Source organism: Mesocricetus auratus, unplaced genomic scaffold, assembly GCF_017639785.1.
Source record: "Mesocricetus auratus isolate SY011 unplaced genomic scaffold, BCM_Maur_2.0 Super-Scaffold_100006, whole genome shotgun sequence".
Lineage (NCBI taxonomy): Eukaryota > Metazoa > Chordata > Mammalia > Rodentia > Cricetidae > Mesocricetus > Mesocricetus auratus.
The window spans coordinates 65662292-65771005 of record NW_024429190.1 but is presented as its reverse complement, the minus strand read 5'-3'; the positions used below and the strand labels follow the sequence as shown (position 1 = coordinate 65771005).

Here is a 108714-nt window from a genome sequence, read left to right as displayed (position 1 = left end):
AAAAAAAAAAAAAAAAAAAAAAAAAAAAAAGAAAGAAAAATAGAGTTAGTCCATATGGCAGGTAACTGGTCTGCTTTGGCCTAACAAAGGTGACATGCCACGACCCTGCTTATTGGTTGGCATAACATTCCCCTTAGCATCCTGTGTTCTCAGCAGGTTTCACCTGGAGATTCTTCTTCTACTAGGTATTATATACTATTCACCATATAATTTAAAACACTACATTTTGGACATTCTGAGAATGGGGAAGGGTTCACATTCAATTGGTGACAGGACTGTGACGTATAGGCAAGTTCCAGTTCAGAGGCTTTGACAAATAGAACTTCTCTAATGAGTAAATACTTCTGCCCCTATTTACTAGATGAGGAAGTATTTTCATAAGCTTCTAGGTGGGGAATAAAGTGGCTGTAAACTCTAAAATGCAGGTTTGTGTGGACATGTTTTCAGTTTGGGGTGAGTATTGATGGGGGTGCTAGCTGGGTTGTATGCTGGAAGGTTCTTAAACCTGGCTTCACTGTTGTAGTCCCACCCAGGTGAATGGGGAGCCTTGTGGCTCTGTGTCTGCGGTGTTCGGCAGCATTATTTTGGGTTTTAAGTTTTCTAATAGGGAGTATTGTTTTTGTTTGAATTCCAGTTCAATAATGATATCATGTATTTTTTTTATATATGTACAGCCATCTGAAGATCTTATGTGGGAGTCTCTGTTCAGGACTTTGTACATACTTAGTACCATCTGTAGACTGTCTCTGTGGAAGTTTGTCTAGGCCCAATTTTAAAATTCTTACTGGGTATTAGGAAACATGAAGATTTCAGTCTAAAGTCTTTATGAAAAGAATAGTGGTTGTTTGTTTTAAGAAAATAGCAGTGAAGGGTATACTCTGGGCAGCCCACTTCCCTTCATATACTATACATGAAGATTTCAGTCTAAAGTCTTTATGAAAAGAATAGTGGTTGTTTGTTTGTTTGTTTTAATAGCAGTGAAGGGTATACTCTGGGCAGCCCACTTCCCTTCATATACTATACATGAAGATTTCAGTCTAAAGTCTTTATGAAAAGAATAGTGGTTGTTTGTTTGTTTGTTTTAATAGCAGTGAAGGGTATACTCTGGGCAGCCCACTTCCCTTCATATACTATACATTTAGTTCTCAGGCTAATCCATTACCAGCTTCTTAGTGAAGCACACTGATTTTTCCATCTATAAGCAAATACTAGACACATGATTTCTTTTAATTATAAATTTAAAAGGGGTAGTATACATAGTACTTTGACCCCTCCCCCCACTTAACCAACCTAAAGATGTGTGTGAGAGAGAGAGGAGAGAGAGAAATCCATGCGCTATGGTGTGTGTATAGGTCAGAAGACAACTTTCAGGAGTTGGTTCCTCCTATGGTGGGACCAGGTTATCAGGTTTGTGCAGCACCAGCTTTAACAGCTGAGCTACCTCACTAGCCTGATTATATCTGTGTTAAAAAAAGAAACACAACACTTGCTTTCTCTGGGTGGTATAATGAGGATGTATGTAATTAACACATCTTGTACTGATGGCCATGTTTAATTGCTTCTGGTGTTTGGCTGTGAAAATGCTGAAATGAATTATCTGCATGAATGTGTGCCCTGGGTAGACCTAAGTTTCTCTGTGGGGTAAGTGGTGAAGTGTATGTGCAGTGTACGTCTTCAACTACAGTCTGAAGTTCCAGTGGACCATAGCAGACCTGCAAGAACCTTTTGCCCACAGGCTTTTACCACTGCAAGTCTACGGTTCAGGAACAGGCTCTGTTACTTGACAGTGTTCCTCCACAGTTCAATGTCTTAGGAGCCTCTTTCCACTTTCCTTTCTCTTAAATAAGCCTTCACTACAGACGGTTGCTCTCCATATAGCTGCAAGTTGCCAGTTTATAGGCAACATTGTTTCATATACAGTCCCTGTCCATTAATTTTTGTCATTTAAGAGATAGGGCTCTCTGTCAGGATTGGTGGCACATGCCTCTAATCATAGCAGTCAGGAGGCTGAGGCAGGATCATGAGTTTGTGGCCAGCCGAAGCTACACAGTGAGACCCTGTCTTGGTACAATCTCTTGTCCAGGCTCCTTCCAAATCCCTGAACAATTCTCGAGTGTGAGGCTCCTAAGGAGCTGGGACTGTAGGTCCATTCCACTTTGTGAGATCTTTTTTTCTCCCCAATTTAAAACCCTAAATAACAATCGATTTACTTAGATCAGTAAGCATTTCATTTAAAGAAAACTTAAAAGTTAATTCCTAAAAAATTTCTATTTTCTGGAATGTCAAAGGACGCTTTGAGTCAAGACCAGTCTTTACTGTGCCTGTTTTGCTCTACAACTTTCTTTTTCCAAATGAAAGTTTAAAGCATACTTAGTATTTGTATTTCCAGTGTGCTTTGTACTCATTGCTCAAATGCTACAAGTAACGCCATGCTACACTGTCGTGCCTGTCCATCCATCAATCCTTTGTTGTGTTTTAGAGAAGGGGTTTCTCTGTGTAATAGCCCTAGCTGTCCTGGAGCTTGCTCTGAAGACCTGTCTGGCCTTAAACTCACAGAGATCCACCTGTCTCCCCACCCCCAGTGCTGGGATTAAAGACATGCGCCACCACCGCCCGGCCATGCATCAGTCTTTTCCATGTGTAGATGATTGACTCCTGAGCTCAGCACTTGTATTTTAAGTGAGAATCACAGGCAGGTGGAACATGTTAGTGCCACCAGCTGGGGTACATTCACTGTAACAGTTTATCTTCTCCACCCCTGCCACAGTCAAGACAGGACATTATAGGACACTCATCCGCTGACTTTTCTTTGTTGAAGACAAATTAATCATCTGTATACTATTTGAATTTTTTTTTCTTTTTTTTGGTTTTTCGAGACAGGGTTTCTCTGTGGCTTTGGAGGCTGTCCTGGAACTCACTCTGTAGACCAGGCTGGCCTCGAACTCACAGAGATCCACCTGCCTCTGCCTCCCGAGTGCTGGGATTAAAGGCGTGGGCTACCAACGCCCGGCCTCTATTTGAATTTTCTGATTACTGGATTATTTTTGATGTTTACTGTTAAGTTTCCTCAAATCTGGTCATTACTAATGCTTTTTTTTTTTCTGAGAGAGGGTTTCTCTGTATTGTTTTGGAGATGTCCTGGAAACTAGCTCTGTAGACCAGGCTGGCCTTGAACTCACAGAGATCCGCCTCTGCCTCCTGAGTGCTGGGATTAAAGATGTGTGCCACCAACGCCTGGCTAGTCTTACTGTCATTTCGTTGATGCTGTTGTTAATGTCAGCGAGAAATTTTAAAGGAAGAGTCCCTAGGGATGATTACATTTGAGTATCCATGACTTGGTCCCTTGCTTTTGGAATCGTGATACAAAATAACGGCCACAGAGTTTGGGGCTGTTTAAAAAGGCAGAACGACTGAGGTCCCTATTGTCAACTTTCTTACACTCCATGCTATGCTGCTGCCTCCTAACTCAAAACTCATTTGAACTTTTCCCCTCACTTATAGTTCCTCAGACTGCTGGCTTCTGTAGGTGACCAAAAACAGTATGAACAAATGACCACCAAAAATTTTTTCGCATGCCAGGTAGTGGTGGCACATGCCTTTAATCCCAGCACTCCGGAGGCAGAGGCAGGCAGATCTCTGAGTTTGGGGTCAACTTGGTCTACAAAGGAAGTTCCAGGACAGCCAGAACTACAGTGAAACCCTGCCTCAAAACCCCCACCACCCCAAAATTTTTTTTTGCAGTTGTTAAGAGCACTGGCTGCTCTTTCAGGTCTGGGGTTCAGTTCTCGGCAGCCACAGGGCAGCTCCCAGCTGTCTCTAATTCTGGTTCCAGGGGAACTGATCCCTGCTTGGACAAACATACCCACAGGACAAACATATGCAGGGGCAGAATACTCATTCACATAAAAACATTAAAATTTTCTTTTAAAGAGAAAAGGCAACAAACACAATAGGTTAGAATTACTAATTTTATTTTCCCCCTAATAATACTCTCAAATTTCAGCTTCACCAGCAGGTCAAACTTCTGAAGTAACGACTCTCCCAGGCTTTAACCCTTTTCAGGAGACAGAATCTGTCACCGTTCATCATTTACCAGAATTCCAAGCGTGTTTTCCTGAGTCTTATTGGAATCAAATAATCCAGACATGCAACATAATCATGGTAATTAAACCATCTCTTTCCATCCATTGCTTGTTCAGTGTGCGCCCCCTCTTTTCTACAGAGGGTTTATTGTGAAGAGATGTTTGAATATTGTCCTTTCCAAGAACCCCGCCTACAGGTTCTGGTCTATAGTTCAGAATAAGAACTTTTTTCGAGACAAGGTTTCTCTGTAGCTTTGGAGCCTGTCCTGGAACTCACTCTGTAGATCAGGCTGGCTTCTAACTTACACAGATCCCTCTGCCTTTGCCTCCCAAGTGTTGGGACTAAAGGTGTGCACCAACACCCACCCAGAGCAGAATAAGGCCTTGTTATCAAATAAATAGTTTAGTACATATTGAGCTGCGGTCCTCAGCCATTAACAAACTGAGCGTTGATGGTATGTGTACCTGACTAAGCTTTATTTTATAATCGTCTACTTGCAAGGGGGAGGGACAGGGCAAGAGGCTTGCTGTGGTTGGGACTCTGAAAAGAGCAGACTTCTGGAGATATTAGGTGGAAAAGTGGCAAAGACAGATGTCCTTGTCATACAAAGAAAACCCTTGTAGGTAAGACCAAAAAAAAAAATTCTGGTCCTGAAATAATGCATTACAATATTGTTACCAATACATTCAGGATTTATATTACTCTTAATTTCTTTCCCTGAGGTTGGATTCACAGTTCAGTAGATTGAAGAGGTAGGTAGTAGGAGGGAAGAGTCTACCACTGTGTGTCCAGCAGCACCTGGGCAACCTTGTTACTTTTATCTCTGTTAACACCTATGTTACCCCTCAATGGAAATGTAATGCTTCTTTCCATCCTCTCTGGCAGTGATGCTGAGGTCGGGGCCTCACACTTGCTAGGCAGTGCTTTCCCACTCAGCTGCAGCCCGGCTTTATCCTTCGTGAAAATACCAAAGCCCAGAGACGTGCCTCAAAACCCCCCAGAGTGGGCTTGTCTAGGTGTGGAAGAGAAAGGCTCAGCAGCTTTTATTTATACACTCATCAGAGATGAGCAAAGGTCCGAGCACCTACAATCACTGCCTCCCCCACGGACCTGGCTTACTTCTATCTGCTCTACTGGCTACGGTTGCTTTTGCGGAGGGCTTCGAGGGGATGGTGCATCTAACGTCGTGGAGGGAGAGGCCCATCCAGCATTAACATTCTGGCTTTGGTCTTGGCCTTCAGTCTTAGGATGGGCTGGTGGAATACTGCTTCATCAGCTGCTTGTGACAAGAGTTACACACTCGCTCAGGCTTGATGCTTGAAGGAAGAGGCAGTTCATTTGTCATGCAGGCATCACAGAAGCTTCCTCTGCAGTTTGTACATTGGCTCTGCAAGATGGAGGGGGGGCACAAGAACAAGCTAAGGACAGAAAGGGTCAAACACAGAATTACCTAATGCACAATCAAGTACAGCAGGCTGCTGTGTGCCAAATGGTCCTACCAGAAGGGGCATGAGGTCAGCTATTACATCTAAATGCTATCACAATCCCAAGAGCAAGGATAACAGTATTCAGTCTCTGGAGTACACTTTGTGCTTTCGATCCCTACAGTCACTTTTGGGCAGACTAATTCTAAATGCTAGCAAATATCTAAGCACACTGAAACTCTAAATAAGGTAGTGAACTAGCAATGGTTTGGAGAAGCTGAGGTTTACAGTGTGATGCATATCAACTCAAAAGTCCCCAGAAGCCCAATGCTTCTCGGATGCCCCACAAGCACAACTCCTATCCTGCTACCTGCATCTTGCTTCTAGAGAAGCTAGTCTGTATAAACATTCTGAACCTTTGGCAGCCAGGCAATGTGTTGCCACAGAGTGCCACCAGGGAAACACAACAGGGTCACACAAGCAGCTCTTCATAAAAGGCTTCAAAGTAATTTCTCCTGCCAACACTTTCACCATCTCAAGCGTGCATGGGATGGGGACGGCATTCTGTTGAGACGGGGTCTCACTATGAAGCCTTTGTTGGCCTTGAACTAATGGAGACCCACCTGCCTCTGCCTCCAGGAATGCTGGGATGAAAGGTGTATACCATCATACCTGGCTGTGTTTTTTTAAGACAAGGCTTTACTGTGGAGTATGGAAGGCTTGAACTTAATTTTGTTAAGATTCAGCATGATGTAATCCAGAGTTTGGGTACATTTCTTAAAATTCTTCAAGCATTCATCATTTGTAATACTCCTTTGAACATAACAGCTCTTGAGATTCTCCAGGCACCATACTGATGCTCAGGGATCCTATAGTTAAGCTAGTTCCATAGATTTTGATGTCACCTACTGTATGACGGTAAACTAGCAAAAACCCATGGGAAGGGCCCAGTGGGGAGAGCTCCTCTGCCCTTTTGAGCACACAGGAATCTGGAAGGGACAAGAGCCAAGACTAGGACTCGAGTGCAGAACCTCCCGTGTTAGCACTCATAGCAGGGGCTGGATTCCGTCAACAGAAAACAAAACACAGACTTAGGGCAGGCATGTGGTGTACACTGCAACTTCAGCGCTAGGGAGGCTGCACAGGTAGAAGGCATACAAGTTTGGTGATGGTTCACACTACACAGCCAGCGCCAGGGCGTTTGGACCACACGGAAGACCCTGGCTCAAAACCCAAACAAGGGCTCAGTGAGATGGCTCTGCAGCTAAAAGGGCTTAGTAGGAAAGACGGAGGACCTATGGTTGGTTGCATACAGTCACATCCCTCCCATCACCCTTTCCCTCTCTCACCCAGTTATAATAACTAAAAAGTAACAACAAAACTGCATGCTTAACAAAGAGTGTACTTTGTAAATCAGCACTTCCTTATTTGTTTCAAATTATGTATGTACTTACTTGTATTTCTTTTAAAGAGTAAGTTCTTTGCCCTGTGGCTTTCTAGCCACTGCTGGGTCCATGACAGGCATGCCCTGTTCTACACAGCAAAGTCCTGCTTACTCTTGGCAAGGAGCAGGAGCTGCACGCCATCTCCGTGAGGGCTCACTCACCTCTGTCAGGCTGTCATCTTTCCGGCACAGCTGACACACCTGTGGCTTTTCAGAGAGCTCAGGCTGGCCCTAAGATACACAGAAAGCTAGTTAACCCCCTGAGCACAAGGAACATGAACACATTTGTAACGTTTTTAGCTACTAAAACCAGACTGCACACCAACGGTGAATAAGTTACATATTCTATCACCGTAACTCTGGCCTCATCCTTGTTCCATAACTCCACTGAACATGACAATACTGGCTTCATTTGAAATCCTGTAAGGTGGTAAGGTGAGCCAGACAGAGCAGTACAGTCTTTCAAATGTTGCCATACTGTACTTTTAAGGTATTTTATAATTGCTTAAACTGTCATCACCTGTAACCAGGCAAGACTTCCAGTGGAGGGATTGGGACTCCAACCCAGCCACAAAACCTTCCACCTACAATTTGTCCTGCCTGCAAGATGTGCTGGGGTAAAAGTGGCAGAGAAACTGTGGGAGTCCAGTCTGAGATCCATGCCATGAGAGGTAGGCCGCCCCTGACACTGTCTGGAACGCCTGGACCCAGAGGATGAACAGCCCCGAGACCCAAAGTCAAAGGAATGGTCCCTAATGATACTCTGCTACACTTGTAGATAGGAGCCTAGCATTATAGTCATCAGAGAGGCTTCATCCAGCAATTAATGGGGGCAGATGCAGAGACACACGGCCAACCATTAGGCAGAGCTCAGAGAATCCTGCTGAAGAGGAAAAAGGATTGTAGGAGCCAGAGGGGTCAAAGACACTACAAGACACCCCACAAAAATCAATTAACCAGGGCTCATAGGGGCTCACAGAACCACCAGCCAGGGAGCCTGCATAGGACTGACCTAGGCCCTCTGCATGTATGTTACAGTTGTGTTGCTTGGTCTTCTTGTGGGATTCCATAACAGTGGAAACAAGGGCTATCTCTGACTCTTTTTGCTGGCTTTTGGGACCCTTCTACTGGGTTGCCTTGTCCAGCCTTAATGCGAGGGGGGCGGTGCCTAGTCTCATTGCAAATTGATATTCCAAGTTTGGTTGATATATTCCTGGGAGGCCTGCTTTTTTCTGAAGAGGGATCGATGGGGTAGGGGTGGGGACTGGGAGAAAGGGAGGGAGGGGAAAGTGTGATTGGGATGTATCATGAGAGAATCAATAAAAACTTTTAAAAATGTTCAAAAGTGATTAAAAAAAGGCATTGGAGAGATCGCTGAGCTGCCTGCTCCTCCAGAGGACCTAGGTTCGATTCCCAGCACCCATATGGCAGCTCACAGTTCTAGGGGATCTGACACCCTCTTCTGGCCTCCATGGGCACCAGGCATGCATGGGGCACACATACATGCCTACAGCAGAATATCAATACATGTAAAAATAACACAGACATGCATACAGCAGAATATCAATACATGTAATAACAATAAAGACTTTTTTGTAAAGTGACCAAAACATCTTCTTCCTCTCCATTTTACATAAGGGAAACATGAGAGGTGCAGGGAGAGTGCTTAGGAGTCAGCTCATCAGGGGTGACATCAAGGCGGAAATGAGAATTGCTGCTGGTTTAGCCAATGTACTGAGCCAGTGCTCTGAGCTATGCCACGAACCCCCAGTCACATGATGACTCCCACTTACAAACTGGCTACAGTTTGCGCTTCTGTTTTCCAACACATCAAGCACATCTGTTTTCCAACATGTGAGGGTGCATATTAGGTAGATAGCCAAGCAATGGTGGCACACGCCTTAAATCCCAGCACTCAGAAGGCAGAGGCAGATGGATCTCTGAGTTCAAGACCAGCCTGGTATCTACAGAGCGATTTCTAATAGCCAGGACTATTACACAGAGAAACCCTGTCTCAAAAAACCAATCATAAAAAATAAATAAAAATTTGGCTGGGCATCGGTGGCGCACGCCTTTAGTCCCAGCACTCGGGAGGCAGAGGCAGGCGGATCTCTGTGAGTTCGAGGCCAGCCTGGTCTACCAATCGAGTTCCAGGACAGCCTCCAAAACAATGCAGAGAAACCCTGTCTTGGAAAAACCAAAAAATAAAAATAAAAAATATAAATAAATAAATAAAAATTAAAAAAGATTATTAAGATGCTACACTGAGGACTGTGTCCATTTGTCTTCCTCCCATGTTGGGTAGCCATGGCACTTTACGACTGTGTAAGACATTGAAAGCAGGAGTCTTACCGGTTCATCTGCAGAGTGAGTCAGCAGCCTATAGGAGAAGTAAAAAGGGTAACAAACTTTTATCAACTTACTATATTTCCATTATAGCATCTCAAGAAATGCTCAGGATAATACCTCTTAGACAAGTAATGCTGCCCTCCCTTTACACTTCGGGAAAAACAATTATTAATCTTGACCTCCAAGATTCTGGACAATTTGGTTAAATCTTTTACTAGGCTCTATATGATTCCTGATATACATCACAGTTTTTTTTTTCCCCGAGACAGGGTTTCTCTGTATTGTTTTGGAGGCTGTCCTGGAACTCGCTTGGTAGACCAGGCTGGCCTGGAACTCACAGAGATCCACCTTCCTCTGCCTCCTGAGTGCTGGGATTAAAGGCATGCGCTACCACCGCCCGGCTACACCACAGTTTTGATTTATAAATTATATATGGAGTCACACATTATCTTTCCTTTTTACTACCTAGAAAACAGCATTTGTTTTATGGCTCATTAACCATTTTTTGAAGTTCTATTATATCTGACATTATGGGATGCTAGCATGTATTTGTCTACCTTCCTCAAAAACTCTTAAGTTGGAAGCTTTAGGAAACTAAGGAAATAAATGAATCAGACTGTCATGAGACCACATATAAAAGCCCAAATCACACAGGTTGATCTCTTCCTTCAGAAGCCTAGCAAAGAGCCCACTCATTATCCAGTAAAATGCAACACAGCCACATGGTTCCTGTGACCTTTAGTTGAGAGGCAGAGGATAGACAACAAACACCTATGGTGACCAAGTCTCTACATGTCCCCTGTTAAATTTCTTGTGTTCAGGGGTTACAGTTCTGGCTGTCATAGGTACTAGAAGTGGCAATGTCACAGAGATAAAGGATTAAAAAAAAAACAGACAGGAGCTGCGAGTGGTGGTGCACACCTTTAGTCCTAGCACGCAGGAAGCAGAGGCAGGTGGATCTCTGTGAGTTGAGGCCTGCTTGTTCTAAGAGTGAGTTCCAGATCAGGGCTACAGAGAAACCTTGTCTCAAACAAACAAACAATCAGAAAACAAACAAAACACTGACATAATGGAATGAGAAGGGAATGAGGGTGTTTATGTCAAACTTGGCAGTTGAGTGGAAACAAGTCATACTAATGTTTATTTACAAAGCTAAGAATACTAGTGCTTCATTTTCTTGAGGTCCTGATTCAATTAAGGCTATTTTTTTCTTTTTGGACGATATCAGTGTAACCCATGCTGGCACTGAATTTACTTGTCCAATGCTGGGACTACAGGTGTGAGGAATTACACTTGGTTGAGAAATAATCTTTTTAAATGGTAATTTAAGTGGAGGAAGAGTCAGAGACAGGTAGGGTAATCCTCTTGTCATTTGGCTAATGTGTTATCTGCTTTATTATGTACTAGCTTTCCCCTTAACTGTCTTTCTACTTCACAAGTTCATGTCTGGCCTGTGTTGATGTCAGTTTCCTTCTATTGGGAGCCCCCCTCTCACCACCCCAAAATGACTTTATGGCACTAGTGTGCATTACAAACACCTGTGGCTTTCTTCCAGCGGCTTCTGTAGTTTAATGTTTTCCTCTTTGATTCTGTGCTTCCCATCCTGCCAAAAGAAAACAGCATTATTCAGGACACTAAATACGATATAAAAGAAATGGCCTCTTTAATGGGCTCAAGGTTATTTGCTTTTTGTGAAAAGTATCTATCCTGACTTTTCTCTGAAAAGTTGGCCAAACCCAGCACAGCCTATCCAACTGGATGTGTGACTCTCTGGACACTCATGCAGCTGCCCTATTGCCAATGACTCCAACCTGTATGCAGGTGAGTGTTTTGCTCTGAAGGGCAATGGACCCAGGCTGGGCTGGTAAGGCAGCCTCGGTGGTTTCTAGATCAACTTCGGTGATATATATACCACCATTTGCTCCAAACCGCAGTTCACCTGCTTCCAATAACAGACTACTCTAGTATCTGGCAAGAGAAGCCAGTGCAGCATTTATCCTGTGAGAAGCCCTCCTCCCAGCAATTCAAGACAGAAAGTTACAGCCTTCTTGGGAAAGGACAGCAAGATTGAGAGACATCCTCCATCCTACACATTTACAAGCACTCAAAGCAGTAAAGGGCATGGAGCACAGTGGTTCGCTGCGCATTTCAAACAGCACTGTGCACTATACAACGGATTTTCACTCACCATTGGACTCTACAGCACATTAGTAGTCAGTTCTCTAGAAGTTATGAAGCATGACCTATGTTGTATGTGTTAATACACACAAAGGCGCTTGGTCCTCTGAATGCAACAAACATATCTCATGCTTTTTAAGCTGCATCATTTCCAGAGGCTGGCCCTGTCCCTGGTCCCAGAGATGATCTTGTACAATTGTGGCTCCTCACCCTGCAGGTGCTAGTGACTTTCAAGACTCTGTACACAAAGTTCTACTTTGTTCTTTGACCATTCTACACGCTGTTCCCTTCTGTAATTCTAGTTTCTTCTCCTAAAAGAAGCTCCTTGCATATATTCACACTGCAATCCACATGATGTAGAAAGTCCCAAGAAGCAACCCCACAGCTGAGAAAATTCTGCTGAGGGGGAACTTGGGGCTATGAGGGGCTGTTACATCATATTATATGGTATTAGTTAGGACTCTGAGAAACATGTATTTATTACGATAAACAATTCAAAGGAAAAGAGTTATTTTCTTTTCCAGTGGAGCAAGTCCATGATCATCTTAGAGGTCAGCTCAGAATCGCATTTTCCTCCATTCTGAGAAGCGTGCTTTTCTGTCTGCATACTGTAGACCACAGGAACTAAGCATGTGGGCTGTGAAAACCCTCTGGACCCATGGAGCTCAGCCATAAAGTGCAGGTGGGATAAGCAAGCAGATAAGAACGCATGTTACCGTGCGGGGCTCCAGTTTCTGGGCCCCCTTTCCTGGGGTGTCCCTGTTTTGTGACCTCCTCTCCTTTTCTTGCTTCAGTTCTAACTCAAGCTGAGTCCTGGTTAGGTGAGAGAAGAAAAGGATGATACTTCTGAAATATATATATATATATATATATATATATATATATATATATATATGTATACACACACACACACTCTAAAGAATGCCAGACCTCCCCGTAGAGTTCAGCAATTACATTTTTTTTGTTTTGTTTTTTCAAGACAGGGTTTCTCTGTGGCTTTGGAGGCTGTCCTGGAACTCACTTTGTAGACCAGGCTGGCCTCGAACTCACAGAGATCCACCTGCCTCTGCCTCCCGAGTGCTGGGATTAAAGGCATGCGCCACCAACGCCCGGCCAGCAATTACATTTTTAAAATGCCTTTATTGGCTCTTGTTTTAAAAAAAACTTTATTTTATGTGCTTTGGTGTGAAGGTGTCAGATCCCCTGGAACTGAAGTTATTGACAATTTGTGTGAACTGCCATGTGGATTCTGGGAATTGAACCCATGTTCTCTGGAAGAGCAGTCAGTGGCTTAACCACTGAGCCATCTCTCCAGCCCCAGCAATTAAGTTTTAATGCCTGATAAAGTTACCAGAAATTATGGACAACCACGCTCTAAAATACTAGGATATGGTAAAACTAGTAATGCTATGACATGTTACTTTCTCTGGCAATTCAGAATGCAAGTTAGGAGTGCCCAGTTCCAGCAGGTCAGTTACTGTACATTAATTCTCAATGAAGAATTGCAGTTATCTGGATGAACGAGAAGCATGTTTAAGTTTTTAGTAAGATACACCGTGAAAGGATAGGCACTATATTTCTATTTCATATTATTTGGCTGGTCTCTATATAATTATGTACTTAGTTCACATATATCCCATCCCCAAGTCATTCAGTGTCCTTGATAGCTTCGTGTTTTACAGAGGCCTCACTTCTTTATGTGTAGTCAGTGGCTTTAGCACCAAAGTGTGTCCAACTTGAGAGGTGGCATGAAGGAGTACTTAGGGTTTAGTCAGAAACAGGTTTTGAAAGGGATAGTGTATCTTAATAGTGTTAACTAGGACACACTGAACCCCTCTCTAAGCTATCACTCTATCTAAAAGTAGGGGCAATAATATCACCTATTAAAAGGATTGATATTTAGACAGTAGGAACACCAGTGTGTGAGTGTTTTAAAACATATAGAACACACTGTAGGAATTCAGGAGACGTTAACCCTTATCGCTGAAGTTGGATTAGATACCAGTTACTATATATTTGGGAACTTGGTCTCTAATTCTTTTTTTGATTTTAGCTTTTGAAGACAAGAGTGTCACTGTGCACAGCCCAAGCTGGCTCTGGGCTCTTGTCTCGGCTGAGACCTCAAGCCTGCACCACCATGGCCAGGAGCCAGTTCCACACTATTTGACTACAAGGATGCTGAGTGGATTTTGAAACTGTTTATCCATGTGAACCTTTCTGAGTTCCAACTGTACTCTTTGTAAAGGACTCTGGAAAGCTCAAGCCGGGGTGGCTTGAGACCCGACCCCCTCCTTGCTGCTTAGCCTCTGCAGTACCCACCACCACCCTGCTGGCCAAGCTGCCCCTGTTCACCGCTGCCTGGTGAGGGCCTCCACTTCCAGCTGCAGACTGTTGATCTTGTCTCCAAAGTCCTGTTTGAAGAGCCGGTTGTCCAACTCGGCAGACTGGCGGCCTCGCTCAGCCTGGCGCAATCTGGATGTGAGCCACATGAACTTGTGATAAAAACAAAAGCCATGGTGGGGAGGAAGACCAAGTTCACAAACACAAAATAAAGCAGCCCAAGGAAGAAGGGATGGGGAGGCAGAGGGAGAAAAAAATGCAGGACACAGGAAGAAATTATGATGGGGAAAAAGATGGCAAAGAAACAAATTCTAAAGAAAAGCAAGATGAAGGTGAACCAGGCAGAGGGAAAGCTGATTTTCTATTTTTTTATTCTAGTACTACAGTTTACAGCCATTAGATGATCAACAACAAGACATCACTTTTGAAAATCCATATCCAGAACCACCCTCCAGTACACATCTATGTTGAAGCCATTTCTTTCTTTCCTGATAGGCGGATACTTCATCCTTCTGCCTTCCTCATACAGCTGAAGATGTAGGCAGAGCTGCCCTGTCATGTGGGGTCATCATGATTTCCTGATCCTTTCCTGGACCACAGGAAGCTGAAGGCAACCTCTAGCAACCCTCACATGAGTTCACAAGGACACGCCTCTCTGAAAGTCTGGCTGAGTCTATCCTTTCCATTGCTACCAGGCGGTACGTGACCCAGCACACAAAGAACTCAGCACTGGGGTTCGGAGACTCCTGACCACATTCCCTGGAAGATTCTTACGGATGCTTTCTTCTAAATGTCTTATAACTTTGCACCTATAAGGAATCATGTTTTACAAGGTGAGATCTTTGGGGCTTTCTATAGGAGAATTTAGAGGCATGCTGCGTGTAGTCTTTTACTGGTGTGACTATTCTTTTCAATGCTCATGTAAAAGGTGCCTTGTCACCACGAAAGGTGGATGGCCAGCAGAGCACAGTAGGAGCTTTATTTATACAGGTGCAAGATTATAAGAATTACATGAGTTCAAGGATCCTCTTTTAAGTTGGCTCTAACACAGGCCCTTGAGGACCTATAAAAGCACATCAACTTTGTTGTACTCTTAATTCTGGTTTGCCAAGAAGGTAAAAAATTTGAAGCAAAGGAATTATCTTTGCCTCTCTTTAGCAGGGGCAATGCTATATAGCACGCCAGAAGGAGGGACAGAAAACATGGAACAAAACCCCAGGCATTGTGCCTAACCCACTGGATGGAGTAAAGGCTCATGTATAGAAAAGCCTGCCTCCCCACATCAAAAATAGTTTGTTTTTAAATCAAAGTATTTATAGGATTATTTACAATGTAGAGCCAAGAAAGGGTTAGAGGTGTAGTCACGTAGAAAAAGAAGCCCTGCTAGTATTGCTTGTGACTATCTATTGAGGATCTTTATTTTGATACTAAGCAATAATGCCAGCACATTATTTATTTCTCATTTGATTTTTTTTAGTAACTAGATTATTTTTCCAGAACCTTTAGCAAATTCCCATCACAGAAAAGGTGATAGAAGCTCTTGGGCAAGTGTTCCAGGTGAGGACGGCAGGCCGGAAGTGGTGACTATGATGAGGCCTCTATCCCCGTAGGAAAAGCCGGGTAGATTTGAAAACCGTATTTGTATTCAAAGTGTTTTCTCTGAGCTACCTAAGCAGTAAGTAGAATGACAGAGTAGGGCAGAGGTAGAAGGTGACACATGTTGAGAGGGGTTTCTCAGCTTCCACACTGTGATGTTAAGAGCTACCTAGTTACTACTTTGTTTCTAAGTACTTTAAAGAAATGCAAGGGTGCTGTTTTTCTTTTTTGTCCAAAATCACTAAGGGAAAAATAAATTGCAAGCAGTCTTGGTTAGTGAGAATGGAACTGTAATGAAATACTAAGTACTTTCCTTGGGCTGGGGATTAAACCTACACAGACAAGAGAAGAGGGGTCATGGTCTACGAGACAGAGCTACTTTAGGTCCAAGGTCACCAGGTGACACCTGTACGAATTAATTACACTGTAGAGAACAGGCCATCGGCCACCTACAGAGTCTGACCACTATCAAGGACACATGGACAATGCTTTCGTTCCCCAGGCTTCCTGAAAATGGTCTTTTGATTTATTGTTCAACTCAGAAATATTTCTCAAAGTTTATTTGGTGTTTAATGAGGAACCCATACCAAAATTTCTAACTCTGGGGGAGAAAATAACAGCAGCAGCAACAACAAAACCCAACCTATATATCCAACTATTTTTTTTCAAGTCCAGCAAATTCAAGGTCAACTTTTGGTGACATTTTATATAGAATCAGAGCTTAAATGTAGGAATTTCCGACTTCTTCCTTTTTTAGCTATTTTGTAACACTGGACTTGTGAGCTGACCAACTGTAAAATGTCTAATGATGTTTTGGGATCAGTTTATTTGCTGCACTATTTAAGGTCTTTGCCTGTTTCACCAAATCTTTTTCACTTAATAAAATAAAAATAAAAAATGAGTTGGAAGGGTAATGAGAAAATGGATAAATAGGAAACAAAGATAGTAGGAAAATAAGTCAGATGAGTCATTATTTTAGTTCTGTTGGCCTTAAATGCCAAGTCAAAAATCACTGAGGAATAGTTTCAAACATTACAAAAGTACAACCTAGGAACATCAGTTAAGTAAATCATACACATATCCTTGTTTCTGAACAAGCGCTTGAAGAATATGCTATAGAAATGGATTCATGTTTTACTGTCAGTCACAGCAATATCAATCATGGCAAAGGTTTCAGCATCGTCCATGAAGTTTGCAACTAGCTTTAGTATTAGCAATAAATATGCTCTGCTGTTCAGGATATTCCCTCCCTGGTGAAGAATCATCTGACAGATGATTCATTCATTCATTCATTCATTCATTCATCAACTTATGCCACGTATATTCAAGAACTGTGACAGATTCTGTGACAGAACTCAAACGCTTGGTTAACTACCTGTTAGGAATTCACACTCAGAAGACAAGACACTGACACAGACCACAAGATGAGGTGCACAGTGAGACACGCCAGGCAGAACGGGCAGCAGTGGATATAAGGTACCATTTCTGGCTGGAGAGAGGTATCAGAGGAAACCAATGTCAGGCGGCATTTGAGCCTTCATGTAAAAAATGGATCTGAAGAAGGGAGTGGGAGGGGCATTCATAATTGGTGGAACTACCAGGACAACGAGGGATGGAAAACGTGGAAAGCATGGCCGACATGGTTTAGTGAGTGTAAGAAGTGAGGAGCAGGGTTGGAGGTAGAAACGCAGGTGGTCTTGGGTGCTACAATGCATTGAGCTGTGAGGTCTCAAACATTTATTGCTACAGAGTTATGGGGGGAGGGGTGATTTCCCACGAAAGGAGAGAGGGTGACACAGGAAGAAACATGCTCTGGGGAGAATCACAAATACTGGTGGGAGGGTTGAGTGGAAGATGAGAGCTCCCGACTTGAGACAGGAGGAGGGACACACTGCAGATGTTAGTGAATGCCACACAACTATCAGGGGAAAGACAGATGGGTGACAGAGACTAGAGTTCAAGGTGAGAGAGAAAGCTATGACCAATACTTGGAGGACATTTGCCTCACCTAGTATGAAAATGAAAATGAAGACTTTAGTGATAAAACTATACAACTACAAACACTATTTATTTAGATAGGGTCTCATGCGCCTGTCTAGCCTGGAACTCACTATATATAGATCTTTAAAAAAAACCCTTAAAACATTTAATTAAAATATATTTACATAATTTGTTGCCTTCCTCTCTCAGCTTCTCCTGTGTCCTCCTCACTCCCTCTCAAGCTCATGGTCGCTTCTTATTCACATGCGCTCGCGCGCACACACACACACACACACACACAGAGCCTGCTGAATCCATTTTGCGCTGCTTGTATGAGCATGATTTCAGAACTGACCACTTGGGGTGATGCCCAGTTAGTTAGAAGGCTCATCCCTGGGGATGACTGTCTCTCCCTTTCTCAGCTCTTGCTAGGCACCTGTAGCAGTGTGGGAATGTGAGATTCATTCCATGTTGGCCTGTTTATTATATACACCACTGCTAACAGTGTTTCAGGAACATCGTGGAACACACAGATAAACTTTTACAACAGATCTGATTTAGGTTGCATACATTTCCTGTGTTTTCCATTGGCAACATTTCTATTCCAACAGTGAAGAGTCGTTACAGAAACAGCACTTTTACCTTTGCTCCAATTGTTTAATGGTGGCAGCCATCTGATTAGTCTTCTCTTCTAGGCGACTGTTCAGTTCACTTTTCTGTTTTACTCCTAGGTCTGAGCTCTGGTAGAAAGAATTATAAAAATATACATTACATGTCTATTTTAATCATAATGGCAAACAGGAACTAAATGGAACGGCTTCACATTTGCATATCAGTTAATTAATTTCTAAGTAGAAGAAGAAAGTAAAGAAGCAGTTTCGCTAAAATAGGTACTATTCTAACAAGCTTATCACTGTATCAGGAGGCTCACTGATTTATCTGCCCATTAAAAATCCAATGCAATTTACAGTTCAGCTGACATGCTAAACTGCAGAATTATAGGACACAAATATTTATATTATTATTATTATCTTTGCAACTTTTTTCCAACATAATATTTTTATTGATTATTTGGGAATTTCACACAATGCCTCTGGATCACACTCACTTCCCATTCTTCCTAGGTCCCACACTTTCACCCTACTGCCTCCCCCCAAAACAAACAAACAAACAAAAAAACACACCAAGTTCAATTTGTGTTGCCCATACACTCATGAATATTTATATTAATAACTTAAAAATACAATGAAATACTATATGAAGGAAAATACAATATAAAGATAGAAAGAGAACCAGGTGGAGAGAGGAAGATATGGGGGTGGTGGGAACAAGAGGAAAGAGGATAACGGGAAGGATGAAAAAGACCCTCACGTGGAACCTAGATTTAAACACACATTACTTGTGAGACAAGCAAGGGACATGAGGATGAATATGAACGAAGTTCAATGACAAATATGTGCACAAAAATATTAAGAAACTCCTGTTTTTAAGAGTACGTGCTGCTCATATAGAGGACCTGGGTTCAGTTCCCAGCACCCACATGGTGGCTCACAACCATCTGTAACTCTGGTTCCAGTGGGATCTGACACCTTCTCCTGGCCTCTGTTGGCACCAGGCAGGCACCCACGTGGTGCGGGCACAGACATACATGCAGGCAGAACACCCATGTATAGAAAATAAAATGAATTGAGTATTTTGAAAAAAAGAAACCCTTATTTTGAGCTGGTGATATGGCTCAGTGAAGAAGAGCACATACTCTTCTTGCAGAGAACCTGAATCCCAGCCCACAGGTTAGCAGCTCATAAACCCCTGTAGTTCCAGTTCTAGGGGATCTGCAGCCTCTGTGGACATCTGAACTCATGTACACAGATCCACACACAGACATAAAAGTAAAGTAAATCTTCAAAAGAAGAATTTTTTTTTGGTTTTTCCAGACAGGGTTTCTCTGTGTAGCCCCTGGCTTCCTGGCACTCACTCTGTAGACCAGGTTGGCCTCGAACTCACAGAGATCCTCCTGCCTCTGCTTCCCGAGTGCTGGGATTAAAGGCATGTGCCACCGACACCCGGCCTTGATGCTTAGTTAGGGTTTCTATTACTGTGAACACCATGGCCAAAAGCAAGCTGGGGAAGAAAGGGTTTATTTCACCTTGCAGATCTCAGCTCATCATCAAGAGAAGTCAGCGCAGGAACTGGAGGCAGGAAATGAAGCACAGTTCCTCCTGGCTTCCTCAGCCTGCTTTATTATAGCCCAGGGTGGCATCACCCACAGTGATCTGGGCCCTCCCACATCAACCATCAGTCAAGAAAATGGACCACAGTTTTGCCCATGGGTCAGTATGGTGTGGGCATTTTCTCACTTGCGGTTCCCTCCTCTGGAATGACACTAGCTGTGTCAAGTTGACATAAAGCTCACCAGCACAGGAGGAAGCGAGGGAGGCAGGGAGAGAGCAAGAGAGAGGGAGATGGAGATGGAAAGGGAAAGAGAGAGGGAGAGAGGAAGAAGGAAAGAAAGAGAAAGAATCTCCCTTCACTACGTGAAAAGTGACACTGGTTTTCAAGAACTGCAGCAGAGAATCTCATGACAGTCTGAGTATTCTATTAGTTCACAAGGAGATGTGACTCTTTCCCCTACAATAGGGCTGCAGGGCAGCACCAGGACTTCTGAGAGTCTACCACCGTCTTTCCCCTACCTGCAGCTTAAAGGCAAGCTCATGCTTGAGAGCCCTGAGGTCATCCAGTTGCTGCCGCAGAGACACCAGGGCATCCTGCTTCTCACAGACATCCTTCTCCAGCATCTTCATAGCCAGCTCCATCTCCTGTCTCATGCTGATCTGGAGTTCCAGCTCCTTCTCAACGTCCTGCCGCAAAGCAAATAACTGCTCATACTCTTTCCTCAATGAAGGAAATGCCGTAACGTTTGACAAGAAAAGGTAGACGAGCCCTTAGTGCTCTGTATTTTGGCAGAAGGTATTTACTTTAAGAGACATTAGTAACTACTAATAATAAGAGAGCAGAGATACCAACTGGAGTTCCTCCGCATTCGGGCTGTGCCCAGGGCACACCTTGGACTCTTAGTTTCATGACTCTTAATATGATACAAGCATATGACAACTTTCAGTTTTTGTATGTGTTCCCTCTTTAAATAGTTATGATAAAAATGAACCATGCTAGCACATGCTGACATTATTTCTAGAATATTTCTTATGGAAAAATATTTTAATACCTAATTTACAAACATGCATAGTTATTTAAAGCACATTAAGAAGGTTGTATTTTCAGAAAATCTGAATTTCTGCCATGTACTCTTTTTTTTAAAGATCTATTTACTTTATGTGTATGAGTACTCTGTCTGCATGTACAACTTTTTGTCAGAAGAGGGCGTTAGATCCCACTAGAGATGGCTGTGAGCCACCATGTGGTTGCTGGGAATTGAACTGAGGACCTCTGGCAGAGCAGACAGTGCCCTTAACTGTGGAGTCATCTCTCCAGTCCCCTCTGTCACATGGTCTTAACTCGAAGTAACTTATTAGTACAAATGAAACCATCCCTCATTTGCAACTTCCACATTCTTAGAGATACGGCAGAGTGGGCAGGGGTGAGAAAGAGTTTTATAGGGTTTGTGAAGACGGGCGCATTACTGATAGTTGGGACCTTGCTGGGTCACCTGAAGCTTCTCCAGAACCCAGCCTTCTCATGTGTCCTAGCTACTAGAACTTAAGGAAGTTTACCAAGCGTAACTGTGTCTCCTCCTTTAGATGCTTTCTGGCTTCACTCAGCGCTTGCCCCTCTGCAGTCCTGTCTTGCTTAGGACCCTTGAGAAGGTAAATAAGAGCATATATATAAGGACTTGATTAAAGACTCTACACCGAATTAGCAGTTACAATAAAGAATTTCAAGGTGAGTGTTTTTAAAAGGTTATGTTGAAGTGAGTTACCAAAACTGGTGATAGAGACTCCCCACATTAGTCTTGAAAAATAGTATCATAGCTGTGTGGAGTTGCCAATTCTTGTAGTCTGAGCACTTGGAGGTCTGGCCAGAAGACTGCTAAGAGTCTGAGGCCAGCCTGGAATACAGACTAAAACACAAAAACAAAATAAAATACAACCCCCCCCCCCACGAGAAAACAAAACAAAAACAAAAAACCCCAACCACCTACCTACCAAAACAAACAAAATAAGTGGCTGGGATATAGTACAAGCGATAGAACGATTGCTTGGCCTGCATGAAGCCTTTCATCCAATCTCTAGCACCTCATAAAACGGGAACCATGACCCCCAGATCTTTAAACCTGGCACTTGGGAGGTGGAAACAGGAGGATTAGGAGTTCAAAGCCATCCTTGGCTATTTATATACCAAGTTCTAGGCCAGCTTGTGTGGGGAGCCGCCCCCACATTCTCCGTTACAAGATGGCGCCGACATTCGTTGTCAGTTGGAGTAAACAACCTTGGTGCGCATGTGCCTGCTACTTTTCCATCCCTTACTCTCTGCCTCTCCCGTGGCGTCATATGGGCTGACGAGCAGGAGCCAGTCAGGAGATGACACGTCTGAGGCGGGGACTGCTGAGCTATATAAGGGTTGGGCTTTTCGCTCCCCCGGGTCTCCACTTTGTAAGCTTATGCTCTCCCTCTCAAGACGCATTAAAGCTGTTCTGCAGAAGGATCCTAAGTGTGCCGCGTCGTTCTTGCTGGCGAGACGGTAGCGCGGGACAAGCTTGGGTTACATGGGACAATGAATCAAAAACAGAAACAAGTAAAACACAAAACCCCAATATTGCCTTTAATCCCAGCACTCGGGAGACAGAGGCAGACTGAGCTCTGTGAGTTCGAGGCCAACCTGGGCTACAGAGTGAGTGCTAGGATAGGCTCCAAAGCTATACAGAGAAACCCTGTCTCGAAAAACAAAACAAAACAACCCAATACCCCAATTCACTGGAAAATATGAGTTGGTTCAGAGGTTTGGATGGTACTACATTCTTTTCCCAGGGATTTCACAAATAGCTGTCCAAAGATGGTGGCTAAAAGGAAGTAGGTAGGCCATTAGAGAGACTCTGCTGAGCATTTGTAGTTGTATGATGCCCATGCATAAAAGCAAATACTGATTACACAGGAAGCAGCTTTTATCCCTTTGCACCTCTAGAAACACTAGCAGTAGCAAGGAAAGATGCCAGTGAAGTCACAGAACAAACAAACAAACAAGCCTACCCTCACGGTTGATAGATCTATCAATTAGAATACCCCCTAAAGCAATACTATCATAATTTACAACAATTACTGTACCATGCCACCATCAGGGCATAAAGCATCACATCATGCTCCCTAAGGAGGTTGAACACTGTGCGCTCATTTGCAAGCTCAGCAATCGGGAGGCAGAGGCAGGAGAATCTCTGAGTTTGAGGTCAGCCTGATCTACAGAGTGAGTTCCAGGGCAGCCAGGGCTACAAAGAGAAACCCTGTCTCAAACAAATAATTCCCCACCCCAACAAACAAAATCTTGGTCCATGAAAGTATTGTTATGTAGAAAACTCTTTCCCAGTGGCAACAGATGACTACTCACTTTAAAGAGTAGCACTGTGTAAAAATAATGGTATACTTATTATCACATGAAACAAATTATTTCATGATATGAATGTTTTGCCTACATTTATGCCTGTGAACAGTTGTGTGCCTGGCGAAACCAGAGAGCAGAGGAAGGAATTGGATCATCTAGAACTGTAGTTACAGACAGCTATGAGCTGCCAAGTGGGAGCTGAGAATTGAACCCAGGCCCTTTGGAACAGCAATAACTTTCTTAACCACTGAGCCATCTCTCCAGCTCCATTATCAAAATTGTAGCCACTAAACACAGTACAAATTAGTAAATACAAGTCTCTAAACAAACGGAAGCAATGATGAGCTGTGGCAGAGCAGAGGGTTCGAGCCTCTGAGAGCTGTACCCTGGGAAAGAAGATGCTTGATATGAGACAGTGTCCAGGACCGGCTGCCGCCCTGTGGCTTGCACAGTACACAGTGTCCTCTCCATGAAGGTCTTAAAACCCACTCAGGACTTACCTTCCGACTGGATTCCAGTAGATAGGAGCTTTCTTCTTTAACTCTTTCCATTTCTTCTTGTAAGGTAATGATTCTGTTATTGGCGACAGCAAGCTGTTGACCAAAATTAAAAGCAAAAACCTTTTACTCTTTTATTAGAGAGAATAATGTATTATCTGCTCAGGCATGATTTTTCAGACTTAAATATTCTTAGGAATCCATAGCTAAGGGAAACTATTTATATCACCCACTAAAATTATTCTCAAGAGTCAGATATGGGGTACACACTATAATCCCAGAGTTTTGTAGCTGGGGCTAGTAAATTCAACTACAAAGGGAGATCCAGAAAAATAAAGTTCTAATGAGGAACACAGGGGAAGTATCTTTCGATGTGTAATACAAAAATAAAAATCACCTGATAATGCTTTTTTATTTTGGATGTGTGTGCATGGGTGCACATGTCTGAGTGTGTGTGTATGTGTGGGTCGGAAGTTCCTGCTGGGAGTCCCCTCTAGTGTTCTCTTCCTTACTGTTTGAGACCAGGTCTCTCACTGAGCTTGATGCTCAGGCTTTGCCTTACAATGGCTGACCAATGAGACCCAGGATTTGCCTGGGTCCATCTCCCAGGGCTAGGGCTACAAACATGTGCTGCCCTGCCCAATTTTTATACAGGTACTAAGCATCCAAACTCAGGTCCTCAGGCTTTCACAACAGCCATTTTCCTCTTCTTACTATATGCCCCAATGCTAAGACTGTTTAATTCAAGAGCACCTCCATGGCTACATTCTAAACACATTCAGTAAGAATGCTTCTCACATATTCACAGAGCAGGTCCTGCCTCAACAACAAATGAAGAGAAGATGGTGAAAGGCATCTAAACCACAGTTGAATAAAGTATCTCCTATCATGAGAGTCACACTGTGAACTCTCCAAAAAGACCTTTTATAGGTAATTCAGCATTTAGGAGGCTAAGGCAGGAGGGTTTGAGTTTAAGGTCATAGTGAGCTTTCAAAAAAAGACACACACACACACACACACACAAAGACACAAACTATCTATCTATCTATCTATCTATCTACTATCATCTCTCTATGTTCTAAAGAAACACTAATTAGCAGTGATTAGTGCACTGAATCTCTTTAAAGCACGTTTATCTCACTACACGCCAGGGCGATCAAAAACAGCAAATGAGCTTGCACTCTGGCTCACTCACTTGCGACCCTGATGCAGACGTCTACTCTATTAAATAAAGGCGGAGCTACAGATTTAGCCTACCGATGAGATGTCAACCATGAGGTTAACTTCCTCCTCTTATTCTAAGGACTCTTCTAAGCGCTTTCCTGTTTACAGTCTTGCCTAATCTCCAGAGTCACTATGGAGCTGCAGGAGGAAGTATAAGCACTCCCATCTGGCAGTGAGGAAACTGGGTTTTTTCAGAGGTCAAGTGACCAAGTTAGTCAGGAGCACATGACAGTAAGAAGGTCGGGGATCACTGGCATTCCCTCTTGGCACTGCGTGTGTCAGGCATGCTCAAGAGCAGACAGGATGTGGGGGTCAGGAGCTCCCGGCTTGGAACTCTCATCAGTGTTCCGAGAAATCTGTCTAAAAGAGATTGGGGGTGGTGTCTTTGTCTAGTGGGACCACACCAACAGTGGTCAAAATGCTTACTGAATTTTGTATCTCACTGTAGTCTATCTAGTCCCACTGAGAAATGAGTGACTAAGCAGTCAGGACAAGAAGTTATTTCCTACAGAGGTTCTTATTTGAAAAGTCAAATCCTTCATGTTCAAGGTAATAGGAATAACTGGTTTCACTGATTTATATAATTACATTTATAGGTCAAGTAATGACCAAAACACTTACCTCCTCTGTCAGTTTAGTGTTGGATTTTTCTAATGCATCTACTTTTGCCTGAAGGTTGTTTACAGTAGCACTATTAAGACAAGAAAAAAAAGTAAGTTTCTTTTGAAAAACAGGACAAAAACTGCACTTGCCTTCCTAAGCCCCATTATACTTATCTGCCTATATCAACTCTTTACAAGAGTAACAAGATCATATTAATTGTACAGAATGGGCTTGTAATTTCTCATACATGCATACAAGATGTTTCAAAAGTATCTATATCTCAATACCTTCTTTCGTGCACACAGTTTCTGCTAGACTTGTATGCTCTGAGACAGCATACAAGGAGCTTCACCCTTAACTGCTGTGTCTTTGGCACGGAGGAAATGTTCTGTATTTGTTGAGTGAAATGAAAGAGGGAATGTATACATGGTACATTCAAGTACCATGTGTATATATATAGTATTATGTCTCTGTATGAGACACAATAGCCTACATGTACACCAGCTACTCTTGCAATTGCTTCCCTGTACTCAGTCATTTAGTTCTTTCAATAGTGTTTATCAATATGCCAGCTTCCTCAGAGACAAATAAGTCATAATATCATGGCAGAGAACCAAATATCAAGCACTACTGTGGAAAATCCCCAAGCTGCTCATAACCACCGTGACAGATCTAAAGGTTGAAACAGGCTGCAGGGTTAAAGATAAACCAATGGTGTGGGCTTTGGCTTTAAACTAGCCCAAAATGAGAAGCCAAAGGTGGAAGGACAGAAACAGCGGCTGTTGGCTATTCCTTCCTGGCCCTGAGCTAAGGACAGACGAACATAAATGACAGTAATTGCTATTAGTTATTGCCCTTCCATCACAGCTAGGCTACCCAGAGCGACTCTTAGTAGGCCATGAGGCTAAGTAAAACAACTTAAGTAAACATTTCTTCCTTGGTTGGCCCTATAGGACAGAACACTGCTTTTGCACCTATGCTCACATACTATGGAAGACAGGCAATACTGCATCCTTCAATAAAATGGAAAGGAACTGTGTTAGGACCCAGATCTTTTTCATAACTCCTAGAGTGTACAACTTAGCCTTCAGGATGTATCTTTTCACTTACATATTGTTGCAGATGTAACTTCCCCCTTCTTCAGCTTAGCAGCTGTCAAGATCTATGGCTTGCCTGCCTGGGGTTTTCTCTTGAATTCCAATGGTCCCTGAGTTTCCTTCTGAGTACTTTTTTATTTTTACTTAACGTGTATGGGTGTTTTGCTGTGTACCATGTGTGTGCCTGTGCCTTCAGAAACACTGGAGTTACAGGTGTTTGTGAGTCCTCACATGGGTGTTGGGAATTGAACCTTGATCCTCTGGAAGGACAGTCAGAGCATAACTGCTGAGTCTGACTCCACTCCCCAGTCCATTTTAAAATTATTCCATGGTGAGACCAGAGACCTGCACAGGGAACTCTGCCTCTGTGCCTATAGAAACTTATATCTACATTATAAGTCAATTAAGAATGGCTTTTATGCTAGTCTTGGTGGCACACACCTTTAATCCCAGCACTTGAGGCTAGGGGCAAGTGATCTCCATAAGTTCAAAGCCAGCCACCAGCCTGGTCTACATAGTCAAGACTACACAGTGAAACCCTGAAGCCGGGGACCCCCCCTCCCGCGCCTCTCCTTTCCCTTACTCTCCTACCTTCCCCCAATAAAAGAGGGTGGGGAGCGGCTTTTATAACAGACCTTACAAAGGTTCTATAGGCTACAAAAAAGATAGTAACTCATGATTATGTTAATTACTCTTCTAAAATTATCAAGCCAATTTTAACACAAGAATATTAAAGTAATTCTGGAGAGTATGAAATACCTGGTGAGTACTTGATAAATTAGTGGTAGTGAAGGCAAAGGGAAAGTTAATATACCAGTTTAGTGTGTAAGTGAGAAATGCAAGGGGATAAGAGAGATGGTTGGCTTTATCCAAGGCCAGTATCAACCATATGTGTCACATTTTATAATCCTTAACTGAATATACTTACTTAACCTCTAGAGTCACAATCTCATGATAACCTGTTATTGCCTTCCACTAAAAGTTACCTAACTTATCCAGTACTTAGCAACGTGACTGGCAAAAACAAGCTTTTGTGTATTTGCTGAATATTGACTGAATGGGTCTTCACTGATCATTGTCTCTCTCAATAATCCCCCAATGAAAGAATTAAATTCATCCTTTACTTCAGATGTCTGTTAAGTTCTTCTACGTAGTTCTTCTGGTCTAGGATTGCAGTAATCTGACCATCCCTGAAGGGAAAAATAATGGAAACAGAAGTAAGATGAGTGATAGAAATGGCAAGATACATCTTTCATCTTAGCTTTTCCTAAAGCATGATTCTCTAGGGCACAGACTCACTGAAACAGAAGTCACGCTTGACACATCATTATTTTGACATATCAACAAGGAAGAGTGAGTGGTCTAAAAGTGGGAAAACCAACCCACATTAACAAGGCTTTCACAAGGGTCAAGATATTTTAAAAGTTATTTTGTGTGAATGCATGTTTTGCCTTTGTGTATGTCTGCCCCATGTGTGTGAAGTACCCCCAAGGCCCCTGGAACTGGAATTACAGATGGCTGTGAGCCACTATGTAGGTGCTGGGAATGGAACCCGGGTCTTCTGGAAGAGCAGCCAGTGCTCTTATCTACTGGGCCATCTCAGCAGCCCCAGTCCATTTTTTTTTTAAATACAGGGTCTCTCTATACAGCCCTGATATCATGGGGTGCACAGAGATCTGCCAGTCTCTGCCTCTTGAGTGTTGGGATTCAAGGCATGTGCCATCACGTCTAGCTTGTTTCTTTATTTTATTTTATTTTTTTTTGAATTGCTGGTCATCTAAACTCAGCCTCCAAAGGTAGGACATAGGTAGGGAGCAGCAATGACAAGTTGTCCAAATTTTTAAGCCCTACTTCAGGCTGTGGAAAACTGGCTGGGTGTGGTGATTTCACACCTTTGGGTCCTACGCTGAGAAGCAGAGGCAGCAGGGAAGCCCTGAGTTCAAGGCCAGCCTGATTTACATGGGGAATCATAGGTCAATCCTGGGTATAGTAAGAGGCTATCATAAAAACAAAAACACACAATATGGAGAATTAGACTGTCCTGATATATCTTTATTATATCTGCTCCTGAGATACCTAGCAGTAAAGTCATTCACCTAAAAATCTTTTTAATCATAGGCCCAGTAATCAGTGATTTTTGTCAAGACTTTATTAAAACTATACAATCAAAATTCTTCTACTAAATCTAACACAAAATTTTTGTAAACTAACCAAGGAAAATATGCTACACCCAAGAAAACAGAAACATGGTTTCTTCATACATACCCTTCGCTGCCTTTACTGCTGTTTCCATCTTTGAGATACATTGAAAAATCTATAACTCCAACCTAGAGGGAATTTCCAGAAGTTAATAGAAAATTCCATACTATTCCCAAGATATAAAACAATCAAAAATAACATAATGATAACGATAATCACCAGAAGTTTATGATGAGCATTTAACTTTTTACTATGAATATAATGGTAAAGTGAGAAATTAGAAGAACCAAAGTAAGTCATAGAGGCTGAGGGTATGGTCAATAGCACAGTGTTTCCCTAATAGGTACAAGCTCTCACTTCCATACCCAGCAACACACACACACACATACACACACACACACACATGCACGCACGCACGCACGCACGCACGCACGCAGACATTCACACACACACCATACACACAGACACACACTCATACACTCACACACAGAGGCACACACACACTCACACACACACCCATACCCACATACACACTCACACACACTCACACACACACACACACACACACACACACACACACAGAGACCATCACCACCAAAGGCAACAACAGAAGAAAAAGAAAGAAAAGAGAGGACAATTCATAATAGTCAACAGAATATTTAGCATAAAGAGTAAGGTTTAAATTTCCTTTCTCTTTTTCAGGCATCCTGCTACTAACTTTTTATTTTATTCTAGGAAAAACTTTTTTAAAATTTTATTTTATTTTATGTGTATTGGTATGAGGGTGTCAGATTCCCTGGAACTGACAGTTGTAAGTTGCTACGTGGGTACTGGGAATCCGGGTCCTTTCCAGAGGGCAGTCAGTGCTCTTAACCACTGAGCCATCTCTCCAGCCCCTCTAGGAAAAACTTTTAAAAAGTTACTTATAAAAGTTATTTTGAGTTAGTTTTGTAACTTAAAATATGAGCTTGCAAATAAGTGGGTGTCACCACATACCCTTAGGGCTTTGTCCCTTGTCCCTCCTGCCTTTTCACCCCTGTAGCTTACTTTGCACTTTTGAATGATGTGACTTTCTGACCTTCCCCAATCTTTGTCAGCAGTCACACCCGGCACTGTGGTCTTCTATTTAGTTTTATAGTTTAGAAATGCAGAGTCACAGTCTCACCGCCATGATTGCCTAAACCCGAGATGAACGAGGACAGCAACAGAAGACAGAGTGGACAGGGACGGGCAGGGCCCAAGCCCACACAAAGAACTGCAGGCCACCACACACACACACACACACACACACACACACACACACACACACACACACACACACACCATACACACACACACACACAGACACACACACATATACACATACACACACCGTAAACACACACACACAGACACACACCAATTACAGGGACGGGCAGGGCCCAAGCCCACACAAAGAACCTCAGGCCACCACACACACACACACACACACACACACACACACACACACACACACACACACACCAATTAAAAAAGGGTTGCTATTGCCGCGTGAATCTCTGTGAGTTCGAGGCCAGCCTGGTCTACAGAGCGAGTTCCATGACAGTCTCCAAAGTTACAGAGAAATTCTGTCACAAAAAACAAAAAATAAAAAGGGTGTGGTGTGCTATGAACATCAAGAGATCAAGGAAGGAGTTATTAGAGGATCTGGAGGGAGGTAAGGGAAGAGAGACATGATGTGATTACATTATAATGTCAAAAAGTAACTAAAAACATTATAGTTATAATTCAACAACACCTATTTCCTTGTTTCTGTTTCACAGAAAAACAAAAGCCATTTAAAATACCCATATACACTGCTCTAAATGATCACTGCTAACACTACGGTATCTGTTTCAATTTTTCACTGAGGGCCTCTTCATTTTTTAAGTCTTCCACTTTATAACACATCTTATTTCTTTCAAAAATCCAAATACACAATATAATCTTTCATATTTTCCCTGAGTAAAATGGAACTCATCACATTATTTCCTATATAAGGGGTGAGAAATAGTCTCAGTGAAAACATCTTTATTATTGGGCAATTAACTCAAGTCCCTGATCAAAGTGAACTGTATTTACAAACTCCTTTATTGCTCACAATAACCCCATTAATTACTCTTTTTATCTGTACATATCAGGCAATGGAAAGCACCAGAAAACCACAAGATATATTCAGCTAGAAAGGCTTTTTTTTTTTTTTTTTTGGTTTTACGAGACAGAGTTTCTCTGTATTATTTTGGAGGCTATCGGTCCAGCCTAGCCTCGAACTCACAGAGATCTGCTTGCCTCTGCCTCCCGAGTGCTGGGATTAAAGGCGTGCTCCACCACCGCCTGGCACTATCCTGGCTTTTAATACATATCCTAAGAGTAAAGGAAGCACGGCCAAGGCAAGAGTTTGAAAAAGACAAAAATCTAATTTTTTATTCACACTGAGACTAAGGGGAAACTTGAAGCAGGACAACTAATGCTATGAAGGATTTACTAATAAACTTGCTTGGGAAATACTAAGTTATAGAAAGCGACTTTATCTAAGGAGATGCTGCCTCCAATAAAAATGGAAGACAGTAATGTACTGACCAGGTATTTTAGAAACCAAGAGAAAGAACATTTTGTTCCGTAACTGAAGTTTAGGGTTGCTGAGGAAGTTTCTGCTAATGCCTATTCCCCGAGATTGACCTCTAGGGAGGCTCCATTTCCACAACAAAAATGGAAACAATGCTGACTTACCACCCATTAGGGCTATCCCACAACACAGAACCTAAGGCCTCTAAGGGCCTCCAGGGCCTCCAGAGGGTCACAACTGTCATTAAATCCTGGTGTGCCATGAACCCTTCTGTGCTCTAAATAGGAAACCATGATTCTCACAGGTGCGTAAGACGAACCTGGACACCCACTATTGGAAAAGAACAACACTGGTCTACATAAAAGATCAGACATTATCTGTGTGGTGCAAATCTCCCATATGCCCAAGTGGCCAAACTTAACAGTTTCCTAGCTCAGTTGAAATTGTTCACAGTGTAACCTGGGCAGAGACTCGAAGGAGATACACGGATGACAATATGTGTAACCTGCATAAGCCTGGGGCCCATACACACAAGCTGGGAAACTTTTCTATTCCAGGCTAGCTCTTTTGTGCTTAGCTAGAACCAGTCACACTAACAGAGCTTTCCCTTTCTTAATCTCTAAGTATGCAGAGTAGTTTCTCACTATGACAGGAAATCCTGTTTCTGATGCTCAAAGTGTCTTCCAACTTGGTTAGTGTAAGGAGACAGGACACAGAGTGACCCCATCGGTGGTTACAGGAGAGCTTTCCTATACCTGAGAGTCCAGGTCTTCTCCTTTCATGCAGAAGTTGGCATCAATGACATTCAGGCCCACCAGGAGACCAGCAATAATAGCTCCTTCTTCTTCCATCATGAGGGCATTGGCTTCATAGAACTCACTGCAACAGAAATCCACAGAGCACTGTCACAGTGAGACCTCAGCACTCCAATGAGACAGGAGGCAAGGAGAAAAGCTCCCGTCTCACGGATGAGCATGGCTTCTCTGAGAGTGCTTGTATAAGTAGATATTTCTGGTAACAGGCACAAGAGTAAACCCTGTAGGCACTAGAGAGCTGGGCTGCAAGTGTCATTGGGAGCTACTGTGCTTGAGGCCAATATACAGATCCCACTGACTGATCTGTGGTTATGGTAATAACGTATATTCTTTCCTGCCTGCTGCCTGGGTCCTGCCACTGTCTCAGCCCCCAAATAACACACGAGACACTATATTAATTATGAAGCTGTTGGCCATTTGCTATGGTTTCTTAATGGCTAACTCTGACTTAATCATTATTTATTTATTTATTTATTTTGAGACAGGGTTTCTCTGTACTGTTTTGGAGGCTGTCCTGGAACTCACTCTGTAGATCAGGCTGGCCTCGAACTCACAGAGATCCACCTGCCTCTGCCTCCCAAGTGCAGGGATTAAAGGTGTGCGCCACCAACGCCCGGCCCTGACTTAATTATTAACTCATAATTACTAATATATATTTTTATAAGGTCTTATCTTACCGAGGATGCAGCCTCATGCATCTTCTCTTCCTGAGATCATATGGCGACTCCCTACTCTTGACTACATTTCCCAGAATCATCCTCGACTCCTACTCCCACTTATCTTGCTTCCCTATTGGCCAACAGTGCTTTATTTATCAACCAATAGGACAACATATACACAGAAGGACCTCCCCCATCAATGGTGCACTGAGGGACAATGCTGCATGGTTCCATGCACCTCTTTAAAACATTCTTTTCTTTAAAAAATCATTTTCTTCAATCATATTTTAAGCACACTTCTCCCATGAGTGAATATTTTAAAATGCAAAAACACACACATGGCTAGAAAATGAGGCTCTGCTAGTGGTTGAATCCTGATCTTTCTGAATGCTATGCAAGCCCTCTGCCACCAAGCCCCATCCCAGCAATACAGTTACCACCAAATAACATGTACTGTAAGTAGCCTGTAATGATCTCTAAGTTTTAAAGAGTCATTTCCTTTGGAACTCAAGTAAAATTTATTTCTTATTACAAAAAATGAAGGAAAGTAAAAGAAACACATGTGAAACTTTTAATTCCATCTACTAATGACTTAAGATGTTTGATAACTTCTGAAACATATACATTTGTAATAAGTATAGAATATTATATATGCAATTATGTCATAATTAACAAAAAAGCAATTATACCATTATCATTAATTTGAAAATAGTTTCTGTCTTAAAAGTATCTATTTCAAAAAATAATTCCTATAATTTTGTTTACATTGTTTGCTAATTAATTAATTAATTAATTAATTATGTATAGGGTGTTCTACCTGCATATATGCCAACAGAGGGCACCAGATCTCATTATAGGTGGTTGTGAGCCACCATATGGTTGCTGGGAATTGAACTCAGGACCTCTGGAAGAGCAACCAGTGCTCTTAACCTCTGAGCCACCTCTCTAGTCCTACATTGGTTTTATAGTATCCCACTGAATATGCAATTATTTAGCAAACTCCCCTTCTTTAGCCTGCCCTTCTCTGGAACAGGCTGCCTAGACTTTCATCACCACAGATCCCAGAAACAAGAAAGCAAAGCAAAACCCCCAAGTATCCAGAAAATTACGAATGGGCAGAGTCTTCAAAACCCAGATGGGATGTGAGGGCAATCTGGCTGTGACATCTGTCACCCCGTTTATCGCCAGGGTTGATTCAGCTGATCTGGCTGGCTAGGCAGCTGTTGCCTTCCTCCCTCATTGCTCCATGTGCATCCCTCCCGAAGCTGTGCGTTGGGTCGAAGAGGACGTCCTTCCCCGAATAGAGGAGGACCGGTCTTCAGTCAAGGGTATCCGAGTAGATGCACTTCCCTGCTAGAACCTCCAAACAAGCTCTCAAAACCCACAGATGATTAAACACACTTATCCAAACACTCACTGTATGATCTACCAACTATGTTTCTCAGCATTCACTCAAAGAGGCTGGAAACCTACATCCACACAAAAATCTGCTTGGGGTGCCAACAGCAGCATTATTTAAAACTTGGAAGCAACTAAGATTCATAAACAAACACATAAGAAATGGAATATTATTTAGCACTAAAAGTGAGTTCCTAAGCCATGAAAAATCATGGAACACCTTAAGTGTATGTTACTGAGATCCTAACTAGCTGGTATTCTGCTCAAGGCAAAACCAAGGGGACAGAAAAATGATGAGTACTTAAAGAGTAGAATGAGAGCGGACTAAGTAGGTAGAACCCAAAGACATTAGAGCAATGACACACTTTCAGAATTCACAGAATCTATATAGCACAAGAGTGAGCCCTAATGCAAACTTTGAAAGAGCAAGATATACCTCTGTGTGTGTGTGTTGCGCGTGCGTGCGTGAGCACCTGCACATGCAGCACACAGAATATAAGAATTCTTTCTCTGTACCTTGTACTCCATTGCTATTGTATCTTGTTTTAATATGTATTTTTATGATGGCTGGTGAAGTCACACATCTTTTTCTATGTTTACTAGTCACTTTTTTGCCTTTTTTTTTTTTTGAGACAGGGTTCTCACTGGCTGTCCTGGAACTCCCTCTGTAGACCAGGCTGGCCTCAAACTCACAAAAATCTACTTGCCTCTGATTCTCAAGTGCTGGGATTAAAGGAGTGCACTACAGCTAATTTTTCCTTCTTGAAGCTTAAATTTTCTGTCTGTCTTCACATGTTTGTATTTTTTTTTAACTTTTGTAGAATTATTATTATTGTTGTTGAGACAGAGTCTTTCTATGTTGTCCTGGAGCTTACATTCTAGACCAGATTGGCCTTGAACTCACAGAAATCCTCCTGCCTCTGTCTCCCAAGTATTGGAGTTAACGGCTTTCACCACTATGCCTGCCAGTAGAATTCTTTAAATATATTCTCTGTTGAGTATGTATATATTTATATAACAATTATTACAAACATCTCCTTCACTCCTTGCCTTTTATTTTTAACATTATGGTTGTATCTGTTTTTGTGGAAGGTGATTTGCTATGTAACCTAGGCAAATCATTATCTATGTGAATCTTTTTTTATTTAATTTAGAAACAATCATATTCTACATACCAATCCCAGTTCACTCTCCCTCTCATTCTCCAACCCCCCATCCCACTACCCACCCACTCCTCAAGGACAGTGAGGTCTTCCATGGGGGATCATCAAAGTCTGTCACATCATTTGGAGGAACCTAGGCTCTCCTCCGTATATCTGGGCTGAAAGATAGGGAATGGGTTCCCAAGGTCCACTTGTGCACTAGGGATAAATACTGGTTCCATTGTCAGAGGTCCCACAGCCTGCTCATTAATTTTTTTTAATGGTACATAGGAAATGAATGCCAACTTTTTGTTCCACTGGGCCCATGCACAGGCTGTAGGGTCATAAGCTTTGGTTTTCTGGTGTGCACAGTTCTGAATTGCCCTATAAGGGACCACATATAGCCACAATCACAGAGAACACAGAAAACACCCCTTTGGGACTACAAGTGAGTGTGTGAGGTGTGGTACAGAGAACTGATGAAACTGTTACATATTGAGTGTTTCTGACCTATGCAATCAGCAAGTTTCTATGACTGAACTTTGTATGATATCGGCAGAACAGGTCACAGAGGAAGTTTGACTTGTGTTCATACCTGAGAAGTTCCTTCTTGTTGATCAAGGCTTTCATATACTCAGAAAGCTTCTTCTGCATTAATGCTAAACGCAGCCAGGCTCTTCCTCTGCCAACTGGTGTCCTACAACAGCACAGAAACCAAGTGACTAAGAAGCCAAGGAGAGGCAGCAGGGTGGGTCCAGTGTGGGGCAGCTGCTCTTGCACATGTAGTTTCGTATGGGATCGTGAGTCTTGGATGCTCCGGACAAATAATCTTGCATTTGAATTAGCATATAAATGTGCTGTAGAACACTCTTCAGCCCACCTGGAAATGTCCCATCAGTTTATTTGATGAAGCTTTGGTTTAGAGTGGATTATGTAAGAAGCTGGTATTCAGAGGGACATGGGCACTGTGTGCTTTCATTCAATTAACATTAGATCAGTTCCTGTGCAAGGCTTATGTCTATTTTTTTCAAGTTTGAAGGCAGGCCCTGTGTTCCTGAGGCTCACTTAATCTTGGCTCTAAAATCCATGGAATATAGTTGTTTCCTGAAATCAAGCCAATCATAACATCCCCCTAGGTCAAATTTCTTAAGATTTGTTGATTTACAACTGTGTTTTGGCCGGGTGGTGGTGGTGGCACACGCCTTTAATCCCAGCACTCAGGAGGCAGAGGCAGGTGAATCTCTGTGAGTTCGAGGCCGGGCTGGACCGACAGCCTCCAAAACAATACAGAGAAACCCTGTCTCAAAAAACAAAAACAAAAGAAAAGAAAAGTACTGGGCGGTGGTGGTGCATACCTTAATCCCAGGACTCAGGAGGCAGAGGCAAGCAGATCTCTGTGAGTTCGTGACCAGCCTGGTCTACAAGAGTTCAGGACAGCCTCCAAAGCCACAGAGAAACCCTGTCTCGAAAAACCAAAACCAAAACAAAACAAAAAACCAACTGCATTTTGTAAGAAAACAGTGATATCTGGTATTTTAATATGAAGACAATCTCTCTTCAGTAAGTATCCTTCAAGAGTACACATTTCTTAACAGTGTCTGGTGGTGACAACATTACAAATGTGAATTGTTATACAAACGTGCACATTATCGCTAGCCCCATTTTCAAGGAGAGAAAGAAAGCTTAGCCTAAGACTTACTTAAGTCCTGGGAGATCTTTAACACTTGCTGTTATCTCTGCAGCTTCTGGAACGAGCTTTTCCACCAGCTCTAGAGGCCCCCAGAAGGATTTATTTTGTCCAAGAAAAGTTTTCTTGGCTAAGGAAACACAACACAACAGTATTTTAATAATCTTTACAGCATAAATACTCCCCTACTACACACTCATAAAGGTACTTGTATATCTGTGCTTGCATATGTATTCACATTCTCCAATTCCCTCTCTCCATCATTCTTTCTAGGTAGCCAATCCTTGACCATTAGTTTAAAAAATTACTCACGCAGGTCGAAGAGATAGATAGTTCAGTGAATAAAGTGTTTGCCACACAAGTGGGACCAGAGTTGGATCCCTAAAGCCCATGTAAAAGCCAGGTGGGCATGGTGGCTGACCTGTAATCCTAGCATGAGGTGGACTGGGACAGGGAATCCTTGGGCAAGCTGGTTAGCTACACTGGCCAAGTCTGTGAGCTCCAGACTGCCAAAGGCCATTCACTGGTAAATAAAAATGGAGACTAGAAAAGATACTCACAATCAGTCTCTGGCCTTGATACACACACACACACACACACACACACACACACACACACACACACACACACACACACACACACACACACACACATGTGTACCCAGATACATGCATACCACATACATTGAAACACATGTAGAAATCATGGTTTCATAATAGATACAAAATTTACAAAAATTCTGTACTTCCAAGACTCAGTTCCTCCTTCTTTCTTTTTTTTTTTTTTTTTTTAAAGAGGAATTTGTGATCAGGGCTAGAGAGATGGCTGTTCGTGTAGACGACCTGGATACAACTCCCAGCAGCAACGGCACTTCACAACTGTCTGTAACTACAGTCCCAGGGGATCTGATGCCATCTTCTGGCTTCTGGGGGCACCAGGCACAAACATACATGTAGACAGAATACCCATACACATAAAAATAAAATAAATTGAAAAAGAATGTGTGATCTAGCCTATAATAATATTTAATGGTTTAGTACTTAAAACCATGTAGTATTAGTGGAAAAAAATAGCCCAATGGGAGACGGAACACTGCAGAGGGAGACGGAAGGAAACTAAGGAGACTTAGACCAGGATTTACCCAAAACTGGTTATGTAAGAAGAGCAGGAAACCTGACTACAGCTTCTGCCCCAACTTGTGACCGGGCAGGTAACCAGTCCATTTCTCGACAGGTCTGTTTCCCTGCCCATCAGACGGAGTGGCCATCTTGATTTGTTTATTTACGAAGGCCCCCTCAACTCTAACATCAAAAGATAGCTGTACTTTTATGTACCATCAGTCCTTTAAGTCAATTAAAATTCTGCTCCTATACAGGTTGTATTCCACTTTTTTTTTTTTTAAAGTCAGGGTCTCTTACTATGTAGCCCTGACTGGCATGAAACTTACTCTATAGATGGTCTAGTCCTGAACCCACAGAAATCTGCCTGTCTCTGCCTCCTTAGTGCTAGGAAGTGAATGTTGAGCCACCATGCCAAGCCCATTAATACTATTCATCCAAGGCTTTTATTTTTGGCCTCCATGGAAGAGGTTTGCTTTCTAGCTAGGCATTGCTGAGGACTGGCTGCACATTTGCATCTTGAGGCCATGGCCCACCTTTCAAGCCATGTTTCAGGCAGTGCTCCATCACCACGAAGAACTGCTGGAGAGGTGCATAGTCAGAGTCCAGGGTCCGTCCCAGGTTCAGGGCCGATTCGATGAGGCCCTTGATGCTCAGCTTCGCCATGTTCATCAGGTTCATGCGTTCGTTAGCCATGAGATAATTAGGATCTGCGGGAAGGGAATGAACTTACTTAGGGGGAGAGTACAACATAAAACAGTACCATTTCACCACACTGATGTCTGCTGATGGCATAAAAGCAAACAGGTAAGACTGCTGGTGCCAAGGAAGTGGCACCAGATTACTATCTTTGGTTGTATTCTTCCTGGCTGTGTACCTGCTGTAGGAAAAGATGTAAGCTTCCTTGTTTAATCATTTTAAAGGCAAAATTAAATAGTTTTACCAACCCTTATGTCCTAGGTCCTCCTCTGTTACCTACCTATGTGGGTACCTCCACACTTACTACCTTGCTATGCCAACACACGGCTCAGCTGTCATTCTCACTGCTGTTTGACAGAATGGAGTGCTTAAAGAGAACCGAGGTGGGGACAAGCTACTCCAAGTGTACCATTTACCTTCTCGGTATTAATACCAATTGCTATTGGGATTAAAGGCGTGTGCCACCATTCCCGGCTCACTTGCTAGTTTTTAATGTCTACTTGATACAAGCTGGAGTCAACTCTGGGAACCTCTATTGAGAGAATGCCTCCAAAAGATCAGGCTGTAGGCAATCAGTAGGGCATTTTCTTTTTTTTTTTTTTTTTTAATTTTATGAGACAGGGTTTCTCTGTATTGTTTTGGAGGCTATCGGTCCAGCCCGGCCTCGAACTCACAGAGATCCGCCTGCCTCTGCCTCCAGAGTGCTGGGATTAAAAGCATGAGCCACCACCGCCTGGCAGTAGGGCATTTTCTTAGTGATTGATTGGAAGGTGCCCAGCCATTATAGGTGGTGCCACTCCTGGGCTGGTGGTGTTAGAAGCTCTAAGAAAGCAGGCTGAGAAACCCATGGGGAGCAAGGCAGTAAGTAGCACTCCTCCATGGCCTCTGCACCAGCTCCTCCCTTCAGACTCCTGACTGGTTTGAGTTACTACTGCCTTGGCTTCCCTGCAAGATATATAAGCCAAATAAAGAATAAACTCTTTCCTCCCCAAGCTACTTTTGGCCAATGGTGTTTCATCAACAACAATATTAACTCAACAGTAGTTATTAAATCTTAGCCCATTAGCTATTATGAACTATTGGTACAATATGGTACAAGAAATTAACTCCCAAGTTTTCAACACTCAGCATACAGTGTCTGGCTGTCAGAACCAGAGATAAACTATTTGAGGGAAGTGGCTTAGGGCCTTATTGTATTTACAGAACACAGAAGATCCAGGTACTATTGTTTGCTTCTTAGAATTATGATCCTTTTTGCCCCCAAGACAAGGTTTCACTAGAACCGGTAACAATCTTTAGCTTCAGCTGACCCTCCACAGTGCTAGGTTATATCCATGTATCACCAAATACATCCAATTGGAGTCTTAGTTGCTTCTTGCAATGAGCTATGCAGCTGGTCCATAGCACAGTGACCAATGACAGAACCAGAGTTCAGAATGACTTTGCTCAACTCCAACCACAATGCGTGTGTTCTTCTCCCACCACGATCTGCTTACAAACGAACTGATGAGAAGAGACGCTGTTGGTTCTCCAGTCCTAACACAATTATCTCATGTACCCATCTCATTATTACTGCTGAAGTATTTTCCCTTGTGTTTAAGATCTATTTATGATTATGTGAATGAGTGCTTTGCCTGCATACGAGTACACCACATCCATGCAGTGCCTGTGGAGGCCAGGAGAGCATGTCAGGTCCCCTGGAACTGTAGCTCTTGTGAGTCACCATATAAACACTGGGCACCGAATCCAGGTCCTTGGAGAGCAGCAAGTGCTGTTAAAAGGAACCATCCCTGCTTCCTCTTCAGTTTAGGTGACAGTGCAGGGACATAAGGAGTGGGGTGGTCTTAGGTTCCACAACCCATCAAGGAAGCATTGGGACTTGGATTTGCCATGAAAGCTATGTGCATGCATATACACAGAAACTACATAGGAATACACTGTGTATGTATATACCCTGCTAAGTATCAGCATATCAAATTCTTATAAATAAATAAAAGCTGCCTGCTAAAGCTACACTTTCATAATTCAATAAATAAGACAAAACAGGTTATCTTGTCACACAAGGTTTTCATTTATATCTGCCTCCATATTTAAGTCAATAAAGCAAAGTGACCAAATCTACATTAACTTTTGAGGTTAACAGATTTGTAGCCCTAACTATAAAAACTCTGGTTTGTTGTACCGTAATTACTGACTGACTGACTTTTGGAGGAAGTGTCTCATTCTGTAGCCCAGGCCAGCCCTGAATTCAGTCTTTATGCCTCAGCATCCCACACAGTCAAGGTAAAGGATGAATGCTTTGCACCTCGCTTAGGTGACATTTTAGAGAAACACTTCACGGGAAAGCCAAATTGGTCTATATTACCATTACTTATTTCTTGCACATTAACATGTGTAAGGCTACCTTCAGACAGCTCTCTCTTTTATGTATAGGGGTGTTCTGCATGCATGCGTTGGTAGACCACATGTGTTCCTGGTGCCCACAGAGGCCAGAAGAAGGCATGACACCCCCTAGAACTGGAGTTACAGATGCTTGTGTGCTGCCAAGTAGGTTCTGGGAACTGAACCTGAGTCTTCTAGAAAGGCAGTCAGTGCTCTTTTCCACTCAACCATCTTCTCTCCAGCCCCAGATGTAGCTCTTCATTCATTATAGATCAGCCTGTCAGGGTCTATGCTCACTGCTGCTCTAGTCACAACGTCAAGGAAATGGGACCAGTCTTGATGTCCACCAGCTTATGAAGGATAATGAAAATGTGGTACATATACACAATGTAATTTTGTTCAAACATAAAGAAAATGTGCAGGAAAAGGATGGGACTAGACAATACTATATTAAGGGAAGAACTCAGGCTCAAGAAGACAAACACATGTTCTCTTTTAAATGTAATTTTTTAGCTGTTAATTTCTATATGTGTGCATTTATGTGGGAGTGAGAAGGTATCTGGAAACTAGAAAGGGGGTAAGTAAGTCAAAGGGGGAATTATTTAAGTTGGGGAGGGCAGCAGAATGCTAGTGATATGAGAGTGGAGGGGGAATAAATACTGGAGGTCTAAGTGGGGAGAGTGCAGGGAATTGGGGGCAGGAAGGAGTGGGAGAGGTTAAACCAATCCCAATGATGTATAAAAAAGCCAAGAAAATCCAATACTTGACAAACGAATAAAAAAATATATGAACTCCACCAAACACTACCCCAAGGCTTGGGAATGTCTGGGGAGAGGAAGCAGAAACAATGTGAGCACCAGAGGACAGAGAGGAGTGATGTGAATGCTGTCTTCTGAACATGATGTGGCTATTAGACTCATGAATTCATTATCTGCACGAGACCTCAACAAGATCCAGCCACACAGAATTATGGTAGGGACGGGGTAGGTGATCTTCCCACCCTACTGAGGTGCTGAGGACAGTTGGTAATTGCTCTGGGGATGGAGGGAAGTAATTATTTTCCGAACATGTGGCCACTGGTAGGATTCCCCTGTTCTAATGGATGGTCCCACACACATCCCCTCCATATATGGGCAGCATTAACTGTTCTTAGAGAGCTATAAAAATAAAAGAATGGCAAGAACAGGAGAAGGTGGTGTGGCACACACCTTTAATCTTAGTACTCTGGAGGCACAGGCAGGCAAATCTCTGTGAGCCTAAGGCCACTCTTATCTGCATAGTAAGTTCTAGACTAATCGAGACCACACAGTGAGACCATGTCTGGAAAAAAAAGTTGAGTTGGGCATGGTGGTGCATACCTGTAATCCCAGCACTTATCAGGCAGAGGCAGGTGAACCTCTGAGTTCAAGGTCAGCCTGGTCTACAGAGTAAATTCCCGGACTGCCAGGGCTACACAGAGATACTCTGACTCAAAAAAACCAAAAAGTTGAGGGTTTAATGTTTTGGAGGGGGAAATAATCATACTTCATTGTATACATGTTTAAAATTTTCAAGCCCCACCCCCAATACCAACAATTGCCACTGTCCTTGGATGTCCACCAGAACTAGATGATAAGATCCTATTACCAAAGATGCTATATGTCATGGCTGTAGGACATAGAGAAATACAACAATACCAACCACCAGGCAAAATGTGCTGTCTTATGCAATAGTATAACTCATTACAAGGGCAACCAGCCACTTGCTAATTGGATCTGCAGCCCATTCCATAAGCAGGAATTCACATCTGGGATTGTAAACCTGGTCACAGGCCACAGCTGCAGAGGTTACAGGCCTAGGTGGAGGCTGCCGCGGCTGTTCTGCTGAGCAGACGTGGTGTGCTCATCCAACTGCCTTATATATATATAAATATATATTCATGTCCACAGATTGCACCCCCTCCCAGGCCTGGTCAGAGAGGCTTCTTTTTGCAGAGGTTAGTAGTTAACTGCAGAGACTCACAGTGGTCAAAGTGCTGTGAGGAAGTGGCTGTTGGATTCAGCAATGAGGCATCTATATAATATTGCCCTCTACAAGGCTCAGGTAAGCTTAGAGAAGAAGGAGCGGAAAGAATGTTAGCATTAGGTGTGTGTACAGACGATCAAAATGCATTGTGTATATTCATGAAAATGTCTGGTAGCTGGCATGCAGGACTGTAATGCCAGATTCTCAGGAGGCTAAAACAGTGGATCATAAATTCAAGGTCTGCCTGGGCTACACAGTGGGTCCAAGGCCACCTGGGTAACTTGTTGAGACCTTGTGTCAAAATAAAAACAGCTTTAAAACTGAAAGGGGCCGGGGATGTAGATCAGAGCTACAGTGCTTGCCTAGCATCTTGGGAACCTAGGTTTAATTCCTAGTACTGAGAAAAAAAACCATAAAAGCATTATCACCCCCACCCCCACCCCCAGGCTCTCACTATTTAGCTCTGGCTGTCCTAGAACTTAACTATGTAGACCAGGCTGGCCTTGAACTCACAGTCTGTCACTGCTTCCCACTGCTCGGCTTGTAAGTTGTTCCTGATAGTGAAAGAAATGCTCTAAAAAAGCCTTAATAATAACATAGCACCCAGCAGCCATGAAGACACTTGCTTATGAGAACTCTGTATTGTTTTCATCGACAACCTGATCATGTGTAGTCCTGTCTGCACACAATGCTATGTCAGATATCACATGTATTTCTACTCGGCAGAAGTGAGGAGGAAAGTCACTTCTGCATCACTTCTTGTGATGGACACTCTGTTAACGTGGCTGGTCAAGAACATCTAACCATGAATTCATTCACCGTTACTGCTATCTTTTCTTGTTAAGGGTACAATCCAAAATGAGCTTAGCTGAAATAACTAAATAGTGGTGGAGGGGGGAGGCGGAGGAGACCACAAACAAAACTCAAACTTAAGAAAAAAAAAAACACTGAAACTCCATGCTGAATCTTTGATGAAGATCAACAATATTAAAACGAGAAATACTGACTCATGTCTGTAATCCCAGTACCCAGGAGAGGAAGCAAGACAACTATGACCTGAGCTTAGCCTGGGCTACGTGGCAGTGCCCTGACTCCAAAACAATAGGCCTCATTACTCCAGATGCAGTATGACAACTGCCTCACATTGGCTACCACATCTTCCCTGCCCTGATGAGCTTACCCCTTCTTATACTGAAATCCCAAACAATCCCTTCTTACCCTGTAACAGTAAGAAGAAAGCATTAGCGAACATTTATCCATGGACCAACACAAGAGTCGAATGACTGAAACCCAAGAAAGGAAAAACGAGATACTGGGCTCACTGACCTTACAGAAACAAGTGAAAAGAATTTTTAAATTGTTTTTTGCGAAAGGGTTTCTCTGTGTCCTTGGCTGTCCTAGAATTCACTCTGTAGACCAGACTGGTCTTGAAGTCACAGAGATCTGCCTGCCTGTGCCTCCCAAGTACTAAATTGTAAAGGAAAAACATATGTGTGTGATTTCCTAGAAAAATACAAACCAATTAAAACTGACAAGAAACAGTAAACACTGCTGGGCGGTGGTGGTGCACTTGGGAGACAGAGGCAGGTGAATTTCTGTAAGTTCGAGACCAGTCTGGTCTTCAAAGAGAGTTCCAGGACAGTCTCCAAACCTACAGAGAAACCCTGTCTTAAAAAACCAAAAATAAATAAATACATAGAAAAACAAAACAAACAAAAAACAGAAAACACAAGTAAAGATGTAACAAGCAAAGATACTGAATTAGTAATAAAGCAAAAACTAAACCCCACAAGAGAAGACCAGAGACAAATGACCTCACTGTTGATGTTAGTCAACCATTTAGAATTAGTATCAATCTTTCTCAAACTATTCAAATAGAAGATGGAGCTCCCAAGTTTTTCTACCATACCAGTATTTCCTAGGGACAGAAAAAGAGAGACCTGCACTGTAGTATTTCTTACGAATGCAGATGCAAAAAGCCTCAACAAACACTGGCAACAACATATGAGATCATTAACACAACCAAGTAGGACTGACGCCAGAATGCAAGGTTTGTGGTTTGTTCAACATATATAAGTCAAGAAATGCAATGCACCAAGGGAGCAAAGACTGTGATTTCAATAAATGCAGACAAAACGGCTGACATATCAAAAACAAAACAAAACACTTATATGTAACAAATTGGGAAAAGAAAGGAATTTCTTCTTTATTTTTGGTTTTTCAATACAGAGTTTCACTGTATAACAGCTCTGGCTGTCACGGAACTTGCTTTGTAGACTCACAGAGATCCGCCTGTCTCTTCTGCTTCTCCAGTGCTGGGATTAAAGGCATGTGCCCCCAGTGGCCAGCTAAGAAGGGGATTTCTTTTTCTCTGTGGCTTTGAAGACTGTCCTGGAACTAGCTCTTGTAGACCAGGCTGGTCTCAAACTCAGAGATCCGCCTGCCTCTGCCTCCTGAGTGCTGGGATTAAAGGCGTGGGTCACCACCTCCCGACAGAAGGGAATTTTTTAAGCTGGTAAAATGTAACTAGGAAAAACTCCTGCCTAATACAATATCCAAGGGTAGATGACTTCACTAGAGGTCAGCAACAGGACACACATGGTCACTTGCACTGTTTCTAAACAATGATGTGGAGAGTTTGGTCAGGGCAATTAGGAAAACCAAAAACTAAATTAGAAGAAAGTGGTAGAATCATATTTTCAGAGAATATGATATTACAGGTTTAAAGAACCCACAAACAAACAGAAAGTATTAGCTAGTAAGTGCACTTGGCAAGGCTGCAGGACACAAGATCAATACAAGACTTAATTGTACAGCAGTCTCTTCTCTGGCGGATTGCTTTCTGCAAGTCACAGTGATCTAAAAATATTAAATGGAAAATTCCAGAAATAAATGACTAATAAGATTTAAATTGCATGCTTTTCTATGCAATGTAATGGAAATGTATTCCTTTCATTTCCACAATGGAAAATGAATCATCCCTTTGTCTGAATATCTCTCATATAAGCTATATGCCTGTCAGTCACTCAGAAGCTGCCTTAGTTATAGTACCACAGTGATTATTATTTATTAATGGCCATTTATAATGAAGGAAAAGATGTATCAAAGTACCTGAGGTCATGTCCAATCAGCCTTACTAAACTATATTGTTGTAATTGATATCTCTTATTAGCTAATGTTAATCTCTCATCCTGCCTAACAGCAAACTGAATGTTTTCCTTGAGAAGTATAGAAAAACAAAGTGTACATAGCCTTTAGTACTACTGCAGTTTCAAGAATCAACTTGTAGATGAGACAGGACCAAATTAGGTACCAAAAAGAAAATACTTACAAATAAATTGACAAGAGATGTGCAAATTTTGTGCACTGAAAACAAAATGTGGAAATAAACATTTAAAGCATCAAAATAAACAGAAGTCCAGTGTCAATGGATTTCAAGACTTAATTATGCTAAGATGGCAATACTTCTTGAGTTAGTACAGATTCAAAGCAATCCCTATCAAAATCCTAGCTGTCTTATTTACAGAAATTGGCACATTTATCCTAAAATATCCATAGGAATGCAGAAGACGGAGAGGAGTCAAAATAATCCTGAAAAAGAAATGGGCAGGAGAGACGTCTCAGTGGTTAAGAGTGCATAGCACTCTTGCAGAGGACCCAAGTTTGATTCCCAGCATCCACAGAAGCACTCCACAGCCACCTACAACTCCAGCTCCAGGGAATCTGATACCTCTGGGGTCAGTAGGCATGGGCACTCATGTGTGTACACACCACACAGACACATACACACAGACACTCACAGACACAGTAACACACACACACACACACACACACACACACACACACACACACACACACACACCCTTAAGAATTTAATTACAAGCCAGGCGGTGATGGCACACGCCTTTAATCTCAGCTCTGGGGAGGTAGAGGCAGGCGGATCTCTATGAATTCGAGACTAGCCTGGTCTACAAGAGCTAGTTCCAGGACAGACTCCAAAGCCACAGAGAAACCATGTTGAAAAGCAAAGCAAAACAAAACAAAACAAAACAAAAAACCAACAACAAACAAACAAAAACCAAAACAAACAAACCAACAACGACAAAAACCAAAAAATTTAACTACAAAGGACCAGAGACCAAAATTCAAGAGCTATAACTATAAAACTCATCATAGAAAACATAGATCCAAATTTTTGTAAAGTTAGTATAGGCAATGTTTTCTTAGATATATGTGAAGAGCTGTATTTCAACATAATTAAAAAACATTTGTGCTTCAAAAATACAATCAAAGTAAAAAGACGCACACCTTTATTCCAGCACTCAGGAGACAGAGGCAGTTAGATCTCTCCAGATTCAAGGGCAGCCTGGCTTACACATAGAGTTTCAGGCCAACCAAAAAAATTACAGTAAAACCCTGTCTTAAAAATAAAAAACAAGGGGCTGGAGAGATGGCTCAGAGGTTAAGAGCACTCCCTGCTCTTCCAAAGGTCCTGAGTTCAGTTCCCAGCAACCACATGGTGGCGCTCACAACTATCATCTATAACAAGATCTGATGCCTTTTTCTGGTGTGCAGGCAAACATGCAGACATGACACTATATACATAATAAATAAATCTTTAAAAAACAAACAAATAACAAAACAAAAAAGAAGGAAGAAAGAGGGTTGCATAGACAGCTTAGGTATTAGTACCCATTTAACAGCTCATAACCATTTGTAACTCCAGTTCCAGGAGCTCTGATGCCCTCTTCTGGTTTCCTTGAGCACACATGCACACACGGTGCACATATAGACATACAAACACACATATAAACTAATAAGACATTAAAAAATGGAGACTAGCTAGTACTAACTAAGGATCTAAAGAAGCTACAACCTTGTGTGCTGCCAGCAGCATGTAAAATGGTGCAAGTGCTTTAGCCAAGTCTGACATTCCTCAAGTATCAGGGTCTGGGCTGGAGACATGGCTCATTGGTTAAGAGCCCTGACTGCTCTTCCAGAGGACCTGTGTTAGAGTCCTAGCACTCATATGGCGGCTTACAACTGTCTCACAATGCCTTTTCTGATCCCGTGTGTGCCAGGTACACCTCCAGTATAAAGACATATATCTAGGTAAAACACCCATGTACATAAACTAAAAAATAAAAGTTGTTGAATTACCATCTTATCTAGAATTCTCCTTCAAGATATTTTCTCGGTATGAAACATTATGGACCCACTGTGTGTTTTCACACAAACAGTCCTTACAATTAGCTCCAAACATGTCAAATGTCTACCAACATAATGGTGAGACAAAATGTGCATCCATACGACAGAATGTTCTCTTGCTACATTGATGAACCCTGAAAATATGCCAAGTGAGAGAAGCCATAAACCAAGACAAGTATTTCATGATAGTGTTTATATGGAATGTCCACAATAGGCAATCCTCAAAGACAAAAAGGAGACTGGGGATTGGCATGGACGGGGGACAGAAGAAATAGGAGATGGATGACAATGGGTGCACGGGTTCCTTTTTTGGGAGATGAAACATTATGGACCAGGATGGTGGTGACGGAAGCAAACAACACTGTGAATACACAAACAGTCACTTTGTATACTGTAAAATGGTAGTCTTCACCTGGTTTGAGAATTACATCTCAATAGAGTTAACACTGGGAAAAAAAACTAAAGAGATCCAAGAGGCAGTGAAGTAACATTTGTAGCATCTTGATGCAGACCACTGAAACAAGGATACCCAAGATCTGGTACTCTGAAAAGTAGGCCAGACTTTTAATACTTTTCAGAATTGATGTTAATTTTGACTGCTGTGAAATTCACAAGTATAAAAGCTAATTTAAAAATAAGTCATAGGAAAGTTTAATGTAACCTTACAATATTATCCCTTTTATCTTAAAAAAATAATGCCCCTTTTAAATGTTTTGACAAATATCCCAAGAAGCACTGTAAAAACAGAATGCTGTACTACTTGCCAGCAAGCACAGGGACATCTCAGCTATTACCATAGTACATAAAGCCCAACTCTGACACTCCTTATGGAAGACATTAAGAGGTGGTTAGAACATTAAGAAGAAAGAAAGAAAGGGTAAAGGAAAAGGAAACAGAAACGAAAAGCTGAGAGATGCTGGTGTGGCACGCACCTTCTGTATCATCACGCACTTGCTCCACCAAATCTGTCAAATCCTCCCAAGAGTCTTTGCAAACGGCAAAAAGAAAGGAAAAGAAAGAAAAATGTCATGCAAGCCAAGAAAGGAAGGTGCTATTAAAAATAAGATTTCCCAAGGGGTAACTGAGAGGGAGGAGGCCTGGGATTCTGTCATTTAGCACAGAGATTAGCAGTGAAAGGGGCTGGAACTCCCACCGAGGAAGCAGGGGTGTTATTGCGATTAGTCAATGTTTCAAGCTAAGGTTAGTTATTTCAAGGTTTTCAATGGGAAGAAACAAGCATGCTTACTTCATAAGCAAGCAGCACATTTCCTTCCATTGAAAACCACATTAGCCTCTGAAATCTAAATGTATGCCGCAGTCCCACCATTCAGCATTTATTTGGATCACTTCAGTAAATCTCATGATGAAAATGATTGACTTTTCTTAAAATAAAAAAAATCTAAGCATAATTTCTAACTCATGCCCTCAGAACAAAGACAAAACCATGCTATTCTGAGGACATATAAACCACCTACATGTCACTAAAGCCAGGTGACCTTTATCATGCAGAACTGGGAAGTATGGACAGCACCCCACAACCACTGAATATTGCTGTTTCCACTGGACATGAATGGATATTCAGATTAAATAATGCAGTCTAAGCAGCCTCAAGCAAACACAAAACACGTGCTATTAGCAAATGAGTGCAGGCTTCCAGGAGTTTGTCTCCTTTCTTCTTCTAAAGACTTTTTTTTAAATTGTGAATCTGTGTTTCTGTGTGTATATTGCACGTGTGCTAGTGTACACAGAAGCCTGAAGGGGGTGCCAGAGTTCCTAGAGCAGGAATTACAAGTGGTTGTAACTCAAGTGACCAGATGTGGGTGCTGGGAACCAAACTCAGGTCCTCTGGAAGAGCAGCAAGTACTCTTCATCCCTGAGCCACCTCTCCAGTCCCCAGAAAAATTTTAAAACTGTGACTTTGTATAGGGAAATATCCCTTAGAAAGCATCTTACACAGTAAGCTGGTACCTAGATATCTATCTTATGTGTAGACATGGTGGAGTATGTTGTTCCAGTTATAATTCTTGGACTACGCTTTGTGCTGCCACCGTACACTGTTCATACAAATGTGCTTTCAACCATCCATTTACATTCTGCTCTACAGACTCACTATGGCATCTTGCCAGTCAACAGGATGGACATTCCATTTTACCTTTTATTCATGAACTTTACTTGTCACCTAATTAAAAAAAATCTCTCCTTAGTAAGACAAACACAAAGCTCCTCTCCATGACATGGGCAGAGGATCAGGAGAGCACATTTCTAGGTAGTGTCCACCAGGGATCTCTCTGATGTCTCCTTCAGTGTGTCCTATGTACAGCACAAGTTTCTGACTCCCCCTACCCCCTCACAGGACCACACTCTGTAGCCCATCCCAGGCTGGCCCTGGATACTCAGGCAGGTTTTGAACTCAGGGCAATCCTTCTGCCTCACTTTTTGAGTGCTGGGATTATGGGGTGGGATTTCGGAAATACACCATCATGCTCGTGTCTATTTTGTTTTCCAAAAACTGCATGTGATGCAACCCATGGAGAAGTGTCTCCTCTCACAGAGGTCAAGAGTTGTCACACTCTTACGTTTCTTTTCTCGGGTGTCTCAGAAATTTATTCTACTGCAGAATAGACAGTGGGTTGGGAGTATGGCTAGCAAGTACTCCACCTAAAAGAATAGACATGTATTATGTTATAACCCAAACTCTAAGTTTTATAACACATTTTTCACAGAGGTCAAGAGTTGTCACACTCTTACGTTTCTTTTCTCGGGTGTCTCAGAAATTTATTCTACTGCAGAATAGACAGTGGGTTGGGAGTATGGCTAGCAAGTACTCCACCTAAAAGAATAGACATGTATTATGTTATAACCCAAACTCTAAGTTTTATAACACATTTTTTGCTTTGTGACTAGGCTGGTCTCAAACTCACAGAGATCTGCTGCTTCTGTCTCTCCAGTTACAATAGTAGTTAATGCATTCATTCAAGAAGTGGGCAGACAATACCTGCTCCTTTCCTAACACTTGATTTTTCTAAAGAGTATTTTTTGCCTCAAGCATGTTTTACCTGATCTAAACAACTATATTAGCAATATGTAGAAGAAAATGCATATTTACCAACCAGGGAGACTAGCAATCTTAATGCCTGTTGGCTGGTTACTTTTATCAACTGGACACAAACTAAAGCAGTTGTTCTCAACTTTCCTAGTGCTGTGTCCCTTAATACAGTTCCCCAGGTTATGTTGATCCCAACCACAAAATTATTTTGTTGCTACTACATAACTGTAATAGTAATATAAATACCTGATTGTAACATATCTGACATATGACCCTTATGAAAGGGTCATTCAACCCACAAAGGTGTCACGACCTACAGGTTAAGAACCACTGAGCTAGAGTAACTTGGAAAAATGGAACTTCTAGCAACTTTTTCTAGGTTCTTGCTTGAGCAGTACACACTGCCTTGACATCCTTCCATTACGTATAACGAGATAGACTTTTTCTTACCCAAAGTTGGTTCTGGTTGGTGTCTCCCCCAACCCCCCTTCTTTTTCTTTTAGGACAGGGTTTCTCTGCTTAGTCCTGGCTGTCTGGGATCTTGCTCTGTAGACTAGGCTGGCCTTGAGCTCTCAGAGATCCACCTGCCTCTGACTCCCAAGAGTGCTGGGATTAAAGCCACCACAGCTAGGTTTCGTTTTGTTGTTGTTGTTTTTTGTTTTTTTTACAGCAACAGACAGCAATTTAAAATGACCTGCTAGTTAACACCGTAGACAGGTATGGCTTAAGAATTTGCTATAGGCCAGGTGTGGTGGTACACTCCTTTAATACCAGCACTTAGGAGCCAGAGGTAGGCGGATTTCTGAGTTAGAAACCAGCCTGGTCTACAGATCTATGTCCCAACTACAAAGAGACTCAGTCTCAAAAAAAAAATTGCTGTAGATTCATAACTGTACCAGATGTTATCAAAGCATTAAAGCATAGCCAGGAAGCTTCTGAAACAATTTTGTTTCAACAGCTTAATTCCCAGAAGGAAATCTAGTGTTCTCATGGCCTATCTAGTACCATGACTGAGATCAAACATGTGACCACTACTCTTCCAAACACCTAGATTGCTTAAAAATCAGTTTTTATTTATAATTGCGTATGTGTGTATGACTTAAAGACATGCCTCACTACACAGTGAGTTCGAGATCAGCCTGGGCTACTTAAATCAATCAATCAATCAATCAATCAATCTATCTATCTACCTACCTACCTATCTATCTATCCATCCATCCTGTGATCCTCCTGCCTCAAGCTCCCTAGTGTTGGGATTACAAGGAATATACTACCATGCTCAGTTCAAAGTAAAGTTTTAAATGTTTAAAGCACCCTGATAATGCAGTTTTAAAGAGTCAAGCATTACTGGCTGTCTCAGATATTTTACTTCTAAAATGAAAACTGACAATATGTTCAAGGTGTACCAACAGACACCCAAACTGTGTCAGAAAACTGAGAACTCAATTGCCTGCAATGTAGCAATGACCAAAGGAACTATGCACATATACTCCACTAAAGATACTAAAAGAGTAATTGAGTTGTCAGTCATTTATCATTAGCCATCCTGGGGACAAAGCCCAGGGCCCCCTGCACACGCTAAGCAGGAGCTTTACATCTGGCTGTATCCCCACTTAAAATTTTATACTTTTAAATTCTGAGACAGGAACTCAGTAAATTGCCAAGGCTGGCCTCAAACCCACTGTAGCTTACATGGGCCCTGAACCTTTGGTTCTCCTGCTTCAGCCTTCTGAGCAGCTGGAATTACTAAGATACCACAGGGAAAACATACAGGTGATGCAGGCTATGTCCATACATGTGTAACACTGCAACTGTGTATATGAACATTGGGCATGCATGTTCAAAAAGAGTGTCTAGATAGAACTTTAAGTAAAATGTATTACCTTTTAGTTTAAATAAAGTTGCTTCAATGATAATATACATGGATAACAACACTAAGCATTTCATTTTTTAAAATTCCATTACTTGGAACATACTGACACAGAAACTTGTATTTTTGTGGTATTTAAGTATAGTGAAAAGTAAATAATTGCTTAGAACAGTTTCACTTATCTACATAAATGTTTCTAGCTCACAGAAACCTATTTGTTCTCTAGAACAGTAACCAACAAAACCTGGAGGCTGAGGAGATGGTTTATTGAGCAAAATACCTGGTGTGCAAGTGTGAGGATCTCAATGTAGCCCCAAAACCCATGGTCATCCATGTCTGTAACCCCAGTTCTGGGGTGGAGCCTGCTGGCCAGCCAGTCCAGCCAATCAGTGAATGCTTGGTTCAGTGAGAGAACTTGTCTCTCAGACAGTAAAGCGAAGAAAAGATAGTAGAAGACTCTTGAGGTCAACCTCTGGCTTCTTTATGTGTCCACACAAACCTACACATACTGTGTACATACACACACTCTACACACACACACACACACACACACACTCCACAAAACATACACACACCCCTACATATATTGTATACATACAGTCTACACACACACCTACAAATGCAGTATACAAACATACAGTCTACACACACACACATACTATATACAGGCATACACTTTACACACATATATACAAAACAACAGAAAATATAAAGGATTACACCCCTGAAACCTACTGAGACAGAAGAAAGCCAAACTCAACTTTAACTCTTGGCAGCAGAGAGATTCCCCAACACTTCCCAATACTCGTAGCATCTGGCAGAGGCTAAAGAAACCACAAGAGGAAAGTTCTCTGCTAGAAACACAGCTCAGTGATCCAGCGCCCGTTGATGCATACCAGGGACCCTTGGTTTTTCATTTCTCAGTACCTAAAAAACACAAAACAACTCCACCCCATCAAAAAGAAGAAATGAAACGAAACTGCAAAGCAGAGAGCACAGTGGACACTCGAAGCGTATGTTCTTTTCCCAGGCAGAGCCTGACATCCAGGCTCCGGACTCTGGCAATTTAGATAAAACTGAATTTCATTTTAGCACTATCACTGCTAGAAAAACTGAAAATGATTTCTACTTCAGAGATTAGAAGGAATTGTCATTTATTTGTGACGTTGAAGCTGACAATCCAAAGCGTTCTTCTGAACTCTTCCATGCATGACAAAGGCGCAGAGGGTGGGGGTGGGGTGAGTGAGCTGCATCAAGAGCCAGGAAGACCAGAGCTCAGATCCTAACATCCATGTAACAAGACTGGTGCCTCTCAAATGTCTCTAATTCCTTCTCTAAGGAAGCTGCTGTTCAGTCCTGTCTTCTGTGCATGCCCAGACACATTATATACACTCCACACATAACACACACACACACACACACACACACACACAAATATATAATATTTATATATTTTAAGGCACAGGAGAAGCAGGCATCGTGGTACACGAACACACCTACAATCCCTGGTGCTTGGTGGGTGGAGGCAGGACAAGATCAGCCTGGGGGCACATGGTCAGACACTGTCACAAAATAAAATCAACTAAACAAAAACAAGCAACCCAAACGGTCTACGTTTTTAAAGGCCTAAATTAAAGATTAACATAGATATTTACTGGAGAGTAAAACTGTAAGGCTCTGCAAAGAGCTACAGAGGCAGACGGCAGTGCAGGAGGACCCTGGGAGGAACAGGAAGCCACTCACAGAGGGCCCACACTGCTCTTCCCCCACAGCAGCGCTGTTAGAGGCCTCCAGCCCTCCTACAGCAACCCCAGACGGCCACTGTGGGACTGTAACATAAGTAAAACCTACTAATATGTGTCTCCCAGACTTAGCAATTTACAAAACCCAGAGGTTAGGAGGGTAAAGCTTACCTAGGAGGGTGGCCCGACACACCGCTTTCCCAGCAGAGCAACAAGAGGACACTGAACCTTGTCCAGGGTACTTTGCCCCGGCCTTGCAAGGAGTTTACAAAGACTGCCTTGTGCATACATAATCACGACTCTGGGAACCTGACAATATAAATCTAAGACTAACTGCCACTGGCAACAGATGTGCCAAAAGTCTCCCCAAGGGCTGATTGCAAAAGAGGGGTGTGTGTGTGTGTGTGTGTGTGTGTGTGTGTGTGTGTGTGTGTGTGTGTGTGTGTGTGTGTGTGTGTGTGTGTAGGATGCAGGGTGATGATCTCTAATGCTTTCCACCTTCTTCTTTTTTTTTCCTGAGACACTGACTCTTCTTGAGCCCAGAGCTCTGTTTCTCTAGAATGACTGACAGTGAGCTCAGGCATTCATCTTCCTGTCCTGGCTCTGCCAGCACTGGGGTTAGATGCCTACCATTGCACCAATGTGCCCAGACTGAACATGAGCTCCGGAAGCATGAACTCAGGTCCAGGCTCACAACCCTAGCACCTCATCCACTGAGGCATCTTCCAGCTCCTGGGGTTTATGCTCTGAACACCCAGGAAAGCAGTCACTCCCGTACAGAGGCCTCCTTCTACAATCCCAGCATTTGAGATGAAGAGGTGGCGGCAGCCGACCAAGACAGCAAACACTCCCACCTGCTACACAGCAACGTTGAGGCTGGCCTGAGCTACACGAGATGCCACCTCAAAAAAAAAAAAAAAAGACAGAAAGACAGAAAGAAAGAAAGACAGACAGAAAGAAAGAAAGAAAGAAAGAAAGCTAAGGGAATAAAGGAAATGCTGTGCTGGATGCATCTAGGTCTAGACCCCCAGGATCAGTGTGTCCTTACAGGATGGCAGTGACATGCTCATGGGCGTGGCCGCCAGCAAGCACACACTTTGACTTTTAACAGAAATGTGAAAAATAAATACTGCAAATTCAAGGATGGAGAGATGACTCAGTGGCTAAGAACACTGGGTACTTTTCTGGAGGACCCAGGTTTATTCCCAGCACCTACGTGGTGGCTCACAGCTATCTGTAATTCTAGGTCTAAAAGATTAGATGAGCTCTTCCTTCTGACACCCCATGTTGAGCACAGACATTCATTTGGGAAAAATACCTCCACACATGTAATAAGAATTAAAAAAATACATTGGCAAATGACTCCTAAGCGATGCTTCTGCTTTGGGCTACGGTCCCTGACCATGGACACATGAAACTCTTACAGGAAGTCCTGGGATACAGTGAGAGAATGGAAGGACGAGTGTCCAAGTTTCACAAGCATTTTGTTGGGGGTTCAAGTCATTTTCCCGGTTCAAGAGGGGTTTGGAGTTAAGAGCAGGTGTTGCTCTTGCAGAGGAACTGAGTTCTGTTCCCAGGCCCCATTACAAGGTGGCTGGAGAATGTCTGTCTCCAGCTATAGATGTGACATCCTCTTTTGAGCTCCAAAGGCAACTGCACTCACATAACACATATCCCATGCACGCACGTGTGTGTGTGTTTTTATTAAAAAGATGTTTTAAAAAACTGATTTCTGGGGGATGGCCCAGTGGTTAAGAGCACTGGTAGTTCTTCCAGAGGACCTGAGTTCAATTCCCAGCACCCACACATGACAGTTCACAACTGTAGGTAACTCCAATTCCAGGGGACCTGATATCTTCACACCAATACACATAAAGTTATTTTTTAAAAAGTGATTTCTGGATTAGAAGACTACACCCTTTGTTGACTACATTGAAGGTGTAAAGAGGTAGGGAGAATATAGAAATCATTTGCAATTAATTTCACTACCTAGAGATAATCGATTTTTATATTTTCTTTTGCACGCTTATGTGTATTTTTGTATTAAAAGCTGTGGTGATGGCACATAGTTGATAATGGCACATGGGTGTCTTTGACCCATAGGTGACTACAGTACATACGGGGCTATCTATAAAGCACACACATAAGCTCTTTCAAAGCCATACTCTTGGAGCCACAGGTGTGACACTACATCCAGTTTTCTTGTTACTTTTTGAAAATGCTTAAATAAAAAAAATTAGAACTTTCTTTTTTGCAAATACAAGAGTTTAAACCTGTAAGTTTCTCAAATGTTATTGTTTCCTATAAATTTTGAAATTTTGAGCCTTCCATTCAGCTTGAGATATTTTTACTTGTGACTTGATTTATGAATACTTACAAGTCTGTATTTTAGGTTTCAAATGTGTAATTCTTCATATTTATCTGGTGATTATAAATGTAAGCATTTTTATCAAAAAATAGACCATACTTTGCATTATTTTAAGATTTAATGTTCACTGATACTTTGTGATAAGTTAAAACAAAAGGACTCCAAAAGATACTCATGTTCCAGTCCCTGGAACTTACTACTGTTATTTTATTTGGAAGTAGTTTCTACAAATGTAATTAAATGAAGGACTCTGTGATTATCTTGACAAATGTGACCATATATGTCCTAGAAATGGAAGGCACAAGCGGGAAAGAGGCAGTGTGAACATAAGGGCAGAAATTCAAGTGAACCCAGAGATGCTGCAGCCACCAGGTATTGGAAGTAGCATGGAACAGGCTCTCGCAAGCCTCTTGCAAAGAGCAACTTTAGTCTCAGCTTAAAACAAAGGTTCTGACATCTAGCATCCATAACTGTGACAGAACAAACTTCTGTTGCTTTAGGGCGCCACCTCTGTGGTGGTTTGTTAGAGTACACACAAGAAATGAACATAACTTGTGTTAAGGCCTAGAATGGGGTCTACTCTCCAGAATGTTCCTTAAAGCTTTCCAAAGCATATGCATTCTGACACTAGGGAGGGGGAATGCTTTACATATAGTGGTCCCTCTTTCCCATGGAGAGCTGTTCCCATGTCCCAGGGGATGCTCAAATCTGCAATCAACACACTCTGAATATTATGTTTTCCTCTCTAAATACTCTGCACTTTTGTATGCACACACAACCGCAATAAGTTTAATTTATAAACTAAGTGCAGTAAGAGGAGAATTAGAATAATATACTAGAATATACGCTATGCTATAATGGGATAATCATGATGTATTATAAAAAAGTGTGAAGGTAGAAATTTTATTCTGAACCTTAGTCTACTAAATATTCTTCCACGACAGTATTTAGTGTTTGTTATGTAGATGGTCCACACATTTACACTGTTTTTCTCTTCGGCTATATTAAGTGTCTTTTGAGGTTCTGCTAACACAAGCAGAATACTGTAACATATGACTTTTTGGGGGGGGTGGAGGCTGGAAAGATGGCTAATCAGTTACAAGAACTTACTGCTCTTGCAGAGGACCCGTATCGGGTTCCCAGCAACCACATGGCCTCTTACAGCTGCCTGTAACTCAAGTTCCCAGAGATCTGACATTCTCTTTTGCCCTCCATGGGTTCCTACACACACATAGTGCAGTATGTCACTCGGGATCACACGCACACATAAATCCATAAATAAACTTAAAAATATTCTTTATCTGTATTGTTATTTTCTTAAGGCAGGTGTCTGCTATGGTTATTGGAACTATTTTCTCAAGGCCTTCAATTTACATTGATAAAGTAATCTCCCAAAGGGACGCTCCTGGGCTTGCAAGACGGCTCAGTAGGTAAAGGCATTTGCTTAGCAAGCCTGGAGGTGAATACCAGAACCCACAAAAGGTGGAAGGAGAAAACTGACTCCGCAGCTGTGCTGACACCCACACATACCCTCCATCGTGAAGGTGCACACACAATAATAACAAATAATTCAAATAATAACAAACGAAAAGGCTGTTCTAAACATGCTCCTGGCAGAGCCCGTTTTTCTTCCTACTTCCACCAGTATTGAATAAGATTATCCACAGGCAGTGACAACTTTACATTCAACCATATACCAGTAGGGTAGGTAAAGTGAACATGAATTACATAGTTCTTAAACACCAGAAACAAGCAGAGGAAAGGTATTTTAGCAATCTTTCTCATAAGATTAGTGGGGCTGAGGAGATGGTTAGAAGTGATTATAAGCACCAACTGCTCTTGCAGAGGATGGAGGTCTGGTTTCCAGCACCCTTATGTTCTGGAGGGCCTGATGCCTTCTTCTGACCGCCTTATGCTCCTGCTGTAAAATACACACTGGGATCTATACTTTTTTATTAAGATGTATGTAATTCCCTGGCTATGCTTGTATATAGGAAACATGAGTGGGTAGAAGTACTTAAGGTCAACAGGCACGTCTTGGCTTCAGCATGTCTAAAAGTCCCAAGATGACAGACCCTTCTTTCACCTAGAGATGATCAACCTAATTGTATATTCCCACTGGATACAAAAGCTTTATTCCAAACCTGAACCTGTAGTATCCTTGGGGAATGTCATCAGTGGTAAGTGCTGTGTGGGTTTGAATTCCACATTTCAGTTTTCAAGAAAACAGGACTGCCCTTTGACTAAACTTTGCCTCAAGGGATGCACAATACTAATAACAAGCTAGCTGACAAAAACACATGCTCCTGGTCTGAAACACACACTCCTATGCTCACTTATATTTCCGACAAGGCTCTCCTCTTCCTAGTACAGATGATGCACATCTGGCCAGCAAGACCAAGACGCCTGCTGGAGGGATCCCTGGTTCTGCTGTGTCAAACTCTACATGTTCTGTTATCACACTCAGTTCTGTACAGCAACCCTAAGACAAAGGAGAGAGCCTCATTTCTCAACATGTCCTAAAACATGTAATTCCTCCCAAGCCAGCTAGGGCTCCATAGTGAGGCCCTGCTCAAAATAAGTAAGTAAGTAAGTAAATGAATAAATAATTCCTTCATGGCATTTTTTCTTTTTGCTACCTGTATTTGAGAAGAGTGTTCAAACTTAGAGTTAAGCAAATGTTTTTGCTTGTTTGTTTGTTTAATAGTTGCCTGATCATCTATGCATCTCTTCTCAATGCTAGTTCCCTATCTCTGAGAGGGTTAATGGAGACCTGGATATTTCCTGATAACAAGTTTACTTTCCTATCATTTATCTATTCTTGAGGCAGGGAACTGGATGCAGTAAAAATTAATCTAGGTTTTATCATCTTGCCTCAGACTCCCAATTAGCTGACATTTTGGATGTGTGCTATCCCACCCCACCCCTAAACTTCTATGTATGTGCATGTCTCAAAAACAAAACAACGTAACAGCAAAAGAAACTCAATTTCACACAGATGAGATTGCTCTTCTAGTGTTGACAAAAGAAAACACAAGTCATATCCTAAATTGTTGAATTCAGCTCTTCAAGGGAACAGTATATTGTTTACATGACAGGACAATAACTAGCCAAGAGTCAACTAGAGCCATGTTTCTATAGGGTTGGCTGGAAGGTTAAACTGATGACATGATAATGCTTCCTTTGTTAGCCATGCTCTATTAGCACAGAGAGCAAACCATGTCTTAGTCTTGCATTCTTTACTGGTAGAAGGGACTCAGAACCTGAAGACAAAAGCTGGGCAGCTACCCCAGGCATTGTGACATTCTCATCTCCAGCCCCATAGGCCACTTGGTCATCAAGTAATGCCACTCCTCAGGTGGCAGTTCCCTCCTTCCCTCTGTGTTTACTCTTCACTACCTTAGACTGGAATTGTTCTCTCTCACCAGTTCAGTAGCCATGGCGAGGGTCCCTGGAGGGCGTTTATCTTTCTGACTCACTCACAACGTTGCTGCAAGAGTGCTCACTCTGTATTAAGAATCCTGGATCATGTTATCCCTAGGTATAAAGCCCCAGCAACTGAGTCAAGACCAGGCGCCCCATGCCAGAGTTCATCTCCCCAATCTCACACCCTACGGTGTCACACACAGCACTGCAGGCTCCTGACCACCTGTTCTTCCTTGGCAAGGACAGCTCAGAATGTACTGGGAAGCCCTGCCCACATCCATGTGGTGATCGTCTAGTTATGTCTCAAGGCTAGCTCAAGCCTTATGCTGAAGCTTCCTGGCCCTTCCCTCTCCTTTCTAGTAGACTCAATCCTTTGCTCTGACCAGGAGGCTAGCTTTTAGTTTTTAGGAGAGGGCACCTAAGAATGAGGGATCATTTCAAATGCCAACAAGCATGAAGACAGGAGTCAAAGTGTGTCTTCTCTAAGCACTGCGGAGTGCAGAGGGCCTTTCGACAAGGTGGCCTCATGGTGAAGCACAGGAACTGTTTCAGAAATAAGACTTGGAGTCCACGTCATCTCAAGGGAGGACAATTTTACCCATTTCCTTTTGTGAATTGGAAAGGTCTTTAAGATTTGCATGGTCAGACCTTTTCTTTATAAACCAACCAGGAGGCAGTCTAGGCATTTGGAGTTCCAGTTTGTCCGTTACTCATGTCATCACTGATCACACAGATAAAAATAATATTGCCAAGGATTTAGAAGCAAAGCAGGCATTTCTTGGATCCAAGTGGCTATTTAGACACAGTAGAGCAAGGAAACCAACCTCCCATGGAGTACTTCCTGGTTTTCTAGAACATTGTAACTCCTATGTTTCCTTGGCCTTATACTTTTAAAAAATTTCATGTGAAATAATTGTTTCTTTCACCTAATTTAAGGCAAAATGCCCCAATATGCTGTTAGGATCTTCCTAAGTTCCACATCCTGAGTAACTGACTAAGGGCCCGGCCTCCTAGATCAAAGGGTGTGTCACTGCCAGTCTGCCCCTCTCCTACCCTTTCCCTTACTACTCATGCTCCTGTCGCAGCAACACACTTCTCAAAGAAGAACTCAACCAGAACTATTACCAGTGTTTAAATGAACCAAACAGCAAACTTGCACTCACCACAGAACTCTCACACAAGGCAAACATATGCCCAAAAGTATCCTTAGGAAACCGAGAAGCTAGACTTTATAACTAGGGAAATATTTCATAGAATGACTTTCAAAATGAATGGGGATTCTCTTTCAAACAAAATATGTCAAAAGCACTCGCTAAAAGACTTCTTGGTAGCGTTTTTTCAAACTGTAATTGTGGCCCCTGAAGACTGCCGAAGCTGTGGAGGTTTTGTAAACAGTACTGGCATTGTACACAGTCTCAGCTGATGGCCTCTAACCCTTGTGCACATTCTGAAACATAGCTGAAGGAAGCTGTTCAACTGACAGAATCAATGTAACAGATGCCAAGCAGCTTTAAAACTACTAAAACATTGTTAGGAAGACATGCACAAAAGGACTGCTTTTGTTTTGTGATCCTAACTCTAAAACGTTCTCCAGGCTAGATCTGACTGGGAAGAAGAAATCCTTATCAGACACGGCTGAGTCGATCTGAGTCATGACATGACTGTAACACACGGTCAAGGGCATGGAATCACTTTTCCTAACTCCAGCCTGCTACGGGGCAATTCACCTGTCCTGCAGATATGCCTAAGTACCAGGCAGATGTTCATTAAGGATTTCTTGTTGCATGCTAACGTTTTTTAATCTTTGTTTTCTGAAGGAGAAAAAGCATAGCTGAGAAGCTATTATATTTGCAGCTCGGCATCAGGGGAATTGAGGAATATAAGCTAAAAATATCTTACAATTTGCTCTTAGAAAAAGTCAAGGATTAGTTGCAACTGTAAGCATAAGTATGCATGCCTATATACATACACAAATATATATATTTATATATATATAGTAAACCTGTACAAACACAATGGTTCGTAGATTGCATGCACGGGAATGATTATACTAATAACAGCCTCTTCAAGATATGCTTTTGTTAAGCGTCCATATTCCTTAAGCACTGAATTTCAATTTGCTTTCCCACCTAATACTATCTAAAAAGAGTAACTTTCTCTGATATCTTCTGGGTGCCATTGGCTGTTTCACAATATCCAGTTGACGGGACACTCCTCTAGCTTTTCCCCTGGATTTCTTACATCCTGTAAGTACAATTTTGTTTTCTTAATTTACTGTCAGGAATCACTAATTTCAATAATATTTTAAAGTAGGACCAACACAATCGATAGCTCCTTCCCTATCTGTTAGCCACTGATGTTTAAATGACCTCAACTGTTCCCTTTGAAGGGCTTTCAGACAAAGAACTGTAACAGAACTCAAGCTTAAAAGGAGACCTCAGGGGGTAGGGAAAAATCCTTTCACCAGAGGGGCGGAGGTGCAGGGAAGCAAAGCCCTAGACAATAATAAAAGCCAAGAGGGGCTTCTCATCTCCTCTGACCCCTCCCAGCCCCTGTGACAATGAGGATGCTGCTGAGGCCAGGGGCTAGCAGCTGGAGGCTGACAATACCTTCATGGGTAGGCTCTGGGTCAGGTGTCAGGGAGATGTCATCCAGCTCTCGAAGGCAGAGCCATTCTCCATCCATAGACACTCGGAATTTGCAAAGGTAGATGGTCTCCATGGCAGCCTGTGTTATCTTGTCAGTGGTGGGGGTTGGCATATCAGTCGGAGGCGTCAGGGCAGACATGATGACTCAGCTGGGACCACAACACACACACACACACACACACACACACACACACACACACACACACACACACACACACAAATAAATAAGACCTCTGTATCCCTCAAAAAAATCCCAAATCTCAAGCTCTTAAACAAAGCTTTTAGAAAATGGGATAGGAGAGGTTAAAAAAAGGAAAGAGAAGAAAAATACCTTGTGGAACAAACTGCTCAAAATAAACAATCAACTCTACACTATTTTCTTACTGGCAATTGCTATCAGCAAAATTAGATGGTGTCTGTCTTCTCCCAGCCTCCTCTCCTTTTATCTTCCTTTTCCTTTATTCCAGCCGGGCTATCTATAGGCTTAAATCCTACACACCCAATACTGTCTTATAAGGCTGGCTTTCAAAAAATGGTCTTAGCATGCATAAGTAAAAAAAAAATCCTACTTCTTTGTGCAGAAAAAACACAAAATAAAAAATAAAAAAAATCAACCTATATTTTTAATTTATCTAAAAAATTTTTGAGCAGCAGAAATCACTACAGGACCTGTTCAGACGAGCCGGGATGCGGAGTTCTAACTGGATTGGCTGTGCGCAGTAAGCAGGGTGTTGACCAAAATGGCTGACTAATGAACTGAACTGAAAATTCAGGCTCATGTGACCAGCTGCTCCGAGCACCGGGCGGGCCAGCAATTCCCAGGATGCTGTATAGATGCTGCTGATGCAGGAAGAGCGATTAGGCTGCTTCTCTCATCCTGCACAGCCCACTTCCAGACTGTGCTAGTCAAACTATGATCAGACCTAACACAATGCACAGAACCTCATCAATTTTCTATACTCTTGGATAGAAGGGCAAAAGAACAGGGCAAAATTAGGTAATGCCTTTGATAAAAAGCAATTAGAATAATTTGCTATATACACAATTCACTTCTACCCTTGTAGTTCAGTTACCGAAATTCTTTACTACATAAAAGGTGACTTTTTTTCTCCCCTTCAAGACAGGGTTTCTCTGTGTAGCCCCAGCTGTCCTGGAACTCAGTAGACCAGGTTGGCCCTAAACTCACAGAGATCCGCCCGCATCAGTCTCCTGAGTGCTGGGGTTAAAGGTGTGTGCCACTACCACCCAGCAAAAGATGATATTTTAAGAAAGTTAAAGCAAGCCTTTTTTAGTATCTTATTCTTAGGCATTTATAATTTGGGTTTTCTAAAATACAAAGGACTAACTTTTCAAGACAGGATTTCTCTGTGTAGTTTTGGAGCCTGTCCTGGAACTTGCTCTGTAGACCAGGCAGGTCTCAAACTCACAGAGATCCACCTGCCTCTGCCTCCCTAGTGCTGGAACTAAAGGAGTGCACCACCACCACCTGGCCAAAAACAAAAATCTTAAAGCTAAAAAAATAAAATCCTTCCTGATCAATGGCAACTCTTTTTCCTTTTGATATTACTATATTAACCAAGTCAATGCTTATAAACATGAAGTGTATTTCTAAAGAGAAATAAAAACCATGTTATATTTTTTAAAAATCTTCCGGTCCAGGAATGTATTGGACACATCATTAAGGTCTTAAATCAGCCAACACTTGTGCACATGTGTGCAATGACAACAATCCAATTTGTGTTAATATTCATGCCCTGAGCACACAAGGCCAGGAAGTAGGTTTCTGAGCTACCTAAATGACAAGAACACTACTTTAAAAACATTTTAGTGAGCTGGGCGGTGGTGGCGCACGCCTTTAATCCCAGCACTCGTGAGGCAGAGGCAGTCGGATCTCTGTGAGTTTGAGGCCGGGCTGGACCGACAGCTCCAAAACAATACAGAGAAACCCTGTCTCGTAAAAACCAAATAAATAAATAAAATTTAGTGATCAAAAGAATACCCTCCCCTCTTCTATTTAAGGGTTTCAGCTTAAAGGAGAAATATATCTCTTCAAGAAATCTAACCCAGGACTGGATGCTCTTAAGAAGACACAGGTTCAATTCCCACAGTAACTCACAACTGTCTATAATTCCAAGATCTGACACCCTCACACAGGCATACATGCAGACAAAGCACCAACGTACATAAGATAAATTATAAACGTGAATAAATAAATGATTTAAAAGAAAAGAAAGGATCTCTAACCCAGATACCCAGGGCGGTGCAGAGGCAGCAGTCCCTGTCTCACAAAGCAATCTAATCCAGCCAGGCATGGTAAGCAGCACATGACTGTAATTCTAGCACTAATATAATAAATTTAAGGGCGTCTTCAGCTGCGTAGCAAGTTTGACACCACCAGCCCAGCCTAGGTTACATGAGACTCTACCTCAAAAAAGGGATGGATGGGTAAGGGGAGAGTGGGAGAGAAAAAGCTCCAGGTCAATGACACTGTTGAGAACACAGAACAACAAGTACATGAATTCAGATGCTCTGTCTAAGGCCCAATACAGACTCTCCCACTATCTGCAGGGAACACATTCCATGTTTCCAGTAGATGCCTGAAACCAACGAGAGTTGTTTTCTTATATTGTACATATATATGATAGCTTAATCTATAAATTAGGTAGAGCAAGAGATCATGTGCTGGGCACACAGGCCTTTAATCCTAGCACTCAGGAGGCAGACAGGTGAATCCCTACGTTCAAGGCCAGCCTCATTTATAGAGCAAATTCCAGGACAGGGTGGGGGTGAGGGGGGAAGTGCTACACAGAGAAACCCAGTCTTGAAAAACAAAACAAAAAACCAAAGAGATCAATAACTATTATAAAATAGAATCATTAAATATAATAAAGGTTAAATGTTGAAAAATAACTTTTTCCCCTCTTTTTTCTTTGAGACAGGAAAGTAGCACAACCTGGCCTTGAACTCGATATACAGCCGAGGATGACCTTAGCTGATCCTCTTGTCCATACTTCCCAAGTGCTAAAACTATAGGTTTCACCGCTACACCTGGTTTATATTGTTCTGGAGATAAGTCCAGACCCCTGTGCAGTGCCAGGAAAGCATTCCAGGAACTGAACTACATTCCCAGTCCCTCAAAACACCTTGCTGTGCTGTGGAGATGAGTCAGTCAGGAAAGGGCTTGTCTTTTGAGGACAAGGACCTGAACTCAGTCCTGTCCCCCGAGCCCCCATACATGAAAAGCAGCTGGGCCTGGTGGTTCAGCTCCAGGGAGAGAGAGAGACAGGTGCATTCTTGGGGCTTGCTGGTCAGTCCGTCTAGCATAATTGGTTAACTCTAGGCCAATGAGAGACTGTTTCAAAAACCAAGGTGGAATGTTCCTGTGGAACATCTTCCTGTGGGCTCGACACACTCAAGTGTGTGCGCATATACACACCTTATTTCCCTGAACTCACATGTCTTCTTGCAATGATAGGAGATGGTTAACAGTGCCTGCTGAGGTGGGTTATGGAGGCATTATGACATAGTATTAGATGACAGCATAATGAGAACTTAGCACAGGGTAGCTGACTTGATAACGGGAAGGTAGCAGCTACAATGTTGATACACTAGACAAAGAAATCCATGTCTTGAGTTCAGGGGCAGAAAGATTTAAGATCTCATAACACTATTTAGAATGGTGTGCAATTTAAAAGTAATGAATTGCTTAGTTCTGGAATTTTCACCTTAGTGTTTTCAGACTACAGTTGAGCTGCAGAAAGTGAACCCCAAAAGAGAAATCGTGGCTAAGGGACAAACACTGAATTAGTTCGGACTGGTCATAAACTATGACACGCTATCCTTCCACCAACCGGGCAGTCTTTATTAATCACCAAAGGGATTGGGACTGAAGATGTCACACATGCACTGCAAGACGCTTAGGCTATCCAGCAAGAAGTTTGGTTAAGATCCTTGACCCCTCCCAATCCCATTCCACTCAGTCAGAGGACACAGAGAGGGAGCCCAATGCAACTACAGCCTTTGGCTAGGAGAGAAAAACCCAGTGCCTGTGAGTTTGCCTGTGGTAGGACTGGAGTGATTTAAAAAACAAGAACTGGGTAAGAGCACCCTTACCTTTAGCATGAGTTACACCTGCCCATCAGATAAAGGCCAATGCGTCATCATCACAATTGCTCATTGTTCATAAATAATGAAATTATTATAAAACACAACTTACAGACGTTAACAAAAATACGTCAAAATGTTTCAAAGTGCTTTTTTTTTTTTTTTTTTGGTTTTTCGAGACAGGGTTTCTCTGTGGCTTTGGAGGCTGTTCTGGAACTCGCTCTGTAGACCAGGCTGGTCTCGAACTCACAGAGATCCGCCTGCCTCTGCCTCCCGAGTGCTGGAATTAAAGGCGTGCGCCACCAATGCCCGGCCAAAGTGCTATTTTATATATGGTCTTTACTACTGTATAAATACATTAGCTTCACATAAAAAGAACACGTTAAGCTGTCAGTAAGACATACGATCTTGACGTTTGAATGGTTTAGCAATGGTAGAGTGATTGCCCTAGCATGCAAGGTACTAAGTGCAGTCCCAGCATCACGGGAAATAAAAATGACCCGTTCTCATGCATACACTAATTATAAGCTACACTGAACTATGTTTCTCATGTGAACCTATTTTCCAAAAAGGGCATGTACTTGTACGGTGGCTGTGAGGAGAGCAAAGGGGGTGGATCCCACAACACTATGAACTCTGTTGTACCTGTTTATATGGCTTGGGTTTTCCACACTGAAAGACTCAAAGCACACAAGACACACATCTCAGATGCAATTTACATTTCTCATAGTCTGGGGCTCACACTCAGATGTGGCTACGACAAGACAAAGACAGACTTGTTAGGTCCAAGGCCCTTGTCGTGCAGTATGTGGAAAAATTACTCAATGTAATGATTTCCTTCACTGAATTTTTGTTTTTCTGTTAGGTGCTTACCAAATGCCACATGGAACTGTCCTAAGCAGGCTGCAACGCAGACACTGGCATCTCCTCCTACACACAAGGAACTGGCCCAGGATTGTGCCATGACCAGGTGGCCGATCTGCTGCTATCTGCTACTCCAGGCAGCTCTGTCTAGGCGACCCCTCCCCCGACACACACACTTCTGCAACTTCAGGCAGGGCCCTTCTAAGATGCTAAACAGGAGTTTCCAGTCCCTTATCTGAAGAGGACTTTGAAAAAAATCAGCCTTTTCAGTTTATAGCCTAAAGTCTCACAAAGCATTTCTTCTGCATGGCCACTCCTCCCCTAGACTTACACACTTAGCTCAGAAACACTTCACGAAGAGTGTGTTTTTGAGAAAGAGAAGCCTGGGTACATTTTTTCCTGTTATGTGGTGGCAAGGGCTAAACCCAAATCCCCCCACCCCACTCCCCAGGCACCATGATGGATGCATCATTCGGTTCCCTGGCTGTCACTCTGGGGTGAGCTGGAAGCCATCTCACTGTGTTGTGTACTCTTTACTCAGGTAGACCTCTAGTAAAAACATATGATGCTGCCAGGAATGTGGCACATGCCAAGTAGATCTCTGTGAGTTTGAAGCCAGCCTGGTCTACAAAGTGAGTTCCAGGACAGCAAGGGCTACACAGAAAAATACTTAAAAAGGTTAAAAAAAATGATGATGAACATATAACATATGAAACATTCAGATCCAGGAAAAGGGTAATTAAAGGGAAAAATCATCTTCTAAAATGACCCACTGCAGACTTTTGAGGAACCACATCACTGTACAATTTTAATTCTGCAATGATTTAACTAGTATCCATGAAACCATTGCTCAAGTGGAGAAATGGGCCAGCAACTTAAAAGGATTTATGCACTCTCTCTTCTGAATTGCCTTGGCTTTTTTAAAATAACTGCAACAGTAGCAGCTCTCAGCCTTCGCTTTCCAAATGGTTATCTTTGCTTTATGTGTGTAAGTGTTTTGGTTGCATTCATTTGTGTTGTGCGCACATTAGTTTCTGGTTTATGAGGAGGCCAGACAAGAACATCAGATACCAGGAACTGGAGTTACAGATGGTTGTAAGCTGTCATGTAGGTGCTGGGGACCAAAACCAAGATCTCTGTGAGAACAACAGTGCTATTATCAGCTGAGCCGTTATCTCCAGTTCTTACTTTCCATCTAAGGTATCCTAGTCTGAATTTTGTGTAATATTATATTAGAGGCAGCTATGGTGGTACATATCTATAGTTCCAAGCAGGAAGACCAAAATTTACATAGTGAATTAAGAGGCCAGTCTGAGTTATATGAGACCTTATATTTATTTTTAAAGAAAGAAATTACTTTAAAAACAGGATCACAAATATGTGAATAAACAACGTATTTACTTTGGTTCTAATAGTTTCATGATAATATAGTTTCTAAGTCTTTAGCTCAATATTGCATTTTTACTGTGTGTACGTGTGTACATTTGTGTGTGTGTGCACGAGTGTAAATGATCTCAGTGTGTGTGGTACGCCCACTCATTTGGACAGGTCTCTTACTGGCCTGGAGCATAACAGTTAAGTTAGGCAGTGGCCAGCAGTCCCAGGATTCCCCTTCACTCCCTGCAGGTCCAGCTATTTTATACAGGTCCTGAGGATTGATAGATACCTGTAATGTACGTATTTTACTGATTTATCTCCACAGGTCAACATGACTGTGTGTGTGTATATAGAGGCCCAAGGTCAACTGCAGGTGTTATTCCAAAGGTGCTATACATATTGTTTGAAACAGGGTCTCTCTTTTGTCCTGAAGCTCACCAAACAGGCTGGGCTGGCTAGACAGATGCCCTAGAGATCCATCTGTCTCTTCCTACAGTGTTTACAGGACGTGTTACCACACCCAGCTGTTTTACCTGTATTCTGCGCATCAAAATTGGCTCTTCATGCTTGAGCAGCAAACGCTTCACCACTTGAACTATATCCCCAGGCTCCCCATCTCTCCAAATTTTAGAGACGGGGTCTCGAGCATTTCAAGGTGGCCTTAAACTCACTATGTAGTTGAGAATGATCCTGAACTTCTTATCCTCTGGCCACCACCTGCAGAGTTCTGAGATTCTGGGCAAACAAGACCATGGCTGATTTATCAGTTGCCCAGGATTGAACATAGAATTGTACATTCCTCCTTAAGCTAGCTGTCTCCTATTTTTCTTTAGTTCCTAATCTGTACATCATGGCTTCTTAAAAGTTGTCAATTTAGGCCGGCTGATGGTGGCTTACACCTTTAATCCCAGCACTCGGGAGGCAGAAGCAGGCAGATCTCTGTGAGTTTGAGGCCAGCCTGATCTATAGACTGAGTTCTAGAACAGGCTCCAAAGCTACACAGAGAAACCCTGTCTCAAAAAACCAAAATAAATAAATAAAATTTAAAAATATCAATTTGTACAACTAAATCAATTTGTAGATGCTTATAAAATTCTGTTTCCTAATGTTTCTTTCTGGGTTTATGGTTTCACAACACAAGAGAAATATTTTCCTATTTCACTATTGACTGTTGGCATGATGTGGTTATTATAAGCAGTAGACCACATCCAGAAACAGGACAACTTTAACTAGTTATCATCATGTTAACACTGGTTATTTCACATGGTCCATTCCTTCCTCCCAATATCTTTTTTCCCATGGCCAAAATCTACCAGGTTTACCCTGAATTGTCAGATTTCTTTATTCTGAGGTTGATATACTTTGTAGGCTCATTGTCAGTCCGTAGATATTAACCAAAGATGACAATAAGCAATTATAAAATGATTATGCCCAGGAAGCTGAGTTATTATTTTGTCAGAAGCAAATACCAGCAGAGGACTGCAATGTCTCATCTTGATTTAATAAAATTACCCTGCATAAGACCAGAAATAACTTCCACCTTGGGATGTAGAGCTGACTTCACGGTGCAGTGGTAGTAAGCAACGAGTTCCACATGCAGAGCTACCCACAGCTACGACTAAACGTCTTTGGGAAATTTATCCTCCCCTCGTCTCAATTTGCTCAGCTGTAAAATGAACCAAATTACCAGCTTTGCAAAGAACACAGTCCCATGAGAAGAAATTTGCCTGTTTTGCATATTATTTATAGATGTTGCTCAAAATAGTGCCTACTAAATACCAGTCTCAGTAGATGCTTACTGGTACAGAAATGTAATGTTAAAACACTCTCTGTACATAAAATGGTGTTTTCCCACTTTTTAAAAAAACTTTAACCTAGCCGGGCATTGGTGGCGCATGCCTTTAATCCCAGCACTCGGGAGGCAGAGGCAGGAGGATCTCTGTGAGTTCGAGGCCAGCCTGGTCTACAAAGTGAGTTCCAGGACAGCCTCCAAAGCCACAGAGAAACCCTGTCTTGAAAAACCAAAAAAAAAAAAACAAAAAAAACAAAAAAACTTTAACCTTCCGTTTTTTTCCAGTTCTACAAAAGTCAAACTAAATGTATGCTCTACAAAACAAGATTATCCCTTCCTCCCTTCTTTTTGGATAGGGGTATTGCTATGGAGCCCAGGGTGGCCTCCTCCTACGATTCTCCCACCACAGGCTCCCAAAGTACCTTTTCCAGTGTATACAAGATTCGGGCACTGAATGTGTCCAGGGCAAGTATGGTGTGTTAACTATTGAAAATGCTGAAGAAATAACAAGGACTACACAAGCAACAACCACAAATGTTCAAGAAGCTCCAAAGTCTCTGTCACATGTGGACTAGTCAATATGTATATCGAAGATTCTATCTAATTTATGACTTGTGGATTTCATTCGCTCGTTTGTTCATTCATTCACAGCAGATACGGTTTTAGTGAGAAAAGAACAAACTCTCGAGGGCTGTTGCCTGAAGAGTCAGGCCTAATCTAGGCCATGATTCCAGATGAAGGGAAGAAGAGTTTCTTGGCACCTCTAGAAGCAGAAATTCCCCAGGAAGTCCTCTGTCTACCACAAAGGAACTGAGCAACCTTGACCAACTAACTCATCTGGTGTTCACCTCACTTCCCCTCTCTCTCGAGACAGGCTCTCACTGCGCAGCCGGGGCTAGCCTGGAATCCCCTACACAGACCAGGTTGGCCTCGAATCCAGAGATCCGCCTGCCTCTGCCTTTGTCCATTTCTTCACCGACAAATGGGAAGCAATGTTAGCTGCTTCAGAATGCTAGCATGGCACTTGGCAGGGAGCAATAAGCAGCATCAGCCACCGTCGTACAGCAGTGCACCTGCTTTTGAGAGTGCTCGAAACGCAAAATGATTCTCTTCACGTGAATGTGTAAGGACAGATGCTCGTGAGAGTGACTTGGAAGAAAGCTAAAAGGAGTTTCGAGGAAATGGCCTACTGTCATGATTTTCAAGTTGTGAGGAAGGAAGTGCGCCGGGTCAGAACTCTGCCAAGTATTAACGTTGTAAAAGGGACAGCAGAAGTAGAGAAACATCCGTGGAGAGTCCCTGAACAGATTCTAAAGTTGGAAGAATCGCATTCTACACCACTTCTGCTTTCCCAGGCCTCTCGTCTGCCCAATCTCTTCTCTTCTTGGGCACATGATGAGATATGCTATTCTTTCAAACTATCCCACCTCTGCCCCACCCCCAATCCTTACTCCAGAGGCTGAGTATCAAGTACACTTGGTGCCAAACAAGATTAGAGTCAGGGAGTTGCTAAATAGGCTTTATCAAGTGGAATGCCATCCTGGCCAGGAGCCTTGGAAAGTTCTAAAAGGACTATGGACTTTCCACAATTATTTACAAAAACAGTTGTGGAAAACGGAGTATAGTGGTGTACACCTGTAACCCTGGCACTGAGAAGGATGGGGTAAGGGGATGGTGAGTTTGAGGCCAGCCAGGGACCAGTGAAAGCTCCTACAAACACAGAGGAAATATGTACAGGTCACAACCATACTAATGCCCTCTAAAACCAGTGCTTTGTAATTCTGAAAATGCTTCCTTTCATATACTTCCTTTTGTTTCTGAATTTCTGTGCTGGTGATTAAAGCTGGGGCCTGCTACATGCTCAGTGCAAGCTCTAGCCCTGACTTCTACCCCAGGTCATTACAACTCAGACCAATTCTTGAATGCTTATGGTATACCAACTCCCAAAACAAATTTTAAAGACTGTATGTGAACTATTTAGCATTACCAGGAGAAATTTCAGTATTAATAACGTTAGGGGAGCAGAATACTAGTTGTAGCAAACTGGAAAACTCATTAAAATTATACTTAAAGGCTGGCTGTGCTGACTCATGCCTTTAATCCCAGCAGGGGTAGGTGGGTCTCTGAGTTCAAGGCCAGCATGGTCTACAGAGTGAGTTCCAGGACAGCCAATAAACCCTGTCTTGAAAAAAATAAGACAAACAACAAAAACCTTCATACACACACACACACACACACACACACACACACACACACTCACTCTCTCTCTCTTAAAAAAAAGCAAAAACCCAACCCAAACCAAACCTGTAGTCATCCACAGAGAAGCACCAAAAGAAAGCCAGGACTTGAGGACAAAATGAAATATTCTGAAACTGTTGCTCTTTTGACTGTTACTGACAGGCAATAAGAAAGAGCAGGGGTCCTCCTTGTCTCTGGTGTTGAGGATTACAGACTAGTAGTCCTTTGCTCTATATCTAATATATGAGTGAGTACATACCATGTTTGTCTTTTTGTGACTGGGTTACCTCACTCAGGATGATTTCTTCTAGTCCATCAATTTGCCTGCAAATTTCAAGATTCCATTGTTTTTTTCTGCTGAGTAGTACTCCATTGTGTAAATGTACCACATTTTCTCTATCCACTCTTCAGTTGAGGGGCATCTAGGTTGCTTCCAGGTTCTGGCTATTACAATAATGCTGTTATGAACATAGCTGAACAAATGTCCTTGTTGTATGAATGTGCATCGTTTGGGTATATGCCTAAGAGTGGAATTGCTGAATCTTGAGGTAGACTGGTTCTCATTTTCCTGAGGAATCCCCATTGTGATCTCCAAAGTGGCTGTACGAGTTGGCACTCCACCCAGCAGTGGAGGAGTGTTCCCCTTTCTCCACATCCTCTCCAGCATAAACTGTCACTGGTGTTTTTGATTTTAGCCATTTTGACAAGAGTACATTGGTATCTCAGAGTTGTTTTGAATTGCATTTTCCTGATGGCTAAGGATGTTGAGCACTTTCTTAAGAGTCTTTCAGTCATTTTAGCCTCCTCTATTGAGAATTCTCTGTTTAGTTCTGCCCCCACTTTTTAATTGGATTGTTTGGTGTCTTGCTTCTTGATTTCTTTGTATATTTTGGAAATCAGCCCTCTGTCAGATGTGGGGTTGGTGAATATCTTTTCCCATTCTGTGGACTGCTGTTTTGTCTTGTTGACTGTGTCCTTTGCCTTACAGAAGCTTCTCAGTCTCAATTTATTAATTGTTGATCTCAGTGTCAATACTACTGGTGTTATGTTCAGGAAGAGAGACATACATGATTCCCCTGGAGAAGGGGAAAGACACAACATCTCCTGAGCAAATTTGGAGCATGGGGGAGGGAGAGTTAGGAGAAAGAGAAGGGAAAAAGAGGAGGGGAGAGGAGGACATGAGGGACCAGGTAGACTGAGTTGAGGGAAGAATAGAGGAGAGCAAGAAAAGAGATACCTTAATAGAGGGAGTCACTATAGGTTTAAAGAGAAATCTGGCACTAGAGATCTACAAGGATGACCTCAGTGAAGATTATAAGCAATAGCGAAGAGGCTATCCTAAATGCCCCTCCCCTATAATAAGATTAATGACTACCTTATATGCCATCCTAGAGCCTTCATTCAGTGACTGATGGAAGCAGAGGCAGACACCCACAGCTAAACACTGTAATGAATTCCTGGAATCTGTTGCAGAGAGGGAGGAGTGATGAGCAATGGGGTCAAGACCATGCTGGGGAAACCCACAGAAACAGTTGACCTGAACAAGGGGGAGCTCATGGACCCCAGACTGACAGCTCGGGAAACCAGCATAGGACAGAACCAGGCCCCCTGAACGTGTGTGTCAGTTATGAGACCTGGGCAGTCTATGGGGCCCCTAGTAATGGAACAGTATTTATCCCTAGTGTATGAATGGACGCTGGGAGTCTATTTTCCATATAGGGATACTCTCTCAGCCTAGACACAAGGGGGGAGGGGCCTAGGCTCTGCTTCAAATGATGGGACAGACTTTGATGACCCCCCCATGGAAGGCCTCACCCTTTCTATGGAGCAGAAGAGGGATGGGATGGGGGTCGGTGGGGGGGCATGGGAGGATGGGAGGGAGAGGGAACTGGGATTGATATATAAAATAAGACTTTTTTTTTACGAGACAGGGTTTCTCTGTATTGTTTTGGAGGCTATCAAAGACTGTTTCTAATTTAAGTAAAAAATTAAAAAGAAAAGAACAAGGGCAGGGAGAGGAGGGATGCAGAAGAGAGGGGGAGGGGCTATCCAGGAAGACTGACAGCTACAACTTAGACAGCTGTGGAATCACGTGCAGTATCCAGAGGGCAAGGAGCAGTCTAGTGGAAAGGAATGAAACGGGCGTGATTTAGCTACCTGCACCTGTGTTCAGTGTGTATGGAAAGGGGCGCCCACACTCGGTCTCTCCTAAGGGATAAACTCTAGTTCTCTAGTTGACTCAACTCCCTCTTTGGGTGCATTTGTCTTCCATGTGACCAAATGGCATTTAATGGACCAGAAAATGATCTTGCTTTGTTAACATAGTTGAAAACCAATGGAATAATGATTCACAGTACTACAACCAGGACATTAATCTACAATGAACCCTGAAGAGGCCATTCTTTAAAGAGTCACATGCCTGTAGCCAGCCTCGGCACCCAAGAGGGGTAAGGCAGGAATGGGTCAAGTTCAAGCCAGGTGGGCTACAGGAGACCCTGTCTAAAAGAGTCAACAAAACAACACATAAATCAGTCTGTTTCAAAGGAAAATGAGCTGGAAGGAGCATGTGCTGACGATTGGACTGTTCCTCTAAAACCCCTACTTTAGGTAGATGGCTCTGTATTTACCAAACAAAGTGATGGGAAGAAAAATGACAAGAGATATGGGCTCTTTTTTGGCATAATCTTAAACATAAATGTTTGCTATAGCTCTGGGACTTAGATGAATTACTGGTGGGATGGTGGCGCATGCCTATAATCCTAGCACTTGGGAGGCAGGGGCAGGTGGATATCTGAGTTTGATGCTACCTTGGTCTACAGAAAAAAAGAGGCGGATCTCTGTGAGTTCGAGACCAGCCTGGACTACCAAGAGAGTTCCAGGACAGCCTCCAAAGCCACAGAGAAATCCTGTCTTGAAAAACCAAAAAAAAAAAAAAAAAAAAAAAAAAAAAAAAGAGAATTACTACAAAAAGAGGCTGAGTGCGTGGGGGGGGGGTTGGGTGTGGGAGTCAGCCTTCTGATACTGATACACAATCTTGCCATCTACAAAGTTCTTGCTGAAGTTTAAAACAACAACAACTGGACCAGAAAGCTGGCCCAGCAGGCAAAAACACTTACTATGCAAGTCTGATGATATGAGTTCAATTCTTGCAACCCACAATGGAAGGAGAGAAACTAAACCCTGAAATTGTCCTCTGATCTCTACATGCATGCCCACGCAGACACAACTACACATGCTGCCGGCGTCTGGCCCCGGGGAAGCAAAAACACATGGTACTACTTTTATTTCCTGTTACTTCTGTAACATACCACGAAGAAAGCAACTTCCAGGGAGAAAGGGTTATTTGGCTTAGGAGTCTTGGTGGAGTCTATCATTGTGGGAAAGGCAGGCAGGACTTTGAAGATGTTAGTCACATGCACAGACAAGAGCTGTTTGTGTTTAGCACCCTCGCAATGGTGTTCCCCACAACGAGGCCCTTTTTGCTTCTATAATATAATAAAGAAAATACCTCACGTCCATGCACACACACCAACCTCATCTACATAATCCTCTACTAAGACACTTTTCCCAGATGATTGTAGATCATGTGAAGCTGATAATTAAAACCCATCATGCCCCCTCCATCTTATGGTTTAAGACCGACTTGTAATGTTTCAACAGAACAATGAAGGCATGAAAAGTCAATAGCAAAACAGCTGGTCAGAAACCACACATCACATAAAGATACCATAAAATATGAATATAGATGCACATGAATTATGAAAAAGTCAAAAAAAAAAAGTCCTGGTGAGTTCAAGACCAGCCTGGTCTACAAGAGCTAGTTCCAGGCAGGACAGCTTCCAAAGCCACAGAGAAACCTTGTCTCAGAAAATAAATAAATAAATAAATAAAAGAAAGAAAAAGAGAAAGTCCTGGAAGTTCATCTAGTTCAAAAGTGCACTGTCACTAAAAGAAACCATCCAGTCACAAAAAGACAAACATGGTATGTACTCACTCATATATGGATCAGGGGAGTGTCAGCCTACAATCCCAGTGCCAGTGAGTCTAAGAAACAGGGAGGTTCCCACGAGAGATGCATGATTCCCCAGAGAAGTGTAATGAGCCAAGATCTCCTGAGCAGATTGGGAACATGGGGGGAGGGGAGAGGGAACCAGGAAAAAGAGAGGGGGAGAAGAGGAGGGGAGAAGAAGGCATGGGGGAGCAGGAAGGTTGAGGAGAGCAGGATGAGAGGTAACATAATAGATGGAGTCATTATAGGTTTGAGGAGAGAGCTGACACTAGTGAGATTTCCAGAGATCTACCAGGATAACACCAACTGGCAAACTAAGCAATAGTGGAGAGACTACATTAATAGCCCCTCCTTGATGATAAGGTTGATGACTACCTTATATGCCATCCTAGAATCTTCATTCAGTGACAGATGGAAGCAGAGGGAGACACACACAGCTAAACACTGAACTGAACTCCTGGAACCCAGTGACAGAGATAGAGGAGTGATGAGCAAAGGGGTCAAGACTGTGCTGGTGAAACCCACAAAGACAGCTGACCGGACAAGGGGGAGCTCTTGAACCCCAGACTGACAGCTGAGAGGCCAATAGGGGACTGATCCAGACTCCCCGCATGTAGTGTCAGTGAGGAGCCCTCAGAAATCTCTGGGGCCTTGGGTAGTAGATCAGCGTTTACCACGGCGTATAAATGAACTTTGGGAGCCCATACCAAATAGAGAGATGTTCTCTCAGCCTGAACACATGGGGAAGGGCCTAGGTCCTGCCCTGGATGATATGACAGACTTGGAGATCCCCCAAAGGAGGGCTCACCCTCCCTGGGGAATGATGTGGGGATTGGGTGGGGGGCTGGAGGGCTGGTGGAGGGATAAAGGAGGAGGGGTGGAAGAGGGAGCTGGGATTGACATGTGAAACATTCATGTTTCTAATTTAAATAAAAACACATATTGAGGGGAAAAAAAAAGTGCACTGTCATTTGACATTGAACATGATGGTGGTGATACTAGGGCCCTCAGATCAGAAAGGTACTTTGCATGTTCAACACTTGTACTATAAAACACCTAAGCAACGGCAACAGATCTATGTGCTATTTTAGTTATTATACAGTTAATTTTCAAAAATATGGTAGAGAATATAAAAATTTAAGAATGAGAGCATTAACTAGGCGTGGCTATATATGCCTTGAATCTCAGCACTCAGGAGACAGAGGCAGGTGGATCTCTGAGTTCATGGTCTGAATAGTAAGTTCCAGGCTAGCCCGTGCTGCCCAGTGAAATCTTGTCTCAAGAGGGAGGGGAGAATTGAACATAAAATAAAACAAATTAGCAAGAAATATTCAGAAAGGAATAAAAAAAATCCATCTAGCTTATCAGAGCCTTATTTTGACTCTTGCATGTTGAGCTTATGAACATTATAGCCTATACAATTTTATGCCATATGTATATACCCTAAAAACTTTAGGGTAGGTTACCTCTTCTGTTTTGGATTCTTTCTTTCTTTCTTTCTTTTTGTACTCACTGTCATTTAACAACACAGCTCACGAACTGTGTTAATGTAAAAAAGCAGCACAAGCCGGGAGTTGGTGGCGCACGCCTTTAATCCCAGCACTCGGGAGGCAGAGGCAGGCGGATCTCTGTGAGTTCGAGACCAGCCTGCTCTACAATAGCTAATTCCAGGACAGCCTCCAAAGCCGCAGAGAAACCCTGTCTCGAAAAAAAAAAAAAAAAAGCAGCACAAGACAAAGGTGATGGGCACACCTGTAATCCCACTGGGAAGCTACAGACAACCGAGTCAGGAGGTCAGCACCATTCCTGGCCACTCAAAAAAGCTGAGGCCACCCCTGGCTAAATGAGAGTCTGCCTCAAGAAAACAGGCATAAGACGCAGCCACAATTTCTAAAACAAAATGACAGTTATCTTAACACAGGGTTAAGGCTAGTATATTTTACATACATTTGGTATATGAATTAGGAAGTTAGAATTGGGTTTTGAGGGTGTGGTAGCATACACTTATAAATCCCAGCATCTTAGAGGCTAAGGCCAGAAGACAACTTCAAGTTCAAGGCTAATCTGGACTGCCTAACAACACCATATCTCTCAAAAATAGGGGTGGAGGGAGGAGAAAGGGTTCTAAACAGAACATAGCTACTGAATAGTCACTCGGGATTGAGTGTAGGTTCATGTACTGTCCTGGTAGTAAAAATGAGGGCCTTTTATTCTTTTGACATTTGCATGGGTCCTAAAGTACCAATAGATGTAAAAATAAAACTCAAAAGAAGCTGGGCAGTAGTAGGGCATGTCTTTAATCCCAGCATTCAAGGGGCAGAGGCAGGCGGATCTCTGTGAGTTTGAGATCAGCCTGGTCTACAAGAGCCAGTTCCAGGACAGCCTCCAAAGCCACAGAGAAACCCTGTCTGGGAAAAACAAACAGACAAACAAAAAACCAAAAACCTCAAAAGAAGTACTTTAATTTGAAATGTGGATAGAGTATTCAGTACTAGGCTAGAGAGATGGCTGAGTGTTAAGAGGCCAAGTTTGGTTCCAGCACCCACATCAGGCAACTCGCGGTTATCTGTAACTCCAGTGAGATCCAATGCCTGTAGGCACTGGCAATCACCTATACACACATATGTAATTAAAGACAAATCTTTTCAAGAGTATGTAGCAGGGCACAGTGGTGCACCCTTTTAATCCCAGCACTTGGGAAGGCAGAAGCAGGTGGATCTCTGTGAGCTTGAGGTCAGCTTGGTCTACCTAAAGAGTTCCAGGATAGCCACAGCTACATAGTCAGACACTGTTGGGGATGTTTTTGCTACAATGCATTGTCAATAACTAGTCTTTGAAAACAGAGGAGGGAGTCATGTTTTCTCAGTATTCTTCTAACTTTTATACCTTGAACTACTTCAGAGAAAGTTAATTCTAAGATGTTCATGTGCTAAGAAACCATTCCATATGTTTGGTCACTGTATGGTACTGTGGAACATCACACTCATGACCTTAGTGGCAGAGTACTTGCCTGGCATGTGCAAGATTTAACTCCAGGAACTTAAATTCTCATCATGATCATACAGCTCCTAATTTCTAACAACACTTAAAGTCAATCTTGCCATGCAGCAGTGGTGCATGCCTTTAATCCCAGCACTCGGGAAGCTGAGGCAGGTAGATCTCTGTGAGTTCAAGGCCAGCCAGCTTTACAGAGTTAGTTCCAGGGCTGTTACACAGAGAAACCTTAAAACAAAGCAAACCAACAAAAAAGTCAATCATACAATGAGCAGAAAAAGTCAAACAAATCAAGTGGACTTCAAATAATCCCCACAATTGGTACTAGCTAACAGGTGAAAAAAAATCCACGTCAAATCAAGTACAGTTGTTGCGCAGAACTGTTGAGAGTGGCTCCTTCATTCTACAGTGATGCGATTATAACAAGCAGAATACAGAAAAGGAACAGAGCAGCTGTACAAAGCAAGCCTATTCCTTTGAAAATGCAAAGTATTCAGCATGGAGAATATTCTTTTTTGTTGTTGTTGTTTTGTTTTTGAGACAGGGTTTCTCGGTAGCTTTGGAGGCGGGTCTCGAACTCACAGAGATCCGTCTGCCTCTGCCTCAGGAGTGCTGGGATTAAAAGCGCGCACCACCCCCGCCCGGCTATAGAGAATATTCTTATCTTTACCTAGTCTGCCATACAAAAGGAATCAACTCCTATCTGAACGTTTCCTATCTGAAGATTAGAACACACACACACACACACACACACACACACACACACACACACACACCTCAAACAAAACGCTGTTTTTGTAAGACTCAGACAGGTGCAGTCTAGGGTCACTTTTTAGGCAAGCAGAGAGGTAACACTGGACTTGCTCGCCCTAGCTGAATCCCAGCTCCTTCCTGCTAGCCTGACATTCACCATCCCAGCTTTGGACCTCTGATGTTTGATGAAAGAGCACCGTCATGGAAGACAAGGAATCTGGGTCAGTTCGCTCCTCTTAGGTTTACTGAGGACAAATAACGCCATTTAGTCTGATCACATGAAAAGGTGGCAGGCACTCCAAGCTCACAGAGACTTGACAGCCATGGCGATCGCAGTACATGCACACAAGAGACATTCAACAAATGCTTATCTTTTTTCCACAGGGTTGGATGGGTAAGGAGAAAAAGCCAAGTCAGTTTCTTGGCTGCAGAGAGCTGTCAAATCAAGATCTGCATTGGAGAGCTTTAAAAAGACCGAGGGAGGGGTGCCTCACTTACCCCAGGCAACTTTCCCTCCCTTTTCAGAACTCCTACCTAGAGCAAGGTATGAGTTGCCAACCTCATTTTCTTATCGAAAGGTCTTCTCTTTATAAACCATCTCAAGACTCCAGTCCTCACATTATCGATTCCTATAGACCCGCTCATGGCCAGCAGCAACAAACATCTGTTGCCTGAGGCAGCATCGTTGGGCGTTCGCTGCAACTAGGGGGCTAGAATGTGGCCATGGCTATAAGGCGTGTTAGCATCTTCCTGACAAAAGACACAACACAGGGAGGTGCCCTTCCCAAGCCACACTTTCCCTCCCCTTCCTCGCGCGCACCCCGAGACCATCTCTTTTCTCACTAGCTGGGGAGTGGGGTGGGGGTCACGACTCTCACTTAGGGGTTAGGGGTTGGCTCCTAGAAATTTCTCTCCTCCGTCGGGCTGAGGCCCCAGGGCGGCGGCGCGGCAGCCACACCTACTTGGCCACCGCGGCTGGGAACCGGTGGGGGCGCGTCAGCCGGTCCCGGACGCCAGCTCCGCGGTTCCTCCGGGAAGGGCGCCAGTGCGCGGCGCCGCCGGCCGGCGCCAGGGGACGCCTAGGTCCCCAGCACGTGGAGGCCAAGGGGGAGCGAGCAAGGAGAGCGCGGGCGAGCTGGCGGGGCCGCGGCCTGGGCGGACCGAGAGGCGGATCCCACCGAGGAGCAGGGCCACCTAGGGGCACGGCCGCCGCCCCCGCCCCCGCGCGCGGGCCCCACCCCCGGCCCGCGCGGCTTCTGAGCCCGGCGAGAGGCGGGGCTCTGCTGAGCCGGTCCCGGTCCCCGTCCCCGACACTCACGGTGCTTGCCGCCGCTGCCGCCGCCGCTCGGGTAACTCAGCAGCAGGAAGGGCAGCGGGGAGCCGGGCGACGGCGGGGTCCTCCAGGCGCGCTGCGGCGGCGGACGCGCTGCGAAGCCCGCGCCTCCATCGCCCGGGTACAGCAGGAAGAAGGGGGCGGCCACCGGCGAGTCCGGTTCCGAGGGCCCCGCCTCGTCCTCCCGGTCCGTGCCGCGGGCGGCTGCACCGCGCGGCTCCTCGGGTCGCCGCTCCCCGCCCCTCTCCGGGTCTTCGCCGCAACTTTGGGCAGCCGCGCCGGGCGGCGGGGACTCGGCCATCTCGCTCTTGGCTTCGCGGTGCCGCCGCTGTCGCCGCCTCGCCAGGCCCGAGCCCGAGGCTCACAGCCAGGATCCGGCGCCCCGTCGTGCCCGCGCCACCGCCGCCGCCGTTCGCCGCCTCCGCCGCTCGGGCTCCGTGTTCCGCCCGCCCCGCCGGGGCCCGGCCAGCTGAGGACCGCCCCGCCCGACGGCGCGGCCTGCCCAGCACCGCCTCCGGCCTCCGCCCCTCTCACCGCCCCCCGCCGCGGCTCGGCGCCCCTAGGGGGCAGCGTCCGCCGCCGTCCCGCCCCGCCCCGCCCCTCCGGCTCCGCTCCCGCGCACCGATCCACCCCTCCCGAACCGAACCCCGGGGCCGAGGGTGTGCGGGGCCTGGTCTTCCGCCGACTACCTCGTCCCTGCAGGTCAGGTGCGGCGCGTGTGACCGCCAACTTGATGGGCAGTGAGAGGCACAGAGATCTGGGCTGAAGAGGCCATCGCTCTTTTTTAATGTCACCCCCTCCCCGGCTACTAAACTATAGTTTGCTGTTCACTTGCTAGAACTTCAACCGTTGCTTCATGGTTTTGATTCAGGAACTTTATATACCGTAAACTAGGAGACGGTCTTCTTCCCACCGGCTTACCATTTCATGAGGGCGGTTTAGAAACCGGGGATTTGCTTTTTACTTCGTTTCCCGGTTTTCCAGATCTCCAGGTGCATGGGTGGGTTAAAATAGTTAATTCAAAATTTATAGGATATTCGTCTATACCCGGGTGGTAGTTTTCCCTTTCTTTGTGTGTGTGTGTGTGTGTTTTTTTTTTTTAGTAAATTGGCTACTGTTACTTAATTTCAAGTGTTTGAATCAGTAAGTGCCCAAACTACCCCCACCTCTCCCCCCCCCCGCGCACAAAAAATAAAAAATCCTAGTTTTTTGTTTTTTGTTTTATTTTTGAATCGAGGGGATGGATGGGCACACTTGAAGGCAGACTAGGTTCGCTTTGAAGAGCCTGCCTCAACTTCCAAAGAGTGGGTGGGATTTACAGGCATGGTGCACTTGCTGATTAACTTTGAATCGCAAAATGTTGGCATAGAGTTTGTATGAGCTCAATTAGAAATCACTGTTTGGAAGTTCTGTACACTTTAAATGTTTCCCCTCTCCTACCCCGACTCCCCACCCCCACCCCGCGGAGAAATTAAACTTTTTAGAAAGAAAATCTTTTTATTTTCTGTAAATCGCTCTTGAGTTACCTTAGAAATTATCATGGGACTTCTAATGCCAAACTTCAAGTTTTTTTAAAAGAAACATTAAAAAAGGTAGTTTACAAGAAGCTAACTCTAAACACCCTTAGAAAAATTAACTAGTATTTTTAAGTTTCCGGTATTTACTTGGCCCGTTGATTTAATCTTTCTGCCTAAGTTATTTGTCCTCTTCTGTAAAATTGTTCATAGAGATATTGCAAAGGTTAAATAAGAAATGTAAATAAATCCTTTACAACATGGTCTAACACAAGATTAAATAATTAGCTATGTGTCATCATTTTGACAAAACAGCTTTTTTACATTCCTTTCTTTGGGATGGGAGGGGGGTTGTTTGGTTTGGTTTGGTATTTTTAAGACAATGCAGCCCTGGCTGCTGTCCTTGCATTCACTAGCTACATCCGGCTGACTTTGATCTCACGGAGATCTGCTTATCTCCAGAGTGCTCAGTTTACAGATGTGGGTCAAGCTTCGCTAACAACACAAAACTTTTTCTCTGGGTGTGTTTCTCTGGATGGCCTTGGCTATCCTGGAACTCACTTTCTAGACCAGGCTGGCCCCTAATTCACAGAGATCCACCTGCATCTGTCTCCCCAGTGCTCGGATTAAAGGCATGCACCACCACCACTGGCAACAAGTAACTAGAAAGAATGAATAAATAAATAGGGAGTTGAATTGGGAAGAGAATTTCCATTACATCTTTGATCATCCTGGGATTTTTAAAAAAGATGTATTGTTTATCTAATCTGTGTTCATAACCCGTGTCTGTGTTTGTGTAAGTGTCCCCAGGAAGACAGAAGACATTGTTAGAGTCCCTGGAGTCACAGGCCATTGTGGACTTCCCACAATGAGTGCTGGGCTCTCTGGTCCTAGGCAAGGTCAGCAAGCACCTTTTGTTTTGTTTTGTTTTGTTTTTGTTTTTTGAGACAGGATTTCTCTGTGTCTCTGTATAACCCTTGACACTGGCTCTGTAGACCAGACTGGCCTTGAACTCAAAGAGATTCCCCTGCCTCTGCCTCCCAAGGGATAAAAGGAGTGCCCCACCATCGCCAGGCACAGCAAGCACCTTTAACTGATCATACATCTCTCCAGCCCCTTGCTAAGTGCTTTTGCTGCTTGTTTGTTTTTAATTAAAAAGAAGCCTTGGGTGGAGGTGGGAATGAGCACAGGGTTGGTCACAAGCCGGTAATCCCCTTGATCCGAGCCCTTCTGAATATGGGATTATAAGCGTGCAATAATATAACTCAGCTGATTTGACTCTTTTGATGAGGATGGGAATCTTAATAAAAGAGACATTTAACCTTCTAGGAATTGCAAAATTCTATTAAGGAGGAAAAACCAAGGTCTGTGCTTTAATTGGGCCTCTTGTTTTTTCTTTTCTTTTTTTTTTTTTTATGTTTTCGAGACAGGGTTTCTCTGTATTGTTTTGGAGCCTGGAACTCACTCTGTAGACCAGGCTGGTCTCGAACTCACAGAGATCTACCTGCCTCTGCCTCCCGAGTGCTGGGATTAAAGGCATGCGCCACCATCGTCCAGCATGGGCCTCTTGTTTTTTTCATGTAGAAACTCTTGTGAATCATATTCTTGTTGGATCCCATCCTGAAGGGGCCCGGCAATGTTTCAGTAGACCATGGATCCAGATATGATAGCATGTACCTGAGATTTAAGCATGAGGCAGAGGAAGAGCAGACATTTCACAAGTCATTGTTAAGACCAGTAATCAGCCAGGGAAGTCACCAAATTCAAGAATGAAATACATCTCCTAAGTGAAGGAATGGCAGATGACAGCCCCTTATGTGTTGTTCCTAACCCCCTCCAGAAAGAAAGAAAAGAAACGAAATGCTGGCTAGCTTAAAAGCCAGCTTTCTTCTTGTTAAGCTAAGATATCATAGCTACAGTGACATGCTATGGAGTCCTTCAGTGAATTGCTTTCTGTATTTCTCTGCTTTTAATAGCTTCTCTATTTATGTTTTGCTACCACTAATGAAATGACAGCATAATGAGTACAAGAAATCAGCTGAAATATGAGTGTGTTAAAATGTATAGGCAAGGCTATTTATGAACTTTTTGTCTAAAAAAAAAAGATGGACGGTACTCCATGTTCCCAGTTTTCATATGCTTTTAGTTTTTTGATCAATAATGTAATCACAGCTATGCATTAGCGTTAGTGATCTACGTAATAGGCTGATTCAGCTGCTACACACAATTACAGAGGCCAAGACTATAAAAACAAGCTTGAACGTGTTCCTTCTGGCAAGTGTACAGAACATCTCCCTGCACTTCTAAAAAAAATAGTGACAAGATCCAATCACTGTAATTAAGACTGCACCTCTGTTTTCTTGTGAAATAAAGCAGAAGGTACCTTTTGCCTTGATGTTCTCTGCAGTTTTAGTCATCTCTGTTTGTGATCTCAAGGACAGGTATTTATAATACGGTGGATAAAGTCTTTTGGAGATTAATGCCACAGATGATCATGTATTTTTAGCATAAGCTCCTTATTGCTGTGAGCCAGAAAAGCCAGCACTTGAGAAGAGTTGATGATCTTTTTTAGTATAATACATAAATTATTCCATTTTTGTGTTAAAAATCAAAGAGGGGATAGTTACTTTAAAGAGCAAATTTAAGTCTTCAAGTTAGTAACATTTTCGGGTAACTGTATAAATTATGATTTTACATCTCTCCGTACTGCATAGTATTGAGTATAATTATTGTTATTTTATTTATTTTTTGAGAGAAGGCCCTTCTATTATGTAGTCCTGGATGTCCTGGAACTTGCTATGTAGACCAGGTTGACCTTGAACTCACAGAGCTCCACCTGCCTCTGCTTCCAAGGGGATTGAGGTATGCACTTATGATTCCAAAATATTCATTTTCTTGAATCATCTTTTGACATGATGTGGTAATTTGAAAATGTCTTATTTAAAAACAATATAACAATACTACTTCATGCTAAACCTGTTTTAATGCAGACATTTGTGTCAGTTAATTGTGCCTCAAATTTGAAAGCTATGGAGAACTCAATTCTCATTGTAGTGTAGTAGTACCCGCCTGTAATCCCAGCGTTCAGAAGGTAGACACAGGAAGGTTAGCTAAAGGCCAACTGTCTGGGCTTCTTAGAGTTTGAAACTGGCTGAGGCTACATGAGACCCTATCTGAAAATAACAACTACATCTAGTTCTTTACTTCTGAATTACTAAATTTTGATGACTTTCATTAACTTATTCTTCTAAAGCATTGACTGAAAATATTAGATAATTGTGCCTCCTGTCCTTTATAGTACATTTTTTTTTTTTTTTTTTGGTTTTTTGAGACAGGGTTTCTCTGTGGCTTTGGAGGCTATCCTGGAACTCACTTTGTAGACCAGGCTGGCCTCGAACTCACAGAGATCCGCCTGCCTCTGCCTCCCAAGTGCTGGGATTAAAGGCGTGCGCCACCAATGCCCGGCTTATAGTACATTTTCTTAACTAGTAATGATAGTGTTCATTGGGCAGTCGAAACTGGGTGTGTTTCTATTTTTCTGTGTTTGCCAGTCTAAAAGTTCTTAAGAGGTATGCTATGTTTTAATGTTTTGTAAAATTTTTTTAAAGAAATGGCCTCATTATGTAACCCTGGCTGGTCTGGAACTCACTATTTAGCCCAGGCTGGCCTCAAACTTCTGGCAACCTTTCTTCCCTATCCTTCAAATGCTGGAATTGTAGATGTACCCATGACCAGTCAATATTAATTTTATAACAAAAATAAAACGTTGAATTGTTACTTTAAGTTAGATGTTCCTTCCTTTCTGTTTTTTTGAGACAGTTTCTGTGTAGCCCTGTGGTACTCATTCTGCAGGTCAGGCTGGCTTTGAACTTAGAGATCTGCTTGCCTCACAAGTGTGAGAATGGAAGGTGTGTACCATCACTACCACCTGGCTTGTAGCTTTCCTTTCTGAAGATATTAGCAGTAAAATTGCCTTCCTTGGCTATTCTGTGGAGAACAGACTTCTGTAGAATTCAGAGCTCTACCCTATAAAAGCTTTCCATATTTTGTACATAGTGGTTAGTATCTTTTGGGGTGGTGGTGGTGGTAGCATTTTATCCTACGTACCCAGGCCAGGCTCATGGCAGCCCTCCCATGTCAACCCCCATTTTAATGTTGGTGAGGCACTATGGTTGGTTGGTCAATTCGTCTTGTTTTAATTCTCACACGCTCCACTGTCTTCTGTGAATTTCTCTCTGGTATTATTTGTTCTGTGCTTTAGTTGAAGTCTTACATGCCCAGTGTTGTTAAGGACTCGCATAGCTGGTTTCCTGCCTCCGGCTGTAATCCATTCCAGTTCCTCTGTTCCTCAGGCCAGCTTACCTTTTCAGAGACAGGTTGCCTTCTCCCTATCAGGAATATAAGCTAAACCCCTTAAGCAGCTTGTAAAGGTGTGGATGTTATTCCGTGCTCCTTACCTTTCCAGCTTTACCTCCTACCTTGCTTCCTGCATACTTGGCATTCTTCATGTTGCTGTCCCTATCACTCCCAACAGATAGACACCTTTGCTCATCTCAACCTAGAAAGGTTTATGCTCCCTTGAGGCCCAACAACATCTTTCAGAAGTGGTTAAAGTGGTTAATCACTTTTACTATAGTTATGTTTGCTCCCATAGTTGACATCTTTATTAATTTTTCCAGTTTGTAATGCACAAAGGATGTAAGTAGTTAAGTAGTTCTCAGACTTAATTCTTAGGGTTTAAAACATAATTTGGCTTTTATTCCCCCCCCCTTTTTTTTTTGGTTTTTTGAGACAAGGTTTCTCTGTATTGTTTTGGAGGCTATCCTGGAACTCACTCTGTAGACCAGGCTGGCCTCGAACTCACAGAGATCTGCCTGCATCTGCCTCCCGAGTACTGGGATTAAAGGCGTGTGCCACTAACGCCTGGCTTTTATTCCCATTTTTAAGTTATACCCAGCAGAATAGAAATAAAATTGTCTACAAGTTTTAACAATATAAAAATTCTAAGTACTAATACCAATACATTTATTAATAGTTTGAGTAATCACCTCAAAATGATCTTATTAACATTAACTCTAAATGAAGCATTTCCTAAGGATAAAAGAACATTTTCATAGTATTTTTTTTTCCGAGACAGGGTTTCTCTGTAGCTTTGGAGGCTGTTCTGGAACTCACTCTGCAGAATAGGTTGGCCTCGAACTCACAAATATCTGCCTGCCTACCTCTGCCTCCCAAGTGCTGGGTCCATAGTATTTTTTTTTTTTTTTTTTTGAGACAGGTTTTCTCCCTGTAGCCTTGGCTGTCCTGGAACTCCCTCTGTAGACCAATCTAGACTTGAACTCAGATCTGACTGCCTGTCTGCAGAGTGCTGGGATTAAAGGTGTGGACCACTACACAAGGCTCTAATTTTTCTTTTTGACCTAGGGTCTGGCTTCACGGCCAGCTCTGGCGTTCAACTCATGGCAATCTTCCTGCTCCAGCTTCCCAAGTGCCACCATTCCCAGCCAGCCCTGCGGGTTTTATGGTGCTGTCTTGCAGTTCTTGGATTGATCACATTGCTAAATAAGCACTCTACCTCTGAGCTAGATCTCAGGCTCTCCTCCCCCCATTAAAGTTTTCGTATCAAACTCTAGGGGGCTCCTGGCTTCATGTAATTCACTTACAAACTGGGATTAGTTCTATCCTATGGATTTAGAGGAAAAAGCTCCATTGTTTGGAACATTCTCCAGGACTACCCAGTTTTGTGGTTTCTTGCCTCATTCTGGTAACTAATTCACTTACCTAATGTTACAAACTGGGAAAAAAGTACGGAAGTGAGCTCAGTCTAGGGTTTGGCAGTGTCCCATAGCCCATGTGACCCAGAGCAGCCTGGGGCTCATAGGAGCTGGTTGAATACACATTATAGATTTACCAATGGAGCTTCTGGCATTTTAAGACACTTTATTGGCCAGGGGTGTTGGTACACTGTCATCTACATAACAAGTGCACGGCCAGCCTGGACTGCATGAGACGCAGTCTTAAGCCCCCAACCCAGACTAAAAACCGCATGAACTTCACTTAGCTACTTAAATGGCTTTCACAGCCTGTTCAATGTGAGGAAAAGGTGAAACAGACCAGACACATGCTCACTGTTAAAAGTGGAGATTATTAACTCGTCTAACCTGAGGACAAACTCATAATTGTGTTCCACTATGCAACTAAATATAATTCATTTTGAAACAGTCTAGCTATTCTTGAACTATTTTGACAGGGTTCCATTAACTTGCTACTGATTAAGCCAACACTCATTAGGTGACTCTATGTAATGTGTTATAAATATTCTCATGTATTAGTTCACTTAATACTAATCTAACAGCCCTCGAAAGTAGGCAATAGCCCTCCTAGCCAATGGTGTTCTGTTTTGAGCAAGGCTGGCCTTGAGCCCAAATATCCTTGAACAACTTCTATTTTGACACTTCCATCCCAAGTGCAGGACATCCAAGTGTCCAGTTTATGAAGCCTGCAGGACTGACCCCAAGGCCTCCATGCAATCTAAGGCAAGCATTCCTCAGGCCCCACTACCCAGGTTTTACATAAAATAACAAAAACAAAACAAGGACATCCAGTACTTTGTTTAAAGCCATAGCAACAAGAATTTGGTTTGGAATTCAAGTAGCCAAAATCAGTCTGCTCCTAAACATGGTTATCCTAAGAAATGAAGAAAACAGAACCCAAGTCACCCAGGAGATTTAAAAATTTTTTGCTTTTCTATTTTATCTAAAACAGGAGGATGGAGTTCAATTCTGAAGCCAACTGGATTAAAATTCTGCCTGTAATAAGAGCTTTATGATCTTGAAAAAGTTAATTCTCTTCGCTTCAGATTTCCTCATCTTCAAAATGTGGACAGTAGCACCAGTAAAATGGGCACTTGTCCCGGGGTCGTGGTTCAGTTCTTGGAAACCCTCATGGTGGAAGAGAACCAACTCACAAGTCCTACATGCTACACACCTGAAACAGCATGCACTTATGTAGCTAACATTTGCTACCTAGCTGTTGAATATGGAAATAAATACTAATAGTGTTCAGAAAATTATCCACCTTTTATTTCTAAGAAAAAATAACTTGGCATGTGTATTCCACTGAGAAATAGCTGTCAGAAGTTAATAGTGTCTTCCTCTATCCCTTTCTGCCTTAGTGCCTTGACAGGTTCCTTACTGAGCTGTAAGCTTGCTTTAGGCTATAGGGATCTACCTGTCTCTGCTTCCCAAAACGGGTTACAGTCATGCTTGTGTTTTGTTGTTGCTGGGGACTCAAACTCAGGTCTAAATACTTCCAGAACAAGGGCTCTAGCCCACTGAATAAGCCCTTCAAGACCTGCAGCTTCTTCATCTGGGATACTAAGGCAACCACACCTTCATTACTATAAGGATGACAGTTTTATACCACAAGTGTAATCTTAAGAAAATTTCCTTAATCCCAGCACTCGGGAGGCAGAGGCAGGTGGATCTCTGTGAGTTCGAGACCAGCATGGTCTACAGAGCTAGTTCCAGGATAGTCTCCAAAGCCACAGAGAAACCCTGTCTCGAAAAACCAAAAAAAAAAAAAAAAAAAAAAAAAAAAAGAAAAGAAAATTTCCACAAACTGAGAATAAGCCCAAATAGTAACCACAGTTAATCACCAGCAGAGGGGAGATAGAATTCTTACCTTATTCACCACAAAAATAAAAAATACAATTGGTGTAATTAAGGCATCTTTTCCTTTTTGTCACATTTAACCAGTTTTTTTTTTTATCCATAGATGTAATGGAACCCACTTTAACATCAAGCCCACATATATAAATATCCTGCCCCAAGAATTGCAATTGTATTGAAACCTGTCTGGTCCTTTTTACAGGCTATCTTGCAAAAACTGTGACTGTCAAAGGTGCATTCTTTCCCTATGAAAACTTATGTAAAAGTGCCTTAAATTTCATTAACACTTCATAACTAGCTGGGGAATTTTTCTTGGTTAACATTTGCTAAAATATTGGAGTACTTTAAAACAGTAACTTTTTTTCCTCTTCCAATCACAATTCCCACAATCCTTAGTAGGGCTTTCATGGGCAAATAAAGCAGTAGCCTAGAGCTGGAGACAGCTCACCTATCAAATCTTGGAACCCAGTACAAAAGACAGTCAACAAACTAAAAGCAAGACCCCCCATTTCCCTGTAGACGACAAATTTTAGACTTACAATAAAAACTAGGCATTACGTATTAACACAATCACTTTAGTTCAAAATACTTTTATTTACCAAAAACTAGGTCAAAGAGCAACTTCACTTAAGCTTAATGCTCTTTTTAACTCCAGCCCGAATGCCAGACAGTTCACCACTATACCGCTGTTCTTCTCTACGAACTTCACGAACCTGGCCTCGCCTTCGAATTTTGGCTTTTCTGAACTTTTCCCTATGTTTTACTCTGGGGTTCCTATCAATCTTCTTTCTCCTAGGTGTAAGTCCCCTATTCTTAGCAATCTGGTAGGTGATAGCTCTCTTCGCATTTTGCTCCTCGAGGGCCTCTTCCTCCGCAATATTGTCTTCTTTCTTTCTTTTCAACTTCTGCCTGTCTTCCATTTCCTGGGAGTATTTTAGTGCAGCTTCATCAAAATCAGCTTCATCAGACAGATCAGCAGCATCGGGAGGAATCCGTGAAACAGACTCTGGCTTGCTTTTGGTGACTTTTGCTTTTGGACGCAGATCTTTCTTTACAGCACCATCCTTGGCTGTGAGCAGGTGACGAATTTCGGAGGACAGTTTCTGGTCCACAACTGACAGCTTGTTGATCAGATTTCTGTAGGTGACAAGCCTTTCTATGACAGGATGTCCGTGTGCAGGGACCCTCCTGGCTTTTAAGATCAAATAGAAACTGATGTTGGCGCAGTAGTTCAAGTAGAGGTTGTACTTAGTCCTCAGGTACTGGCTTCCTTTCCCAGGGGGAATGACTCCTTTCTCCGCCAACTGTAACAGGGGCTCCAACTCATCTTTCACTTCCGCCAACTTGGCTTTGAGGTCTTCTATCAGCTCCAAGAGCTCGGGTGATTCTTTTCTCAACATTTTCAGCTTCTCTTTTACGGAGACTTTAGCCAAATCCTTCACGACCCGAGTCTCAGCTTCGCTGACCTGGGGCACCGGCTTGGCAAAGGCCTCCACCCAAGCGACTCCAAAGTCATCCTCTTGCAGGGCTTGGGCCAGGCGCCGCTGAATTACCTGTGCCTCCTCCTCTTCCTCTCTTTCTTCCTCTTCTACTTCCTGCTGACTCTGACGGCCTCGGGATTTGGAACCATAGTCCGTATCGTAATAAAGCTTCTTCCTCTGACCCCAGGACAGGCTGGGATCCGCAGTGGCCTCAGCCTCGCTCTGCACAGAGCTCCCACCATGGTCGTCCTCGCCATCCTCCTCGTCCTCCGAACTCTCTCCGTCTTCCTCGTTCTCGTCATCAGTATCTAGGGCGAGCACCTCTTCCTCCTCATCACCATCCTCCTCCTCCCCACTGTCCACTTCGTTCCAGCACTTGGCTAAGGCTGCCCGGGACCGCGCTTCATGGAACTCATCTACCTGATCTTGGTAGTAGCTGGAGTCCCCCGGGGACGGCGGCGACCCTAAGTCCTCCTCATTTTCGTCCGTGGCGGTGCGACCTGCCCTGGCCCGCACAGCTGCCCACTGGGCCGCTCCACGCCGCCGGGATCTCTTCCCCATGGCTCTCACGCCGTCTCGTCTTCCCCAGCGACGCCGCGCTTCCCGCCGCTTCTGGGTCCCGCGCAGAAACGGCGAAGCCCGCAACCGGGGGCTCTGGACCCCCGCACGCTCCGCTCCGGGCCACACGAGCCGCTCAACACCGGACCCGAGGCTGGCAGACCCGCTTCCTTCCGCTCCCAGGATGCTCTCCGCGCAGCGCGCGAGCCTGAACTTCCGCTCGTCACCCCCTCCGGAAGTTCGCCTCCCTGTGCCTTCTTCAAGCCAGTCGGTTCCGGCGAATTAAAATGTGTCCGGGTAGAAACGCAACAGGGTGAGGACATTCCGTTCCGCCGAGCCTCGGGAGGCGACTTCCGCGGGGCCTCTCGCGAGCCCGGGCGTGGAGCGGGAATTCTGTGAGCGCCGCGAGGCCGCGCTCGGCCGCCAGAGGGCGCTGGGTCTCTACGTCACCACGTGTCGGCCGGGCGCCCCGTGGGCTGCGCTCCAGAGCTTTCCAGCTCACGGTTTGCTCTCCCCGCTCGACAGTACGGAAGTTAGGCAGGTTGCTTCTGGTTCTTTACCCCCTGCGTCTTGACTTTTGAAGCAGGGCCTCGCCATTTCACCCAGGCTAACCTCAGCCTCCCGCGCGCGGACCCCCAGGGGGTTACACCCCTCCCCTCCCCCTCCTCCTCTTCCCCTCTTGCCCCTCGTCTCCCAACCCCTCTCCTTCCCCTCTCCCTCCCTCCTTAACCAAAGCAAACCCACGGTCGTATTAAGATTTAGGGATGCCAGGCTGATCCTCCTGTTACCGTCACTCCACGCACTCATCACCAGCGTTGCTTACACTTAGCAGGTTCCTAGACCCGCGTCCCTTTCCTCACTGCTCCCCTGGCATCTCTCCCTGAGGCGGGGTGCACACTGGGTTAAAGACGGCCTTCCCACACAACTGAACTAGAATGGATTCAGCAACCATCAGTTTCAACTTCCGTTTTACACACGTGGAAACAGACTTGCAGGCAGTTCTGCTAGGGAGTCTGCTCTAGATATCCGGGCCATATACTCCCACACCAGGACTTCACGCTTAAGAAAATGCATGCATACATTACAGTTGGTTTCTTGTGAGCTAGCTGATGTCCACATTGAATGTCATCCATTTGCACAGCACACAAGTCTTACACCATCATAAAATGATGGTTTTAAATTCTGTAATAAGAATCTTATAAAAAGAGAACATTAATAACATTTTCCAGACAAGTAGTATCTTAAAGTGTCTAAGAGTGTCTAGAACCTATAAAAGCCTTTACACAATTTTAGAAAATAGAATTTAACCGGTAGGATGTGGCTGGAAACTCATGTTCTGACAATAAGCATAAACTTCATCTTTGAACCTTAAGTTCTTCTTTCTTCCTCTTCCTCTTCTTTTTTCCTTTTTTTCCCCTCTGAATGTAGCCCTGACTGTCCTAGAACTTGATTTGTAGACCAGGCTGGCCTCAAAGTTAGAGAGATCCTCTTGTTTTTGTTTTCTGAGGGCTGGAATCTTTTCTTTTTTTCTTTTTTAAGGCAAAGTGAACATAAATTATTAAGGAAAAGTGAGAAAAAATGAGTGGTACCCTTGAAATGCTCTGATCTTCAGGCAAGCTTTGTTAGATCATAAACAAAATATCACCACAAAGTAGTACCCTTGAATGTAAGCTTTAGTAGATAGCAATATTAACTGATAGCAAATGTTATTAGCTAATGGTCTGTGGCACACAGTTTATATTGCTGTAGATCCAAAGGCAAACTGACCAGTCAAGGAGTATCATCAGATAGAAAAGACATGACCTGCAAGACCCTCAGGCAGGTCACTAACATATACTCAACATTATCACAGATTGAAGTTCTGAGAGGTCATTTCAAGGTTTTTTAAAAAGTATTTTTGAATACTGTTGCATCTAAATTGTGACTATACTGTATTAACTTATACTGTATTAAAATTTCCACTTATCATAAAATTGTTTTGTGTTTTATTCATTTTATTTCAAAGTATGTGAAAACTTAAACTTACTTGTACATTGATCAAAATTAACATAGATAAGTTAAAAACTAATTCTCATAATTTAAACAGGAATGACTAGATTACTCTAATATCATTTAACTCCTTCTAAACATTGCATTTTCTTTCTATTTGGAATAGTTTCAGTATTTTTCTTTTTCTATCTTTTTTGTTTTGTTTTTTCAAGATAGGGTTTCTCTGTGTAGCCCTGGCTGTTCTGCAACTCTCTCTGTAGACCAGGCTGGCCTTTAATTCAGAGATTAGCCTGCCTCTGCCTCCTGAGTGCTGAAATTAAAGGTGTGTACCATCACTGCCTAGCTAGAATAGTTTCAGTATTGGTGTTCTATTCCAATTACTTATGTTCCTTTTAATAAATAATAGCTTATAAGTCATTTTTTCTATTCCAGTAGTTCCAGTATACAAAAAGTTTTCCAAGTCTACTATTAGGACTACTTAACCACATAATTGAGGAAATATTTTTACAAGAAAATTGTGTTTATGTCAGATGTGCTGTGATTCTAGTACACAGGAGGCTGAGGCAGGAAGATTTTGATTTTTTTTTCAAGACAGGGTTTCTCTGTATTGTTTTGGAGCCTGTCCTGGAACCTGTTCTGTAGACCGGGCTGGCCTCGAACTCACAGAGATCCATCTGCCTGCCTCTACCTCCTGAGTCCTGGGATTAAAGGCGTGTGCCACTAATGCCCAGCTAAGAAATTTGGAGTATTTCTTGCAAAGCATAGCAGGCATTCTAGAATCTAGATAATGCTAGGGTACTTCCTTCAAGGAATGTGTTCTGGGTTTAAAAGTATTGTTCACTCCCAGACTCTATTTCTTACTGGGTTAGTGAAATAATCATAATTAATGATATATAACATTACAAGTGATTGTATGTACCAGGTTCTGTCATATCTTCATTTTTCTTTTTTTTCTTCTTTTAGATATATTAATTTACTATATATGTTATCCTGGTGCCCTGTGAAGGCCAGACTAGGTATTGGATAGTCTAGAACTGGAATTATAGATGTTTAGAGCTACCCTGTGTGTGCTAGGCGTTGAACCTTGGTCCTTTGGAAAAGCAACAATCACTCTAAAACAGTGAGTCATTTCTCTATCACCCCTTTTTTTCTTTGCTTATTTGCTGTTGTATTTGGAAACACAGTAGGGAGCAGCCCTGACTGGTCTTGAACTTGCTGTGTGTCCTGGACTAGCTTTGTACTCCTGGCTCTTGTGGCCCAACCTTCTTAGTGCTAAGACTAAAGGTGCCTGAGAACACATCCTCCTTTTTTTTTTTTTTTGAGGTTATCTTATTATGTAGCCTAGAGTGACCTTGAATTTGTGATCTTTCTGGGTGCAGGAATTAAAAATATTACAGTCATGCCCAGCAATGTAGGTTTTTAAATTTCTGTGGTAATTAATATTTGAATGATGAAATATTAAATATGATTTTAATGAACATAAGATAATAGTTAATGAATATTTATTTATATCCTAGAATTATAGACTAGTTTCAGGTGATTGAAGTTGTCAAAAGTGTTTTTTTATTTTCAATGTGGTAGTAATAGTGATAATAATAATTTGATATGAGAATAATAGGAAACATATGGGTGGGCTAATAGCTGCCAACTTATTGAGACAAACCAGTATTACACAGTTCACTATTTTTTGGTACAAAAAAGAAAGAAGGGTTATTTTTAGGTGTAAGAAAGAAAATGGAAGAGATGAAGAATAGTTTCCACTGCTTTCTGTTAGAAACCACCTATTCTGAGACTAATAACGATAGAAACCTTTTGCAAATAAGGTGTGTATCTATTTTAAGGTACAAAAACCTAGAAGTGAGTTGGAAGTGAGATATATGAAACTTTATGGCAATATGTGATAAGTATTGAAAGTTTATGAGCTTATATCTTACAAAGTACTTGGTTTGGTTGCCTGAATGACAAAGTGAAGAGATGTTTTGATTTTTTTTTTTTCAGATAGGGTCATATGTAGCCTAAGATGGCCTCACACTCTTTAGACAGCTTAAGATAACCAGGAAGAGCTACAGGCTTGTGCCACCATTCTCAGTCTTATGGGGTGCTGGGGCCTCAACCCAGGATTGCATCCGTGCCAGGCAAGCACTGCAGCCTATCTCCAGACCTCTTTTCTCATTATTTACACACAAACAAATCAACCCCCTCCCTCACAAACCCCTTAGTCCTTAGCTTAGCACACAGGGTCAGCCTTTATTTGCCTCTCTTTTTCCCTTGGCTTTCTGATCTATTGTATTGTTTCTTAGTCTACATTTTTTTTTCTTTTTTTGGGTTTTCGAGACAGGGTTTCTTTATTGTTTGGGAGGCTGGCCTGGAAGTCACAGAGATCCTCCTGCCTCTGTCTCCCAAGTGCTGGGATTAAAGGCGTGCACTACCAACGCCCGGCTCCTCGTCTACATTTTATCATTTGTGAAGAACTCCCAGGGCAGTTTGTACTGGGAAAGCCAGCAATGCCCAGTATAATGACAAACACGTGAGCAGATGTGAACATCTGTACTGGGGAAACTGGAACCCTCGGGGTTAGAGACTGAGAGCAGTACACAGAGACATATCAGCTATGCCCATTATAATGTCATGTGTGAGCAGATGTGAACATCTGTACTGGGGAAACTGGAACCCTCGGGGTTAGAGACTGAGAGCAGTACACAGAGACATATCAGCTATGCCCATTATAATGTCATGTGTGAGCAGATGTGAACATCTGTACTGGGAAAACTGGAACCCTCGGGGTTAGAGACTGAGAGCAGTACACAGAGACATATCAGCTATGCCCATTATAATGTCATGTGTGAGCAGATGTGAACATCTGTACTGGGGAAACTGGAACCCTCGGGGTTAGAGACTGAGAGCAGTACACAGAGACATATCAGCTATGCCCATTATAATGTCATGTGTGAGCAGATGTGAACATCTGTACTGGGGAAACTGGAACCCTCGGGGTTAGAGACTGAGAGCAGTACACAGAGACATATCAGCTATGCCCATTATAATGTCATGTGTGAGCAGATGTGAACATCTGTACTGGGAAAACTGGAACCCTCGGGGTTAGAGACTGAGAGCAGTACACAGAGACATATCAGCTATGCCCATTATAATGTCATGTGTGAGCAGATGTGAACATCTGTACTGGGAAAACTGGAACCCTCGGGGTTAGAGACTGAGAGCAGTACACAGAGACATATCAGCTATGCCCATTATAATGTCATGTGTGAGCAGATGTGAGCATTGCTGTGTTGCCGTTGCCCAGTTTTGTTTCAGAATCTTGGAAACCATTTTTAGCAGTGTAGTTGCTATGCTTGCACTGCTGGTGAAACCCAGAAAGTGTAATTTGAGGATATTATTCAGGGATTAGCCTGCTGGTCCCTCCCTCACAGGTTAATGTTGGGAAGTTTTATCTGTTTTGTCCTGTGATAAGATAAAACTTGTGTACTTACTTATTTCATCATTAGCTTTTTGTGGTGCTGGGGATTGAATCCAGGGTCTTGTATGTGCTCTGCAAGCGCTCCACACTAAGCTGTGTCCCACCCTGACAGGATTGTCTATTTGAGGCTAGCTTGGAAGGCAGATACTGGCTGTCAACCTGGGTTCAAGACTCAGGATTCACATGATGGAAGGAGAGAAGAGACTCCTGGAAGCTTTCCTCTTACACACTCCCACAAAACAAAGAAAGAAACAATTTGTTTCTAAAAATAAAAAGTTTTCTATTTACTATTTTCTTTCAATGCTTTTGTCTATCCTGATTGTTATATTAGAGCATTCTTTCTTTGATTGATAACTAGTGTACTTAATGTCCCAGTATACATTTAAAAAAACAATAAATGCATTACCTAAGTGTTTACCTTCAGATATGAGTAAATCTGTAACAATATTATGAAATTGTATCTGACAATGTACTTCATGTTGATAATGAGTTGAACTAGGTAACCAAGTATATGTTACAATTATCTATATAAAACCCAAATTTATACCCATGTAGAATATTATAGTCTTCTATGAGTTGTCTTACATATTCAAGGATATATTTACTGGAAAAAGTAAAGTGTAGAGTCACTCCTATTGATGTACTGAAATTTATCTCCTTAATGGTCATGGTTTGAACTCCAAATTTGTCAGTGACATTACAGTCGTTACCTCATCTGTATTCATCCTTCGCATGCCTGGTTTCTGCTTCTTTTCCAATCTTGGTCTGAATGTCATTTCTTCTGGGAGGCCTTCTACAATCTGAACTATCCCCACCTTACAAGGCTGTGCTGCTTCCCCAGCATGACAATACCATAATTACCCACTGGGCTGTATTAGCCTATGCTTGAAGGTCATACTTCCCTTGCAGCCCAGCCGGCAGTTTGGAGCAAGTACCCATGTATATTTAGTGGATGAAAGACTGACCAAAAACCATTTGCTTTAAAGACCAAGAAAGCAGCTTTGGCCTTCCTGCTAGCGACTCTGCTTTAGTTTGCCTTAGAGAGAAATTATTTTAAATGAAAATATATGGTTGCTCCAATTATACAAGGAAATTATGAACCCTAACGGTGGAAGAATTGATCTCTTATAATAAATTATGACAAATTTCATGGCTCAGTGCTGCAGCCAGAAGAGGTGTGGACAACACAAGGACCTGGAAAGAAAGACAATTGTAGACAGAGACAGAGAACTCTGGGTTCACTTCAGGAACAAGTAACTTTTGTCTCCCCCACTGCTGTTTGTGTATTGTGTAGCTAGCTACTAGAGATAGCATTGCAAGCAGAGCTGAGCAGTGTCCTTGGTCCCTTTATCTGAGTTCCTGCTGCAGCACTTCCCTTCCCTTGTGGTCCGTGTTGCCTCAGAAGGCATTCCACCTAGGTCTCAGACTTTTCCAAAGTCATGTGGCCACATGTGGGTCAAGGTTTGTGCTTGAGAAAGAACTGCAGACCACCTGGACCCCAAAGCTCAAGACCAATCATTAATTATTGCCACTTGCAGTAGGTCAGAGGCCTGATACGGTCCCTCTTTTTGGATCAAAGTCAAGGTGCTGGGAGGGCTATGTTGTTTCTGGAGCCTCTAGGGGAGAGTCTGTTTCCATGCCTTTCTTAGCTCTAGACATTGCTGCCGCATTATCTTGCCATGGCTCCTTCCTTTAATTTCAGTCAGTGATTGAGGATCCTAGTGCCTCTTATTCTCTCTCGTGGTTTCTCAGCAATAAGAATCCTGTGGTTGCATTGTAAGTGTCCTTCTGCTCATCAGAATGAGTTGTCCCTACCAATTAAAACTATCAACAAATGCTTTTATGAAGAATCCTCCATGTACTTGACCCCAAATTTAGGTACTGAGTCTTTTATGTACAATTGTGAGTGACATAAGATTGAAGCAGGGTTAGTAACCATGCTAGAATAAGTCCTGCTATTTGAGTACTTTCTAACAAAGTATTTTATCTGCATCTTATACTATGTGAATACTTGCTATGGGCTACAATAAACAGAAGACATGCAAAGAGCAGAGTGATGTGGACACTTTGACAACAGAGAGTCAAAAACCATCAAGAAACAGCATTTGTAAAAACAGCGTAGACTTCATAGAAAAACCACCATCAGGACAAGCGGATAGACTCCTACCACTGGAAAAATATAAATAAATAAATAAATAAATAAATAAATAAATAAATTGAATTTATATGAAGCATCTTAAAAAAAAAAAAGAATCCTGTGGTTGGACCTTGGACCTGCTGGGACAACTCAGGATGTCATCTGAAGGCCAGTTGAGTAGCAACCTTAATTCTAGCTGTCACCTAAATGCCTCACTCCTGTGTAATGTACCTTATTCACATGTTCTTAAGGAGCAGGATATGTGAACATGGGCATATTTAGCATTCTTGTTGATCTGAAGAAAAAAGGCTGTCCTTCAGTAATGTTAATAAAAAATAAATGCTAAAAGTGAGTCCTGTTACATTTCAGCCGTGTTCTAGGCACTTTATATTTACTAATTATCATCAGTTTTAATGACACGTATATCTCAGCTATGCTTGTGTTAGAAATAAAACCCAGGAAAAGAGATTTTTTAAGCTGTTTTTCAGTGCATGAGATCAAACCCAGGGCTTCATGCGTGTTAGGTAAGCACTCTACTATTTTCACTACCTCCATAGCCCAGGAAAAGAAATTTTAAATAGCTTTCCAAGGTTTTCTTGAACCCAGATAATGATTATGGATTTGTTGCTTTGGAGTAGTAGAAAATTGAGATTTTTCTCAACACGTTTACAGTTGCATCTGTTAGATATTTTTATGTGTTATATGCATATGTATGTTCATGGGGGCAGGATACATGAGTGTGTGGTGCAATAGCATGCATGCATGTGTTTGTGGAGGCTGGAGGGACAACCTTGGGTGCCATCCTCAGGAGAGTGGTCTACTTCCTTTGAGACATGGTCTCTCATTGGTCCAGGGCACACCAACTAGTCCAGACTGGCCAATGAGACCCACAGATTCTGCTGTTCCTATGTCCTCAGAATTGAGATTATAAGCAACTGGTCAGCACACTTGAAATTTTTCATGTGTACTGGACATCAGACTCAGGTCCTCACTCTTACAGGGTAAGTGCTTTTATTGACTGAGCCAACCGTATCCCTGAATCTAATATACATATGTACATTCCTTGTTCTTAAGAAAAATGTATTTAGTATGGTAATGACACAAATGCAAATACCTGATAAGAGAATTAGAACATAGAAAATTGTATTTTCTTACCCGTTTTCTTTCTCTCTATCTCCAGAACAGTGGTTCTCAACCTTCCTAGTCCTGAGACCCATTAATACAGTTCCTAATGTTGTGGTGACCCAACCATAAAATATTATGTTACTGTTATAAATTGCATACAACTTCTTGTGAGAATGCAACCCATAGGTTGAGAACCACTGCTCTAGAGTCTCACACTGTAACTGAAGCTGGCCTGGGATTACTATGTAGTCTGACAATCTTTAGACTCTGGGCAGACCTCCTGCTTCAGTCTCCTGAGTACCAGAATTGTAGAAGTGAATTGGTTCTTTTCTCAGATAAATTTGCTGTGTGTGTGTGTGTGTGTGTGTGTGTGTGTGTGTGTGTGCTTGTGTGGATTCATGTGTGTATGTGTGTTTATGGTGTGTGTGTTCCTGGGGTATATGTGTGCATGTGTGAGTATGTATATGTGTGTGTGCTTGTGTGGGCTCATATGTTTGTATGTGTGTATGTATATGTGTGTGTGGTATATGAATGTATGTATTCATGTATGTGTGTGGGGGGTGTGCATGTGTGTGTGTGGAGTATGTGTGTATATGTATATGTGGTATATATGTGCATGTGTGTAGTTGTGTGTGGCGTATGTTTGTGAGTATCTATGCACGTGTGTGATGTATGTGTGCATGTATATATGTGTGTTGTGTACATGTGCATGAGTATGTGTTTATGTGTGTGTGTTGGTGGTGGTAGACCTCACTGAGCCATACCCCAGGCCCCACGGTTCCTGTTTGGTTTCTCTTCATATTCTTTTAATATGTGTCATTTGATACTGCTTCTTATGAGCCCCACTCTGCTTCAAGGAAGCATTCATTTAGTATATGAGAGAAATTGCATCTATATGAAGAAAATGACTTAATAGGTAAAGTAATGTGCTAATCTACATAAAAGTTAATGTGGGGACACAAGTGGAGTGTATTGCAGTATATTTTAAGAGTAATGGGTGGCTTGAATTAAGTAGTGACTTGCTAGGATGAAATTAAAATAATTTAAAAATTTTGATAAGAATTGTGTGGAAACAGTTAAATTTCTGGTAAGGAAATGACAGAAATAAAAAGGATTCTAAAACAAGAAGTGGCAAATTGTATATTACAGGAAAGGAAAGAAGCCATATTTGCCTATAGCAGTAGCGTCCTCCCCAAATAGATGATATATTCATTTCCTTAAAGCACAGCTAGACCAGACTGCTGGGCTTGATGGACTAAAGCCATGCATTGTTGTTTGAGGGATTCTCTTGGGACCCTTGTTATTATTGTGTCTCCAGAAACTCCATGAACTCTAAACTGATTTTTTCAGATGAAGTTTGGGAGTAGGCCACTTGTAGATTAGAGCCCGTGGGGGAGGGTAAGCATAGGGTGATGCCAACCAACTGACAGGCAGATCCCAATAGCAGTTCTGTGAAAAGCCACCGCAGGTGCAAGTTTATTTAAAAACAGACCACGGCCCAGGTGCGACTCTCCTTATAAACATTTAACCACAAACCTGCCCTAGGCTGTGTGGAAAGCCTTTGGAGAAAACGGGTTCAGGTTTCTTTTTGGTTGTCTTAGTTTTCAATTTTTATAAACATTTTATAATAAAATGTATTCCTCATGTTTTGATTTCTTTTTAGATTTAAGATTTTGTTTTCTGATATCTAAATACAAATTGACAAATTCTATGATAGACTAAACACCAATATTGCAATTTATGCATGCAAAAGCTGAAATATTTAGGGATAAATAATACCAATTAGAAGAGATTTCTCAATACAGATGTAGACAAAATGAGTGTCTGCGAGTTTGGTACTTGGAAAGGTACAATAAACTGGAAGATAGGTCCAGGTTCTATTTTTGTTTTTGTTTTTAAGGTGACCATGACTGACTCTAAAATCTAAATTTAGAGCTGAGTGTGTGACATATATCTGTGATCTCAGGGTATCAGATCTGGCAGCAGGAAAACCAGGAGCAAGCCTCATCTCCACAGGACACATGAGGCCATCCTAGGAAACATGAGACCCTGTCTCAAGAGAGGCAAACAAACCAAAATTTAATATGGATCGTCTTTTCTTTCTTTCCTTCTCTCTCTCTCTCTCTCTCTCTCTCTCTCTCTCTCTCTCTCTCTCTTTCTTTCTTTCCTTCTTTCTGAGGTTAGGATCCCATGTGACCTAAGTTATTCTGTAGCTGAAATATTACCTCAAACTTTCTGGGTCACCCTGCTTCCATCTGCCAGAGTGCTGGTAATACAGGCATGTGCCACTGTGCCTAGAAAAACTTGTACAATTTAAATAGGAAAAAATGTTTCTTGTCCAGTGAGCTAACTTTGTGTGTAGACGAACTTATGGCCTAAGCCTGACCTGTGAGTTGATCCCCAGAACCCACAATGGAAGAACAGAACTGATTCCCAAACTTTGTTTTCTGACCTCCACATATGCACATGGCACACAAGGCCTCACTCATAACACACATTATATGTAACACAATGATAAATTAATGATTGACAACATTGTCTTTATCCAAGTTGTTCTATTCACCAATAAAAACTCAGGAGTCAGATTTTGGGGGTAAAAACTTGCTAGATCAGAGATGTCGAGAAGGAACCAGCTGACTTTCCTTTTTTGGCTGGAGACCTAGCAAGAGAGCAGCTCTCCACACTGTCCCAAGCCAAAAAAAACCCCATGAACCTCTTAAGTTCCTCCAGACTCCTTCCTGTGTGTTCCTCTTCATCCATCTTCCCAGGTTCTCCATACTGTCTATGGCTAATTCTTGTCAACTAGTCACTGACTCCACTCCCTGATCCAAAGTTATTTTTATTAACACAGTCTCTGAGTTCACAGTGTGATCAAATATCCCACAACATCTCTCCCTTTTAAGTCTAACACAGGAAAACTATACAATAAGAAAAATTATCAGATATTTTCTAAATACAAAGGAAAGCTTTTAACTCTAACACAGTAAAACTATGTACAGTAAGAACACTTATCAGGTAAGAATTACTTTCATAATGTCTAGTTTATTAGTAATTGCAAATTTGGAGAAAGTACCCTTTTATCTATTCCATCTTTATGAGCCTAAAGTTTCATACCTGAACCACTTTCTATCATAACTTGTATTAACAACTTAAAAATATCTTTTGAGACTTTAAATCATTTTCTTAAACAATTTAAGCTTTTATGTCTCTCAACCTTATAAACTTTACATCTCTTTTGTAAGTTTCTGAATTTGGTATCAAAGAAAGCAATATAACTATCTAGTCTTCAACCACCATCAGAGACCCAAGAAGAATAAAATATCAAGTAAACCGGAAGTGCAGAGCAAGCAACTTCTAAAACAATAGAAACAACAGAGACACGTGGCTTCCTGGACAGTCACCCATGGTTCCTCGGCAATGTTGGGACGTCCATCTTCAGCCTACAGGTCTAGAATATCTGACAGACTTTTCTGTGAAACAGGAATTTTAAAGGACTGGCCTATCTTGTCTTGGCAAAGTTCAGCAGTCACCTTCCTTTGTGTCCTGCTTGTCCAGTTTGGACAGAATACTGTAGAAGTTGAGGCAAGGGTGGCTTCTTGCTCAATGACTATCTTTGCCACATTGAAAGTAAACTCCATATGGAGGTTCATCAATGTCCATCATCCTTTTTTGATGTAGATTGGTGTTGCCAGGAGCAGATGTATCTCACCATCATGAAAAGCCTTATATTATTAAAACACCTTAAATTCTGTAGATCTCTGAAGTGTTTGAAGACCACCTATCTAAAATACACAAGGCTATAAATACTGCTTATTTCTACATCTAACCTTATTACAAGTTTGATGGTTATCTTAATTATCCTAAACACTTATTAATAGTATTTTTCAAAGACTAGAACTTTACATTACAATTTTAAATGAGTTGAATATATATAGTACTTTATGGTATGTTGTAACAGAAATAATCTTAAATTTGTATATACAAAAATCCATACCAATGTAAAATATTTGAGACTAGAAGTTGCTTTTTAGTCTAAAAGTTGATTCAATAATGTATCCTTTTATCTTATCATTCCTGTATACCCCATTTTTCTTTTCAGAAAGAGTTCCCTGAATCTAACTTTCATTGCTTAATTTTATTCCTGACCAAGACCAGTAACAACTTTCAACTAACCTACCTAAACAATGACAAACATCCATAACCCACTGAATGACAAAAAACACTCACCCCACCTCTTGGGAATGTGTGTTTCATGTTCTTAAAATTATTTCTTGCTGTCTGGGGGGTGACAGCATTATTAGGGGACCCTGAGAAAATTGGAATAGTGGTCAAATTCTGGGAGAGCTAGCTGGTATCATTTGTTGCTCAGTCTCTGTGTGATGGGAAAGTGCAGGGTTTATCTAAAGTCCTGGCTGGCGTAGTCTACAAGGCTGCACTATCTTAACTAAAAGCTTTGAAGTTGTCCTGAGCAGTTTTTAGTCCAAAGCTGATCTTTGATTGGTGTTTGTCAGTTAGAGGTGTTACCATAGTTCAGGTGGAATCATCTTTGCAGGCGTCCAATCATCTTTTTGGAGACCTCAAAGGTCACTTAGTAATGGTCATGGTTCATTGCAGAAAACATTCTAAATGTCATACACATTGTATCTCCTAAAGATTAGAGGATCACAATCTATTACTTAGTTCCTAGTTACCTGTTTCAGACTCAAACCTGAAAATATGTACAGGAAGTTAGATGAAGCTTATTTCTAAAATTAGTACTCTGCATGACTACTAATATCCTAACAGAAAATATATATGTATACATATAATTTCATAGATTTTGAGATAATTATTTATACCTTAAAAGTTTTAAAGAGTCAAAATAAAACTAAAGGATTATGAGATTAGTGGCAATAGAATAGGTCCTTAATTTTGCTTTTCTTCTGTCCTATGCCAGGTGACTCTTCTGATATGAGACAGAGATTTTGGATTTTCCCTTAACAAGCATGCTTGGGTTTAGAGAAGGAGAGAACCATGCTCCAACTGCAAAGACACCTTTGATTTTTAGTTGAATTGGGACCACAAAAGACCATTTGCCATTTATGCTTGTACAGAGCAGCAAAAACAAGCATTTGGGAAGATTTATGAGACTTACCCTGTTGGAAGAATGCTATACCATTGGGCAAATTTATTCTTTTTCTTGGGACATGTTCTCTTGATGATTTGCTCTTTTTCTTTAAATGTCTCATGTGTCTAGTGGTCTTTAAGATTCCATAGTTGAATGCTTTTATTCTCCTGGAAAGACAAAAACAAAGCCTTGTCCCAACCCTTACCCTGGGGAGTTCCTTTTTTGGCAGGTTACATTTTTGTTAAGGCAAATTTTTTTTTTTATTTTTTGGCAACAGAAAAAGTATTATCTTCTAATATTTTTTCCTGATTCAAAGTTGATTTTATTAGCACAGTCTTGGATTTTCACATTGTTATCATATATTGCACAACAATTAGTCTTATAGTGAAGCATATAGTGTCATTTACATTTTCCTCCTCACTCTGCTGCATTTAGGAGTCTTCTTTGCTCCTTCACCTATGTAGGCCATGCCTTCCTCCATGAAATGCCATTTACTTCCTGTTGTTTTTCTTTCTTATAGCAGTGTTTCTTTTTGTTGTTGTTTTGTTTGTTTCAGCAGTAGGCAGATAATGGTCACTTCAAAATGTCTGTGCCTTGTGCAGGAGAGATGACGTAATGGCTAAGAGCACTTGTCCTTTTGGTGGACCCAGGCTCTATTCCCAGCATCCACATGGTGGTTCACAGCCATCCATGTAAGTTCATTTGCAGGGACTCTGATGCCTTCTGCTGACCTCACTTGCTGAGTTTGATGATACAGGGACTACAAGCCTGGGCATGTACTCACTCCTAGAAGCTCAGAGTAGTGAGCAAGGAAATGGGGAGTAGGTTTTATAATGG

At 42.5% G+C, this 108714-nt stretch overlaps 2 protein-coding genes across 9 annotated transcripts; both read right to left on the bottom strand.

Annotated features, from left to right (window-relative positions):
- Window positions 1-3954: 3954 nt before the first annotated feature.
- On the bottom strand, window positions 3955-83220 carry Rufy3 (RUN and FYVE domain containing 3). 8 transcript variants are annotated; one of them, XM_040747359.1, is made up of 19 exons: window positions 63319-64188; window positions 49190-49243; window positions 38501-38674; window positions 36859-36976; window positions 35755-35856; window positions 31901-32024; window positions 28628-28689; window positions 27487-27552; window positions 25284-25353; window positions 23442-23534; window positions 21123-21206; window positions 20085-20252; window positions 18037-18134; window positions 13831-13950; window positions 12195-12291; window positions 10839-10903; window positions 9304-9331; window positions 7114-7182; window positions 3955-5470 (listed from the first exon to the last, which is right to left on the bottom strand). In XM_040747359.1, exons 1-19 carry the CDS (start codon window positions 63494-63496, stop codon window positions 5327-5329), a joined length of 1914 nt encoding a protein of 637 aa, XP_040603293.1. In that variant the 5' UTR covers window positions 63497-64188; the 3' UTR covers window positions 3955-5326. The 8 variants fall into 8 exon arrangements, with proteins under 8 accessions (XP_040603293.1, XP_040603292.1, XP_040603291.1 ...); XM_040747358.1 differs by lacking the exons at window positions 49190-49243; window positions 63319-64188 and adding an exon at window positions 82807-83220 and having other exon boundaries at window positions 3955-5501; XM_040747357.1 differs by lacking the exons at window positions 49190-49243; window positions 63319-64188 and adding an exon at window positions 82807-83218.
- A 9359-nt stretch (window positions 83221-92579) lies between these two features.
- Utp3 (UTP3 small subunit processome component) lies at window positions 92580-94196 on the bottom strand. Its single transcript, XM_005068170.4, has one exon. The coding sequence runs from the start codon at window positions 94045-94047 to the stop codon at window positions 92629-92631; it is 1419 nt and encodes a 472-aa protein (XP_005068227.2). The 5' UTR covers window positions 94048-94196; the 3' UTR covers window positions 92580-92628.
- Between the last annotated feature and the right edge of the window lie 14518 nt (window positions 94197-108714).

Coding starts and splice junctions, on each gene's coding strand:
- Rufy3 (XM_040747357.1), bottom strand. CDS start 83,122: ATGGCCGAGTCCCCGCCGCCCGGCGCGGCTGCCCAAAGTTGCGGCGAA. Junction 32,025..35,754: donor AACAAGAAGGAACTTCTCAG/GTATGAACACAA, acceptor TTTCTGTTGCAG/TGAGTTCTATGAAGCCAATG. Junction 27,553..28,627: donor AGCAGTAAAGGCAGCGAAGG/GTATGTATGAAG, acceptor TTTTCCCTTCAG/GGATGGTCAGATTACTGCAA.
- Utp3 (XM_005068170.4), bottom strand. CDS start 94,047: ATGGGGAAGAGATCCCGGCGGCGTGGAGCGGCCCAGTGGGCAGCTGTG.